Raw genomic sequence first — 106097 nt, forward strand, 5'->3', positions numbered from 1 at the left:
ACAGTATCAAAAGATTAAAAATAAATAATATCATAAGAAGAACAAAATAAAAATCCTGAAAAATAAAACAACAAAGGAAGTTGAAACCAACAATAGCTGTCCAGAAAGTGGAGAAGGTGCAAATTATGACACTGAGCTCTAGCAATGTTTCTTCAGGGGTTAGTCCTGAAAGAATCAAAACAAGAGACTTGAAGAGAGAGTGTTCCCTGTGCTCAAATCAGTGTTTCTCACAGTGTGAGCACAGCCCACCTGGTTTTCTTTTTTTGTGTATATGAGTGCTCTGTCTGCATGTAACCCTGCAGGCCAGAAGAGGGAATCAGATCACTTTATAGATGGCTGTGAGCCACCATGTTGTTGCTGGGAATTGAGCTCTGGATCTCCAGAAAGGTAGCCAGGACTCTTTACTGCTGAGACATCTCTCCAGCCACCAGACCAAGTCTATTTTTTTTAGCAAGTAGGTGAGGAAAAGAGGGGTGGATGATGGACCTTTGTGTGGGGGAGTGCATGGGCACATGGATACACATAGCTGTATTTATTTTAAATATTTATTTGTTTCTTTGATTTACTTTATGTGTACAGTGATGGTTGCCCCCCCCCCATCTGCATGTACTTAACCCTGAACCATTCTTTAAGAAATGGTTAAGGACTGACCTAGGCCGTCTGCACAGATGTTGCAGATGTGTAGTTTGGTCTTCTTGAGGGACTCTTAACAGCAGGAGCAGGGGGTGTTGCCTGCCTTTGGGACCCTTTTCCCCCTACTGAGTTGCCTGGTCCAGCCTTCGTACGAGGGTGATGTCCAGTCTTTTTTTTTTTTTTTGGTTCTTTTTTTCGGAGCTGGGGACCGAACCCAGGGCCTTGCGCTTCCTAGGTAAGCGCTCTACCACTGAGCTAAATCCCCAGCCCCGTGATGTCCAGTCTTAATGTAGCTTGATATGCATGGAAAACCTTCTCCTTTCTGAGGAGAAGTAGATGGAGGGAGAAGTAAGCAGAGGCACTGTGGTGGGGAGGGAGTGGGAGGAGAGGAGGGAGGGAAACTGTAGTCAGCATGTAAAAATAATAATTAAAAACCAAAAAGAAGGGCTGGGGATTTAGCTCAGTGGTAGAGCGCTTACCTAGGAAGCGCAAGGCCCTGGGTTCGGTCCCCAGCTCCGAAAAAAAGAACCAAAAAAAAAAAAAAAAAAACCAAAAAGAAAAGAAATGGTTAAAGATTAGACTAGTGGTTCAGCAGTTAAGAGTGAGCACTGCTCTTTGTAGAGGACCTGGGTTTGATTCCAGTGCCCACTGTGGGAGGCTCACAGACACAACTCCGGAAAGGGATCTGACTCCCTTTTCTCGTCTCCTGGGGCATCTGCACGTATGAGCACATATCCACCCCCAGACACATAATTAAAAATATTATAATGAAAGAGTTGTTTTAAGTGGCTAAGTTAGAAGTTTTTATTTATGTGTATTTTTACCACTGTGATTTTTTTCCCCTGCTAAGTGATGCCCGAGGTGGGATAAAAGTTCCCCCGCTGAGCTAAATCTCTCCCCCAACCTCCTCCCTGGCGCCATCGCTGTTCTTGAGACAGGGCCTCACTACCTGGCCAGGCTGAACTGAAACTCTCAATTCTCCTGTCGCAGTCCCTGGTACTGAATTACAGGCATGTGACTCCATGTCTGGGTATTACAATAACAAGTTGTTTTGCTTCGAGATAGACTATGTAGCCCTGGCTGTCTTGGAACTCACTATGTAGAGCTGCCTGGCCTCGAACTCAGAGATCCGCCTGTCTCTGCCTCCCAAGTGCTGGGATTGAAGTCGGGCGCCACCACTGCCCAGCTACAATAACATTTTAGGAGTGGGGTATCCGACTAGCTAAATATAATGAATGAGTGTCGCATGGGTGAGATTATCTGAAGAAGGGAGAGACCAGCCTTTCCATGAGCAAGCGCGGTCGTTGGTGCAGGTGCCTTAAATCTCCACAAGGGGGCGGTACTAGCGTGTTTGAAAAGACCTGATGTAACTAGGGGTTTCTGCATTGACCAGATGCAGTTCTTGGGGGTTCGTGTTAGATCTGGGCTGTCTTTTATAGGTAAACAATCCCTGGACTCCAGTATTAAAAATTCATTGGCTCTGCCAGCACTGAGGCAGAGGATTTCAGGAGTACTTTGGTGGGAGGTACCTTCTTGAGACCGGTATGAAGAATCAAGTTTAAGGCTGTAGGTGGCAGGAACCTAGACTGGCAATCTAACAGAAGAAACAAGAAGGCCATCTTCCGGGTTTTATGTGCCATCCAATTATGAGAGCCATTTTGTAACAACAACAGATGTCATTTATGAGTTATTTCCGGCATACCAAGCTATATTCTGAGTCAGGGGTGGATTTGTTTGTGGGTGGGGCTGGGGACAGAGTCCTAGGCCTTGCACAAGCTTGGTATGAACTCTCTGAGGAGCCAGTCCCCAGCCTCTAAGGTCTTCTTATAGTCACTTAGCTCGCCAGTTATTTTGTCACTCAAAGCCTCCCCTGCTTTTTTGCAGATGATGACATGGTCTTGCTTTGGAAAATAGTGGATTAGACCATTGTTTGGGAACAGTGAACAACCCGGGGTGACCAGTATCTCCTTCACCTCCAGTGATTGTCCTTATGTAATCCAGTCAGCAGCTGTGAGGGGACTCTGGGTCCTCCCACAGAACAGCTTTTGTGCTATTAGTAAAAATCTTCCCTGGTCTGCTCACAAACCTTTGTTTAGGAATTTCTGATGAGACTCACATGGTGGTACATTCCCAGCCTTCAGGAGACTGAGGCAGAAGAGTCGTGAGTTCCAGGCCGACCTGAACTATATCGTAAATTCCAGGCCAGCTTAGCTATTCAGTAGGGGGTTCCACCCAGCAAAATTTGAAGAGTCTCTAGCCTGTCATCCTCTGAGGAGATGAGCATATATAAAAACATCTTAGACAGGTTGGGGATTTAGCTCAGTGGTACAGCGCTTGCCTAGGAAGCGCAAGGCCCTGGGTTCGGTCCCCAGCTCCGAAAAAAAGAACCAAAAAAAAAAAAAAAAAAAATCTTAGACATGGTGTTGTGAGACAGGAGAATTGCTGTGAGCTCAAAGCCAGCCTGGGTGTGAGACTCTTGCCTGTTTGTTTTAATACGGTAGTGGGAGCTAGAAAGATGACTCCATAGTTTTGAGTCTTGGTTGTTTTTCCAGAGGACCCTCATTCCGTTCCTAGCAACCATGTTGGTTGACTCACAATTGCCTATAACTCCAGCTCCGGGTGGATCTGAGGTGTACCTCCATTTATGTGTACACAGACACACACACACACACACACACACACACACACACACACACACACACGTAACTAAAATAATGAAAAATAAATCTTTTAAAAAATACTCTAAGGGGAGGCATGTCCTTGGAAACGGTTTTACAGTGCAAACCTTGCAGACTTGGAAAATAAAAAAATTAAAAAGAATCCAGGGCTGGAGCGCTGGCTTGACAGTTAAAAGTACTGGCTGCTCTCGCAGAGCACTGAAATGAGGTTCCCAGCAACCATTTGGCCGCTCCCAATCCTCTGTAGCTCTAGTTCCAGAGGATCTAATGCCCTCTTCTGGCCACTGCGGGCACTGCATGCATGTAGTAGCCGTTTGTTCAGGCAAAACACACACATATAAAATAAAAAATAATCTCTAAAAAATAAATAAAAGACTTGGTGGCGTATGATAGCTCATTTTTCCATTGCTGACGAGTACCCATTGCCTGCGTCCCTCTGCACACATTTCAATGTCATCACCCAGTGCCGTTTGGTGGACGTTTGTGTGGTTTTCATCTGGGGTTGGAGGTCATTAAGGACTTTTTTTTTTTCGATCCCCATGTTCAAGTTCTGTAGATTACATGTTGAGGGTGGCCAGCAGTGGCGTAGGCTATGTGCAGTGTATGCAATGAGTGTGCACTGCTCCTCCCTGTAAGGTAAAATCATTGCCACAAGAGAGGTGAGTTGCTTAGCTGGAATTGCAAAGCCCGGCTGCCTTGAACCTGGAGTTCTGAGCTCTCGGGCCAAACTGCTTATTCAGCAATGCAGGCTGACGACTGAGGTCTGTTGGCTGTCAGGCTGAAGGTTATTGGGGGCTGTCACTGAGGGGGTACATGTCCTGTTATTCTGACCTCTGTCCCTAACCATTAATTATTAACCCTCCACCCCCACCCCAAGAGCTTGCTATCCTAAAGATTTGCCCAGTTAATCAGTCACTGCCCCCCCCAGCTGGGCAAGGGGCACTTGGTACAGCTGCTGTCTGCCTGGCCCCTTCCCCTGGTGTGGTGGTAATCAGGCACTTACAATGGTCTGGACGCGTCTGCCGCTGTACGGCCACTCCAAGCCCTCTACAGGTGGCTGGCAGCCCCTGCGCTTTGATGGTGGGGCCTTCCATCTCAAGAGAACCGCAGAACTGGCACGGGCTTTGCTGGTGCTTCGCCTATGCGCCTGGCCCCCTTTGGTCACTCATGGACTAGCGGTGAGCAGTAGGCACAAGGACTAGCCTGGGAGTCTCCCAGACCTGAGTCTGAGCATGCGCTCCCTGTCACCCAGTTTCAGGCCTGGTCTCAGCGACTCCTGGGATCTCGGCTCTCGGGCGCACTTCTCCGAGCATCCATCTATGGACAGTTTGTGGCCGGGGAGACAGCAGAGGAAGTGAGGGGCTGTGTCCAGCAGCTGCAGGCGATAGGACTCCAGCCCCTGTTGGCAGTGCCCACCGAGGAGGAACCAGACTCCGCTGCCAAGACCAGGTGAGTAGAGAGAGGAACGGTAGAAGGGAGGATGGGGTGGGCAGGAAGGGGGCTCCCAGGCTCTGGAAGCTGACCTCCACTGACCGGGCAGTGAAGCTTGGTATGAGGGGAACCTTAGCGCCATGCTGCACTGTGTGGACTTGTCACGAGCTGTCGCAGACGCCCATGGCCCAGCCAGGAACAGCCTCATGCAGCTGAAGGTGACCGCGCTAACCAGCCCTCGGCTTTGTGTAAGTGACAAGTGAGATGAGGGTGGCATGTGGGGGTGGCTTCTCACCAGGCCACCCTCACCATGCCAGCCACCACCCCATTTCAGAAGGAGCTATCGGCTTGGATCCAAAGACCAAGAGGCTCCTCGGAGCTGAGGCCTGAGAGGCTGGCAGAAGCCATGGAGTCAGGTCGGGTAAGGAATGCAGGTGCTTGTCACTGAGGACATGGTTGACCTGGAGAAAAACGGGTCTCTGGGAGTTCTACAGGAAGTGTTAGGGGTGAGGAACTCTCCAGAGGAGGGGCCGGAACAACAGCACTTTCTCCACAGAGGACAGGACATGAATAAGACCTATTGGTCAGTCGCTGAGCACAGCCATGCTTGCCTTTAATCCCAGCACTTGGGAAGCTGAGGCAGGAGGAGCAAGTCACTGGGGTCGGCCTGGGCTACATAATGAGACATGCCTCAAAAGCGCAGGCTGGAGAGATGGCTCAGCAGTTCAGAGCCCTCTTGCAGAGGTCTGGTCTCCAGTACCTTCCTGCTGGTTCACAGCAATCTACAACTCCAGTTCCAGAAAATACAGCCCCCTCCTGACCTCCATAGGCAGCACACATACATAGTGTCCATACAAGCATGCAGGATATGCATGTATGCATGTATGTATGTATGCATGCATATATGTATGTTCTTAAAATATATGTATGTGTGTATGTATGTATGTTCTTAAAATGTATGTATGTATGTATGTATGTATGTATGTATGTATGTATGGTGGTGGCTTTGTTTTTAAGAGAGGGTCTTATGTATCCCAGGCTGGTCTTGAACTCTCTGTAGAGACAAGAATGACTTTGAACTCTCGATCTTCCTGCCTCCACCCCACAAATTGCTAGAGATATAGGCCTGTACTATTCTTTCTGGTATAGCTGGTCTTTGCTATTTTGTGGGTTTTTCTGGTTTCAAGCCCTAACACTAGGGTTAGGGCATGAAGGATAGAAGTGGGAGCGAATCCTGAATCTAATTTCTTTCCTTCTGTTTCTTCTTTGAGCATGACCACTAACAAACCACAACCCAACCCACCCCTCGAGCGACCAACAACCACCAGCCTCAACCCCAGGCCCTGGCATATTTATACCCTCTGAGGAGTTCCCAGAATTCCAAACCTCACACAATCAGAAACTATCTGCATCTGGCAAAACCATGTTTCTGCAAGAGCACGAGGCAGATCATAGTCAGTTGCTGCAAAGCAGCCCTGTATCCCACACCTGGGATTAAAATGGAAACATATTCTTTTAATATATCTATTTTTTTCGAAGCAACCAAAACCCCAGATTTCTCACTACACTCTTTTTCTTTTTAAATAGGTTTTCTTTAATCAGTCAGCAGCTACACTGGTGTGTGCTTGCTGCAGGTGAACTCTTATGTAGCCAATGGGATACTCCTTTTCTTTGTGTGTGCATGTGTTTTGAAACAGGATCTTATTGTATAGTCCAGACTAGCTGGAACTTTTAATCCTCCTCCTTAGCTTCCCCAGTTTTAGGATTAGTAATGTTTGTCACCATGCCTGGCCATTCATTCATTTATCCATCCATCCATCCATCCATCCATCCATCCATCCATCCATCCATCCTTCCATTCATTAATTCATCCATTCCTTTGTATTATTCTAATATCCTCTCTCTTTCTCTCTCTCTCTCTCTCTCTCTCTCTCTCTCTCTCTCTCTCTCTGTGTGTGTGTGTGTGTGTGCGCGCACATGTCTCTGTATGTGCATGCACACGTGTATGCATGTTTGTGTGTGTACTTGTGCACATGTGGAGGTCAGAGGTTGGCAACAGGTGTGTCCTCTATCCCCATCTTATGGTTTGTTTTGTGTTTTGTTTGGAGACAATGTCCCTCTGCCCGGTCATAGATGCCCTGGAGTTGAATGAGTAGACCTGGTTGTCTTCAAACTCACTGAGATCTCTCTGCCTCTGCCTCCTGAGTGCTGGCATCCAAGGTGTGTATCACCACACCTGGCTAATAAATTCCCTGGTTTTATGTTTTGGGTTTTGTTTTTTTTTTTTTTTAAAGAAGATTTCTCTGAGTAGCCCTAGCTATTCTGGAACTCACTCTGTAGAGCAGGCTGGCCTGGAACTCACAGAAATCCACCTGCCTCTGCCTCCTGAGTGCTGGGATTAAAGTTGTGTACACCACCACATCTGGCTGTCCCATTTTATTTTTTAACAGGAGGTCTGCACTGAACCTGGAGCTCACTGCAGTGGCTACGTAGGCTGGCAGGGAGCACACAGAATCCACCTGTCACCATCCCTGAAACTCCAACAGGGTTAGACACACATGCTGTTTCACCTGCATTTTTATGAGGCGCTGGGAATCAGAACTCAGATCCCCACAATGGTGTAGTAAGAACTTTTTTTTTCTTTTTTTCGGAGCTGGGGACAGAACCCAGAGCCTTGTGCTTGCTAGGCAAGTGCTCTACCACTGAGCTAAATCCCCAACCCCTGTGTAGTAAGAACTTTATCTACAGAACCATCTCCTTAGCTCCCACTCCAGGGTCACTATGTAGCCCAGGCTGGTCTGAAAAACACAATCTAATCTTCCTGCTTTAGCTTTTCAATGCTGGCATTACAGGCATTTGCCAGCATACCAGGCCTCTTTCTATTGTCCCATGTGTTTGAAATTTTTCATAACAAAATGTTAAGAAGCAAGGCATAGCTGTACATATCTAGAAACCCAGCACCTGGGTTGTTGAAGCAGGAAGATCTCAAGTCTTAGACTAGCCTGGGCTACATAGTAACATATTGTCTTTAAAATAGAAAGAGCAACAAATGTAGCTCAGTGGTAGAGCCCCTGCCTAGAATCCCCCAGTGAGGGGCCTGGGGGCGTGGCTCAGCGGGAGAGCCCCTGCCTACTATTCACAAGGTCCTAGGTTTATACCCAGCTCTGAAGAGAAAGCATATAAAAAAGTAGAAAGTTCATCATGCAGTGATCATTCACACATACCTGCCACCTTTAACATTTAGCCACACAGCCATCTCTGAGTGGCACAGGACCCAGAGTGAAGCAACTAAAACCTGTGGGTGCTCAGATCTGCCATGCATGGCCTTTGCATATAACCTGTGCATGTTCATCCTCCCTGGGTGACTTACCACACCAAGGGAAGTATGAATCACATAAACAGTCGCTCTGCAGAACTGGTAAGGATGTGTCTGAGTGCCTTTTGCTGGTGCTGTGATAAAACGCTCTGACCAAAGCAACTTAAGGGAGAAAGGACTGATTTGAACTAAAGCAGCCGGTCACGTGGCACCTAAGCTCAAAAAGCAGAGAGCCACAGGCACTGGCCCCCAGCTCCTCTTCTCCACTTATACCATCCAAGAGCCCCACCAAGGAGCACGTCCCACCCGCTGTGGTGGGAAGACAACCTCTGCAAGCATGCCAGGACCCTGGTCTTAAAAATGTTTCCAGATTGTGTCAACTTATCAGTACTCGGGGAATAATGACAGTGCATGACCGTCTACGCTCAGTGCAGATGCAGAGGTTTTTGTTTTCATATATTATTTTACTTGTACATACACATGTGCACCACATGCATACAGTGCTCTCAGAGGTCACAAGAGCAGAAGATCCCCAGAAGTTAGAATTCTAAGTAGTAACCTGAACTCAGATCTTCTATTAAAGCAACACGCGTTCCCTCCAGGTCAGCAATAGTTTGGTGGGGTTTTTTTTGTTTGTTTGTTTTGTTTTTTTTTTTTGTTTGTTTTTTTTTTTCTGAATATTTTTGATCTGTTAGAAGCAGAATTGTGGGGTTGGGGATTTAGCCCTGGTTTCGGTCCCCAGCTCCGAAAAATAAAAGAAAAAAAATAGAAGCAGAATTGTAGATAGAAACAACCAACAGCACCTACTTTAAATCTGATCAGTCCCTGCTCTGTCCACCCATGAATCCACCTTATTTTTTTTAAGATTTATTTATTTATTATATATAAGTACACTGTCGCTGTCTTCAGACACACCAGAAGAGGGCATCAGATCCCATTACAGATGGTTGTGAGCCACCATGTGGTTGCTGGGATTTGAACTCAGGACCTCTGGGAGAGCAGTCAGTGCTGTTAACCACTGAGCCACCTCTCTAGCCCGAATCCATCTTATTGTGTGATGCATTTCGGTGGTAGACACCCGTTTCCTCCTCCACCAAGTGCTTCAGTGAGTCACAGGTTAAGGCGTCTTAATTATTTAAACTACCTTTGCCTCTGGAGTTAAAAATGCATGTTTAATGAAAACTACCAATCAAACCAGGTTGGCCGTAAACACCTAGAAACCCAGCACTTGGGGAGCAGAGGCACAAGGAGCAGAAGGTGAAGGTCATCCTTGGCTGCACGGTAAATTCCAGGTGACATGAGATCCTGTCCCAGAGACAGAGAGGGGCAAAGTTACCCCTTGATGAGCTTGAGCACCCACACACAGTAGGACCACACAAATCCCCTTCCATACATGCGGCCTTCCATTGCTGCAGAGGGTGACCTTTGGTTTAGTTTGGTCTTTCTCTTTTTCCTTTTCTTTATAAGGTTGGGTTTCATATAGCCCAGGCTGGCCTCTCACTCACTTTGTAGCCCAGGATAGCTTTTGGCTCCCAATCTTCCAGCCTCCACCCGAACGATAGGATTACAGGTGGGCACAGCCATCCTGGCTCATGTGGGGACCTTATGTCTTTTCTGAGACCGACTATGTAGCCCTGGCTTGCTTTCTTTACTTTTTTTCCCCTTTCTTCCTCCTTTTCTCTGTGAGTTCAAGGCCAGCCTGGTCTATAAAGCAAGTTCAGGACAGCAAGGGCTACACAGAGAAACTCTGTCTCAGAAAACCAACAACCAACCAACCAACCAAACAAACAAACAAAAAAACCTAGTACACTTTTATTTATTTCGATTTTTGTTTTGTGCGTGTGGGTGTGTACCCTGGTGTACATGCCTGACACAGTATGGACTGGAGGTCAGACAACTGTCAGGAGCCTGTTGCCTTCTTCCACCACATGGGCCCTGGGACTTGAACTCAGATCTTTAGGCTTAGCAGCAGGTGTCTTCGGCTGCTGGTCCAACTAGCCCTCTTTCTCTCTAGACAGACTAGCCCAGGCTAGCTCAGGCTCCCAAATTGTGAAATTGCAGGCATGTGACATCGTGTCCTGCAAGCCACTTTTCTGACTTCCCCTAAAGTCTTCATGCATGCTCCTTCCTGGTGGGAGGGAGGACTCGGCCCCAGGGGAGCCTATGGTCCTGAACAGTCTCCCATTCTCTGGTACCTCCTAGAACCTCCAGCTCTCCTGCCTCAGCACGGAACAGAATCAACACCTGCAGGCCTCCCTCAGCCGCTTGCACCGAGTGGCACAGGTAAACACATGAGTGGCCTGGCTCACAACACCCGATGGACCGGGCTGGCCCTGACATCTTTCTTTCCGCCCCTCAGCACGCCCGGGCGCAGGATGTGAGGCTGCTGGTGGACGCTGAATACACGTTCATCAACCCTGCCCTGTCCCTGCTGGTGGCTGCCCTGGCTATGCGCTGGAACAGCTCGGAGGAAGAGGGCCCGTGGGTGTGGAACACTTACCAGGCCTATCTGAAGGTGGGTGGCAGGCTGTGAGGGCTGTGAGGGCTGTGAGGGGGGACTTGACAACTCTATGGCCACGTCTGCCCGTGCGCCTTGCAGGACACTCACGAACGGCTGGAGCGGGATGCTAAGGCGGCACACGAGGCTGGCCTGGCATTTGGGGTGAAGTTGGTGAGAGGTGCCTATCTGGACAAGGAGAGATCCGTGACACAGCTCCACGGGAAGGAAGACTGTACCCAGCCTGACTATGAGGCCACTAGTCGGAGGTAGGGAGAGGCTCTGGAGGCTGTAAGAGGAAAAAGGAAGTATAACATGTCAAGACAAGAAGATGTTATCGGCTTACTAGGGGTCAGTGCAGCCGAGACACTGACCTTGTTCAGAGACCCTGCCTTCAACTGTAAGGCACAGAGAGATAGAGGAAGACACTGATCTCTGCCTTCTACATGTGTGTGCACAGGGAACACACACAGACACACAGGTACACACACAAACACATACACATACAGATGCACACACACTTACACAAACACACACACAGATATACAGACACATACACAAACACGTATAAGCACATACACAAAAACACATGTACACACAAACATGCATACACACACACAAACACACACACACAAACACAAACATACACACACATGCACATATCCCACATATGGTGGCTTTTCTTAGTGTAATCCCAGTGATTAAAAGACAGGCACAGGAGGACCTCTGGAGCTCACTGGCAGCACGCCTAATCTAATCAGCAAACCCAATACCCAGTGAAAAATGACCCTGTCTCAAAAAACCAAGGTGGGGTCTGGAGTGGTAGCCCAGCGGTTAAAGCACTGGCATATCATAGCAGCTGCCGGTCAGATCCCCAGAACCCATATCAAAAGCTGAGCAGGTGTGGTGGACACCTGTCATTGAGACTTGAGAGGCAGAGACAGGAGCCGGGGGCCACGTGATCCATTGAGAACAACGCCAAAGGTTTACGTTGGGCCACAACCCACACATGTGCATATGAACACAAATGGACACACACACACACACACACACACACACACACACACACACACACACACCAAATAAGAAAAATAGAATGTAACTCTTCTTTTAGGGGAAAGCAGATTACCTAAACTTGACAGGAATTCTACCAGGAAGCTAGCCCCTCACTGGGGGATTCTAGGCAGGTGCTCTACCACTGAGCCAAGCCCCCAGCCCCTCAGTGGGGGATTCTAGGCAGGGGCTCTACCACTGAGCCACACCTCCAGCCCCTCACTGGGGGATTCTAGGCAGGGGCTCTACCACTGAGCCATGCTCCCAGCCCCTCACTGGGGGATTCTAGGCAGGTGCTCTACCACTGAGCCAAGCCCCCAGCCCCTCACTGGGGGATTCTAGGCAGGGGCTCTACCACTGAGCCATGCTCCCAGCCCCTCACTGGGGGATTCTAGGCAGGTGCTCTACCACTGAGCCAAGCCCCCAGCCCCTCAGTGGGGGATTCTAGGCAGGGGCTCTACCACTGAGCCACGCCCCCAGCCCCTCAGAGATTCTAGGAGGGATTCTGCAACTAAACTATATCCCCAGTCCTCTTTCTACTTTTGTTTTAGAAACAGACCCTTGCTAAGTTCCCAGGGTGACCTTGAGCACACTGGAGCACAGTTTAGGTTTTGAAACTTGCACCACCAGGCTGTAACAATGTAACCTTTCACTTGCTTATCAGTGGCCATGGGGTTCTGTGCCAAACGTCTTGTGTCTCTATGTCACTTCCTCTCTCCAAGGTTTTAGGATGTTGTTGTTTCCCATCTAAACAGCAACCTCTTCCTTCCTCCTTCATTGTCCCCACTACCAGCAGGGGTAGCTTGTCTATTTTTTCTTTAGTTGCTTTCTGAGGTTATCAACATCCCTGTGGATCCTTCCCCAATTGTGAGCACTTGGCTTGTTAGTCACATTCTGTAGATGTCACCATTACTCTTCTGACTCCTCTGACAAAAATCTCTCACAAAAGCAAGTGAAGGAAGGAAGGAAGGGTTTGTTTAACTCCTGGTTTGAGGGGACAGAGTTCATAGCACCAGGGAGGCATGAATATATATATATATATATATATATATATATATATATATATATATATATATATATATATATATATATAGGGCCTGAGGTGACCGGTCATCATCATCAAAAACCAGAACCAGATGCTGGTGCTCTGCTCATCCCTACCCCCATCTAGGTTTTGTTTGTTTGTTTGTTTGTTTGTTTTATGTGTGTTTTTCGAGACATTGTTTCTCTATGTAGCCCTGGCTGTCCTGGGGCTAGCTCTGTAGATCAGACTGGCCTCGAACTCACAGAGATCCCTCCACCTCTGCCTCCTGAGTTCTGAGACTAAATGTATGAGCTACCATGCCAGGGTTTCACTCCTCAATTGTCTTCAACCTGGGACCACAGCTCACAATCAGTGTGTGTGGCGGGGGCTGGGAGTCCGTTCTTCCTCAACTTCCCCACTAGAAGTCCTTAAACTTCTGCCACAGTTGTCACCAGAGACAGGCCAACATTTTTCTCAGATACATAACCCCCCATCGTGTCATATTGAAAATGAAGACAAGCAGGGGCTGGAGAGACGGCTCAGCAGTTGAAATCACTGGCTGCTCCTCCAGAGGACCCAGGTTCAAGTCCCAGCACCCACACGGCAGCTCACAACCGTCTGTAACTCCAGTTCCAGGTGATCTCACACACCCACATACACAAAATGCAGACAAAACTCCGATGCACTTAAAAACAATAAATCATGTTTTTAAGGAAAGAAAAACGGGAAAGGGAATAACATTTGAAATGTAAATTAAAAATATCCAATAAAAAAAAAAGGAAAGAAAAAGTTAAGACAGCAAACACAGGGCGGGAGAGATGGCTCAGCAGGTAGGTACTTGCCGCCAACCAAGCCTGATTGTCTCAGATCCGTCCCTGGGACCGCCACTGTAGAAGGAGACAACCGATTCCTGCAAGTTGTCCTCTGATGTACACACATGCACACACACGTGTGCACACACAGGAAAAGAGTGTAATTTAAGAAAAAAATAAAATAAAATCCATCCTTGCTGACTCAGTGACTAACCCTGGGCAAATGTCATCTTGACCATGGACTTGGTAGCCATCGGGTCAGAGACCGGTCACTGCTGGCCTTTAGAAGCACACGCTTGTCACCCTTGTCCATGGGAGGCTGAGGCAGGAGGGTCATAAGTTCTAGGTCTGGGCTACAGAGTGAAACTGTGTGAGAAAACTGTTTCATCCCATCCCCCATCCTGACTACCCTGAGGGGACCTCAGGAGGTTACCAGAGAGGGAGACAGCTCTGAGGAGCCTGTGCCTAGAACAAAGGAGGGAGGCAGGCACTCCATCCCTTCGTCCTCACTCCTAGATGAGCTGAGCACAGCTTCTGCCTTCAGTTACAGCCGCTGTCTGGAGCTGATGCTGCGCCGCGTGTCCAACCACGGTCCCCGGTGCCACCTCATGGTGGCTTCCCACAATGAAGAATCCATTCGCCAGGCAACGAGGCGGTATGAGGTTGAGGGGTGGGAAACCAGAGTCTCTAAGAAGCCCATCCCTTTCCCGTGTCCACACAACAGTGAGGGGTGGGTGGCGGGGACAAGAATAGGTCCAGTTAGAAGGTGGGTAGGGAGGACCGTGCAGATATTTTATCCCACCCTGCTATGATGATACACACCTCTGAACACACCTGTTATCATAGTCCTCAGGAGGCTGAGGCAGGAGGATCAAGAAAACGATGCCTACATGGGTTACATAATAACAATCTTTTTTAAAAAATTGACACCTTCTAGGCCTGCATGTGGCCTATAGGCTCAGGTGTGACAGGGTCCCATATATACTGTAACCTAGGGAGTACTGAGGATTCCAGAAAGCAGCTGAGACTCAAGTGAGCTCCTGGGAGGGCTGGAGAGATGGCTCAGTGGTTAAGAGCACTGACTGCTCTTCCAGAGGTCCTGAGTTCAATTCCCAGCAACCACATGGTGGCTCACAATCATCTGTAATGGGATCTGATGCCCTCTTCTGGTGTGTCTGAAGACAGCTACAATGTACTCACATAAAATAAAAAAAAATTTAAAAGAGAGAGTTCATGGGAGCTGTGATTGCTTATTTGGTTTGATTTTTATTATGGGTGTGTGTATGTGTGCACCCATGAATGCAAGAAGCAGAAAGGGCATCAGATCCTCTGGACCCGAAGCTGTAGGCAGTTGTAGGAACTGAACTGGGGTTCTCTGCAAAAGAAGAGCTCTTTATTAAATGTCATTTAATATTTATTTTGAAGATATCATGTTTGGATATTTTCTTGCATCAGTGTGTCCACCATGCACATGCCTGGTGCTTACAAAGGCCAGAAGGGGACATCAGATCCCCTGGAGCTGGACTTAGGGACAGCTGTGAGCTGCAGTGTGGGTGCTGGGAGTCAAACCCATGTCCTCTGGAAGAGCGGTCAGTGTTTTTAACCACTGAGCCATCTCTCCAGCCCTGCAACGGTTATTTACCATTGAGGTTGGGGATAGAGTCATTTCTCAGAATCTGTGGAAATTCTGTTCTAGGACCCATCTCCATGGAAACCAAAATCTTCAGATGCTCACGTCCCTCGTATCAGATGATGTGATGTTTGAATATTTACTTTTGAGCCATGGGCATCTTCCTGTATGGTTAAGGTCGCCAGGCTTGTTAATAATGCCTAGAATAAGGAATACAAATGCCACCCAGACAGTTACACTGTAAGGCCAATCTACCAGGGAACAACACAGGCATTCCAAGTCAGATAGGCGTTTCTCCTATCTGATCCCTGGTTGAAATCTGTGAGCATGGAACTGTGGCTCCATTGGGCCAGCTGATCTTCCACAGTTGAATTCTTGGTGGGTAATGGCTGACTTGTTCTCCAGCTCTAGCCACTCTCTGGATTGACAATGTGACCCTTTCTGCAGCATGTGGGAGCTGGGCATTCCTCTGGATGGGCCTGTCTGCTTCGGACAACTTCTGGGCATGTGTGACCACGTCTCCCTGGCATTAGGTATGTGAATGGCCCTCCCTCCATTTCCATCCATCCCCACTATTCACCACCCCACCCCACCCCACCCCACCCCATTCATTCTCATCCAGGTCCCTCCTACCTTTTCCCCTGTCTCATGGAACCTGCAGTGGCCTCCTCCAGTTCCTTACAAACCAATCTTCTAGACTGTTCCAACATTTGATGCCCTTTCAGGCCTGTGCCCTGTGTCTCCTCTCCTGATTTGTGCTGGGTTTTTTTACGGTGCCATTTTACCTGTGTTATTTAAGGTCCTGACTGTGTCCCTAGGGCCTTATGCCAGATTCCTCTCCTTCTGAGGGGTGTCGAGGATGGCCAAACCTCTTTATTGTTGGGAGGATGGCTCAGTGGGTAAAGTGCCTACTGTGTGGCCCTGAAGACATCTCCTGAACCCATGCAAAAGCCAGACAGTGGTGCAAATGTCTGTCATCCTAGAACACCTATGGGAATGGGTGGCAGAGGCAGGAGACTCTCCAGAAGCTTGTAGCCCAACTAGCCTACTTTCATTCAGAGCAAAGAGGTCCTTCTCACATAAGGTAAAAAGGAGAAGACCAACCAAACCCCAAAGGTTTGATCTACACACACACACACACACACACACACACACACACACACACACACACACACACACCTACCCCACACACACAGACACACACCACACACACACACCTACCACAACACACACATACACCACCACATACACAACACACACACACACACACACACACACACACTCCACAACACAGAGGTGTGTTTTCAAAGACCACTTTGCTCTCAATCTCAATCTACACATGTAGTGTTTTTTGTTATTTGTTTGCTTTTTTAAAATCCTATGTATATGAGTACACTGTGTACACTGTTGTCAGACACATCAGAAGAGGGCATCAGATCCCATTACAGATGGTTGTGAGCCACCATGTGGTTGCTGGGAATTGAACTCAGAACCTCTGGAAGAGCAGTCAGTGCTCTTAACCTCTGAGCCATCTCTCCAGCCCCTTACTTTGTTTGTTTGTTTGTTTGTTTGTTTGTTTTTAAAGATTTATTTATTTATTTATTTATTATATATAAGTACACTGTAGCTGTCTTCAGATACACCAGATACATCTCTTTACAGATGGTTGTGAGCCACCATGTGGTTGCTGGGAATTGAACTCATGACCTCTGGAAGAGCAGTCGGGTGCTCTTAACCGCTGAGCCATCTCTCCAGCCCTGTTTGTTTGTTTTTGAGACAGGGATTTATAATGTATCCCTGCCTGGCCTTAACATCCACTCTGTCAACTGGGCTGACCTCAAACTCACAGAAACACTTCTGTGTTTTCTCTGGGGCCGGGGCGGGGGGCTGGGATTAAAGGCACGCCTCCCCACCCCCACAACACAACCAAGCAGTGATGAATTTTTCCGGCTTCTTCTGACCTAACACATTCTCTAGGGGTGTTGAGGGGTGCGAGGGTGACTTCCTACTCAGTCACTCAGAAGGTACTTTTTCTGAGTTCCAGCCTAATATAGGACAGGTCAGAGTCCTTAATCACCCCCAGCCCAGTCAGGTCACAGCCTCACCTAGTCTCAAAACATGCTAGGTTATCCAACAGCAATAGAATTTCTTCTTCAGGGAAGGGTAGCTTCCTGTGTCTCTATCTTTTTTTTTTTTACACCTGGGTGTGGTGGTGAAACCTGTAATTCTGGCACTTAAGTGGCTGAGGCGGAAGGATTTGGGTTGGAGTCTAGCCTGGACTACCTAATAAAAACCAATCTTATAACCACCAGTCAGAAAGGATGGAAGGAAAGGTGGGAGGGGGATGGGTAGAGGGAGAAGAAGAAAGTTATTTCTTTTAAATGTTTGCCGTAGTGTTTTAGTAATGAATTGTGTCTAACACACTTAGTCTGCCCTGTCTTGAGCAAGGGAAGTAGCGATTGCTGCTGATACCCAGGAACGTCTCCTTCTGAGCCCCACACTCTGCCAACACTCTCCCGAACAGGGCAAGCTGGATACATGGTATATAAGTCTATCCCCTATGGCTGCCTGGAAGAGGTGATACCCTACCTGATCCGAAGAGCCCAGGAGAACAGGAGTGTGCTGCAGGGCGCCCGGAGGGAGCAGGCACTACTCAGCCAAGAACTGTGGCGGAGGCTGCTGGGAAGGAAAGCCTAAGGTTTCTCCGTCAGCACCATCAGGGGCCGTGTGCTCAATAAAGGTCCTTAGCCCTGCCGCTGTCTGTTCTTCTTCGAAGTTGCCTCCTGGGGGAAGGGCTGATCCTGATGTCCGCCACCAGAGCTTGGGCAGGTAGGGCGTGCCCGAACCTCAAGAGACCTTTAGTCCTGCGTGGTGACACACTCCTGTCATCCCAGGACTTGGGAGGCTGGGGCAGGAGGGTCATGAGCCAGCCTGAGCTACAGAGTGAGAAGAAGGAAGAAGAGGAGAGAGAGAGAGAGAGAGAGAGAGAGAGAGAGAGAGCCCAGGATGGGAATGACTTGAGGTCATTAATCCTTCAGTGAACTTAGCCAGGGATCTAGTCAAGAATTCTTTCCATCTCAGAGGATTTGAAATAAACAGCTAAACAGCACAGGTGAACAGCAGACACTGATGACCTACGGCAAATGGCTGCTCAGGACGGGTGGACCATTCCTTCAGTCCACCGATGAGCAAGCCGAGGAGACGTTTCTGCCAGCAAAATGTCTGGTGCACAAATGCGAGGAGCTGACTTTAATCTCCAGCACCCACGTAAAACTCCAAGCGTGGGGGTACAGGGTGAGACACAGATACTGATCAGACAGCCTTGTTGATGAGCCCCAGGTCCCAGTGAGAGATGCTGCCTTAAACAGATGTGGCACTTGGAAGCACAGGCAAGATTACAGTGAGACTATCACAACCACCACCACCACCACCACCACCACCAACAACAACAACAACAACAACAACAACAAACCCAAGAGCTGAGGCCATGGATCACTGGTAGAACACTTGCCTAGAGTCTTCCAGTGAGAAGCTGGAGTATGGCTCAATGGTGGAGTACGTGCTTAACATGCACAACAATTCTACCTGCAGCACTGCAAATAATAATAAAAGTTACAAAGAGTCCCACGGCGGCGGCCCACGCCTTTAATCACAGCCCTTGGCGTGCAAAGGCAGGCGAATCTCTGAGTTCAAGACCAGCCTGGTCTACAGGGCAAGTTCCAGGACAGCCAGGGCTACACAGAGAAAACCTGTCTCAAAAAACCAAACCAGGGGCTAGAGATAGCTCAGCGGTGAAGAGCACTGACTGCTCTTCCAGAGGTCCTGAGTTCAATTCCCAGCAGCCACATGGTGGCTCATCTGTAATGGAAATCCGATGCCCTCTTCTATCCTGCTGATGTATATGCAGCAGAGGACTCATACAGTAAATACATTTTAAAAAATTAGAGAAAACCCCACAGAGAAATGGTTCAGGTTGAGGAGTGAGGAGCTAAGGATAAAAGGAAGTACAGAGGGGTTGGGGATTTAGCTCAGCGGTAGAGCGCTTGCCTAGCAAGCGCAAGGCCCTGGGTTCGGTCCCCAGCTCCGAAAAAAAAGAAAAGAAAAGAAAAAAAAAAAAAAAAAAGGAAGTACAGAGAGAGCTTGGTGGTGCAGCCTGAGGACTTGCTCTGTGCTCCAGAGGCAACAAGGAATCATGGGAGTTACAGGCAGAGGGAACGTGGCAACAGGTTCCTCTACCATGTAGAGGGTGGGCCAGAGAAAGGCAAGGGTACCTGCAGAGGCAAGTTAGGCAAAACTCCTTGGTGCATATCATAATTGGGCCAGACAGCCATCTAAAACTGAATGGAGCCAGCCTTGACAGTCAGGTGATGTCTAAAGGGAGGCGTCCTGAAAGGCTTCAGGGATGGGTCTCAGGGAAGAGCCTGGAAATAGTTATGGGTGAACATGGGAAGACAATAAAGGACATGGAACCGAGGTTAAGAGGGTCCAGGATGGTATGGCTGGGAGTTGGGAGAGATGGCTGAACGGTTAGGAACACGGGCTACCTCCCACCCCGCTAGTATCTTGATTCTCAGAACCCACATGGTAGTTCACACACCACTTTAACTCCAGTTCCACTCTTTCGGCTATCGTGGGCACTAGGAACCCGTGTGCTGCCCTTTGCATGCACACAAGCAAAATATCCATAAACATAAAATTAATATAAATAATGAATAAAAGCTAAGAGACTCTGGCTGCCTGAAGTCCTGGAGCACGCGAGGAAGGAGAGCCAACTGAAACCTCCTGGGCCAGTATCTCTGACCCTTCGCTACAAGATGGCAGACGGGAAGAAGCGCGGGGGGGCGGGGGGGGGCGGGGGCGGGGACTGCTTCTTAGGCTACTGCGCAAGTGCGAGGTAGCAGGAAGCCGCAGGCAAATCTGCACCTAGAATTCCAGTGCAGACAGCCGTGGCTATACCACAGTCACGTGACACTCACAATAGCGCCCAACGGTAGGTACCCAGCCATCTGGGCCAGAGTCCAGGCCTAGAACTATTTGGAGATTTCGGGACCTTCAGATTTTTACCACATCCACATCACCTCCATACTCCACGTCCAGCCCCCAGCCCCCTCCTCTTTCACTCAGACCCCATGTCTGTTCTGGAACCCTAAGATGTCCCCAGCCCGCAGACCCCACCAGCACCCTCCTGAGCCCCCTAGCCCTTTGATACTTCAGAGCCTTGCCCAGGCTCAGTTCTGCCTGCAGCCCTTGAGTTTCCCTTGAAATGCCTGCCCCTGCCCTAAACTCCCCCTTATCACTTCTGATCCCTTGGGCTCCCAGTCTCCAGATGTACAGCTCCCTGGCCCGGCCTACCAGACATCTCTTTTCCCATCAGACCCTCTCAAGTCGCCTTCTCAGCTAGCCCTATTGTCCTTTAACTCCACCCTCCCCTCAGGAGTGGACCCCATCCCAGAAGCTGACACTGCAGATGCATTCCCAGGCCTCCCGCTTCCCGGTGGAGCTTGGCTCTGTGAGGGATCCAGATGCCCAGGTAGGGCGTCTGCATCGCCTAGCAATGGCTGGAGGCCCGTGCTGGGGCCTAGCCAGGCTTCTGCGCAGAGGTGAGGTTCCACTGCTGGTATGGTGTGGGGAAAGAACCAACCGTGGAGGGACAGCTTCAATTAAGACAGTCCAGGGTCCTATGTTGTTGCTTCCCAAGATCTGATGTCAGAGATTGAATATCAGGGTGAAGCTGGCCTCTGGATCCTTGGGAAACAATGTAGTTGGTGGGGAGGGGTTGCGCTGGATGTAATAGAGTCTCACAGTGCGGAAAGCTGGGGGAAGGGACTAGGGGACGCTGGGATGACCTGGGCCAAGGCCCTAAGGTCCAAGCAAACTGGGCATGTGTGTGATTAGCCAGATGTAGGGAGAGAAGGCTGAAGAGGTATTGGATCCAGACAATAAAGAGCCTGAGGAGATGAGGGAGTGCTGCTGGAGTTTGTTGTGTGTTGGATAGGAAACCACTTGGTACCAGACATGGGAAATCCCCATTGAGGCGAGCAGTCTCAAGTTTCGCTGGTTTCTGTAAGTTGTGTATCTGGCCATTGTCTGAGTTTGCTTAGTGGCTCTGATTGTTTGCTGGGTTTTAGTATTTTTGTTAGTTGAAGAGAGAGAAAACATGGCGTGCGTGCCATTCTATTCTTCAGGAAGCGGTGGCTGGAGGAAAGAGAGTGTGGAGAAGCCTGTTCTGAGATAGCCTGTACTTAAGAGATAGCCTGTGCTAATGAGACCCTGTCTCAAAAAAACTAATTTTTGGGGTTGGGGATTTAGCTCAGCAGTAGAGCGCTTGCCTAGCGAGCGCAAGGCCCTGGGTTCGGTCCCCAGCTCCGAAAAAAAGAAAAAAAAAACTAATTTTTTTTCTTAAAGTATTAGACTAAACTCCTAAACCACTGTTGCCATCTGACACATTGTTTTTTTTTTTATATTTAAAGAATTAAGTCTCTTGAGTGGTGGTGGCTCGCGCTCACGCCTTTAATCTCAGCACTTGGGAGGAAAAGGCAAGCCAATCTCTGTGAGTTCAAGGCCAACCTGGTCTAAGAGTGAATTCCAGGAGATCCAGGATTACAGATTACTGTCTTGGAAACAAACAAATGAAGAATTAAATCTGTTTTTGTACTGAGTATCATGCTTACTATTGGGATTTATAAATATAATTATAACTAGTAATTCCCATCTATGTTTTCCGAAGTTTTTTTCTCCCTAATTATACACAGGTATTACATTTCATCAACTTCTCTTTTTCTATATCTACAAAGTTAAAATGTGATTTTTTTTTCTTGCCACTGGTGCTAGAGATAGAACCCAGTGCCTTATTCATGCCAGGCAAACACTTTGCCACCAAGCCACGCCCCCAGCCCCTCACTGGGGGATTCTAGGCAGGGGCTCTACCACTGAGCCACACCCCCAGCCCCTCACTGGGGGATTCTAGGCAGGGGCTCTACCACTGAGCCACACTCCCAGACCCTCACTGGGGGCTCTACCTCTGAGCTGTCCAAGACATATTAATGTTGTCCTTTAATCCATGAAAGTTTACTACATTGATAGGTTTTCTTAGGTTGAGTCATGACTGCTTCCTGGGGACATGTTGGGTTTACACCTCTGTGTTCATAAATGGAATTCATGTATAGTTTTACTATCTGGTTCTAGAAACTGCCATCCAGGCTGGCCTCATAAAACAAGCTTTACCCTCTCCATGTATTTTCATTTTGGAACAACTTGGTCTAGTCCTAGTGACAGTTTGTGTTTTAGGAAGATGACTTTGGGACACAGGTTGGGAGTGGAAAACCAGTTGTCACTTCAGATGATGGTAGAGAGCTGTGAGTAAAAGTGAGGCCGAGAATACGCTGCCCAGAGGTTCCAGAAGGGCAGCCTTTGGCCCCTGACCTGGACACCTCTGGTCTGGGGAGGATAAGTACTGTCATGGCAGACGGTCGTCTCCCCTTTGTTCTAGCTCTATGGAGCTTCCAGTGCACTGTGTTGAGGTGCTGGTTCCAGGGCACAAAAGTGGAACCTGAAATCAAGGCATTGGTGTGCTAGCTTCGAGGCCATGGGCCATGGCTAGGGCAGAACCAGAGGTGACAGTGGGATGGGTGAAGAAAGGGGCAGAACAAGCACCGAGCTGAAGGCAGACAGCGGAGGCTGGAATTGACTGGTGTGTTTGCCTAAGGCCTGGGGCTGTAATAGAGTAGTGTTTACAATGCTCAGTGTCTTGGGTTGGCTCCTGAGCGCGCTCTGTACCAGTCATGGTAGCACACACCTGTAGATCGCAGCACTCAAGACAGGAGAAGCACAAGTTCGTGGCCATCCTTGGGTACATACTGAGTTCCAGGCTAGTCTGGAATACATGAGATGTGTGCTGCCTGGTGGCTGGAAAGACTTCTAGGAATCTGGAGAGTGTACAGTCTTAAGCTTTCTGTCCCTCAGTGGTCCAGGTAGATGGAGAGAACTCTGCTGGGCAGACAGCGCTCTTCCTGTCCGCACTACTGGGCCATACTTCCGCTGTGCGCCTCCTACTGGCCTTTGGCGCCAACCCCAACCAGTGAGTGGATAGGTCCCTATACCCAACACTCCCAGGGTACAAATCCCCTTCTATCCCTGTAGTGCCCTCCCTGTCCTCGGTTACCCTCTTCTTGCTCGCTACTGACTGTGTCTCTAGTGCCTCCCAGAACTCACAAAGGTCAGCTCATCCCTTGTGTTCTCACGTGACCCACCCACATGACTCCTCCCATCCACTCAGACCCCATCCAGCTCCCTGCCCCCCGTTTTCATCCACCCCGCCCTTCCCTCCTCTTCTGTCCTAGCCGCTGCCTCGATGGCAGCACACCCACGCACGCAGGTGCCTCCTCGGGCCGAGGCTTGGTGCTGTGGCACCTGCTGCAGGCAGGAGGTGACCTGCGTCTGCGTGACCAGCAGGGTCGCACACCACGAGACTGGGCTGAGCAGGGTGATACCAAGCAGAGGTGGGAGGTGAGTTGTGTCCAGGGCAGAGTGGAACCATCAAGGCCAGCACGTGCTCCGAGGCTGACCCTGTGCCCCACCCAGGTGCTGGAGCTGATGCAGTGGTGCCGGACCCACATGTCAGCACTGGTGCAGAGTGGGGAGTTGGCGCCCAGTGTGTCCCTGAGTCAGTTGCAAGCTAGCTCTGGACACAGCCTGTGTGGCTCCCTGCCCTCACTAAGGCTGGTCCAGGCAGACAGGTAACAGTCCATACCCTTGAGCTTCTGGGGCCAGCACACCCTGTGACCTCACACTTACCCTCAGCCTGCCCTTTATTCCAGGGCACTGAGGCAAGGGCAGATCAGAAGCTCCCCCAAAACCCCAGCATTGGGGTTCGGCCAGGTAAGAGGGAGTGGATGTGAGAGCAGTGACCACCCCTGCATCCTCTTGGTGCTCAAAGCCCTGCTTTTCCCTCAGCTGAGCAGCCTGCAGCCACCAGCACTGATATCGGGCATCCCAGTAGTAGACCCCAAGGAGCTGGTACCAACCCAGGGTGAGCCTGACCGTACCTACGACAGCAGTTCTCATACCATCATGACCAAGTGAGAGCTTCCTCTACGCCCTCAGAGAGCCTCTGCCTCCTGCTTCCCTCACAAGGAAATCCTACCCATGACACCTACCTGCTGCCCATTCTCCAGCCTCCTGTGGAAGGGCCACCCAGTTACCGTACGGCAGCTGAAGAGCCCTGAATCCAGCCCTGATGTGCTATTGGCTGACCTTCAGCACTGCAGGTTACCCAGCTGACCTGATTCCAGCAGCCCATAACCACGGGGATGTGGTGCTAGCCACAGTTGTAGTTAGGCGTTGGCTCGGTACCAAAGCCTAGTACTCAGCACAGTGCCCTTCAGCTGCAATGACACCACCTCCCCAGATCTATGTGGGACGTGTTGTAAGCCTAGAGAGGAGGAAGGGGTGGGAAAGGTCTTAAGCTGTTATGGGTGGGGACAGGCTCGGCCACCACTAGGCTGTGATGGGCATCTCAGTGTGCCCTATATGGTGGTGGCTGGTGAGACAGTCTTCCCCTGGCCCATGATAGATGTCCTGTGGCCTGACACAGTCTTCACCCTGTGCAGGCTGGGACAGTTTGTGAAGGGCCTGCTCTGTTCCCTCCCAGCATCCTGCACCACCCTGGCCTGCTGCTGCTGATGGCACTGAGCCCCTCAGAGGACCTGTCTAGACTGAGTCTGCTCTTCGAGCCAGTGTGGCTGGGCTCCCTTTATATCCTGTTGCATTCTGCAAGACTGGATGAGAAATGTCCCCCATCCCTGCCAGGCCTGCTGCCTGGCCCTCTGCTGCTACAGGTGTTGGAGGCCCTGTTGTTCCTGCAGTCCCGCTGCTGGGCCCACGGTGGCCTGAGTTCCCATGCTGTGCAGCTAGTGCGGCCAGGCCTGGCTAAGGTGAGCCACCTAGAACACGGGCGTCCACTGCACCAGCCCAGGCTGCAGCCCAGGTGAGAGCCTGCCCCCATGTCTGCCCTACATTCCTCCCAGCATCCACTAGCTCACTAGACCTTTTGGCCTCCCCAGGCTGCAACAAGACTGCCCCCAGAGAGACCCAAATCCAGGGCTGCCCCCACCCCCTGAACTGTACCCATGGCTACCACTTGAGCTGATCCGTGGTGACGTGCCAGCCCCTACCTCAGACCTCTACAGCTTCTGCGTCCTGGCCCAGGAGGTCTTCACTGGTCAGTGAGCTACCCTGCACTTACACCCAACCCCAGAAACATCCCACTAGTGTGGGTCTCCTCATGGTGCCTCTCTACAGGAGAGCTGCCCTGGGCTGGAGGAGAGGGCCTTGAGGTGAAGGCTAAGCTGGAGGCAGGTCAGAGTCCAGGCCTGGACCCCTTGTTGCCAGCCCCATACCAGGCCTTGGTTCAAGCTGGACTGGGTCTAGAGCCTGCTGACCGCTGGGGCAGCTTGCAGAGCACTCGGTACCTGTTGCGAAAGGCCATGGCCAAGGTACAGGAAAGTCAGTGTGGCGTGGGTATTTATAGAACCCCAGGCAGGACCCATACATATCACTACATCTCATCTCCTTTCCACAGGACTCAGCACCCAACGTCAGCTCCCCACTAGAATGGACAACACTGTCTCCTGTAACCCTGGGTTCCCTGCCAGGTTAGAGAGCAAGGACAATGATGGGGGACTGTGGCAGTGTGCACCAAATTCCAACCATCTGGTCTGTGTCCCCAGAGCATCTGTACTGTGAAGGGGCTCCCAGGGCCAGGGCCAGGGCCAGATCCAGGCTTGTGCTCCCTTTCCCAGACCCTTCTCAGGTAGGAAGCAAGGGAATGAATGGTCTGGAGAACTAAGGGCAGTATGGGGTCCAGACAACCATGCCAGACATTGTTTTCTGCAGGCTCTGGGGACTCCTGAGACCACAGGTCACGGTAGGGGCCAACAGAATGCAGCCTGGGACTCCGGCAGTAGCTTGACTCTAGGCAGTAGCCGTAGCCCCAGCCCCAGCCCCAGCCCCAGCCCCAGCCCACACTGTTGCCCGGAGCCCATCTCAATAGTACGGATACCCCTACCCCACGCTAAACCAGCAGCCCCTGCCTCCAGAAGTCTCCCAGTTCCCTCCGCTCTGACCTGTTCCTTGAGCAGCCTCCCTGCAGGGAGGAAGTTCTGTCAGAGTCTAAGCTCTGCAGGGGCCACTGTAGCACACTTGGGGCTGCTATCCTGAACCCCAGCCCAGGGAGTCCACCCCTGTATGTGGCCAACAAAGAGGCTTCACCACCCTGAAAGCTGCTGCCAGGGAAGGCCATAGAGGCCCAAAGACCCTGGCTCTGACCTCCGGGGCAGCTGTGGGCAGCGCCAACCTTTCCTCCTGCAGAAACCTGCTAGTGAGGATCGTGAGCTGACAGAAGGCAGTCTCTTCTCCAGCCTACAGGAGTGAGATAACACAGGCTGTGGTGGGCAGCCCGGGTCCCTCCCTCATCCCTGAACTGAGCCCAGGTCTGCCTCTCCCCTACTGCTGCCCAGGATGGATCTGTTGGAGGAGATCATGGCAGAGATGCAGAATAAGTACAACCTCGAAGACAAGCCTGCCCTGAGTCCTACTCTCAGCCCAGACTCCTAGGGCGCCCTCTCAAGACTGACCCCAACCCTCAATGTTTGCCTCAAAGCCAAGAGCATGGAAAATCCCCAGTTTGTCTTCATTCACTGGCTCCAGCAACAAATTTCTGCCATTTTTATTCATTAATGTCATCAGGTGGCTTAATGGGTGGGGTGCATGGGAGAGGTGGGCAAGAACTGTCTCCCCACCCCATGTACAGGGCTGGAGGCTCCTGGAGGGAGGAGGACAGTGATTCAGCCTTGCCCCCCATTGTGCAAGGGCCCCAAGAGGGAGGTGGGGGATGGTCATGCCCTGCAATCCACGATCGGGACACAATGATTTTGGAGTTAGGGACCCACATCAGAGCAAGTTACAAAGTTAGAAACCTGGGGTAGGGTGGTGAGCTCAAGAAAATACAAAACAAGGGATTGACTTGGGCCAAGATCCAATGCAGGGAGGGTCCTTTCCTGGTCCTATCTCAGCAGTAACTTCTGGTCTGTCCTTCTGAATTTAAGGACCAGCTAGGTGTGGGGTAAGGAGGAGGGGGGCCAGCCCCCTCCCCTCTATGTCCTCCATTTCTGTACAAGGATCCTCGGACCTCCCCTCCCCTCCCGTAGGATGGTGGGGCTGCCCTATAAAGCAGGAAAGGTTCGGGCGAGCCCCAAGGTCCAGGCACCCGATGGGGGTTATGGGGACCCCATGGAGCCCGCTGTTTCTGAGGGAGGCGGGGAACAGGGGGCCCAGGGTCTGACCGACTTCGGGGGTGAGCAGGAGGCGAGGAGGAGGAAGAGGAGGCAGGTGAAGGACCCCTGGGCCCTAGGGCGAGGTTGACGTAGAGGGGCTCAGGTCGGGTGGGACGCCGGGCAAGGTGCTGGGAAACTGAGTGAGTAAGGGGGTCAGGTGGGAAGCAGGAGGGGGGCGGGGGGTAGTTGAGCAGGAAATCGGGGGACCTGTGGAGTGGTGGTGACTGGCCAAGCATACCATATGAGGCATTGAGCCTGTCGGGAGGCATGGAATGAAACGGACTCCAGGACCGGCTGGGGCCTGAGTAGGTCCCCTCCCCTACCCCAATTTCATAGTACAGATTCTCTCCCCTGTCCAGTGCTGGGGGCGCACCCAGAGAGTTCCTCCAGACTGGGGCTGGAGAGTTAGGTGGGAAGGATGGGGGACCCAGAGAGTACAAGCCTTGTTTGGGGACACCAAGGAAAGATGGCAGACACTCTCGGGGGGTTGAGAGGAAGCTGGGGTTAGAACCCTGTGAGGGGATAGAACATGGTGACTGGGCTGCCATCTCTGGAGTGTCCCTGTAAGCCCCACTTGCCCTGAGATGGGCACTGACCTGGGAAGGCCCTCTGGGACCCCTCCTTGAGGTCCCCAAGGGCCGCTGGCTTCTTACCAGGCTGCCATCACTCTGTTGCCTTGGGAGGTAAGGGGTGGGACCTGGAGCCCAGGCACCTGGGTGGGCTAAGGACGGAGGGTGAAGCCCACTCCCTGAAGTCCCCACGGGCTCCCCACCCACCTCCAGGGACAGTGAACGTCGGAAGGGGGAGAGGGGAGCAGGTGGGGTGCCCCCCTGCCCTTGTTGGCTCTGTTGTTCTGCTACCTGCTGAGCCCGCTCAGCCAAGGCCAGGGCCATAAGACGGGCTGGGTTCTTGGGGGGTGGGGGCGGAGCCCCTCCAGGGCGCAGCAGAGACAAGGCTGGGGGTAATAATGGTGAATCCATGCCACCAGGACCTACAATACAGAAAGGAATGGGAAGGGGGTCAGCTGAGTCCTGGACAGCTTGGGGACTGGGCCCACAGTGAGTGGGGTCTACTGAGCAAGACTCACTGTGCTGGCCTGGAGCTCCCCGGGTTGGTGCTAGCTTGCTGCTGATCTCCTGCTGGCACGTGTCACTTAGCTGGGCCTCAGCTCCATGCAGCAACAGGGGGATGAGATGGGGGCGCAATCCCGGGTTAGGGCTCAGAGCCGGTGTTGGGGTGGCCGAGGCAGGTGCTCCTCCAGCCCCCAGCAGTTCCAGGACAGCAGGTGGTACTGATACAGCCAGGGGCTCTGAGATGTCCAGGGCGGTGGGTGAAGCAGGCTTGGGTCCATGGGGTGACAGGGCCTGTGGGGTTGCCCGAGGTGGGAAGGCAGAGGCTGAGGCTGGAGGTGCTGGGCTGGCAGGAGGTGCAGGGTCCCCCGGGGTGGGACTGCTGCAGCGAAAGGTAAGGGGATCAAAGTCAAGTCCCCGAAGTCCTTCCAGACAGCGGGGTGGACTGAAATCCAGTTCATCACCATCATCTAGCCAGGCTGAGGTGCGGTGTGAGGGGGAGCCAGAGAGTGGCCCCAGGCCAGCTGCTGAGGACTCTGAGGAGGAGGAGGAGGAAGAGGAAGAGGAAGAAGAAGAAGAGGAGGACAAGCTCTCGCAGGAGCCAGCAGGTGCTGGACCCACGGGAAAAGCATCGCTGCTGGAGTGGGGTCGTCGTAGCCGGTGCAGCCTCTGGAGGCCTGTTGGAGAGGGTGTTACAGTTAGAGATCAGAACCTTACAGACCCATACATCAGCAAAGACAGGACGCAACTTGGCAGAAACAATGTGAAAGAAAGCCAAAAGCTCCCTGGAGGATGCCCAGCTGACTTAGAGCTGTTGCGACCATGAGAAGCAGGACAAAATTATGAACTGGTCCAGACCCAGAGCAAAGATGGGGTCCGGTGACAGCATAACCTGTGAAGTGTGAGAGCGATAGGGTATCGTGTACTGTGCAGGGCGTCTAGACGGATCGTTCCCCTGGAACCACTGGCTGTTCTGATCCTGTCAAGCTACATGCTGACCCTGCAGAACAGTGCACGTGTGCACACATGCACACACAGGGGGGGGGGGGAGCAGTGGGAGGCAGTACGTTGTACTGGCCAGCGCAGCACAGATGGTCTTCTGACTGGGTGGTGACAGAAAGTCATGCTGCACGTGCAGGATGCCTTCCCTTTCCCATGCTGCTCACAAATGCTTCAAAGTAACTGAAACTGAGCAACAGGGTTCTCACATGTACACCTCATGTGAGGAAGCCTCCAGAAGGAGGGAGATGGCTGTCAAGAGGATGCCTCTGGTCAGTGGCAGCAGTGGGGAAGGAAAGACTCTCAGGCATGGAGTGGGGCTCCTTTAATTACATCCAGGAAGTTTGGGGGGTGTTGTAATATTATTTAAATCTTTTTAAAAGGAATGACTAAACAAAAGACCCTACACAAGCCAATGAATACCATGTGCACTATCAACAGCAGTTTATATCTAATTTGTACCTAAAATTTATCTAGTTTACACCTAAGGCCTTGGTTTTAAAAGTTTAAATCCCACCAGGTGGTGATGGTACATTCATCTACTCCCAACACTCAGGATGCAGGGGCAGGCAGAATCTGCAAGTTCAAGGCCAGCCTGGTCTAGGAGGAGTTCCAGGACAGCCAGGGCTACTCAGAGAAACCTTGTTCCAAAAAACAAGGCCCTTGTTGGATCTAGTGGCTCACACATGTACTCTCAGTTCTCAAGAGTTGTGGGGCCAGCCTGGGCTATATAGCAAGTTTTGGGCCAGCCAGAGCAACATTAGCAAGACCTAATCTCAAAAGCAAGAACAAAACCAAAACAACAAAAAACCCAAGGCCCCCTCCACCAATCTGAAGTACAACATTTAAAGATGAGGCCGGGGCCTCAGCTCCTCCCAGCTCAGTGTAGGTCCATGTGGGCTCCACTGTGTGCTCACCAGCCCCGCTGGCCTGGGATGACAGAGACTCCTCACTTTTGGCAGATCTCAGAGTGACAGTGTCGGGTCTGCTGCCTGTGGGGAGGAGTAAGAGAAGTCACACACCTCTCCAACACTACAGCTACTCCCGCCACCCCACAGCTACATATCTGTCTCTGACCTGAAGGCTGTGGAGGGGCTCGGCTGCCACTCAGCCATGGCAGCGGCTTCTTCCGGGGTATGCTGGGGCCCCGCCCCAGAGCAAAGAATGTCTTCCAGCTGCTACCCCCAGGCTTCCTTTGTTTCTCCACTCTCTCTCTCTTCCTCCTGGAGTTGGGGTGAGAGAGTAGAGTTGGCAGTCTGAGGAACCAGGGCCTCCAGGTTAATCCCCCTCACAGCATCCCATGCATACCTTTCCACGGGTGAGGCTGGAGTCTTAGGAGTCGTGGGCTCCGTCGGTGTTCCAAGACGACCCTGAGTTCGTGCCTGGGCTTCTTCCAGTGTCAGCAGGCGAGTGGAGGGACTGCTCCCGGCAAGGGACTTGGGTCTGGGAAGGAGGCAGCGACCTGGAGAGGTCGAAAAGGGGACAGCTATAAGCTTTGGGCCATTTGAGACTATAGGCAAAGCCAAGCGCCACAGCCCAAGCCCCGGCCCCGCAGCGTGCCCACCCGGGCTGGCAAGGCAGGGGGCCGGTGTAGATCAGGCGGGAATTGGGGGGAGGGGCAGCAGGCAGGTAAGGAAGAGGGGTGAGGCAGAACGAGCTGATGAGAAGGCAGCTCCCAGCAGCCAGCAAGGGCAGTGGCTCTGGTCAGTTACCTCGGGCCAGAGGGCCCTCCGACGAGCAGAATCCTGACTGGGCTGGGGTCCGGGGCAGGGCAGGGAGTCTGGGCAGGGCCAGGGTGGGGTCAAGTCTGGGGACCTCCCACCTCCTCCCAGGTGGACCCAAGGCCCCACGCGCCCCCAGGAGCTATAAGGGGTGAAGGAAGAACAAGAACGGTGTCCTGGCCAAGAAGTGGGGATCCTGGGCGTAGGAGCTGAAATGAGAAGGAGGGGGGCGCGGGGAGGGATGGGCCAGGGTGGGGTCCTCAAGGAGCTGCGGGGGAGGTCTAGTCAGTGGAGTAGGGATAGGGCCAGGAGCCCACCTGCCCTCCCACTGCAGCCCTGATACTGAGGGGCAGTAGCCATGACGTCAGGGGATGGGCTGGACATACCTGCAGGGTCCAGGCCAGCAGAGGTGAAGGTATCGCTGAACAGGACCTCCACGTGGGTGAGCAGGAACTCCACCACCACGGACTGCACCCGGACCTCACGGAAGGCAGCTGCCCCACCCAGCCCCACTGACTCCAGCTCCATAGACCTGGAGTGGGGGAAAGTAAGACCATACATGTACTCTGGGCCTGGTTGGCAGTATCGGGTGCCAATGGAAAAGATCCCTAGAGATAGCAAACCTGTTCAAGTGGCTCTGGCTGTCCTTGAACCCTCTTTCCTTCAAAACCACATCCAATCTGTCAGCAACACTGAGTGCACTTGAACCTCCGAAAACCCACCCAGATTCTAACAACACCATCTCCTCCCCCAATGCTACTTGGTATAGTTTGGGAAAGGATCCCCACAAATACCCATATAATAAAACTTGGTTCCCAAGATGGGGATTTAGGAGATGGGAACTGGTGGGAGAGGTCTTTAAGTCACTGGAGGCATGCTCTCAGACAGTCATGGGGTCCTGGCTCCCCCTAACTCTTCCCGTGTCTTGGCCATGAGCTGTGCATTAATTCTCCCACATACTTCCACTGTGTTACCTTGTCACAAGGACAAAGCAATGGAGTCAGTCGATTGTGGACCGAAATCTGCACAACTGTTCTAAACAAATCCTTCCTCTTCATAAGCTAACCACCATTGGTATCTTATAGTTACAGAAAGCTGACTGGCAGTCTAGCCCAGTCTCCATTCATTCCGTGTGAAAGTCATAGTACCCCTTTCCTGCCCCCAGCAGTCTGTCCCTCAGAGAACTTGTGCAGCCCTGAGTCAGTGAGACTTCCCAGTTTAGAGAACCCACAGTGAATCCCTTGCTGACTTCTATCTGGTCTACAATCTGTGACTTTGTCTCTGCTCCCCACCCTTGCTTATTCATGACTAGAGCCAACAGATCTCCGAGGGGCCCTACCAATCACCAGGCCCATCTGCCACAGGTTTGTCCTCTGCTCTTTCTGCCTGCTCTGATTCTCCCCAGATGCTCACATGGGTCCCCCGTAGGTCTTTACTCATGCTCTTTTCTGAATGGAGTCTACCCATGGAGGGAAGCTTACCGTAGCAGGTTGGGTGCCCAGACAATGGCCAGATTGCGGGCGTGCATGCTGGTGTTAGCACTGTGTCTTGCCATGCGGGCCAGGTGCCTCAGCAGGTACTCCAGGGTCCTGGGGGCAGAAGCAGTGGCAGATAACTACTTACTTCCGTCCTCTGCATCCCGATATGCCCTTCTGACCCTACCCATTTACCTGTAGTGTGGTGGAGGCAGCTGCTGGATGACGTCATGTACTCGCACCAGGCGTTCTTCCTCCCCAGGCACTGACATAGCCTCCTGAGATGATGGACAGGCATGATGGTGCTGGGCCACATGCGGCTCCCCACCCCCATGCCCCACACCCCAACCCCCTCGCCACCCTGGCTGCCCTAGCCAGTTCCCTTACTCACACTGAACTTCCCATAGAGCTGATAGGTGAGCAAGGGGTTGGGCAGTTCCCGGAAGTAGAGCTTGCAGAGGGAGGACACACTGTGGATGTCTTGTAGGAAGGCAGGGCCAGACAGCTCAGGGATCCTCTCGCTATCAAACTCATGCCTGAGAATCGCCACGCCAAGAAGTTAATCTGGCTCATCAGGCCGTGTCCCCTACCCCTACCCACAAGTACCAAAGACGGATACAACAATCTTCCCTAGGCCCTGTGCAGGGATCCCGAGGGGAACCTTACTGAATCTTCAATGACCGTGCATGGTAAAGACCAGGGAGGCACTAGGGAAGGGGTATTGAGGCTCAGATGTAAGGTACCTCTGTCTGTAGCTACCCAAGGGGTCTCCAAAGTCTAACTATGGCCCCACCATAAGCCCCATGCTGTGCCATTCTCTGGACTCTAAGGAACTACTGAGAAATGAAGCACTCACTACTCGGTTAGGTGTCTGTTGCACACACAGAGCTCTTTCCCTCTGTGATTCCACTCAACTCACTGCCCCCTCCACTTTCCTGCTCTTGCCTTGTAGTCTCTGTTGGGATCTTGCCCCCAATTCCTTCCCACCTTTTATGTTCAGAACCCTCTGGTGAGTCCCTTAAATAAAGTCCAAATCCTAGGGCATCAAAGTGGCCCTGTACAAGGAGCTCACTGACAGAGCAGCTGCCCAGAAACTCCAGTGAAGAGCTGGGTGCGTGCAGCCGCAGTGCTTTCTTACCATGCACATAGCCACCCTCAGCACTGAGGTGCAGGAAGCCCTGCCTGTGCTGCCTGTGCGAGTCTCAGTACTGCTTCATGTGCTCCCCTTGTGCGGTTACTACCTCCACCATGGATGCCTTCCGTACATAGTCTCTGCTCTCTTACCTCTTTCCCACGAGGTCTCCTCCCTCCCTCACTACTCAAGAATATAAATTCCCAGCTGGGCACCATGGCGCACGCCTTTAATCCCAGCGCTTGGGAGACACCAGCAGGTGGATCTTTGAGTTTGAGGCCAGCCTTGTCTACAGAGGAAGTTCCAGGACAGCCAGGGCCACACAGAGAAACCCATCTCAAACAAAGCAAAGCAAAGCAGGAAGGAAGGAAGGGGGAAGGGAGAGAGAGAGAGAGAGAGAGAGAGAGAGAGAGAGAGAGAGAGAGAGAGAGAGAGAACAACAGGTGTGGTGGCACACGCTTTTAAATCCCAGCTCTCAGGAGGCCCAGGGAAGTGGATCACTGTGAGTTTGAGGCCAGCCTGATCTACAAAGAGAGTCCAGGACAGCTAGAGCTATTACACATAAAAAATAAATAAATAAATAAATAAATAAATAAATAAATAAATAACCCAAATACTGCATCCTGGTTTTCTTTCTCAGTAGTGGTGGATTGTTTTTGGTTTTGTGAGAAAGTCTCGTGCATAGCTTAGTCTGGCCTTGAACTCCCTATGGTTGACCCTGAATCCCTCATCTTCAACGTGCTAGAGTTACTAGTATGGCATCTACTCCTTGCTCTCTCTTAGTTTATATCATCCTTATTAGCACAAACCCATTGCACCTGTGGTGGCTTCAGCCATCTTGTTTGTCCCTCAGGTCCTACAAAACAATACGTATGTCATTCACTGTGGTGCCCCGAGTTCTAGAGTTAGTCCTGGCATGTGGTGGGCTCCATCACGCTGACTCTCTGGGGATGCTACTCCTACTCTCGCCACCCTCCAGCCTTAGCCTGGCTGTTACTTCCTCAAGGAAGAAGCCTCAGGTCACCAATGCCTCCCTAACTCCCAACAAATGTGACCCTGGCATGTAGCATAGGGCTGGGACAGAAGCTACTAATAAATGCAGACTGTGGGTGCTCACCGAAGCCTCTGAATGTTGGAGGATACCCCTGAGAGTCGGTAGATTCCATCCACCACACCATGGGCCTCAATAAACTCAGAGCAGCAGCGCAGCACTTGGGGCACTGGGAGAGAGAGGTAGGGTCAGGGCCAGAGCTGCATCTGAGGCAGGAAGATGGGTGAGAGATCCCAGGCCTCACCATCTTGGCCTGAGTTGCTGAGGTGCTCTCCAAGATCACAACCAAATACCCTCTGGCGCAGGATTCCCCGTTGGCGCAGCCGCTGGCGGGAGGGACGAGAGCGCATGAAGGTACGGAGGAGTCCTGCCAGCTTCCCACGTGGCCGGGGCACAGCTGTGAGGGCAAGAGCAGACCATTCCCAGTCAGGAGCGCCATTGGCTTGCTGGGGCCAGAGGTAGAGCTCTGATCTCTCATTTCTATTACCTGAGGTCAGAGAAGAAATCCCCTGGGGAGCTGGGATGCCACACAGGGGACCCTCAGCATCTGTGGGTGAACAATGGGAGAAAGGACAAGTGGTAGGCCGAGGGTGAGGGGCCTGCCCACTCTCCATGGTACTTACCTGCCTTTAGGCCAGGCCCTGGCCTCTCTGTGAAGAGTTCCACACACTCACTGGGGAAGAACCCAACCTGAAGAAGAACCAAAGTGAGTAGCTGGGTCCCCTCGTGGGCAGAGAGCCCTAGTGCACGTGTCCACCTCAGTCCCAGCTCACCTGGAAGCCCCGTTTGCCCCGCCACCAACTCCGATCCTCCGTAGGTGGCATGTCGATCACTGAGACGATGTCTCCCACCTGGGAATGGGTGGGAGCAGAAAGGTTCAGAAGAAGCAGGAGAAGCATGGAACACAGGTAGAGTTCATTCTGGCTGAGCCTCACCTCAAAGGACAGCTCATCTGGCGCCTGGGCAGTGTACCGCTTGACCACGTGGGCAGCAGCCACGGCAGGGATATTGAGGGAGGCTTCTTCACTGAGGAGCAGGCGCCGGCCGTGGTTGTCCAGCTGAGGTGGAGGGAAAATGTGGCAAGTAGAAGTCAAAAGGGGTTAGTAAATTCAGACCAGTTTCCTCCATGTCCGCTAAGGCCACCATCTGTCCCTAAGAGCGTCTGTCACTCAGAGCTATTGTCCAAAGCTGGAAAGGTGACTCAGTAGTTAAGAGCGCTTGCCAGAAGACCCAAGTTCAGGTTTCAACATCTCCATGGCAGCTCACAACTATCTGAAACTGTAGTTCCAGGGGATCTGGGGCTTTTCTCCCACCTCTGCAGGCATGCATGTGGTGAACACACAAACAGGCAAAACACTCATACACATGAAATAAGAAACTTTAAAGCCAACAAAATAACAGCCAGAGGAAAGAAGTTGCCTGTCCTTCCCTACCCCTGACTTGTCCCAAGATTCTCCTGACCCCCAAACCCCCAAAGACTGTCATCCTTCATAGCAGACACTACACATTTTATCTAAAATTCATGTAGTTTAAGCCACTGTCAGCCAGGTGTACTATGAATTACAAGCAACACATTTCTAACTGGTATACCTTTAAATCTCTACAGTCACACAGCTACACACACACACACACACACACACACACACACACACACACACACACACACACACACACTCGCTTGCAGGCATGCACCCACACAGACACTAAAATACCAATGCCTCCCCGCTTCCCTGGCTTCCTACTTTTCTGTGCCCACACACTCCTAGGCTGCTTCTTGTGCCTCAGACACCTCTCACTGGATCCTAGCACCAGGTTCCCCATATCAGACCCACCTCCATCCAAGTGAGTACAGGCCCGCAGTTGAGGTTGCTGTCCACGAGCCCTGACAGGGTCTCCAGGTACTGCAGCAGCAGTGGTACCAGCATCTGGGAACAAATTGCCAAGAAAGGCTCTTGTGAATTGATGACGGCAGAACTCCCTCGCAGCCCCCACACCCTCCCACAACGCTCAAGCTCATCTCTCAGCGGGGGCTGAGATTCAGCCTGGATACCTGGGCGTGGCTTAGCTCTGAAGCTCTGAAATGTCACATTCTGAGCTGAGCTCTGCAGAGAAACTGATGTAGCTGTGCTGACCTGTGAACCCCCTTGAACCTGCCCATGATCCCCAAACTAAAGGGACTCTCTAACAGCCTGTTACATTTCTACGGCTTCTCCATTCTGATTGGTTGGAACACAGATCATACGACGGCCACCTTCCAAGTGCTGAGATTACTGGCTCACATCAGCATGGCCAACTCAAGAGATCTTTATTATCTAATCCCCTTGCCTTTCTGGCCGTACACATAGCTGATGACATGCCCTTGATTGCTCAGGAAGGGATGGAGGCAAGGAGGTTACCTGGGCAGCCCTGGCACCCTCTGGAGGTGGAGGGAGCTCTGGGAGGCAAGAAAACCTCCGGTCAAATATGCACCGGTGGAGATGGGCATCCAGAGACCGGAAATCATCATAGCTCCGGAGAACTGGCCAGGAGCGGCCCTGTTGGGGCAGGCAGGACAGAGAGTATAGACTCCATTACACAGAGCTGAGGACTACAGTGGCTAGCTAGTTCTTCAGGCTGGATGAGAGGCAGGGGCAGCCTCACCTGACAGGTCACCTGTACCCCAAAGACCAGCTCATTTTCTCCAGAGAGGCTGGGGCCTTCACGCTCTGGAGACAGTAGGAGCTGCAGAGGGAAACACAAGCAAAAGGAGGGCTTTAGTTTTGTTCCAGACCTAACCTTTCTTGGCTGAGACTATCTAGGGGTAAATCCATGTTCCCCTCTTGGATCTCCAAAAGGACAAGGGATGGCAATGTCTCTGTCTGGGTACAGAGTTCTGTCACAAAGCAAAGCCTATTAGAACCCTGGTGTGGAGGAATAAATAGAAAACGAGACAGCATCCTCCCTGTCAGCTGGAGCCCCTGCCTTCTGCAAGTGTTGTCTCAAGCATGCAGGTGGCCAGGACTCAGGGATGAGCTTCAGGGCTATAGTGGCTGCTAGCAGTTCACCCCCTGCCTGAGCAGAAGTTCCCATACCTGAATGTGGCCAAAATCAACATTCTCATAGTGGAAATGGGCACAGTCAGCCAGCCGGGGAAAAGGGCCTCGAGGAGCTGAGAGCCTGGAAGACAGGCAAAATACCATCCATGGCTCTCTCCTGGAGCTTCCCTCCTCCCTCAGCAAACCCTGTGGCATCTTCTCACCTCTTCCCAGGCTTCCCCTTGGTACCTGGCCCCCCAGTCGGGGGTACAGGCTGCACTGAGCTCTCCCCTGGGCCATCCAGGCTGTCAGTGCTTCGGGCCTGTAGAGCAGAGAGAAGAATCAGAGGCCCCCTGAGATGGGGGCAGGGACAACAGGAGCATTGTCATGTGCAAGCTTGGGTCTTGAGCCTGGAGGCTCTACACACTGTCCTGCAGCATGGGGGAAGAGGGTAGGTCAAACAGGAGGTGAGTGCTGGGCTGGAGAGCAGCCCACTTCTTCCTGTGTGGTCTGGGATGAAAGCCTGGAGGTTCAGGGACCAAGGGTGAGCAGGCAACAGGATCGAGAGCGTGCTGGTCCTGTCCTGCCTGTGCGTGTTAAAGACCCTTCTGTAGCCACAGTAGGCAAGTGCACGGTCACTTGCCACTGTCTGGACCTTCCCCGTCCACATCTCAGTCCTCTGTTCCCAGTCTTTCCCCTCCTGGCAGGATGCTGTTCACAAATGTGACTGCTTTTCCTGCTTCAGTGGCTCTCACAAATTCTAGATGAGGTTAGGATCATCAGGTCTGAGAACCAAGCTTCCTTGAGCTGGGTTCCATTTGTCACTCCCTCCGGTCCCGTCTCTCCCCTGCTGCTCACCAATTCTCAGAGCTCTGAACTTTTTGGAACACAAATGCCACCTTCTCATTTCCCTTCTATGCCTTTGCAAAGGTGATTCCTTGACTAGAACGTGGTTTCCTTCACTAGGTTCTCTCCTCCTTCTTTCTCATATTGTATTCTTCCAAAAAGCCCTCTCTGTCCATCTAGGCTGCTACAGACATTTGTCTCCATGCTGTGGGCTCCCTCCATCCCAGACTGCACAACTATACCTGAGCTCATCCACCTTGCTGTGAGATGCCTCGGCAAGGAACTCATCTCTCCCATTGGAAGCAGGGCCCCGGGCTGAGCCCCCCAGCACGCCCAACAGAGATCAGCACAGTTAGTACGACATGTAAGATTCTTCTCTGGGTCCCTGACACACAGTGCCAATCCAGTCCCACAGCATAGACTGGGCAACTCTGATGAATAAAATAACCAGCTGCCAGAGGGGGACTCAGGGATTTGCTAGACTGGGCTTTCCCCTCCTCCGTGTCCCTGCAACCCCGAGTTCATCCCTGGGTCTCACCCTCAGAGTCTGTCCCCTGCCAGCCCATGAAGCTCCCCAAGGCAGGATGGGATCTGACTGTTTCTGTGCCTGGAGCATGGGGCCTGCACAGAGGAGGTCTCAGTGAATGTCTGTGGAGTGAGGGAATGAATGGATGAATGAGCGGGAGCACTATGGAGGAGGGGAGATGAAGACAAGGAGATGGAGAAGCCCCAAGGCTCAAGTGGAACGGAGGCGGGAGGCGCGATGTTGGTCTCGAGGGTAGAGTAAGGATCGGGAAGCGGCGGGAAAGACTTCGATAAAGGTTCAGATTGATGTCGGTGGGAGGATCGAGAGCGCGTGGCGTGGGGTAAAAATGAAGAAGAAAAGGGTCAGGCAAGGGGATGGAGTGAGATGGGGGTGGAGCTCAGTAATGAGAAAGGGGCTGTTGGGAGCAGGAGGTGGTGGTCGGGAGGGTGACTGGGGATGAGGATGCTGAGCAGGGCGCTGGGATGGGGGCTGGTTTCCAGGGAGCCTCGGCAGACGCCTGCAGGGGGGAGGCCCTCATGGGGCGCGGGTCCTTCCCTGAACCAGCCCCCTTTTCTCAAGTCCGGGTCCTCCGCCACTGTCACCCCTTTTTCAGGGCCCAGAAGGGGGAGGGGGTAATACGCGCTGAGGGGGCGGGGTCGAGGCCCAGGCTGCGACCCAGGACCGCACCGAGGTGGAGACCGTAGGGGACCGCGAGGAAGGGTGAGGGGCGGCGCGCAGGCCGCGGGCTCGGGCGGGGCCGGGGGCGGGGCGCGCAGGGCGGGGCCGCGAGGACAGACTGGCACGCGGACAGACAGACTGATGGCCCCGAGGGCCCCTCACCACCATGGTCGCGGTAGCCTCCTCAGACCCCGACGGCTTTCGAGCCCTCGTTCGTAGTCCTCGCTGCCGCCGCCGCCGCCGCCATGGTGACACAAAGGGGAGGGCGTGAGGCGCGCGCGGGCGGCCGCAGGCTCCGCCCCTAACGGCTGCCGGGGGGCTCTGGCGCGCGCCCCATGAGGGGCGGGCCAGTGGGCACGCGGAGGCCCTTCCCATTGGCTCCAATTTTGGCCTGAGCGTTACGCTCCGCCCACAAGGCGGCTGCTTACTGGCTTTGAGTGCTGCTCTACTTCACGCCCCTGTCCCTCAAATCCCACCCCCCGAAGTTTGACAGCGCCACGCCCATGGTCGCTTGGCATTGGCTGTCAGCGCCCTCCTGAGATACAACCCTGTATTCTTTATGCTCCGCTGCCGCCACTTCTCTCCCTAAGCAGTCTGCCCTTTCCTCACGAGGTCGCTCCTCGGACGTGCTTCACTGGGTTCGCCTACGACCATCCCTCAAGCAGCCTTTTCGAAATGCGGGTCCTCCAGTCTCTAGGCTGGCAGTCCTGATCCTGACCCCGCCCACAAGCTTTTTGATCTAACATCCCCCCCACCCCCGCTTGTGTCCCCACCCTAGGCTCTGTGCGACTTGGCCTCTTCCATCCACTGAACATTTTTCCTTGTTTCTCTATATTCGCTTATTATAGGCTCACCTTTGACCTCTTTTTCTGGGAGTGCTTCCGTATGGAAAGCTATGACATTCGTGCCTCTCAAAAAGCCAGGTACAGTCTTTCTTTCTTTCTTTTTTTCTTTCTTTCTTTCTTTTTTTAAAAGACAGCGAAATGCCTAGAAAGCATTGCAGCCACACCCTTTCCGGAAGGATGCTTTCACCGATCTGGACCTGAACAGGGCAGTCGTTTCGGGAGCACGCTCCTGGTCCAGGCATTTAAAGACTATGATCATTTAATTCGGGGATATACCAATAATCAAAAGAAAAAATACAGCCTTACCAATATGGAAGCTCAAAGCTAGTAAGAACGGGGTATAGTGATTTCGGTTTGTAATTTCAGCACTGAGAAGGGTGGGTGCAGGAGAATCATGAATTCGAGGCCAGTTTGAGCTGCATAGGGAAAATCTGTCTCAAACACAACAAATTAGGGGCTGGAGAGATGGCTCAGCAGTTAGAACTGACTGCTCTTCTAGAGTTCTCGGATTTCTGCCCGCTGTTCCCAGCACCCGCATGGCTGTCCCCCAGCTCCAGTTCCGAAACGTCCAGAAGACGTGGGCACCAGGCACACACTTGGAACCCTGACATGTGTGCAGGCAAAAATACCTGTATGCATTAAATAAAAAAATGTAAATCTGGGCTGGGGATTTAGCTCAGTGGTAGAGCGCTTACCTAGGAAGCGCAAGGCCCTGGGTTCGGTCCCCAGCTCCGAAAAAAAAAAAAAAAGAAAAAGAAAAAAAATGTAAATCCTCCAAATCAAAAGGCTGATGGGAGAGGAAAATGAACAAAATAAAAATATCCAGCGTCCCAGAGAAAAGCTATTTGGGATGGTGAAATGTGGAAAGAAAATGCTGGGATGGGGGGTGCACAGGAAATAAATTTACGTTTTTGTTGTCGTTTGGTTTTTTTTTTTTAGTACTGGTGTTTTGCCTGCATGTATGTCTGTGTGAGAGTGTCAGATCCCCTGGAACTAGAGTCACAATCAGTTGTGAGTTGTCATGTGGATGCTGGGAATTGAACCTGGGTCCTTTGGAAGAGCAGCCAGTGCTCTTAACCACTGAGCCGTCTCTCCAGCTCTCAGCTCCTTTTTGTTTTGTTTATTGAGATGGTTTCTCTGTGTAGCCCTAGCTATTCTGGAACTAGCTCTGTAGACCAGGGTGACCTCAAACTCAGACATCCTCCTGTCTCTGCCCTCCAAAGGCATGTGCCACCACTGCCCGGCTCAATTACTTATATTTATTTTTCCAGTGCTAGGGCATGGAATCCAGGAGCTCTCACAGGACAAGGCATGTGCTCAGCACTGAGCTACCCCACAGCCTGTTCCTTGCTTTGACCTACTGAACTTGCTAGCCCCACTATTACAGGGATTCCTCATCCGAGTCCCTCCCTCTGCCTTGCATATTCCCCGTTAGCCCCTGCGGCATATTCTGTGACACTCCACTTGTCTCCTGTCCAAACGTTTGCAAAATTGACAGCTACAGCCAACAGGGAGAAATAAAAAGGGCACCATGTAATCTCCAAGGCTGGGGTAGATGGCAGCACAGGCTCCTTCCTGCTCCCTAGAGCTGAGAAGCCTCATCTGGAAAAAAGGGACTCTCCTGAGGCTTCGAAGTCTTTCGAACCACTGGGCTGACAGCATTCACCATAGCATCTGACACTGAGTTCAGTTTTTTGGTTTTCTCAGCGCTGATGCTGGATTGTAAGTGAAGAATTTCCAGAGGATTCTACATAGCTCTCAATCTTAGCATCTTCCCAGCCATCACAGAATAGAGGCAAGCTGTCTCCAGCTGTGCTGACTCACAGAGTCCACCAAGTGTGATGACTGTTCGATGCTACTAAGCTTTGGGGATGGCTTGTTACCCAGCCACAATCATTAAACTGGCCTCCCATCAAGTAGATAATCTCAGCTTAAGGGTAGCTTCTTTGGGCAGCCTTCTAGCCCTGCCTCTGAACTTGATGAAGATGTCATTAGGGACATCTTTTATTTCCTTGTGTCTAAACAGCTACTTCCTTCCTGATCCGGTCAAATGTGTGGTTTGTTCGAAAGACTGAAAACCCATACTTGTTTCTGACAGAGAGAGTTGCCTGTCAGAAATCCATCCCGTTTCTCTTCATAAATACATATATCAAAACACTGATCTCAGATAAAAAAAAATCTCAGAAACGCTGTCTTGAAAAACCAAACCAAAAAAAACCTCAACCTAACCTTGATCATAGAGTTGCCATCACTTTTTTTATGAAAAGTTGTAAGATAGGGAAAGTTGACACCCACATGCCCATCGGCTAGCTCTTACCATTAAGACATTATTACACTCGTTTTATCCCTCACATCTAGTAATTGCTTTATTCACCCATCCAACTAATCTTTGGGTTTATTCCCAAACCGGCTAGGCTGGGTGGGGGTGTGGCGGCCCACACCTGTAATCCCAACACTTGGGGTTGTGAAGACAGACAGGAGACGCAGTCCAAAGCCAGGCCCAGGTTATTAATGAGTTGGAACCTAGACTTTACAAGATCCTGTTTCAAAAGACAAACCATTGCACCCAGACTATCCTGGAATTTCCCTCATTTCCTTTTGTAAAAATCAGTATTTGTACCTAAATATTTCGATATGCATTTTATTTAATTTTTTTTTTCTGAGACTGAGTATCACTATGTATCCTTGGTTGGCCTGGGTTTCGCTATGTAGATCAGGTTTTTATTTTTGAACTCACAGAGATCACCTGCCTCTGCTGGGATTAAAGGTGTGTGTGACTATGCCTGGCTAACATGTATTTCCTTAGCTAGAGGGAAACCACTGCAGGGGTTTTGATGAGAATGGCCTCCACAGGCTGGGATGTTTGAATATTTGGGTCTCTGGTTAGCGTAACTGTTATGAATGAGTAGATGTGGCCTTGTTGAAGGTGGTGTGTCACTGGGGTTAGCTCTGAGGTTTCAAAAGACTCGCATTCCCAGTATCTCTGTTTCTGCCTCGTGGTTGAGTCTCAAGATGTGAGCTCTCAGTGCTGCTCCAGGGCCACACCAGCCTGCCTGCTGCCATGTGCCCGGCTCTGATGGACTCTCTCTGAAGCTCTAAAGCCCCAAATAAACACTTTCTTTTTACATTGCTTTGGTCACACTGTCTTATAACAGTAACAAAAAAGGAACTAAAAAAACCACATAGAATGAAATTTACAAATCTCACTGAGCTTGGCAGGTGCAGGCTTGTGTGCACCATCCCCAGCATAATGGCTCTTTTCTTTCTTTTTTAAAGATTTATTTATTTATTATATATAAGTACACTGTAGTTGTCTTCAGACACACCAGAAGAGGGCATCAGATCCCATTACAGATGGTTGTGAGCCACCATGTGGTTGCTGGGAATTGAACTCAGGACCTCTGGAAGAGCAGTCAGTGCTCTTAACCACTGAGCCATCTCTCCAGCCCCATGACTCTTTTTTTCAACACAGGGACTCACTATGAGGGTGACCCCAGAGTGAGATCCTCTGGCCTCAGACTCCTGAGATTACAGGTGTGTGTTTCCGTGTCCAGCAATCAGGTTTCATAGCAGACTCTGAAAAGCATCTGAGTCACAGAAAGTAAGAAAAAGAACGGGAGGACAGAACCCATGTTTCTGACAGAGGCCTCAGGCTTTCAGGTGCATTTGTTGAAAAGCTCAGTTTCAAAGAGAAGAGACAGGCTGTCCCCCTGGGTGGCAAGTGCATCAAAGAGGGAGCAGATGTGTTTATAGTAATGGCGAACCTTCAACTGTACAGGTAGGAGGAAGCCTAGACTGAGGCGAGGGCAGCGGAAAGGAGTTGGATTCTGGGGAACTATAAAGCAAACCGAGTCAGCGCCTGACTATGTGTGGGGAAGGGGAGGAGTCAGGCTAACTGTCGAAGGACTTTGGTCCTGAGTAGGGAGAGCACAGTCTTGAAGAATGTGAAGGAGAACGAACTTGGGGAAACACCAGGAATCTGGGCACCTGTGGGAACCGAGGCATCGTGAGCCCGTGGAGGGAGACGGCCATCAGAGAGGGAGGATGCCAGCTCAGATGAGAGATGTATTGTCCAACACTGATGTTTCTTAGTGCCACATAACAGGGCCTTTGTCTCCATCTGAGATGTCCAACTCCACTTCTGAGTTGCATAAGTCAGGTGCCCACATTACCTAGAGCCATGTGCTCCCGGGGAGAGAGAGGGGGAGGGATATCAGAGAGAGGGGGTGGGAAGGAGGGCTAGAGAGAAGAAACTTTGTTTCAGTAGTTAGGGAAGAGCTACATTTCCTTATTAGCACAATCAGCCTTTCTACAACAACCCATTTCTTAGAGATTAACAGTAAACTGGAAAAATATTAATTGGGGACAACTTTAGTGTGTGTGCCTGTGTATGTGTGTGTGTGTGTGTGTGTGCGTGCGCGAGCGCATGTGTGCGTCCGTGTGTGTGTGTGCCTGTGTGTGCGTGCCTGTGTTATGTGCACCACACCCCACAGCTCTTGTGTGGAAGTCAGAGAATTTCAGAGATTGGTCTTTGATTTCCACCTTGATTGAGACCCTGTCTCCATGGACCAGCTGGCCTGTCAGTTACCTTTATGTGGGTTCTGGGGATCTAAACTCGGGTCTTCACACTTGCAAGTGCTTTACCCACTGAGCCACCTCCCCAGCCCAGGAAAAACAATGTTTATGATTCAAGGTCGTCTGGCCTCAAGGGAGGCTCCTTCCCTCCTTAACCGCATTCTTGGGGAACTGGAAGGTGACCTGGCTGGAGGAGATGAAAATCCTGGGTCTTCAGTGTGGTCCAAGAGGAGGGATAATTGGGCATCCACATTCCTGGAGAAAAGCCAGAGGTAGAGGTTGAAGCATGTGCCCATGATAAGAACCTGCGACTGTGGGTGGGTCAGAAAAGGGGCTTGGAGAATAGGGGTGTCATAGGACTCAGGGGCCCAGTATTGTAGCTGTTGGTGTTGGGAGAGTTGTCACCTTTTCTGCTGCCTTAGTTCTGCCCTCTGAGCCCTTAGCACTCGCAACACAGAGTCTTCCGGAAACTCGCTGCCGTCAGAGTCTGGGGAGTAAAAGGCTGAGCTCCAGAAGATGGACACAGGGTTTGAGACCACCATCAAGATACCCGAGGGCCCAGGGATCCCCCTCACCTTCCGCAGCCTGCAGAAGTCTAGCGGCCTGGGATAGCAAGTCCTCGGAAGGGGCGTGGCTTGAGGCAGGCGGGGCCGTAGTCAAGGCGTCACCAGCTCCCTTCTTGGGTGTAGACTTCTTGAATTCAAGTGATTGGACCTCTGACAGTGTGGATGCCTTTGGGGCTGTAGCCGGCTGTGGATCCCCAGCTTCAGCTGAGAGGGTGACTTTACTTTTGCGGGACTCTGTCTTGGACCCACGCCGGGACTCAGGTGGAGGGGGCGGAACTTTGGCTTGAGAGGAGGTGGCCTTGACTTTCCGGGAATCTGCTTCAGATGGAGGCATATCCTCCAGGCTGTCGGAGAACAGCCGAGCTGTCACTACCTGGCTCAGAGCCCCCCTAAGCTGAGAACAGGGACTCTCGAAAGCTGCAGTGTCTGGTCCAGTAGTCTCCTGACGAGACGAAGCGCTCACACAGCGAGGCTTGGGGCTCAGCTTCTTGGGATGGACAGAGCTACTCAACTCAGGGGTGGTTGGTCCCTGGGGGTTGTCAGGTAGTGGGACGGTGGAAGCTGGGGCAGAAGTGCAGGGAGGTGGGGCAGAGGCTGGGGGCCCTGGGATGGAGACCTGGGGAGCAGAGATGGGGGCTGTGGCAGCTGAAGTGGAGGTAGGTGGTACTGGTAAGGAGGCCAAGGGAGCAAGGGTGGAGGTTAGCAGTGTGGTAGGAACCATCCCAAGAGGTATCCAGGGATTGGCCTGTGGGGCCCAGAGAACCCCGTGTGTGCCGGGGGCCCAGATGTGTGGAGAGGGCCCTGAAAGAGGTGGCCTCTCCATATAGAATGCCTGTGGGGGAGGAGGCTGGGCCACACTGCCCCATGGTGGAGCACAGTTAGGTTGGGTCCCCTTGGAACCAAGATTCACTGCAGAGACAGGAGTCTGCAAGCAGAAAGGAAGAGGTGAATGGTTCTCCTTCATCTGGGAGCGTCCCTTATTACTGTCAGGCTCACTCTTCCAACTCACCTGAGTAGTGAGGGCTGGTGTCCGAGGCAACACCCAGGTTCCATCACCTGCACCTTGTAGAGACTGCTCAAGCTTCCTCCGTTGCCTCCATTGGTATAAAATGTCTTCCTCAGGCTTAAGGGTTGCCTGGGCAGAGGCTGGGCGGGGTGCAGGGATGGCCTGGGATGGCACTGGGGCTGCTGTAGAAGGAGTAGAGAGAAAATGGCTGAGGAGAGAGCACAAGGTGAAGCCTGCAGGCTACCTTTGCTGTGCCACTGTGTTGTGCCGGAGAAAGCCAGGTTGGGCTTCTTGCTCTCTTATAGTTTTAATTTGAGGTCTGGGTTCAAGTCAGCAATCCTCCTGACTCAGCCTGGGTTTATAGGCAAGTTCACTACACCCAGTTTGAAATTCTACTTGTATTTTTTCCTTATTTGTTTTTTCTTCCTCTGTGATTCTTTTGAATTTGGTCACTTGCCTCCCCTCTGCTAGCCCAGCTCAGGTCCAGGTGCTGAGAGCAGCCACAGGACCCTGTTAACATTCAGAAAACAATGTACCCTCCATGCTCTGCTCGCAAGTCTCCCCGGCCTCCATGGCCAACCTCTCCCACCTGTACCACACTGCTCTACCTCTGGCTCTTGCCTTGTCTCACTATGTAACCCTGGCTGGCCTGGAACTCGCTGTGTACCCGCTCTCCTCCAACTCACAGATCTGCTGTCTCTGCTTCCAAATGCTCAGATCAAAGAGGTGTGTTCTCACCTTAATCCCAGCACTTGGCAGGCAGAGGCAGATGGATCTGAGTTTGAATCCAGCCTGGTCTTCAGAGCAAGTTCCAGGACAACCAGTTCTACGCAGAGAAACCTTGTCTCAATAGCACCCCCCAGTCCCTGCCAGAAAAGGCATGCTGCCTGAGACCTGCTTCCCTCTGGCTCGGAGATAGTCTCACACAGCCTGCCTGTGCTGGCCTCAAACTCAGGATGTAACGGAGACTGACCCTGAGCTACTGATCCTTCTGCTGGGGCTGCAGCGAGCCCTAGCTTCCTCTCTCAAGCTGTCGGCCCTCAGCAGTTCTCTCACTGTAGCTGAGCTGCATTGATATATGGACTACAGGCATGTCTGGATGCACCATAGACATGTCTACATTCACTATAGATGTGTTTATATGTACTACAGGCATGTCTATATGTACTACAGGCGTGTTTGTATGCACTATAGGTGTGTCTATGCACTATAGGCATAGGCATGTCTATATGCACTATAGGCATGTTTATATGTACTATAGGTGTGTCCATATGCATATAGACATGTTTGTATGCATTATAGATACAGGTTTGGGACAACGCACAAGGCTGGAACACATTGAGACTTAGCTAAGTCATATGAAATTGCCAAATACTCAACTATTTGTGACCTATATAAAAGTTCTAGGGGCTGGGGATTTAGCTCAGTGGTAGAGCGCTTGCCTAGGAAGCGCAAGGCCCTGGGTTCGGTCCCCAGCTCCAAAAAAAAGAACCAAAAAAAAAAAAAAAGTTCTATATGCAGGCTGGAGCGATGGCTCACAACCATCTGTAATGGGGTCTGATGCCTTCTTCTTGTGTCTGACGATAGCTACAGTCTACTCACATACACGAAATAAAATAAATTTTTTTAAAAAAAGTTCCATATGGTTCACTGTGATATAAACAAGGCAACAAACAAAACAAACAAAGCCACTGTGTAGTGATGTGCTCCTGCAATCTCAGAGTTGGGAGGCTGAGGCAGGAGTGCTGAGAAATCCCGGCCAGCGTGAACGACACGTGTTCCAAGCCAGCTTGGGAAGCACAGCAAGATCCTGCATCAACAAAACACGACTAAAACCATAAAGTATAAACATTTCCGCTAATCTGTACTAAGCCATCTGATTTCAGAACGTATGTGCACAATGGTGGGGGTATGGTCGCGGGGACACCCTGACAGCTTCTGTTGACAGACATGTGCCACACTCATGAGCTCTTTTCATCCTCACAGTACCTGTGCGTGAGGGGTGCAGTTATTATTCCTGGTTCCCAGTCAGAGAAACAAGGCCGGGAGAGGCCAGAGTCACTAGGCCATTAACTACATGAGATGAGATTTGAACCTGGTTACCATCAGTCCTTACCTCCCAGCACGGGTTCTTTGGGACTAGAACTCTTGTTGGAGTCCGGATTGAAGGTCACAGAGCAGGGAGAGAGGCCGTCAGAGCTGATGGGGAAGGAGGAGCTGCTGGCTTCGTTGGGACTGGGGGAGGAGGAGGAGGAGGAGAGGGAGGCCTTGCTGTGGGGAGAAGGCAGCAGTGAGGAGAGCAGCGACTGACCAACCGTTTACAACCGGTAAGGGAGAATGGGGAGGGCATCACCTGCGTTCCAGCAGCTTGGCCGCTCGGCTTTGAAGGCTCAGGGTCTCCAGCTCCAGCATAGCCGAGTTCCAAGAGTTCAGACTCTGCACAGAGGGAGGGGCCAGAAGCTAGTGTCTACACGAAAGGCCGCTGAGAAAGAGGATCCCTGCAGAAGGCCTGGGGGCCAACCTCCCACCTGCTGCTTGAAGCTTTCAATCTACTTCTCTACCTCAGGGGAGAGAGGCTCGATAACCTGCTTTGGCTTCAGGATCTAACTCTGTAACCCAGGCTGGCCTTGAACTCTCCGTCCTACTACTGCAACCACCCCAGTATAGAACCTACGCAAAAGAGGAAGAAGAGAATCAGCTCCTGAAAGTTGACCTCTGACCTACACACACAAAGACAGACAGACAGATGGATGGACAGACATATACACAGACATGCACTACATTTCAAATTTAAAAAGGAAAGATCAAACCTAGCCTCCTGACCAGACCCTCCCTGCCTAATCAAAACAGTCTATCAAACAGTCCAGAGACTGACTTATGAGATGCGGGGGCTGGAGAGACGGCTCCGCCATTAAGGTAACTGGCTGCTCTCCCAAAGGATCTAGATTCAACTCCCAGCATCCCCGTGGAAGCTCACAACTGTCTGTAACCCCAGTTCCGGGAGCGTGACACCCTCCTCTGGTCTCCATGACATTAGGCCCACAAGTGGTACACAGACACAAATGCGGGCAAAACACCCATACACATAAAAATTGTAATTAAAAAAGAGAAAGAGGGGGGACTGGAGGGGAGAAGGAAGGTGGTCAGTCAGTCCTTCCATCCTGCCTTCCACTGTTCTATCTGAGTACCACAGGCATCTCGAGCCCCTGGGGGCCATCTTAGTTACTGTAAGGAAAAAGTCTACAAAGGCTTAGGACAGGAAAGGGATCCAGAACCAAGAGTTGAGTTCCCCCTAGCACTGTCCAAGCATATGGATCTGGCTCATGTTTTGAATGCTTGGTCCACAGTTTATGGCACCATTTTGAAGGCTATGGACTCTTTAGGAAGCAGAGCCTGGCAGGCCACGAGGCACAAGCTTTTTTAGGTATACACACACATGGTCCCAACCTGCACTCTACTTCCTGGTCTGCTAAAACATGAGCACCCCCACCTTACACTCCTGCACTGACAGCCCCTGAAACTGGGCTTAGAATAAACCTTTTTTTCCCCTTCTTTCTGCCAAGTGTCTTGGTCACAGCAACACGGATGTAATGATGCACATGCGTGTGTGCATCTACTTTTTTTTTAAGAGTTCGAAGGTACGGGGCTGGTAAGATGGCTCAGCGGTTAACACTGGCAGCTCTTCCAGAGGTCCTGAGTTCAATTCCCAGCCCACATGGTGGCTCACAACCATCTGTAATGAAACCCAATGCCCTCTCTGGCACGCAGGTGTACATGCAGCTAGAGTAGTTATACATTAAATAAATAAGTCTTTTTAAAAAAAAGGTTTGGGGTTGGGGATTTCGCTCAGTGGTAGAGCGCTTGCCTAGGAAGCGCAAGGCCCTGGGTTCGGTCCCCAGCTCCGAAAAAAAAAGGAACCAAAAAAAATAAATAAATAAATAAAAATAAATAAAAAAAAGTTCAAAGTTGTATTTAAACTAGCAAATCCTTTTGTTAAATTTTTATTCTATTATTAATTTTTTTTTTAAAAAATAGGATATCATACGGCCTGGGGCAGCCAGAGACCTTAAACTTCTGTTCCTCCTGTCTTTACCTCCTGGGTGCTGAGGTTACAGCTGGGTGCCACCATGCCTACTTTAGGTGGTGCCCAGAGGTTAAATCAGGGCGTTCTACCTGCTAGGCAAGCACCTTCCCAAATGAGCCATATCTCCAGGCCTACAAACGCTTGTCTGTTTATGATGCTTAAGTTGGCCACTGTCTCTGCCTCCCTCCTAGGCACACGAGAGGGGGAGAAGATAACATTGTCACCTGCTTTACTCTCTGAAGAGGCACAGAAGCCAGAGACGTACTGGACATCCCGGTGGGACATGGACCTGTCACGGCAGATCTTCCTGTAGGTTCACCAGCTCCTGCTGGGAAACGTCCGTTAAATGACTGGGACCAGGACAAGTGGCAGCTGGGCTCTGAGCGGCACACATTTCAGGTATACCTGCTGCAAGGTGACTGCTGAGGTCTGAAGACGCAGGCTGTAGCCACCAAAAGTCAGCTGGGGTTGGGCCCACGGGCTGGCGGTCCTCTCGGCTCGTGGGCTGAGCTTTGCGGAACCGGTTTATGTACCTGTGAGCATCCATGAATGAGACGGCAGAGGGAGTCCGGGAGCCACATAGTAATGACAGTAACCATTACAGCAGAAGTGGGCACGTGGGCCTCTCTTCTGTTTATCCGTACCACGGAAAGTATGCTCAGCGGCCCAGACAAAGTTAACTTCTCTTGCCGGTGGGCAGTCGTGGCACAGCCTTTAATCCCAGCCCCTGTGGGGGACTGGGGTGGGTGGGGTGGGGAGGCAGGCAGATAGATCTCTGAGGTAGAAGCCAGCTGGTCTACGGTTAGTTCCAGAACAGCCAGGGGACACAGAGAAACCTATCTGAAAAAACTAAATAAGACAAACATAAAAATAACTGCCTTCTTCACATATACCGAAAGCAAGCGGCCTTAAAGTCCGCTTCTCTCTTATACAGTGTGTACTTTTAATTTTTATTCTGCATGTGTGCACACACGCACACACACACACACACACACACACACACACAGGCACAGGTGCACACCTGAGCAGGCACACTACAGCACACACGTGGAGGAGATTCCTCAGGATTGGATCCACCTCAGGTTGTCAGGTTTTGTTACCCCAATTTTAATTTTTGTTTTAGTATTTTAAAATTTGGTGGGGGGGAGTTGCCTCATGTAGCCCAGGCTAACTCCAGCTATGCAGCCAAGGACTGTCCTGAAGTCCTCATCCTCCTACTTCCACTTTCTAAGAGCTATGGTATATGCCACCATGCCAGTCTTGTATCTTTCTTATTTGTCATATGACTTGTGAATACACAATTAGATTTCTTTTTTCTTTTTTTTCAGGACAGCTTTCTCTGTGTAGCCCCACCTGTACTGGAACCCACTCTGTAGATCAGGCTGACTTTGAACTCAGAGATCCGCCTGCCTCTTCATGAGCCACCACTGCAGGGCCACAATTAGATTTTTTAAAAAACTATCTATTAGGGTTGTATGTGTGTTTTTGCACACTTGCTGTGTACAGGGCTAGCACACGCATCACACCGAGTGTGTGCAGACAGAAGGTAACTTCGGAGTCAGTTCTCCTTTTCCATGTTCATGTGGGGGTCTTGGGATCAAAAGGAGGTTGCCAGGCCTTTGTGGCAAATGCTTTGATCCGCGGAGCCATCTTGTTGGACCCTGCTTCCTTGCTTGTTTGTTTGTTTTGCACAAGGCATCATTTAGCTTAGACTGGTCTTGGATTCACTATGTAGCTGACAATGCCCTTGAACTTCTGATCCTTCTGCCTCCACCTTCTCAGTGCTGAAACTACAGGCAGGCATCGCTGTGCCTGCTCTTCTATGGCTCTGGGGATCAAGCCAAGGGCACTGTGCATGCCAGACAGACAGACTCTAAGAGCTGAGCTCATTGCCAGCCAGATGATTATTGACCAACAGAGAATAAGGAAGAATGACTCTGAAGAGTAGTGCCACTGAGAACCATTTTTGGCCCACGAGGGAAAAGACAGAGAGACAGGGGCTGGAGAGATGGTTCAATGGTTAAGAGCGCTGACTGCTCTTCCAGAGGTCCTGAGTTCAAATCCCAGCAACCACATGGTGGCTTACAACCATCTGTAATGGGATCTGTTGCCCTCTTCTGGTGTGTCTGAAACAGCTACAGTGTACTTATATACACTGTAGCTTAATAATAAGTCTTATTATTATAAAGACTTAAATAAATAAGTCTTTTTTTAAAAAAAGAGTTAAATTGCTTTAAAAAAAAAACAATAAGAGAGACAGAACCTATGGTCTCAACACTTTACACTAGGGCTGCCATGGCAGCCCTGGCTGCTTCTGTAACATTGAGACAGAACTAAATGTTATTTTGGTTAGGTCATAATTATCTCAGGTCCCTTTGTTACAGAAAGTTTCACTCCTCTCTCTTTCAGATCCAAGTATTTACTCTAGGATGAGTGGGTTTTGTTTTTGTTTGTTTGTTTGACTGGTTGGTTGGCTTTTTGAGACAGGATTTCTCTGTGTGGTCCTGGCTGTCCTGGAACTCACTCTGTAAATCAGGCTAGCCTTTAACTCAGACATCCTCCTGCCTCTGCCTCCTAAGTGCTGGGATTAAAGACATGCACTGCCACCACCTGGCAACAGACGCGCTTATGGATCACTGTATGGAGGAACTGAGAATTCAAAACGGCTTGTGTGTGATTAATATTCCCAATTGAAGGAAACTGAGACCAAAGCAATATAGGGAGTAAGTTAATAGGCAGGATTTGAACTTAGGCTCTACGGCCCTCATTAACATACATGAAATGTCTGGTCCTAAAAAGGTACTACATAAACAGCTTTGTCTCTGATAGTTATTATGGGATGCCTTCTCCCTCTTTTTCTCCCCAGGAACTCTGGTACTCACTTGGCCACCACTGAGTCCTCGTTGTCAATTAAGGTGAGGGGTGGAGAGGTACTCTGTCCCTCAGTGGTACTGGGTGGGGAAGCGGTCCCTGAACTGGATGGCCAGGACTCCTCAGACAGCTCAGCAGAATTGGCTGCTGTGGCCTTGGGAGCTTGTGGCTTTTGAGACCTGGATGGCCCCAGGATTTGAATTGGGAGAAAACACAAGAAGAAAAGATCAGGTCAGAAGGGTGACCCCATGGGGAATGAACACACATAGAGACAGTCAAAAAGAGGAAACATCCCACACTGTTACCATTGAGAGGTCTGGTTAACTACCTAAGTGGGGCTGTGATTAGGGGTCCAGGTGCTAGAGAGCTGGAAATGGGTAGGCCACCAGCAGTGGGGTAAGGGGTTTCTCTTAATCTCTTACTGCATGCCTTCCTCCCCTCTAGTGGTCACTGACTGCTATTAGTCTGAGGCACAGAATCTAAAAAGTGTCCTTACCTTGTGGCTCCAGTTCTGGCTTCTTGATGGTCTAAAGGGTTGTCCACCTTGGGGAACATTTCCAAGGGCTGTCTTGGGAGGTGAAAACTGACTATGAAAGAAGCGGAGGGCAGAAGCTGACAATTCCCATGGCATACTGGAAGAAATGGACTACAATCCCCATGAATCATCACAAGTCACATAATTCCCATGAGCTCTAAGTCCCATGATACAGACATAGAAGAACCTGGTAGTTCTCAACTCTGGATCTAGCCTAGGAGAAGCTTTTATTACTCATTTATTTTTGAGACATGGTCTCACTCTGTAGTTATGGTTAGCCTTGCACTTGAAGTGATTCTCTTGCCTCAACTTCTTGAGTGCTAGGCCTTTTAAAATTACAGACTCATACCAGACGTGTAATGTTCTCCTGTAACCCCAGCACTCAAGAGACTCTGGCAGGAGGACCCAAAGTTCCAAAGCAAAGGCTGGCTCAGGGAGTAAGGTGTGCCTGCTGCACAAACATGGGGCCCTGAGTTCAAATGCACAGAACCCATGGAAAGCCAGATGTGGTAACGCAAGTCTCAAATCCGAGCACTTCTATACTGGGGTGGGAGGTAGATACAGGAGTCCCCTAACACTTTTCAGGTTGGTAAACCTCAGAGGTGAACATCAAAAAGAAGACCCCACTTCAACAAGGTGAGAGATGAGGACAGACCTGAACCTGTCTGACTTCCACACACCGCACCCCATGCACACACAGAAACAAGTGCACTCACACACAGAGGCTACACAGAGAGCTCTGAACAACATGTTACCTGCTGCCTGTCTGTGGATCCCGTTTCCTTAACTGGGCTGCCTTGCCTGGCCTCAGTGGGAGAGGACTGGCCTAGTCCTGCAGTGACTTGATGTGCCAGAGTGGGTTGGTATACCCAAGCACACCCGTAGGCTCTTCCCGGTTCCCACTCCAGGCTAACAGAATCAGAATGTCAGGAAACAGACTTCTCCACACTATTGAGTCTTCTTTGCACTATTCAAGCAATTAAAAAAAATTTACTTATTTTGATTCTGTGTGCATAGGTAGTATTACACCTACGTGTATTTGTGCACACTGTGTGTGTGTGTGTGTGCAATGCCCACGAAGGCCAGAGAGTCCCCTGGAGTGAAGGTGGGTAGCCATGTGATGCTGAGAATCCAACCTGGGGCCTCTGGAAGACCAGCTACTGCCCCAACCACTGACCTCTTCTCCAGCCCTATTCAGGAAAAATATGGTCTGTTGTATTGTTTTGTATGTTTTTAAACTGACACTAATTATACAAGTTTATGAGGCACAGTATGATATTTCAATGTGTGTATATAATGTGTTGCAATCAAATCACGGTAACTAGTTTCTACCTCTTTAAATAGTTTCCATGAAGCCCATTTCATGAAATTCTAATTAAGACCACGAGGGAAAAAAAAAAAAAAACAACAAGTAATTTAGCCAAGAGTGTTGGACGCGTTTAATCCCAGAACTCAGGAGGCAGAGGCAGGAGTTCAAGGCCAGCCTGGTTTACACAGGGAGTTCCAAGACAGGGCTAAATGCGGGGAGACCCTGACACCCTGTCTCGAAGAATAACAACAAAACAATTTAAACACGCGCGCGCGCACACACACACACACACACACACACGAAAAAAGAGCGAAAACAACAAAAGAGAAATAGGCAAAAAGAAAACATTAACAAAGAGCCACGACTAAACCGTACACAGTACGTTTCCGGTTAAACCTGTTATAAGGGGAGGGAGAGGTGGTGGCACGACTCCCCTATGAGGAAAGGGGTAGTAGACTACAATCCCCATGATTCACTGGGCTCCTCCTAAGTGAGAAAGTTCAAAGACAACAAAGATGTCTGGGACAATTTGGAAACTTACGAACTAAATTTTCAAATTTCTTTTAGACTCCGTTAGGCCCACCCAGAAAGAACAAAAGACGTCAGTCAGAGATGCCGGAGCGACCAAACTGCTTAGTATCTTGGGAGTTGTAGTTCTCGTAAGGTTGGGCCGGAGACTCCAGGCTCTTGTAAACCCGTGTTGCCTTCCCCAAGGCCTCCTGTGGTCACTGAAAGACGGACCAACCTCACCTGCAGTCAGTCTGTCGGATTTATTTCAGCCTTAGCGCCAGCTGAGCTACTTCACCGAAGAGCCCCGCGCCTACCCTCCTCGCTTAGCAACGCTGTCAGCCCCGCCCCTTTCTGGGCGTGCAAGCAGAGCAGGAGCGCGGCCTCCAAGGCGACCAATTATCGATGGACTAGAAAATAAAAGTAACTGGAAAGCCGCCGAGGGGCGTTCTCTCTTGACGAACTGGGAGAGCGCGTGTTTGATTGGAGACAGGGAGCGTGCAGCAGTAATTGGCAAGACTTCGAACCAATAGTAAGGATCAAAGGCCGGGCTGACGCTTGGAAGAGAGCTAAGAGTCCTGGCTTTTACTCAGTCCTTATTTCTAACCGCCAGAATAGCTGCAGGAGCTAAGGCCTGACTCAAGCCTAACTACTATTGCAGGACTAACCCGGGACGTCTGTCTTCACTTTGCCATTCCGTCCTGATGGTCTCCTTAACCACTTTCCTCTTGCTACCGAGCAGCTGGTCGTACTCCTTGCCAGGCCCGGGCTCCTGGCCCAGGTAGTGGGATCAAAACGAGCTATTTCGGGCCCCGGCGCTCAGCCCCCGGGGGCCAACCTGGAGTGTTCTTGTTCATGCCCCCTGGCCGCTGAGCACCCGAGGCTGAGTCAGAGGCACAGAATTAGGCCCGACCTACTCTGGGGTAGGGTCTGTTCTGTGTCCTCCTGACAGCCTGGCATGGGTGCAGCATTCTCCAGGAGTCTGTTACTAACCTGATGCGTCATCCTCAGGGCCGGGCGGAGATGGATTAAGAGGGCTGAGAACTCTTTGGTGGACTTCTCGGACCCAGGGTCCCAACTGCTACAGTGATTAGCCACACCTATAAGGGTCTGCCTCCTAGACTTTAGCTTCCCCTTCTAGAAATGGAAAAAGGCTTAATGACATTTCCCTGGTGTCCTTTTCCAGGCATCCAGCAGGCGTTTAATAACCGGCCAAGTAATTATTGAAGTTTCTAAATAAGGAATACTAATGGCTGAGTCTGGCCTCAATCCCAGTGTCCCTGAGAGGCCCGCCGCAAGGGCGGCACAGGGCACAGTATAAATTGGAGACAGCTTGTGCTTGGGCACTGCGTAGCCCAGGGTAGCAGCGGAGAAGCAGGATGGAGATCCGGGTGCCTGTGCAGCCTTCTTGGCTGCGCCGTGCTTCAGCTCCTTTACCGGGTTTTTCCACTCCGGGACGCCTCTTTGACCAGCGTTTCGGCGAAGGGCTGCTTGAGGCAGAGCTGGCTTCACTGTGCCCTGCTGCGATCGCGCCCTACTATCTGCGCGCCCCCAGTGTGGCGTTACCCACAGCCCAGGTGCCAGGCCTAGGAAGAGGGTCGATCCAACTACTAATAAGACTAGAGGGTGGTTCACCCTGGGGCGGGGGTGCGGGAATGTCTGTTGATTTTGAACTTAGGGGAGAATGTCGCCCCTCAGTGGGCCATTGGGAGTCCCTTGAGTGTGGTATTCTGAGGCCCAGTTACTGATCTTCTGAGAGGTGAGGGATGGGGCGAGAGGCAAGTGAGCTGGGAATCTGGGGGAAAGGACAATGGAATGTTCTTAACGGGGTTGGGGATTTAGCTCAGTGGTAGAGCGCTTGCCTAGGAAGCACAAGGCCCTGGGTTCGGTCCCCAGCTCCGGAAGAAAAAAAAAAAAAAGGAATGTTCCTAGGGTTGGGTATGGTGGAGAGTCTCCTTGAGGGCTCTTGTGATCTGATGAAGGAGGGGGGTGGATAGGGCACAGGAGGTCCCACGACCTAAATAAGAACTCTGGCGATGGGCAAGTGGCACCTGTTTGCTAGCATGGTGGGGTCTTGTAGCAGAGACATGATGGTGGTGGAATCAAGGACATGGGGTAGGGGTTATAGGGCAGGTATCTGACGTGGTCACCACAAGAGGTGGACCCAGTCTAAAGGGTAGGGAGGAGGCCAGTTATTGTGAGGTTGAGGTTCTGGTGACAATCTATCCAAGTCCTCGGCAGCAGCACATGTTGTAGAGGGTGCTGGGTGCCAGAAGCCAAGCCACTACCGATCAACACCTCATGCCCACGCCCCATGTTGCAGGTGCCCACGGACCCTGGGTATTTTTCTGTGCTGCTGGATGTGAAGCACTTCTCGCCAGAGGAAATCTCTGTCAAGGTGGTTGGTGACCATGTGGAGGTCCATGCTCGGCATGAGGAGCGCCCAGTAGGTCTGCTGGCCAGATTGGGGAGCAGGGGTAAGCAGGAGGGTAGGATTCTCAAGCCCATCTCTTCCCCACCCCACTCCCAGGATGAACATGGATTCATTGCTCGAGAGTTCCACCGCCGATACCGCCTGCCTCCTGGCGTGGACCCTGCTGCAGTGACCTCTGCACTGTCTCCTGAGGGTGTTCTGTCTATCCAGGCCACACCAGCGTCGGCCCAGGCCTCACTTCCGTCACCACCTGCTGCCAAGTAGGGGTCCCAGCATTACAGGACCGAACCGGGAAGCCTCTTTAGGCTCCCTTTTAAAATGCCGATCTGACTCCACTGCCCAGCCAGATGTCCCAATCGCTGTCAAGACAGCCTTTCCCAACCACAACTAGATGTCCTCCCCTGAGACCTTCCCAACCCAAACCCTACCTGAGCCTTAGTGACCTAGACACCCTTCCTAAGCCCTCTCCCAGCTTTCAGGCCCCACCCATGACATCTCTCTAGAGGCAACACAAACACTACTGTCAGGAGCCAAGGCTCCCATCAGACTGACCCCACTTTGGGCTTCTCTCACACTCAGGCTGCATTTGTGAGCTGTAGAACACCCCACCGTGACAGCAGAGTACAATGTAGTCAGCGCTCCCCTCCTTCCAATCCTGTCACCTAATTCCCCACAGTGATGTAGACTGCATAGGCTTTCCACACCAGAACGCTCAAGCCTGGTCCACCAGACTCCAGTCTCTGTAACCTAACACTCCTCTGCCCCAGCCCACTGTCTGACTTAAAACTCCAGGCACCGAAATTCTTGAATACTATTCTGACCTCCAATTCTTGGGACTCCTATTCCTGACAAACCAGGAACCCCAAACTCAAATTGTATGGACACTCCACCTTCTCCAGATGTGCTAGACCAATGAACAAGAACCTGTGAGCTCTCTGTCCTGGCTCCCCATCTGCAGTCAGATGTCTTAGGGAGCCCGCTCCACATCTGCCATCCTCTAAGGTTGCACCTTCACTCTGAACATTTCCTGTCTCCCCAGGCCTTCCTGCCATTAGTTCCCAATAAATGCACTTGAGATTTGTCAACTGCCTTATGTCTGGGCCAGGAAAGATGGGCTGGCCAGTGTGGGTTGGGGCAGGTTTATTGGGGTGGGTCCTGGGGAGATCACTGCCGATCATACATCTCCCGGAGGATCTTCATACTTTCTGAGTAACGAAGCTGGTTCCGATGAGACGCCTCCTTCCACCTAGGGAGGCAGGGGGAGGATTAGCAGTTGCTGTGGAGGACACTGGGCGAGAAGCAAGTGAGGCGGAACACACTCACCTCTGGCGTATGCGTTTCCAGCGTTGCATGTTGCGATAGATAAGTGTGGAAGGAGAAGGTTCAGGCTCGGAGGGCTGCATGGACAGAGAGGCCCAGCTAGGTTAATGGTGCCCTAGCCCTCCCAACGTGCCCCGAAGCTCCAGACCAGCCTTGGATACCTACTTCATCATCAGTGGTACCCTGGGTCTCAGGCTGCAGTGGGGATGGAATTCGGGATCTACAGGCATCTCCAAGTGCTGCAGGGGCCGTGGGTGGAGGCAGCTTGTACACATCACGATTTTTGCTGTTGATGACCTCTGAGCCCTGGGGAGACAAAGCCCCAGACAAGGCCCAAGAGTGAGAGCAGAGGGTGGAAAGTCCATGTCATCCCCTACCTTTCCAGTGAGACAGACATGCGGGGTCTACCCGGACTCCTGGACTTGGAGAAGTCACAGTAGAGGGACACATCTTTACCAGCTAGAGGACAGTCTTGCTATTCTAGGAGCCCTGTCTTCTTGTCAACCTGAGAACCCTTGTCTACCCTTGCCAAGCCCAGGGAATCCATCTACACCTGTCAGCCCAAGGGCAGGGGTGGTCAAGATGCCTTTTCTAAGGAATTGTCCAGGGGGTGTCATGTCTACTCTGGATAGCTCCAACAGTCAAGGTCGTATGTCTGTCGCAGGGACCCATGCCTACCCTTTCAGGCCAGGTGATTTCCAAATCCCTATTACCCTCCACCCAGCCCATAAGGTCCACATTTGCTCACCAACGCCCCATCTGGCAGCCACATGTTTGCACATAAGATCCCTGTCCAGCCCTTTATGTTTTTAGAACCCCGGGTCCCTAGGAAGCCATATCTATCTGGCCTAGGGACCTGCCTGTAATCTTACCTGAGAATGCATCCTACCTGATTCTCTATTCCTTGAGGAGCCCAGAGATTAAACCTATCTACCAAGAATGGGGTTGTTGTTGACCTAGCCACCCACTGCTCTCTCTGGCCTCCTGACACTCCTCCTACCTCTCCATCCTCTGGCAGAGGGGGCAGTGGTGAGCCAGGTGAGCGCTCGCGCTCTCGCACTGTAGGGCTGTTACGCATCCAGGCGCGGCAGATGGGGTACAACGGTGTGTTCTCACTGAACTGGGCCAAGTCCACACTCCGGTCAAACAGCTTGATCACATACGTATCTGGGGCGGTGAGGCAGGTGACAGATGAGCACCCTAGTGTGGTCCCTGGCTCTATGCCCACCCTCAGTCCCCGCCTACTCACTGGATCTCTGAGGACCCCCCTCAGCAAGCCCATCGTCCATCTCCCTTCTCTTCTTCCTCCGCTGGTGAGGGAAGCGGGCCGATGGCCTGTATGGTTAAGGTGAGTGTCAGGCCCCAAGCTGGGGACTGGGAACCTTTTGGTGGTCTGGGGTCCCAGCCACCTTACCTTTTGCCCGTGGCAGCAATGGAACAATCCCTGCGAGGAGAGACATGGTGTCAGCAGGCCGAGCCTTTAAAACATCTGTTCAACACTGCCCCCCAAGGCAGAAGTGATATAGTTCAGTAACAGAATGTTTGCCCACACCCTGGGGTTCTATCTCTAGCACTAGAAACAAAAATGGGCACCCTGGGGATTACTGGTACCCCTTGGGCCTTGTATCCCACCAATACCCCACCCTCTCAAAGTGTCAGTCACTTATTCAACAGGTATGTCTACGTAAGATGGTTGGGACTTAGCAGAGGGAAAAACCTAAACTCTCAGGTCTAAATCCCATCAGAATCCCTTACTTGTTGTGTGTATCCGAGAGGGTTTTCCCAGCCTCTTCATCCAGGCGTTCCCTGGGAGCAAGAAAGCACTACTGGCTTAGGGTATCAAGGACCCAACCTGTGATGATACTGAGTCGTTTTCTCATGGGACACACCATGGAACAGTTTTCCCCCTAAGGCAGCCTCCAGGCTCCCATCCAGATCCCCCCACAACCCCCAATCAGTCAGTCCAAACAGTTCCCACCCTTGTGGTTCCCCAGACTGGACCAGATCCCAACCTGTCCATGTGACTCTTCTCCAGCAGACACTGAAGAACGGCATCCAGCTGGTTCCGGGCTTTGGCCATCTCCATCTCTGAGGGCAGAAGTTAGGAATCAGCTCTGTGTGCACCTCCCACATCCACTGTGGGAGGCGATCCTATGTTCTGTCTGGTCCAGGTACTTGGAAAGCCACTTTAGTGCCACTCAGTGGAGAGACCAACTAAAGACAGAACCAGGGCGACAGAGCCTTAGGCAGGGGTCATGGGTGTGGCTGCTCACTGCTCCATTTTCTCTCCAACACCTACTCAAGAGTCTAGGATCTGGACACCTTCCACGGGACAGCCCTTAGGGTCTTTCCACCGAGGCCTCCCTCTCTAAACCCACTCTTCTTCCTGGATTCTCACCATGAGGAGTGACTCACCCGTCCACAGGCTCCTGGACTCACCATGGGTACTCCTCTCCCACCCCAGTCTCAGCTCTCTTGGCTTGCAGGAGTCTGTCAATATATTCCCTCCCCACCTTGCCTTTTGCTCCTAACCAGCGCCTAGCCTCAGTTGCCTTTTCTGATCCACCTCCTTTTATAAAGCAGACAACAGAACCTTCCTAAAAGAGGGCCAAGCCTAGCTTAGTGACATAGGTCTGCTATCCCAGCACACTGGAGGCTGAGGTAGGAAGATCAAGAGTTCAAGGTCAGCCTCAGCAACCAAAGATCCTCTCTCAAACAATAAGCAGAACAAAGAAAAAATACAAAACAGACAATGTGGCTTTGATCTTTGCCAGCACAGAACCCTCAAGGATTCTACAACCCTATTACACACACACACACACACACACACACACACACACACACACACACACACATCCCCACTTCTTCACTATGTAGCCCTGGGTTGGCATGTTATTTGCTAAGTAGGTCAAACTGGCCTTGACTTCAGAGATCAGTCTGTCTGCTCTCCATGCCCTGGGATTAAAGGCATCTGCCAACACAAACAGCACTCTCTCCACTAGCAATTATTCCACTCAAGTTTAGTTGTTGGACTATAAGTTTGTTTTCTTTTTTGCATTTTGGGGTGCAACTTTACCAACCCACTCTTTGTTCAAAAACCTCTCTAGATTACCCATTTCCCTCAAAGAAAAAGTTGAAAGTCCCTTCCTGGACCCCACAGATCGATGTGTCTTCCCCTCCCACCTCTCTGCCTCCGTTTCCTCACTGCCCCAGCCGCCCTAACTTCCCTGCTGCCCGCTTTGTCCCCACACATTGCCACTCCTCCCACCTTGTATATTTTCCATTCATCACTCTACACGCTAAGGTTATTGGAATGCAATGACTATTGTGTACTTGAGGGACACACCACAATTGCTGATTCATGCCCTCTGTCAGAAATGGGGAAACTGAGGTAGAAAAAGAAAAGAACCCTTTTTAGAGAATCCTGTCAGATGGGCTGCAGAGAGATGTCGCACAGTCCACTTTTTCACGATCCCCAGTCCTCACCTGATTTCTCCACTTTCACCTTTACCGGGAACATGATTTGGGTCCAGGTCTAATGCGTTAGATCAGAAAAACTTGGAGGAGGCGGGGTTCAAAAGCGAGGCGGAAGGCGAGCAGGAAAAGGTCAAAGGTAAGTCTGGGTACCACTGGTCCTCGGGCCTGAGCAGTGTCCTGCCGCGACTGCCTTGGCCAGCACTTCCCTTTTTTCCCTTCTGAAGGCGGGCCCCTTTGGCAACTGCTTTTTCCCACTAGTTGATGAAAACGTCAATTTCATTTGCTGGCCAATTGACAGCCTGTACTATTGGCTCCCAGCCTTAAGTTCCACCTTCCCAAGGCCCTGTATCCGGAAACAAACCAACGACAAGCCAGGCACCTGAGGGGCGGGGGAGAGAAGGAGGAGGACTGTGATTCAAACTTCCGAGGCTCAAGAAGTAGGCAACGCGCCTGCGCCGCGCAGGGCACTATGGGAAACAAAAGGCTTCTTGGGATTTGTAGTGTTGTATTTTTTTTTCTTTTATCTTTTTTTCGGAGCTGGGGACCGAACCCAGGGCCTTGCGCTTGCTAGGCAAGCGCTCTACCACTGAGCTAAATCCCCAACCCTGTAGTGTTGTATTTTAAGTAGCGCCAGTAAACCTATTTACAGCTTTGAGCTATCATAGTCACTGAGATCCCTCACGGGAAGACCAATCTAGAGATGCACTGGCTCCTTTCTTACAGAGAGCTCGCTAGGTGTCTTTTTAAGCAAAATCTCATTCATTTAAGTATTAAAAGTGCTGGGTACTCATTCAGATAGTGAGGACACTGTAACGAGAAAACTGGGCAAAAATTCTTGCCGATAATGTATCTTATTGTGTAGACAAGATAGTCAATAAACAAGCCAAAAATCCGGTTAAATGTAGTAGGCACACAAAAATATGCAAAAATACTCATCAAGGTAGGGACTGAGACTTTATCTATCATTATTTATTTATTGCCTCACTCTGGCTCAGTCTATGCTGAAACTCATTATGTATGTGACCAAAGCTGTCTTTGAACTCCCAGAAGGCCTCCTGCCTCAGCCTGATTAACAACACCAATACCACAACCTGCTGGGTGTATGCTTTTTTTAAAAACTTACGGGGCTGGGGATTTAGCTCAGTGGTAGAGCGCTTGCCTAGGAAGCACAAGGCCCTGGGTTCGGTCCCCAGCTCCGAAAAAAAAAAAGACCAAAAAAAAAAAAAAAAAAAAAAAAAAACCTTACTGGGGGATAGGGACATATCTGTAGAGGTCACAGGACCACTTACAGTATTTGAGGATCAAATGCAAGTCAGGATCAGCAGCAAGTGACCTTACCACTGAGTTATCTTACCAGACCTCTGCTGAAATTATACTGAGACAGGGTGTCACTACATAGCCCTGGCTGCCTGGCATTCACAGAAATCCACCATGCCTCTCTGCTTGCCAAGTGCTGTGGTTACAGACATGAGCCACCAAAATCATGACACTTTGCATAGGAAGATCAAGATGCCAGAAAAATGGCTCACTCTCTGGTTCACTTGTTAAGCTCCGTAGTTACGGGGACTCACATGGTGTCCTATTTTGGTCTCCATGGGCACCACATAAAAGTACACACACACACAAGCAGAACTAAATCAAGAATAAAAAATAGGAAAGTCAAGGAAGCTTTCCTAAAGAAGCTCCTGGATATTTCTCTTGTTGAAGACGCCTCCTTCGAATTCTTCCTTGGCAGAGAATACTAAGGCCTAGAACAAGGAAGTGATTACCTTGCTTGGTTGGTCCTGCTGGGAATCGAACCTAGCATCCTCCTCATGTTAACAAAGTGCACAGGCAGTAAACTACAGCCCCAGCTAAGAAAGCTGTATTTTTAAATTCACAACTACCAGTACAGGATAGCAGCCCTCCAAAGTGGGAGCACCATTTCCTTCTCCTTCATCCATAAGACGGTTCTGAAGCAGGAAAGTTCTTATCTCAGAAGGGTATGAGCAGTAGTTAATGAAATAGAAATTCATACGGTGCGTGAAAGCACAACATACAACGTGTAATACATTCAGTGCTTTTATGTGCTGGCAATCACTTTATGCGTCTGCCTCCAAAAGATCCCAAGAACTCAGTATTTAAAGTTAGGGTCCTTTATTGGAGCAGATGGGAAATGGGAAACAGATGTCTTCAGGGTCTGAGAGAAAACTTAGAACAGAAAAGCCCATCCTGGGAGAAAGAACAGCTCGTGAAGTTGTCAGGGAGTGCCCAGGGGAATGGTGAAGGAGAGGTAGTCCCCAAGAGCACCCCAGCGGGGCCGGTAGATCTGGAAGATGGTGATCCAGGTGGTGAGAACAATCACCCAGAAGAGGAAGCCCACAGCTGAGCGCCAAACATCTAGGAAGAAGAACCAGGGTGGGAGAGTTGGTCTCCAGCTGCTCTAGAGAGCCGGACCCCCCAAGATGGCCCTCTCTGACACAGATCTCCTAGAGTTCTGGAGCCTCCTTTATCCCTTCCAACCACCCGCTGTCCTTTTTTTTTTTTTTTTTTTTTTTTTTTTTTTTTTGCTGGTGCCCTAGAACTCACAGCCTTTGATTTGGCTCTGCTCTGTGTAGGCTGGAGCGAAGAAGGCCTCTTTGAAGAACCAGAAAATGTTGACCAACCAAAGAAAAGGCAGAAATGCAAATCCACCTAGGAAAAAGATACCCATATTTAGTTAAATCACAATAAGGATCTTTCCTAATCTCCATCTTAGAAGGCCCATTTGGTTGGAAGGTCCTCTCCCAAATTCAAATGGAGATCCCTGCTGTTAAGGACTGTGGGGTTCTGGCATCTACAAATTATGTCCTCCCAGGCCTTCATTCTTTCTTCACTGTTCATTGAGACTCTGACGGAGACCTCAGCTTCCTCCTTCCTGAACCCTCCCTTCTCCAGGACTAGAGTCTGCGTTCCCAGTCGCGTTACCACGAATCCAGGCCCATAGGTGTCTTGTTTTGGACGCTCTAGTCCGATCTCCTCTATTACCCCAGAAACCTTAGGGGACAGGCCTTACCAAGATAGTACTTCCGGCACAGGTTCAACTTCTCCTCATTGGACACCCGCTCTAAGTTCATAGTTGCGCTGGAGCCTGGTGGCACTAATTTGGCTTGCAGAGCAAGACCCAAATGACAGGCACAAGATCACGAACAATCACGCCCCTATTACGACAAATTAGGGGAGCGTTGGCTACGGGAAGGGTACCTCCGAACAGGCTTGTGGGACGAGGAAGTTCCTTATCTAGCTAGGCTATACCAGACGACTCCCAACTCACCAGTGGGGTTTACCCCTTCTGCCTGGGATTCCTTTGCCCGAGGTGCCGCAGATTTCTCTAGAGTTTGTTGTCTTTTTTTTTTCCCCGCCCCTCACCCGACTACCTTGTACGCATGCGCTCCCAGGAAACACTCGCTTGACTGTCGGCGAAGGCAAGTTGGCCTTCAACACGCGTGCGCAATCGCGTCACAGGCTGTGACGAACTACATTTCCCAACGCTCCTGAGCAACGGAAGTGACGTAAGGAGCAGGCGCGTTGGAGTGTTCGGGTAAAAAATGGCTGAATATTTAGCTTCGATATTCGGGACTGAGAAGGACAAGTGAGAATGGTGAAGGGAGTGGCCTCTCAGGGAGCCGGGGCACTTGGGTCCCTACGGGCTGGACGGACAGTGTTCGTGGGATGCCCGGCCTTCCCGGCCCTCGGTTTACCTCTGTCTTTGCACCTCTTCCAGGGTTAACTGCTCTTTTTACTTTAAGATTGGGGCCTGCCGGCACGGGGACCGGTGCTCCCGACTTCACAACAAACCGACTTTCAGCCAGGTGAGACCCAGATTCACGCCTCCCCGCGCTTCATCTGCTGTCCATCATCTCAGGGTCCCGCCTCTTCCGGATTACTAAAGCCAATCCTACCCCTGTTTGCTTTCTGACCTGGCCCTGGGTAGACCCTTCTTCCCAGGGACTGGACCCCGCCTCCCATGAACACCGACCACGCCCCTTGGCTGTCTAGGTAGTTTTGGCGTCTCTGACTCCACTGGCTCACATCTCTCCCCAACTTCAGAGTTGGGTACACTCTGCATGCAGTCCCGCTTTCTGAGCTCAGGTCTCTTTTAAATTTTGTTCAGACCATAGTCCTGCTCAACTTGTACCGGAACCCACAGAACACAGCCCAAACTGCAGATGGATCACACTGTGAGTAAGAAACTAGATAGTTCAGAGGCTGGGCGGACAGCCCCCAGCAGTTTACGCCCTCATTTCACCCTCCGGTCCCTCCTCCAGGTCACGTGAGCGATGTGGAGGTGCAAGAACACTATGATAACTTCTTTGAGGTGAGGGTTGCCAGGGTAACCTAACCGGGTTTCCTGTGGGCCAGACCTTAGCTGAGCTTTTCCCCATCTTCTGCAGGAGGTATTCACAGAACTGCAGGAGAAGTATGGAGAAATTGAAGAGATGAATGTGTGTGATAACCTCGGGGACCACCTCGTGGGCAATGTCTATGTTAAGGTGCCTGTTGTCCCCTGCTTAGAGCACAGAAGTGGAAACATTTCAGTGCCTATGGCCACCACTGAAACCTCACAACCTGAGGACTATCGATAAGTCAAGCCCAACCTCAGAGCTGACTAGTCCCCCGAAGATCTTGAATTCCACAGCCCATGGTCACTCACTTTCCCCTCAGTTCCGGCGGGAGGAGGATGCAGAGCGGGCTGTGGCGGAACTCAATAACCGCTGGTTCAACGGGCAGGCTGTGCATGCTGAGCTGTCTCCGGTCACTGACTTCCGAGAGTCATGCTGCCGACAGTATGAGATGGGGTAAGATAGTATAAATGTCAAGCGCAAGGCCCTGGGTTCGGTCCCTAGCTCCGAAAAAAAAAAAAAGAAAAGAAAAGAAAAAAGAAAAGATAGTATAAATGTAGTCTGGGCATCAGAGTCCCAGATGCTTGAGTGTTTGGTAGGGCATTTTCAGTCATGGGGGCCTCCTCTGTCTTTAGGGAATGTACCCGAGGTGGCTTCTGCAACTTTATGCACCTGCGACCCATATCCAGGAACTTGCGCCGGCAGCTCTATGGGCGAGGACCCAGGCATAGGTACTTCAGACCCAGGGTGCCATGTTCTCCTTTACCCTAGATGAATCTGCTTCTAACTTGTGGACCTACCATCCCAAAGCTCTTGTGCTCTAAATAGAGTTTTGAGCTCTGCCTGTGGAGAAGTACCTTAGTCTTAGTGCCCAAAACAGTGTGAACCCCACACCCAGTACCAGCCTGGGCACCTGTCCCTGAGCACTAGTCCTGAAATGACACCAACAGCCATCTTATCCCTAAGAGCCAGGCCTGGAAAAATCTTGACCACTCCTGACTATTCCTACCCATCTCTGACCACTCCTCTTTCCGATTCCTAGGTCACCTCCAAGGTCCCATACAGGTCACCGACCCCGAGAAAGGAACCGACGCCGTTCCCCAGACCACCGGCATGGTCGCTTCTGAGACTGGTGCCCTTGCTCTTCACCCAAGGGCATAGATGTTCCTGTCTAGCATCCCTTCTCAAAGCGCTCTACACGTTCCAGTCCCATCACCCCCAGGCTTCAGAGCTTCATAACACAATGTTCGATACAGGAACCTCCTCCTCCTCCTTTTGTCCCTCCTCCAATAAAGCTTAAGAAGTTTGTCAACCAAATCTGTGGTTTCCTTCCACCCCCACACCTAAGAAAAGGTGTATGCCAACCACAGTCTCAGCAGAGGAACTTGGAACCAGCTTGGGGTCTGGGTCTGCACTGGTAAGTCAGGACTGCTTTCATATGCATAATCTCAGATTGTCCGTTCTAGGCGCCTTTTAGGGGTACGTGCCTGTCTGTGGCAAGCTGGAGAATTCCTACTAGAGATGGGGAGAGGAAGAGAGGTGGTCAGGTACTAGTGAGAGTTTACAGTAGCTTAGGCCCACCATACCACCCTGAAATAAAGGCACTAATAATACCTACCACAAAACTTTGAATTAAATTTACTATCTGCTAGGTCCTGTGGTGTTTGGCTTGTTTTGTTTTTGAAGCAGGGTTTCACTAGCTCTGGGTGGCCTGGAACTTGCTATGTAGATCATGCTGGCCTCAAATTCACAAGAGTTCCTCCTGCCTTTACTTGCAGTGCTGCAATTAAAAGTGTGCACACTACACCTGACTATTGTGATTTTTTTATCTCCACCCCCCGCCAACACACACACTCCCTTTGCCCAGTGAGATTAAGTTCTGTCACCCCATCTTAGAGATGAAAATGAGAAAGCAGGCAGGTATGTAAGATCACAGATAATCTGGTGACCCACATCAAGTTCTTTATACACCTTGTGTGTGGGCTTGGAGTTGGGTGTGAGGTATGCCAGCTCCCAGAGTGGTTCTGGAAGCCTGTGCCCCCCCACATCCACCACTTTCTTCTGCCTTGGACTTCCTGGAATGTGCTGCAGAAACAGTGTGGGTGGAAGTGGTCACAGCCCTCAAGTCGCAGGCTCTGCTGAGATGGGGCCCAGCTGGCTTCTCTGGACAGTGGTGGTAACAGTGCTGCTTCTGACTCGGGCTGCTCCACTGGAAGCCTCCCGGTTCTGTGGCCACCTTGAGTTCTGGAACTCTAACAAGAGGTGCTGCAGCAGCTGCCTGCAACGCTTTGGGCCTCCTGCATGTCCTGGTGAGCAGTGACTGGGTGTGCACTGGACTACAGTGTAGCAAGAAGGGGCGCTAGGCGGTGACAAGGCTGTTGCTGGCCTTGCAAGGGGCTTCCTTGGAGTGGGCATGCTGGGTCTTAGGCAGGTAAGACTGTGGGGGTGGGCACAGGTAAGCTTGTGCAGAAAAGATCAGTTAGAATGGGGACACCAAGAGCAAACTTTACCTCTGAGTGGAGGACATGGGGAGAATGGATTTAGGTAGGTTTTATTTATAGTGTGGGCAAGGCTTGGTCCTCATGAGGATTTGAAATGGAATGATCTAGTAGGGTTAGAGGGAGAGCTTGTATGCCATTGTCTCCCAGCAGATTACGAGTTTGCGGAGAACTGCGGGCTCAATGACTTCGGCGATACTGTAGCACATCCTTTCAAAGAGTGTTCCCCTGGGTATTGCAACCCCAATGGCACAGAGCTGTGTAGCCAGTGTAACAGCGGAGCCACAGCACCCACTCACATGGAGAGCCCCAGAAGAACCCACAAGCATTGTAGAAAGGTGATAGACTCCTTGGTATGGGTCAGGGTTTGCCTGTGGGTTCCATGCGTAAAGCTCGGGACAGAGGGGGAGCCTTACTAAAGAGAATGGTGGGCACAGCAGAATCCCCAAGTGGAGTGCCTTAAGGGGGTGGATGAGGCAGGGAGCAGGAGCGCTATCTCCATTTAAGGACCTAAGGGATGGGAGGCTTGGGCTGATGGGCCCGCTTGTTTCACTCTCAAACCTCTGTTCCCAGAAGCCCATCCCTCCCAAGGAGGTCTGTCCTCTTAAACCTGAAGAAGCAGGCGTCTCTAGCTCACCAGGGAGGTGGAGCCTCAGGCAGACCACCCAGAATGAGGTCTCCAGCAGACGGGCTTTTGTCCCACCGTCAGTGCTGCCCCTGGCAGTGTTGCCATTGTTCCTGGTGCTGCTTCTGATACTGGCAGTGGTCTTGCTCTCTTTGTTCAAGAGGAAAGTCCGTTCCCATCCTTGTTCCAGTTTGGCTGGACCCCAGTACCCCAGTACCTCTGTACACTGGCCCTGCCCAGGTTCTCTGGAGGGATTGGGAAGTGGAAACAGAGGGAAGACATCTCTGCTGCAGCTCTCAAGCTGGGGTTAGTATGAGACAGAGCTGCCCAGGAGGGAGGGTGGCCTCAAAGGTTGTCCTGCCTTTCACTCCTCCCTGGTCTTCCAGAGTTTCAGAGTCTGGCCTCTCAGCCCCTCTCTCGCCTGCTGGATGAGTTGGAAGTTCTGGAGGAGCTGATTATGCTACTGGACCCTGAGCCTGGGCCTAGCGGGAGCATGGCTTATGGTACCACACGACACTTAGCTGCAAGATATGGGCTGCCTGCCACCTGGTCTACCTTCGTCTACTCACTGAGGCCCAACCGTTCACCCCTCAGGGCGCTGATTGAGATGGTGGTGGCAAGGGAGCCATCTGCTACTCTGGGCCAACTTGGCATGTACCTGGCCCAGCTCGGTCGCACAGATGCACTGCAGGTGCTGTCCAAACTTGGCTGAGTCAGTATGCTGGAGCTTACTACACTATCAATAAAGTTTCTCTCGAAGCGAATACCTGCATGTCCTCATTAAAGGAGTCTTTTTGATGTCCAATCTTGATTGGGTCCCAAGTTAACAGACATCCTTTCCTGTAAAGGGCCCACTCCAGGATAAAGAGGACCGCATTCCCCGGCCACTCCTGGAATCACTTGCCTGTCTGTGCTCAGCTGTGCCAGAAGGTAGAAACTAGCACACTTGGTCTAGTGCCTTCACAGACCCTCACCTTGAGGCTGGATCTCATCATGTAGCCTAGGCTGGCCTTGAACCCCATATGAAACTGAAGATGACTTTGAACTCCTGGAATCTAGGACCTGGATCTTCCTGCCTTTACTTACCAAGTGTACATCACCTTGTTAGTTTGTGTGCTGTGATCTCATACATGATGTGCAAATATTATCAACATTCCTAGCCCCTCTGCACCCAATCTGGTCTCATCGGTGCTTCCTTGATTACTACGGTTACAGCCAAGTGGGAGCTTCCACCTGCCTCCAGCACCATACAAATCAACAACCAGAGTTGACAAGATGGCTCACTGGGTAAAATCACTTAACACACACTTTCGGACCTCAATTTCTGGAACTGACTCCTGAAATTGTCCCTGACCTCTATGAGCAGGAGATAGCACATGCATACTAGTAAGCATGCGCAAACACAGCCACAATAAAATCATGAAGACCACATTTCCAAACGTTGACAGACTTTATTGTGGGGGGGATTCCCACCTGGGACCCCGCCCTCTTAAATAAAAAAGTGCATAGAAAAGAAGGGATTTAGAAACCTTTGTACAATATCTACATCCTGGGTCCCCAGGGAAGGAGGAAGGAGGCAATGGCTGGGTGGGCAGGAGGGGTGAAGGCAGGGCTCCTGCCCCATTACATGCCCACATCCACCATGAACAGGAAGGTAGGAGTGAGATACTGAGACTAGGGAGCCACAGGCCAGGGTGAGATGGCAGCGGGCACGTGAGGAATCCGGGGCAGCCATGGCCTCAGTTAAGGAAGCGACGGCAGCGCTTGGCGCCACAGTTGCAGGGCAGCTTGTTGCTGGCATCCTCGATGGGAAACTTGTAGTCATAGGTGAGCTCCTCACCTCGAAGGATGCGACGCAAGGCAAAGATGACAATGTGTTTCTGGCCTTCCACATGGATGACACGAGAGAAGCAGTTGGGCTCACATGAGTGGTTGATGAAGCGGGCGGCATTGCCATGCATGGTGGCATCCACCACATCAAAGTCATCCATGCGGAACATGTAGCACCCAATACCCTGCAGCATGGAGTGGAGAAGTCAGCTTTCTGCCAGGTCAGTCATCCACTCACCTCACCCTTACCGCACTTACCTTCCCATCGTAGAACTTCTCTCGCTTGTCAGTCAGCACTGAGCGAATGACAATGCCAGAGTACTCGATGACCATCTCACCAGCATCGATGTTGCGTTTACAGAACAGACCTCGTCCATGGATAGCTGATCTGCAGAGCAGAACAGACCACTCAGGGAATTGAAGGGGAATGGGGTCAGACACCAGGCAGCTCCTCATCATGGCACCTATCTGTCCACCCAAGGGGCACACCCCAAACCCCACTAACCTGTAGACACCCACAGCCTCTTTGGATGTCTTTTTGAGATGACGAAAACGCATGGCCATAGGAAGCTCTAGGCTGGTGGCACGTCTGGTAGGGGACAAAATACCACATAAGTTGGTAGCCAGGAACAGTCAGTCGCCCCCTTTAGGACCCTCTCAGACCCCAGCACCCCGACTTATTCTGCACACCTGGTGGACCGAAGCTGCACCTCATCCTCTTCTTCATCACAGGTGGCTCCCTCAGGGAGCACCCGGTGCTGGGAGGCCAGGAAGTTGAACATGTCAAAGGTACACTTCCTGTAAGTGTGAAGAAAAGTAGGAAGGTCATGGGCATTCTTTCAGAGACGCTGCCTAGCTATTCTTTCATCTGAGCCAGCATCACCAAGGACTACAGGGCTGAAGGTAGCAAAACAGGAGATGGATGGGGGCTACACTTCTGGCGTGAAGTCTACGGATTTACTCTTGCGGTAGCCTAGTGTCTCTGTTTCAATCTTTCTAGACTTAATTTCCACCCCTGAGCTCCTCAACCACTGACCGGAGATAGACCTCAGCGCGAGCAGCCCCATGGGGATTCAGAGGTGGCTCCTCCTGGCCCTCTCCCTGCTGGTGGTAGCGGAACTTATAGTGCTGGCAGTGCTGGGCCCCAGGCAGCTGCTCTGCCAGGAAGATGACAGCATCATGGTGGATACCCAGGAGCCGCGCTCCACTCATTCCTGAGAACAGGAAGGGAGGGACATAGCAGTCACACGAAGGGCCTACCTTGCCCCTGCTCCCAGGATTCCTGGGGATACCTCTTACCACTAAAGGAGAGATGCCTGAGGCGGGCATGCCCTCGAGCTTCTTGCACTTTCTCAATTAGAGTTCTCCATGCCACTGCAATGAGGATCCAGAAGTCAGGATGGGGTATGAACACTCTCCCACTCTGCTACTGTTCTTGCTACCCACCCCCAACTCACCCTCCAAGCTCTCAGCCTCCACACTGAAGCCATCATCACTGCTGATCTCAAAGCGCAGGTGTGGACCAGCTCGTTTCGGAACCTGGTTTTCTTTGTCCTCTGGGGATGGAGGTTCTTCCTCAGAGCTTGAGGCCTCACCTGCTTCCATGGGGAGGTAAAAGTAGGAGAGGATCACCTTCCTGGACTCAAAAGTCATTGCTGCCAGGCAAGCGGTACATGCATTTAATCGAAGCATTCCAGAGGCAAGGATAGGGAGAGCTCTGAATTTGAGGCCAGTCTGGTCTACTTAGTGAGTTCCAGGACAGCCAGGGCTACATAGAGGCCTTGTCTCAAAACAAAAGAAAAAGGAAAGAAAAAAAAAAAAAGACCTAAGTGCCCCTGATTCCCAGCTGACATCAATTCCTCCCACCCATTGGCACAAATACATACAGGAGACAGATGGTCCTCTTCCTGCTTCAATTACCCAGTGAGTCCTATGCCGTTGATTTGAATGTTCTAAGGGGCCTGGAAAAACTTTTCCACCATAGAGCAGCTGCACGGAAGCATGAAGGCCTGGGCCCTGCCGGCTCAGTGAAAGCTAGCCCACCCCATATATACACCCTATAATTATTCTGTCCCTGAAACAGACTCTACAGATATTGGAGAATTACTTATACACAGTTAAATAAATAATTGGAGAGAGTACTAAAATTGAAGCCAGAACCTTGAATGCACTAGGAAAACATTCTATCACCAATTTATATCCCAGCTGATAATACATTAAATTCTTTTTTTTTATAAAAGATTTATTTATTTTACATATGAGTACACTATAGCTGTCTTCAGACACACCAGAAGAAGGCATCAGATCTCATTACACATGGTTGTGAGCCACCATGTGGTTGCTGGGATTTGAACTCAGGACCTCTGGAAGAGCAGCCAGTGCTCTTAGCCACTGAGCCATCTCTTGAGTCCACATTAAATTCTTATAAAAGTTAAATTTATAGGCTTGGACACATTCAAATACTTATATTTATTACAAACCAGTGGTTTTCAATCTGTGGGTTGTAATCCCTTTGAGGGTGGCATATTACATATTTACATGATTCAGAACATTAGCAATTTAGTTATGAAGAGGCAACAAAATAACTTTATGGCTGGAGATCACCACAACGTAAGAAACTGTATTAGAAGGTCACACAGCATCAGGAAGGTTATAAACTATTTTAGGGACTTCTTAAGACTGTCCGTATTTATTTAGTTTTGCTAAGACAGGTTCTCACTACATTGTCCAGGTTGGCCTTGAACTTCTGGACTCATGAGACCTCTGCGACTCAAGATTATCTGGGATCATACAGATGTAAACCCCCTGAGCTGCAGAAAGGCTATGTCTGGGCCCCCACAAACAGGAATGTGCCTGTCATCATCACCATCACACCCCAATGCCAGCCAGACCACAGCCTCTAAGCTAAGCAGCCTTAGTCCATCTGGCTCTAATTTGGTGCTTAGAGCCTACCTCTATGTACTGAGTGAACCCAAACACCTGAGTAGAACTAGGTCACTACAAACCCAGTTTGCCTGCTAGATTACTCAGCTGCTTCACAGAGTAACCCCAGAGGCCAACGGAGAACCTCACTTCTAGTCTCACAGTCTAGCAGACAAAAATCACTCCAGCGCCCACCTGTGGCTCAACCTCTAGGCACATCTACCAGAGCTTCCTCCCATTCCAGGAGTCACCTGTTCAGAGCCGATCACTCTTCTCCCATGCCCTTTTTCTCAACCACCACCCTTCCCCCTCTCCTCAGCTTTGAAGTTGCAGCCCTCATAGCCTCAAGCTCTCTGACCTGCTGCCCCACCTCCTCCTGATCCTGAGCTCAACTTCTTGGCTAGCTGCCTGGGTGCTGCTCTGGCTTTTCACAAACCACTATCTTCAACATCCTACCCGCTCCATGCCACCTGCTCATGCACTCCAATCCAGTACTCACAGCCCTGGTCTGGTGGCTCACTGTGGCAGGTGAACTACTGACAGCTCCACTTCTGGCCTCTGGTGAACACCAGCCTTTTCTAATCTTCCTACTGTTCCTGCCCCTCACTTGGGCTCTAGGGTTCCACCCTCCCTGGGTGACCTGACCTTCTGGCTTTATTAGGCACCAATACTCTGATTCCAACCATTAGATGCACCCCCCACCCCACCCCCTCCAGCTGCACAAAGCCCAGACATTTGAGCTTGTTCATGGGGCTGTTGTTTTTCCTCGGTGTTTTGTTCCCTTCAGTTATGAGGTAGGGTCTCCCTATTCAGCCCAGACTACCCCTGAATCTGAATCAAATCTGGCTCAGCCTACAGCTACAAACATCTCTATATCTGATTTTTTTTTTTCCCTTTTTTTGGTGTTTCTGAGACAGGGTTTCTCTATGTAGCCCTGGTTCTCCTGGAACTCTAGGCTGGCCTCAAACCTAGAGATGCACTTGCCTCTGCTCCCCAGGGCTGGACTTAAAAGGTGTGTGCTACCACCTCCCAGATGCTCACTTCTAACACCAATTCTGCTGTCACAAGGCCAGGAGCTCCCAAACAGTACACAACTCTAGCCTTAGCCTGGGGCTTCTACCCACTGAGTGTGTTGGGTTTTTTGTTTTTGTTTTCTGGTGTTAGAGAATGAAAACCCAACTAGCCCCTGCTGTGTACTGTGTTTTGAAAGTGAACCAATCCAGGTTCTGTCAGTCACCACTGGGTCAAGCACAAGGAGGCAGTGAGAGGAAAAGTTGGTTTCTACCTGAATAGTGGTGGTGCCACTGGGATTCAAACAGTAGGTCTGAGGGACCATCGAGAGTCCGGGAAGGAGCTTCTGGGAGTGGCAGCAAAGGACACCGGTCCTGGGGGCGCCTGTCAAGAAAGATCTGTCAGGAGGCAAAAGTTATTGGGAGGGGGTGTCCAGAGCCTCCAGGGCGGGGACCTGGTCACTCACCCAGGGCTTTCCTCCTCAGGGTGTTCCCCAGGATTGTTCAGGTCCAGAACTCCACGTACTGTGGGCGTTTTCATCCGAACTCGACTGAGCCTGAAAAGCAGCACAGAAAGCCCAGGAGTCTTCCTTCTCCTGTCTCCTCCCGGTCAGTCTGCCAAGCCCAACCTTAGCCCCACACTTACCCACTGCCACTGACCCCTGGCACATGATGAGTATCCTCCAAGGAGTCTCCATCTTCATCCAGCCGGGGAGCTTTGTTTGGGGGAGGAACTGGAGGGGATCGGCCAGAGAAGGTGGACACCCTCTTGACACGGATCGCCTGGCGTGGTGGGCTGGGGGGCCCACTGCTGAACACCAGTGTTAGTGGGGGTGGAGGTGGGGGTGGGGCAGGCCGGACCACTCCTACCCCTACCACTGGTAACACACTGAGCAGGGGTCCTGGAGGCAGAGTCCAGGAGGTTGGGGCTGTTGGGGGAATGATGGGGGGCAGAGATGGCTGCTTTACTGGGGGTACGACAGGCTCACCCTCTCCTGCCATCTTCACAAATACCTGCCCCAGCTTGTTGACAAGGATGATCTTGGATGTGGCAGGTTTAGGGGGTTCTGGAGCAGGACCCAGACTCAGTACCCGGACCCCTGGCGCTCCAGGGAGCCAGGCAAATGTCCGGGTGGGGTCAGCTGGGTTAGTGGACAGGCTTTGTGGGGGCTGGCTACCATTAGCCAAGGGAGGTGCTGAGGGGAGAGAGTCCTCTCTGGGGCCAGCAGCCCCCTCCCCAGGACCCCCTAGGTTCTTCAACACAAAATCCACAATTTCTGAAGGCAGGTCTTCAGGAGGTCGGGCTCTATCGCCTGCTGCTCCAAGGACCCCTCCTCGGCCCACTGCTGGTCCTGAAGGAGGAGTCCCCTGTCCCCGGGGTTGCTGGACAGCCTCGGCCTCACTGTCTGTGCCGTCATCCACTCCGTCCAGCTGCTCAATCCGGGGTGCTCCAGCAAGGGAACTGGAGGCCAGGGTAGGGCCAGACACCACTGTCACAGGGAAGTGGACATAGCGAGTGGTAGGGCTGGCCTCCTCCTCTGAGCTGTCCCCTGGGCCTCCCTGGCTGCTCCCCATGGCCCCTGCAGCCACAATCTCTTCCTGGAAGGGCTCAGTCCCCAGCAGGCTGGCTGCAAAGTCCAAGTCAGCAGCACTTAGTCCTGACACCACCTCCATGTCTTCAAAGTCTGGGCCCAGGTCTTCAGAGGGTGGTAGGGGAGATGGGGCCAGGTCAGGGGGAGCCAGCTCCCCTGAGGTAGGTGTAAGGACTGAGGTAGACAGGGGCACCCTGAGCTGAGGGGAAGTTCTGAGAGGAGAGGAGGTCCTCCGGGATGGTGGTGGCCTGGTTGCCAGGGGGCTAGGACGCCGAGATCGCCTCGGGGGAGCTGGAAAGTCTGAGTCTCCCACAGTAGGGATATGGTGGGTCAGAGAAGATGGACTTCCTGTGAGACGAAAAAAGTCCAGTATCAGTCAGCAACTCCAAGTTTCCTAGCTAGCTCTACCCATTTATTTATATATGGGGGAGGGGGGGTGGCGGCAGAGTTTCCCTGTAGCCCTGGTTGTTCTGGAACTGCCTCTGCAACCAGGCTGGCCTTGAACCGATAACAGATTCGTCTGCCTCTGCCTCTCAAGTGCTGGGATTAAAGAACACCACCACCACTGCCCATCTGCTCTACCCATTGTGCTTACCCGGGGAGGGCAGAGGACCAAATGAGACACCCCCTAAGGGCCTCCGAGATGGTGAGTAGTTGGGCACTTTGATTCGAGCCCCTGAGAAGGAGCGGGGGGTGGGAGGAGGGCCATTGCTTGAATCTGTCCGAAGTGGGGGATCCAGATTCTGAATGGGTGAGAGGTGTACAGGATCTCCAGGAACCAGGGAATCTGTATCTGGCAGGTCATCATGATTGGGGGGCTCTGAAAAGGCATGAATAAGAGAGGCTGGGGGCTCTGTACCAAAACCCCCAACCCATGCCCCAGCAACTACATCAAGTGACTCACAACCACTGCAGCTCTAGGGGATCTGACCCCCTGGCCTCTGTAGGGGGCCACTATCCCTTGTAGGTAATGCAGCAGAATCTATGTATTCAGCCAGACCAACCAAACATTACAAGAGCACACAGATCTCAGGAAGCCAGCTGTCAACATTCCTGTTCCCTATGGCTAGTAGCCTGGTGCTCTCCTCTCCTTCCAGTGAAATGCTAAGCACAGCCCCTGCCGTCTGCTTCAAAGCCTCTAAGTCAAGTACTTATTGCTTCTATCATTAAGAGAGAGAGAGAGAGAGAGAGAGAGAGAGAGAGAGAAGACTAAGTGCATCCTCAAGTTTCTCGACACACAGAGGAAGGCTTGGAAGTGGGGGAAGAGCTTTGTGAGGACCCCAATTGGAGAAGGGGGTGAGGCAGTACCCAAGTGCTACCTGAGGAAGGGGCTGGGCTATGCACAATGGTCTGGTTCTCCTCAGCTGTTTCCAGGTGAACGGGCTCCTCCCTTGGCCCCCAAGGGCGATACTCTAGAATTCGGCACCGATACCAGCAGCGCCTCCGAGCATCCACTGTGCTCCAGTACAGGCGGGAGCACCTGGAGCAGACGTATGGGACAAGAGGGTTAGGGGTACCTAGAAACAACATCCAGCCCTGGAGTCCTCCTCCCCTCATCAGCCCTGGAGTGCTCACTGGTAGCCAATGGGGAAGAGCCGACCCTCACAGTCTGAGAGATCAGACAGGGTGCCCAGGGAGTTGATTCTGATGGAGCCTATGGCACAAAGGAGAGGTCAAGTAAGGTAGGGCCAGGTGAGGTCAGAAGCAGTACCTAAGAGAGTAAAAGGCTTACCAATGAGTACATTGATGACATCTGGTTCAAGTCCAGTCAAGAACTTTCGCTTGAAGTTGATGCCCTCAAAGTCCACATAGACTCGCCGAAGAACATCAAAACCATCAGGGGTCACGATCTCCTGGGAGGCAGGAAGCAAATGGGGGTTTCTGGATTGGCAGAGGGTTGGGAAGCATGACGGCATAGCTCTATAGGACTCAGCAGTTGAGGAAAGCCTGAGACAACAGGGAGTTTGGGCTGTGGGTCCCCAGCATCCTGGCCCACCTTGCCATCTAGGAGGTCTGTGTGTTTCTGACAGAAAACCTTCTTGTCATCCTGGAAGATGCAGTAGCTGGCCCGGGCACACATGAAGTGGAAGTTGCTGAGACACGAGGACAGGCAGCAGCCAACTGTGGCTCCAGGCTTGAGGCAGAGCTCACAGCGCTGTGGGAGGAAGGGACTGCTGAGGTGAGAACTAGGTAGCTCTGCATCACTGGTAACACTGCCCAGGCCCTGGCTGGCCTAGCACCCTGCACAGCTAGGTAGGAAGGAATCCTTCCCTGCCTGTGCCCAGGGCCAGGAACACAGCCAAACTACCTCAGACACATAAAGCAAGATCTGGAGAAAGCGGTCAGCATTTACTGATCAGTGCCTGCCACCTTCTTCACACTTAAGTCACCACGACAGCTCCTGCCAAGAGGAGGCTCTTCTCCAGGACCCCACCAAAGAGCACACAGTGAAAAGGATTCTTTCTCTTCTGAGATAGGGTTTTTATACACCCAGCCCTGGCTGTCCTGGAACTCACTCTGTAGACCAGGCTGGCCTCAAACTCACAAGACACAAGAGATCATTCCGCCTCTGCCTCCCAGTGCACTGGGACTAAAGGTGTGTTATCACGCCTGGCTGAGGATGGATTCTGAAGCTAACTTGACTGGGTCAAGGAAACTGCCTAGAGAGAGAAAAATGACGCCGTATGGAAGGGGTCTACAAATGTACCGTACACAAGGTGTGTAAATTCTATCTCTTGGGACACAGGCCTACATCTAACTAGAGAAAGTGCCACCAGTCATCAGTGCTAGTCTTGAGACAACCAAATGGGCACCAAGGGAGCCAGACTTGGGGCACACATCTACAACCCCAGCACTTGGGAAGCAGAAGCAGGAAGACTACATTTTAAACTAGATTGGACTACATAGGAGTACCTGGCCAGCCAGGGCTCATGAGTCATTGTCTCCAAAAAAAAAAAAAAAAAAAAAAAAGGGGAGGGTTGGGGATTTAGCTCAGTGGTAGAGCACTTGCCTAGCAAACGCAAGGCCCTGGGTTTGGTCCCCAGCTCCGAAAAAAAGAAAAGAAAAAAGGGGAGAGGGGTGCTGCTGAGATTCTAACATTGCTCAGTGGTGGAACATTTTGCCTAGCATATGTGAGGCCCTGACTTCAATTCCCAGCACCACAATAAGAGTAACAGGGACGAGCAGTGGAATGGAAGGACATGTCCAGAGATCACCATTTAATAAAGGATTAGGTTAGTTCCACTCTGAAGGAAGCGCTAACCTGTGACCCTGAGGGATGCCACCTTTCTGGGCCCATGCCCTTACCATCTGCCTTCCACGTGCAACAGCAGCATGGACGTTCTTGAGGGAGCCGTCATTCTCCTCAAAAACTTCAGCTGACCAAATGGCACAGTTGACATGTGTCCACTCATTCTGCCCAATGTACAGGAGCCGCCCTGCCTCCTGCAGGCAGAAGAGGAGTGGCATGATGGGGAAGTCCCCAGGGCCAGGCCCCCAACCTAGAGCTCTGCGTAGGAGCCCTTACCTTAGAGTCAGCATCCCCATATTTGAGACAGAGTGCGCACTGACGAGGGTCATCCAGGTGTGAGAAAGCAGCTGGGTCCTTACTCTGGAAAGCTGCAGAGGATATGGGAAAGTAAATCTAAGAGAGTCAGAATCTAGAGCATGGCACACCAATCAGGGCTCGGCCCTTGCTTCCCACAACCTGCTGAAGGATCCCCTGGAGGTTGCCCAGATTCTGGGGTCTCAGATTCCTGTTGTCTCCACTGAGCATAGACATGGTCCAAGGATGGAGGCAACACGGCATTGGGGAGGACCCCGCTGTGAAGACAGGGTCAGCATCTGATGAGCTCCACAAAGGCAATTCAACTAGAGCCTACTCATGATACAGGCAGTCTCTCCAACTCTCCCTCCCTCCCTCCCTCATCCCTCCTTCCCTCCCTCCCTTTCTCCCTCTCTCTCTCTCTCTGAGAAGCCAAGCTTCTCTGTGCCAGTTACATGTGCTGTTCTCCATGCTCCTGGAGTATTCCACATCAGTCCAGATGTCACCCCTTCCAGGACACTTTCTCCTTTTATATATCGAGACTCCTACAATCTTTGTCACCACTCTGACTACCTGGGCCATCAGTGCCTGCCTAACCACCCCAACATGAGCTCCCCAGATGCCTTCAAAAAGAAGAAACAAAGATAGAACTGACTTCGCTTGTGCACCTTTGCTAGTCTAGAAGCACTAAGAAGACTCACCCTGGCTCCGCCACCCTCTCCTTCAGCCTTGACATGAACCTTACCCCTTATGCCAGCCTCATCCCTGGAATCCCAAGTGCCCTCACTCCTTGGTCCCCCTCCAGCTACTCAGCCATGCTCACTTCGGCAGCCGGGTACTCCGTCGCCAGTACTTAGGGTCATGGGCATCAAACCAGCAGAACGCAGACTCTAGCAGCTGGGAAATGGGTTGACAGGATGAGAAGAGCTGCCTTCCCTCAAGAATAGATGGGGCAGGGTCCGAAGGACACATTCTTTAACCCCCTCTGCCCACACCCACCAACTCACCCCAAGCATCACCCCAGCACGCACCTTCAGTAGGAGTCCTTTCATCTGGTGTCCAGCCCGGCGCTCTGGGGTCTCTCCTTCTTCTGAATGCCTCATCAAGATGGCCACTACATCTTCCATGAAGCTGTGCTGTAGGTGAGTTTCTTAGTGTCTGAGCCCTTACCCCAAACTTCAACCTCAAACTGCTCATGGAAGCCACCTGCTCCTTCCCATGTCGCACTCACCACAGACTTATAGTGACCTTCCTCAAAGCGCCGTCCCACAGCTTGCAAATCGCAGGGTCCTGGGTGGAGCTGCTTCCCATCCTGCCCACACTGCAAATGGGGGAAGTCAGAAGGGCTAGGGCTGAGCCCAACTCCACCCACCCTGCCTCTGGGTCCCTCCAGACCTGGGTGCACAGCAGCAATGGGCCTGCCACCTTTGAGCTCAACAGTCCCTGGAGCACCTGACGCAGGCCTCCCTGTAGGGCCCCACTCAGGGCCTCTCGCCAGCGGGGCTGTGTTGCCCCAGCACATGGCCCACACGTGTACAACACGGAGTCTGGCAGTCCAGAAAGGATCTCATAGTCTTCATCTAGAACAGCCAATGACAAAGGAAACAATGGATTGGAAAGATATAACGGTTCCCAGGAGCCCCCCAAGGTACAAGGACAGTTAGTGCACACGTCACCCTACAGGCCTGTGGTCGGGACAGGCCCCCGTAATGCGCTGGACCTGTACGCTTAGGAAAGTCACCTGAGAGCCCCTCGCACTTGGCATGCACCCAGTGGTCACACTGTGCACACTGCATCATCTTGCTCTCGTAGTCGTTGTCTTCATAGCAGCGTGTACAGATTGGGCAGTAGTTCCCTGGGGAGAAGTTAGAGGCCACAGTCAGAGCAGCCAGGGCTGCTCAGAGCCTGAGTCTCGGGCAGAGCTGCACACATCATCTGACCGCTATAGACAGTGGTCTCCCTTGCACCCTTCGTGGACAAATCTGTATTCTCTGTAGCCCTTCCATCTTCCAAAAGACAAGACGCTGTACGGGTGAGCAAACACAGACAGTACGTCTTGACCCTGCCCAGTGGGAACTCGGGTTCTTCCAGGAGGGATCTAAGCCCTGTACCTGTACTACTCCCAAGTGGCTCTGCTCTGCTCATTATCTGTATACTGCAGGACTCTGGTTCAACAGCACTGAAGCAGCTCAAAGGCAGAAAGCTACTACCAGTCTCTTCTTTTTGGTGCTGGAGGCCATGAGTTGAGTCCCTTGTCCAGAGCCTGGCCCATTCCACCACAGTCCCCCACGCCCTGTTCTCTTGCCAGGTCCCACCTTTCTCATAGAGCTCGGTGCACCTGGGGCAGAGGCTGTAATCTCCAGACCACTCGACGTCCCAGTTCTTGCCTGGAGTTGCCCCACAGCTCTTACAGCGCACACAGGCTGAACAGATCTGGGGAAGCAGAGTTAGAACAAAGCCAGACATCAGGCTGAAGCAGGCTGACAGGTGAACGGGAGGATGAGTAGAAGGAAACAGATGTAGAGGGGAAGGACAAGAAATGATGGTAAGGGGGAGGAGGAAGAAAGGGGCAGGAGTGTGCAGCTGGGAATACTGGGCCCACGAGCTCTGTAGAAACCACTTGTACATCTACAGTTTGCTTATGTACACTGTACAAAGGGAAAGCTGCCAGTCAGTCTCGGGGCAATGGGCAGCCCTCACATCTTTATGAGGGCTTTGGTCAGGTTGAGTCTGAGGGTGAGGAACAAGTAGAATGCTTGAACAAGGGACGTGGGCTCATTTCTCACCCAGTGGCGCCGTCTACGTGTGGCCCGGGTTGGGTAGCTAGGTCCCAGGCAGGCTGGGTGGTAAGCATGGCGACAGCGCTCACATTCCAGAAGGTGCTGGAAGGCAGTGGAGGAGAAAGAAGTGTACAATACACTCCATCACAACATCCCCCACCCCCAGGCCTCTACCTGCCCAGGGCTGCCGTGCCTACCTTGGACCCTCGGCCTTTGCGCCCACAGACATGGCAGAACTTGCAGCGCCTGCAGCACCAGGTGTCACGATGCTGGGGCAAGGGCCGTTCAGCCTCCTCCAGGCAGAAGGGGTGGAAAGGGTCACAGCAGACTTGGCAGAAGACAAGCTAGAAGGAGTAAGGAAATGAAACACACTATGAGGCTGGACAGCCAGGCGATGGTCCCTGGCTGAGAGGTCAAGGTCAGGAAAGGCAAACGGAGAAGACTTGGAGGCCAGGGCTTTGTTTTTGCTTTAAAAAAAAAAAAAAAGGCAAAGCACCAACCTCATGGAGGCCTTTGCTAGCACACAGCAGACACACCATCGGTGGCCCCCCTGGCACGGAAGTAAGCACACTGAGACCACCCATAAGCCACACGTTCTCTAGGTCGCAATCCTCCTAGGGTAAGAGAGAACACAGGATTGGAAAGCAGCCAGGAACACAAGTCAGATCCATGTTGAAAGCTCTGGTTCCTCTCAACACAACCAAGAAGTTTCTTCCACTACAAGCTCTAAGAGTGATCCTCAACCCTGTACCTTAAAATCCACTCGGACCCGGTGCACACCATCAGGAGACTTCTGCTTTCCAGTCCAGCCATTGGGAAAAGAGGCAAAGGGGCCAGGGGCTAAAGCATCCTAAGGAGGACATGGGGTTGTCACAAGATGCCAACCCCACCCCTCTGCAGACGCCTCTCCTCACTAGCCTCCCCCAACCTGCCAGACCCTGCCTTTTGCCCAGATCCCACTTGGCTTTCCAGAAAGGCAAGGCCTGCCTCATCCCTCAGGACCTGTCCTCTGGTGAGGACACACCACGACACTCAGGTGTGCCCATCACCCTGACTTGCCAGGTAGCTCCTGGAGAGCAGGAGCCATGCCTCACACAGGGCTTGGGGTTCTCGGAGCGGGCCGTGCTGACCTTGTCCAGGCGCCTTCGGGCCTTGAGCTGCAACACAGGCTGCAGGGTGGGTTTGCGGGGCCGGCTCTGCTCCTCAGGTTCTAGCATTGGCAGCTCTAGGCAGGACACAGGACAGCTGACCCTTCCTATGCCAAGTCCTCTACCCATCTGCACCTACATGTTTGTTCCCAAGACTTCCTCCAACCAAGGCTCAGAAGGAAAACCTTCAATGAGTCCTGAACACACTGACTGTGTATCCCCCAAGAATGACCTCCTCTTCTGTTCCCAACTAACCCTCCTGGACAGACTGGGGAGTCCTATCCCTTCTAAGCTTAAGACACAGCGGGCCCTGGATTCCACCCCAAGAATGGCCAAAAGGAAGAATCATAAAAGGAACTAAGAACATACCATGTTCTCTGGGGGTGCGACGTCTTGGAGCAGGGGGACCCCCGGGCTCTGAGTCATCTGAGTCCTCGAAGACATCATAGGAGGGCCTCTGTTTGACGCAGCGTCGGGCTGACTTGCGCTGCAGTAGGAGGGAGTCCTGCTCCTCGGGCCCGGGAGTGGCCCCCACCTCCTCCCGGGGCCCCCCAGCTCCCGCCCCCCGGCGTGGGCCTGGAGGACCAGGGGAGGCCTCAGGAGATTCATCGGAATCCCAGGGCAACAGCGTCTTCACTATCGTCCGGCCTGTGGGAACAGGGGACTTGGTAGGATTTGAACTCAGCCAGGGACATGGGCACCAGGACAAAGGAAAACCAGAAAGTGCAGCACAAAAGAAAGAATGCAGGACAGGTTTAAGCGTTGATTAAAAAAAAAAAAAAAGGACACGTGTCAAATGCAATGGCATGAGTAGAAAGCAAACATGGCCACCCCACTATCTACATAAGGTTTGCGAAGCAACAGTCTTCAAACCTTATTACCTTTTTTTGCCAGCCGCTCCATCTTCCGAGCCTCTATCTTGTCACACTTCCGGTATCTGGGGAGGGGAGCAGCACGTCACCAGGGTAGGGGACTGGTGGTCTGGGGGAAGAGAGGAAGCTCTCCACAAGGATGCCAATCCCACTGCTCTGGCTGGGCAGAAGAGGGGCTGGGACAAGAGGCTCAGGTGACTGACAACCCCAGGCGGGACCAGAGGCTACACTCCAGCTACTTACACACAGCACTGCTTCTTAGTGTTGGGACCCCCAAATTTAGGTTTATCCAAGCAGTTGACACAAGAGCCACAGTCCTGAACACGCAAGCAACCCCGACAGTGCCCACAACGAGCCATTCTCATCTTCTTGCCATGGTGGGATGGCAGTGATCGCCGTGGTGTGTGGGCCAAGGCCCCTGCAGACCCTGTAGGCTCCGAGTCTCCCCCAGGCCCTGCAGATTCCACCTTTTCCCGCTGGGATCGGGAAGGGACACTCTCAGTCTCTGATGCTGATGACGTATCTATTGCAGCAGATGGAGGGGAGATAGAGCCACAAAGCCACTAGGTATCCTACCTCACTTCCTTACTTTCCCTCTGCTTTTCCACACTGACTGACTCTAGTGTTCTGGACCTGACCAGGTCTGTCCAAGACCCAGCAGCACTACAACCCATCTTCCCCTAAACCCCATCCAATCCCTCTGCTCAGCTCCCTGGTGCTCTTGCTCATGCACAAACCTTACTTGTCCTTAAGCCTCCCACTACATAAATCCCCTACCCTCGGTGGCGAGGTCCTGCCGATCCCGGAGAGGGAGGGCACTGAGGCGGGGTACGTCTTCAGGCACCATGGCCCGAGCCTGACCCAAGGCCACAGCAGCATGACGGCAGACATGTTTGATTCGGGGGCCTTGTACAGGTGACTCAGGGCCCTGGGAGGAAAAACCAGGAAGAGGTGTGGGAAATGGCTCCACATGGTCCTGTAGCCAGCCTTCTTCAGAAGACCCTCCTCTCACTGCATACCGAGGCTCCATCTCTCTTAGCTTCCATGGATTCATCTTCAGACCTGACACAGCCTCTGTCTGGGGTCTGTTTGACAGTCCCCACAGCCTCCTCGGTTTGTACTGCAGGGCTTGGCTGGTAGAGGAAATTAACAGGGTCAGGGGCTACAAAGTGAGGACCAATGGGAGCAGGGGAATAGGAGAGGGAAGGGATGGGGTAAGGGCAGTAACAGAAGGAGGTAAAAGGGAGACTGGCCCTGCGTGTTCCTGCTAAACACTATCTAGGGAGGCAGCTGTACAGACTGACTGAGTACAGGGACCTGCTCAGAGCACCACACTCACCGGCATTGAAGCTGCCACTTTCTGCTGCTGCTGTTGATCAATCTTGAATAACTGCACCTTAGCTCTCTTAAGAAGGCTAAACATTTTTTCCTCCACCCCAGATAGTGGCAGGGGACCCAGACTTGCAACACGGGTCTTTTCCAGTGGTGGCGTGTGTTGTGGTGATGGAGGTGGCTGCATTTGTGGTTGCTGTGGTGGTAGTGCCTGGGGTAGGAGCTGGGTCTGCAAGGCCTGCGGGGGCTGCTGGAGCTGAAGCTGCTGCCCTTCGCTTAGAGCCGGAGCTCCATGGGGGGGCATCTCGACTTTAACAGGAGTGGTGACCACAGGGACAAACCGAGGCAAGCTGAGGTGGTTGGTCCGCCCCACTGCCCTAGGCTCAGGCTCAGCTGGAGAGTCATCAGCAGGAGGCAGCTCTGGCTCAGGGGCTTCAAGAGCCCCAAGAGGAGGAGGGGTAAGCACCGATTCATAGATCTTCAGGTGGGCTTCACTCGGGGTGAACTGAGGGGCCCGAAGGAGCAGGGGCCTCCGGGAGGGAGTGGCAGGGGCAGGTGGTGGAGACGGGGCAGGTGGAGGAGCAGGTGGAGGCGGCGGCAGCTCCCGAGTTAGTGAGGTCCAGCGAAACGTGGGTTCCCTTAGGATAGACCGTCTCTTCTCAGGGAGCGGGACTGGGGTAGATGGGGGAGTTGGGACACGAGGTGGAGAGGAGACTGGTACTGGTTCCTGGGGAGCAAGTGGGGAGGTTGCAACAGGAGGTCGAACAATAGAAGCCTCCACCTTTGGAGGTTTGGGAGGGTCTTCGTCCATAAATCGCCGGGGCGTCTTGATAACACGGGAGGAGCGAGCACTCACCACAGGCATAATAAACTGCCGTATATTCTTTAAGAAGGTGGTACTTTTGGGAACCACAGTAGGACTGTCTTCCACAGGGCTTCCTGTGGTGGAGCTGGGGTTTGCAGTGGGAGAAAGGGTGCCCTCTGGTCCTGATCGAGCAGCTTCCCGCTCTGCCCGCTGGCTAGGAGTCAGGGGAGGCCTGCCCCTCTTCCTAGAGCACGTAGCTGGGACAAGAGGAGGAGACTCTTCCTGCTTCTCTGGGGCTGGATATGGGGGAGGGGAGGGTGGGGGAGGAGGAGAAACTGGGGGTGGTAGAGGGGATGCTGGAGGTGGAGATGTTGAAGGGGGTGGTAGAGGAGGAGGTGGTGAAGGGACCGGAGGAGTCAAGGGTGGTGATGGGAGCTTTGCCTCTTCCTTCTCCTTGGCTAGCATCACTTCTTCCTCAGCCACAGCTCTCTCAGTGTCCTCCTCTTCCTGTTGCTTGCTGTTATCCTCACTGTCATCTTCTTTTTCTCCCTTCTCTTCTCCCTCCTCCTCCAGTTTCTGCTCCTGCTTCTTTCTGCATGGTCCCCTTTCCTGTTCATCTCCGTCTCTTCTTTGGGGGGCATCCTGCCAGCTTTCCCCACGCTGACCACGACCCTGACCTGATTCTAGTCCCTGGGACAACTGTCCCATCTTCACTTTCTTGGCCTTGGAAACAAACTTGATCATAAGGGGAAGTCCACCTCGGCCTCTGCCCCTGCCTCCACGGCCGCCTCTCCCAGGCTGCCCTCCACGTTTGGGGGTTCCAGGTCCTGGGCCAGGTCCCTCCTTGCACTTCCAACTGCCAGCTTTGTGTTGTACTGGAACCACAGGAGGTGGAGGCTCGGATTTAGGGATTGTCACAGCCGCTTCTGCCACCACCACTGCTTGCTGCTTTTTCCGGCAGGGGCCGGCTGGCCGTCCTGGGGGCCTTCCCCGAGACCGACGGGGAGTAGAGGGTTCACGTGCCCGTGCCCGGCTCCGGGGGGGTTGGGGTGCTCGGGCCCGCCGGAGAAGTTCAGTCAGTGCCTGCACCATCCGTTCTGTGCCCTCCTCACCCTTTTTCCGAGTAGGGGCCTTTGGAGGGGCAGGAGCCACATCTGCTAGTCGAGGAGGAAGGGGGGTCGTCTTATGCTTGCGGCCCCGACCCCGTGGGGCTCGACCTAAAAGGAGAACAGTCGTGGGGAGATGGGTCAAGCTGGCCCTGTAGTCTTAAGGAAAGCATCCAGAAGGGCAGGATACTAAGTCTTCCTTGTCTGTTTTCCCCACAGCCCAGGCTGCCTTGGACTGAACACAGGACACATTCAATAACTGCTGGAGACCAGCGAACACAAAGGGCAAGAACCTTCCCATTACACTAGAGAGGTAGAGTTTCCCCATCACTCACCTCGCTGGGACCGAAGCGCAGAGCGCAGGGAACTGGGGGCCACATCTTCATCTGAATGAAAACCCTGAAACTCCTAATTTAGGGGACCAAGGGTGAAGGGGAGAAACAGCAGTCAGTGCCAGAGACCTGGTTCTACCTGGGTCTCAGGTGTTGCGGATATGATAGTTAGCTTCCACCTTAACATAATCCTCCTTATTTACCAAAGAACTTAAAAGACTGAGGCAAGGTCAGAAGGAACGAAGTACAAGGCATTCTTGAACCAGACCATACCAGCACAGCCATCAGTAATTCACTAGCCCAGAAGAAAACACTAGAGGGTCTCCTCAAGTTAAGCAATAGGCATTCAATGAGGGCTAAAACAAAGTAGGTCCTCCATTTACACCCTTGCAGGACATTCCTAAATGGGGAGTGTTTGGGGGAGATGAGAGGTGGAGCAGATGGTTTATCATATTAGAATCCACTCTGAGCCTTCAGAGGACAGCTAGCTCTCCTAAGCAATATAATCCACATCCTCCTGCCTTTTCTAAAAGGCTGAGGGGAAAAAAACAAGATTGCACTCACTCCAGACTCAACACTCAGCATTCATTCTATCCCTCTTCAATCCGTGCCTAAGAAGCCTCCACCACTCTATCTTAGAACCAAAGAGCAACTGGGGGACAGGGAGATGTCGCGGATTTTAAGGGCTAAGGAGGTAGCCTACAAGTAAGAGCCCAGGAGGCTCTAGCCTTGGTCAATTAAGGCCACGCTGCTGCTGTCAACCACCACTGGTTCGGCATGCAATCCCTATGGCCTCTTCACCCACTCCTGTCCTGCTCTGCCATTGCTACCGCGAAAGATCAGCTCAGGACACCAATAGGGCTTGCCTGGTGCCCAGGCGTCTAGCTGCAGTCAGGGTTTCTCTGACCACTTTCAAAGGCCCTAGCCACCCGAAAGCTCCACGCAGCCTGCTTCCTGCAATGCTTATTTCCAGGAGCCCCAAGAATCCCACTTGTCCACAACACCCTTCGGAGCTATCCGGAGCCCTGCAAGCCCCTGGCCTCCGCCCCACCCGGCGCTGGAGACACCTCCGACCGCCTCACCTCCTCCTCCGATTCCCCGTCACTGCTCTCTTCCTCCGGCATGCAGCCTCGGTTCGGGCCCCAGCCCCGGCCCCGGCCGCGGCCCCGGCCTCGCTGAACGCGCGCACCAGCCCACAGGCGGCGGAGCCGGCGCAGGCCCCGGCGGAGACCCAGCAAACGGAGCAGGGCCGTGTCCTCCCCGGGCTCGGCTCCTCCCGGCCCCGCCGCGCCGCCGCCGCGCCGCAGGGCTACCCGCACTCTTTCGGCTCCGCTGCCTCGGCCGCCGCGGCCCCCGCCCCCGCCGGAACCCCGCGGCCGGCCCGGGAAGCGGCCCCGTGCGGAGCCAGGCCCGGGGCAACTGCCGCCGCCCGCCGCCGCCGCCATCTTGGCACCGTGAGAGGGGCCGGGGAGGCGGGGGGAGGGGCGGCCCGTGCGCAGGGCCGGGGGGGAGGGGAGAAGAGGAGGGGCAAAGCGGGGCGGCTGAGGCTCACGACAACAACCAGCGCCGCTGTGGGGCGGGCAGGAGCCGGGGGCTGGGCTGGCCACGCGCGGGGCACCACGGGAGCAGGAGTCCTGGGCCAGTCGGCCGTCACCCTCAAGGCGCACCTGAAGAGCGGACCCCGCGTCGCGGTCTGAGCGGGAGGCGCAAGGTCTTCTGGGAAATGTAGTCCAGTCGCCTTGCTCCTTCCGCCGACAGCTGAGGCGCGAGAACTGGGAATACCGGGTTGACGACAGAGACCAGGAGAGCCAGTTCCTGGTCTACAGGAGGTGTGGTTCCCGGCTCAGACTCCTCCCATTGTTCTAGTCGGAACTACCTGTATGGACTACCATTCCCAGAGTACCGTTGCCTTCGGACCCTGGGAACCCGACGGACACACAGCAAACGAAGTTAGCTACTGCGCTAGGCGTGGGCTGAGGGAAGGGCGGTGGCGCTGGGTTAGTCTCACTTCCAGGCGCAACCCGGTAGCCGCATTATCCGGCGCGGAGGGGAGATGCTGGAGAGGTTGGTCTCCAGTCCCTTCCTCGGAGGACAGCAGACTCAGGTCGAAATCGGGACCTGAGTCTGCGCTCCTCTCCAGCCCTAGACTACGCGCGCGGTGGATTGCTGAGGAAGGAATCAGAGTCTTGGGGGCGCCTCAAAGCCACCTTTCCCCTCCCGCAGGGTCTGGAGCGCCTTTGCGGCGTGCTGCCCTCGCGAATTACAACCGTAGCCCCCGGAAATGAAAAGCATGACCCTCGATTTAATGAATAGTGAATGGCCAGCAGGGGCCGCTACAGGGCAAGGGTGGGAACCCCCTAAGCGCAGACGGAAAGTCTGGACTCATCCTGACTGGAGAGCACGAAAACTTTATTATAGCGATAACATTGACAGTCTCCAGTTAATCTTCACCAGGTTACTTGTCCTCAACTCGGACTCTCCAGCTGGCCGAGGCTTCTGCAACTCGTTCATCCGGAGAGGGTTCGTAGCTCCTGTCCCGCAGCTCTTCTGCGGTTAAATTTGCCAGGTCGCCCTAGCGACAGGGCCGGCTGAGCCCTCCTGCCTTTCATTATTTGGTTGGACTCTTGTCAAGCTAGAGAAGCTACCAACACCCGGTCAGGTGGCAGCAGAGGATGTAGGACTACCAGGAGAGATGGAGGCCCGTGTCGGCCTCGAGGAAGAGTAGAGGAAGGTGGAGCGTATGGTCCATCCCGGCGGCAGCCGGCTGGGCGAGTGGCCACGCATGTGCGCCTGCATAGAGGCCAGGCTAGGACAGCCAGCCCTGCACAGAGGGCAGCGATAGGGAGCAGCCCCATGTGTCCTCAGGTGCTTGGTCATGGCAGAGAAATCCCGGGAGCGCTGAGGACAGAGGCTACAGGAGAAGGGCTTCTCTCCTACAGGTGGAAGAGAAAGCCAGAGAAGGAAGAAATGGGCGAGGGTTGCCCAAGCAAGGGGTGCGTCGAGCAATATAGGGCAAGGGAGGAGCTGGCAGACCAGCGATGGAAACAAAAAAGACAAATTCACACTGGGCAGGATGCCCATACCTGTGTGGACTCGGTAATGTGTCTCCATCTGATGCTTGAGTGAAAACCTCTTTCCACAGACAGAGCAAGAATAGGGCCGAGAGCGAGCAGGAGAGGGTAAAGGAGGGTGCTGGTGAGATGGGCAGTTCAACCTGCGTTCTTGACTCACACAGGTTGCCAGAGTGCCTGTGTGGACAGAGGAATGGCACAACCCACAATCCATGTGTCTGAATCAATACAAGGAATTAAGAGCTTTGGTGAGGGAGGCTGCAGTTCTCACTCTACTTACCTGTGTACCCTTGCCCAGACTCTTCTGCCTCCCAAGGGCTGAGTTTTTCAGTGCCCTGAGGAAAAGATCCTGGAAACAGAGAAGTTGGGGCCCTGCTAAGGCTGTACTCCTGGAGCCCAGCCGCTGGGCAGAAGCCCTGTGTGGGATAGTGAGGGGCTTACCTGGAGTGGGGCTAGAGGAAGCCAGCTGATTCTCACTCCAGAGACCTTTGCAGTGGTTCAAGGTCAGTGGGATCCTGAGTGGAGAAGAATTACAGCCGTGGCAAAGCCTAAGAACCTAACCAACTGTAGCCTCTCTTGTGACGAGAGAATATTCTGTTGTCTCCAACTCAGGAAATGTATAATGAACCTAAGATCTGTGGTGCCCTTCCACCCATCACTGCTGCCTTCCGGAGCCACTCCCTCCCTGCCTAGATGTCCTCCTAGATGCCCTTCACTCACCTCTGATCTTGAGGCCAGACCTGCCAGGCCGCAGTGATGGGGGTACTATGGGAGAAAGGAGCGCCATATCTGGACGGCCACAACAAGATGCTCCATAGGGCAGGTTGGCCCTCCCCCAACCAAGGGGCTTCAGCCCACCAGGGCCTGGGAATGAGGCTAGTTAGGAGGGAACCTGGTGGGGAAAGGGGACTAGAGCACCCACGAAGACTCTCCTCAGAGCCCCTGTGACTCGCTCTACCTCGCATGACCTCTGCTTGCTTCGTTTCTGCTCCCCTGTAGCCCATGGAGGCTGGACTGAGTGCCTCCTCTGAGCCCCTCATCCTAGCTCTTCCTCCTGCCATCTCAGGGCTCTCTCCGGGTGCTTTGTGCTCCTCTGGCGTCTCCTGTTCTCTCTCACTACTAGACTCCTCCTCTGGCGTCTGTCTCTCTGCAGGAGCCCCCAGGCCTCTCTCAGAACTCCTCATGAACTCTGACTGCTGGTGCCCCTTCCATCCTGGATCCAGCCCAGCTTCGTGGTTCTTGGCCGCTTGAGCTCTCTTGCACGCCTCTTCCAAGGCCTGTACCCCCAAGGCTCGGGCTGCCTCTTCCAGGTTCCCCAGCTCCCCAGGCTGTAGCTCTACACTCTCGCCATACACAAAGGTCAGAAGCTGAGCAAAGGTGGAAGGGCTGATGCCTTCAACCAGAGCCCACCGGCCCCTGCAACCCAGCCTTGGGCTTGCACCTGCCAGCACTAGGCTGTGAGCCAGGAACTCCTGGCCCCCTACAGTGATCAAGGTATCGCACAGTGCTGGCCTGAGCCTAGCAGCCAGCTGTACCAACCTATCAGAGCCATAGGGGCTGATTAGTCTTGTGGGGGTCTGGGGCATTGTTCCTGGCTAAACTACCAGTTTCACAGGCTCTGAGAGGAAAGCCACAATGGGAGATCCATGGCAGAAAGGGAAGGGAGAAACCGCATACTCTCAGGCCTGTGGAGGGGAAGGGAGAGACAGTGAGTGTCTGAGCTCAGATTGGTGCCGTCTGTCCTGAATGAATCCAATCAACTAAGCCAAAGGCCAGCTGTGGGGATGCCACACTAGCGAATGCACACTGGGCCAGGGGTCAGCTTTGGAGCCTGAAGAGCAGCAGCCAGGCAGTTAGCAGAGGACTCAAGTAGTGATTTAGGGCTGGTATAGTTAGCAAACTCCCTCCCGGCTTAAGGAAGGTTTTGGCTTCCTCAGGCTCTTTTACAGGGAGAGCCTCTGAGCAGCCTGGCCTTTTCCTCTCTGTGCATAAAACCTGGCATTTATGAATGGAGTAAGATGTGACCTCATGAGAGAGCTCAGAAAGCCTTTGGGTCCTCCCCCAACATGAGCCCAGAAAACCAGAGAAGGCATCAAGACAGGTCACATGGCATGAGAGCAGACTCTAGGGTGTCATGCAATTGTCTCTGCAAGACCGAAGCTTCTAGAACACATCCTCAGAGAAGGAAGGAGTCAGAGAAGAGCAGAGTTTGCCATCCAGTGAGTTAAGGAGAGGACTTTAGAGAAGAGTTTTAGAGAAAGAAGGCTTTGAGGCCCGAGGAAGTGAAAGAAAGGAAAGGGAGACTGGAGAAGGGGAAGCTATTTCCTCTCAGCTATTTCCTCTCACAATGAGCATAAAGAGGGTTTGAGTTCTGGTTTTCATAAGTCAAAAAAACAAAGACCCAGAACCTGACCAACAAATCAATACTTTAATCACACATCAAAACCATCATGACAGAGGCCACCCAGAATACTGGAGCCCGAGACAGAAAGAGATAGCCTGAGAACCTTAGCATCTAGCAGGCCTAGCCCTGTGCAGACCCTTCATGAGTAAGCATCATGGTGGGGAAGGGGGAGAGAGGAAGTACTTGGACACCGTGGGGTGAGGGATGCAGGTTGGCAGGGAGTGGACAGAAAGAAGGTTAGAATGGAGGAAAACCTCATATGGGGAGAGACAGTAACTCACCTCTGTAGCTGCCTCGGAGCACCGCATGCTCTCTACTGCTCTTGGGGCTCCTGCCCACCTACCCCCAGCTAGCCCCACCCCTGTCCTCAGTCATCCCAAGTATCAGTCTGCCACAGTCCCTCAGAGGGGTGTGGCTTTACTCTGTCTCTGCTGAAGACCTATGAGAGAGACTACAGATCTACTTTTAACAACCCAGGATGCCTTGCCTCCTCAGCCTAATTCACCTGTGAGTTCCTTAGAGTCAAAGATGTGGACCTGTGGTGACAGGGACTTTGGGATAGTCAGAGTCTGAGCCTCATCTCTGCCATTTCCTTGTTGAGTCACCTTGGGCAAATCGTCCGTCCCTCAGTCACCTCATGCATCGAGTATCATGGGCTCCTTCAGAGGTGGGGGTGAAGATGAAGCACCACGCATGAGGAAGTGGTGTGTGAGTACAACACAGCATTTAGCTACTATTAGTTCTGCGTCTTAGAGGTGGCTATGGCCTGGAGTAGCTGGAGACCATTTCTGATACCTCAGAAGTATAAGGACAGAAACACAGAATTTGAAGCAGAAGGGAGATGAAAGGCCAGGCCTCTCCCCTTTCCCCTGGCTTAGTACACCAAGCCTCACTTACTCTATGAGACTGACCCTTGTCCCCTGGACCACAGCAAAGACTAGTTGTGGGTGACTCAGATCCTCCCAGCAGACTGTGAGGGGGCAACCCCAGGAAGCCTGTGGTGGTCTTCGAAGAGAAAAATCTCCTTTTCCTGGGCTGATGACAAATGACATTTCTCTGAAATCAAAACCAAGGGTTTCTTTCATTTTCTGCTCAAGGGGTCAAGGTCCCTGGAGATTTCCACCTCTTCTGACACCTTTAGCGTGTGTGTGTGTGTGTGTGTGTGTGTGTGTGTGTGTGTGTGTGTGTGTGTGTTTCTGTTTCTCTCTATCTCTCTCTGTCTCTCTCTCTCTCATGCCTTCTTCCTTTGTAGCTCAAACTGGTCTTGACATCTCTATCATCCTGTCTCAGCCAGTGCCACCACACCCAACTTTGGTACTCTTTAATCTGAGGAAGGGATAAAAAAGCCTTTCAGAGTCGTTTGTTTCTTCCTTTCCTTTTTTTTTTTTTAACCATTCTATCAGTCTGATGCATTTGTGGCAGATGTCTAATGTGTCATACAGACAGAGTAAATAATGAGAGGAGAAACAAGCCAGACCTTGGCTAGGCTGCTATGGGACCAGAATCAGCTCAGAGTTTTCTCCCTAGCTCTGGCCTCTCCTAGAGCCAGTAACTGACAGTCAGATCTGCTTTTCTTTCTTGGCTCCAGGATTCCAAGGTGCTCAGCCCAGCCTCCTATTACTCTCCCTCTAGACCTAGGATGCCTTCTCTCCTATGCTAACTTGGGTGCAGGCAGGTGTCACCCTCCTAGATCAGATAGGGTGTGTCTGTGGGTGAGGCTGGTGAAGGGTTAGTAGGGTGGAGACAGGGGAAGAGGAGTCAGAGCGAAAGGGAAAATGCAAATGGCACCCTGGGTTCATCTGCCCCTCTGAACGTCAAATATTTTCCACTTCTGGGCTTCCTAGTTCCTAACATCACACACTCAGGATCATACTAGATACTGCTATGTAAAAGACACACTAAACACTACTACTCCATGTCTAATAGACATGCAAACAAATACAAACCTTCCTCCAGCACAAAAAACAAGAAGTGGGGCAAAGCCACAGTTGTAGAAGGGAAGGCACAGGGGGCTGACAGCAGCTGCATCACCCAATGGAGGAAGCCCCTCCCTTCTGCTGCCAGTGACTCAGCTGCCCCCTTAGTATGCTTTACCCACGGACCACCAAGAACTGGGGCCACCCAAAGGTAGTCTGTGAGGACTGACAGGAGGTTTTCAGGGCACTAAGTGAGAAAAGAGCCAGGGGGTTCCCCACTGAGTAAACAAAAGGCCCCAAAGACTAGGAAACCCCATCTTGCCGCCCACTTGGTGTCTTCCCATAGTAAGGCTATCCCTTAGAAAGAGGGCCCTTCGAGGTATTTTTCAGGGCCCTTTGCACCTGAGCCCTTATGCTGGCGATTTCCCTGGCCTCTTCCTATAGCCATGGAAGAGCAATCGCAGACACTTGGCATTAAGCAATGACAAGAGAAACAGATCCAACTTGCAAGAACAGGGACTCTTATTGTCAGATCCCAGGCCCTGTAGTTGCCTTTATCTCTCCGACATTTAGCCACATCCCCCTGCTGCTCTCCCACTGCCTCTCTGGGATGGAGTTAAGAAGCCCTGCTGCGCTATGGCCTTGCAGACCCTCTCCCTTTGCAACCGCAAGATTAGGTCATGGTTCCATCTAATACCTGGCTCCATGTGCTGCCAGGAGTCCTAGACCACGCTAGACTAAACCACATGGTATAGAACTTCCTGGTACCTTATTTAAAAGCCTAGACAAGTGTGAAAATGCTCTAGGATCAGAAGCCTTTTCCTCAGGACCCCAATTATGTGGTACATGGAGCCTCTCTCCTAAGGAGGGACCTCTCTAGGATTTGAAGGAAGGCTTTCCCTTCATTAAACACCCTTCATTCTGCCGATACTATGACGCTACATCTCCTGTGACGCTCTCCCACTGCAAGACCCAATCACACCCTCAGGGTAGCAAGTTCAGTATCCTAATAAACTCCTTATGAAGGGTGATTTCAAGTTCAATCCTTTCCCAAACAAACTAACCTGCTGCATCTGGCCTCAGTTTATAATGTGTCTCCCTCTCTGAGAAAAGTGGCACTAGCACTCAGGAGGCTAAGGCAGGAGGATTGTGAGTTTGAAGACAACCTGAACAACATAATGAGACCCTGTCTGAAACAACAAAAATGCCCCCCTTTCCTGCTTCCCAGGCTTGCAGACGGCATCATCTCCCAGCGTGGAGTCTAGAACTCAGGGATTAGGGATTAGGACACACCCTGTGTCCAGACAGAAGCTAAAGTGCATAGATTTGTACATAGGAGTGGAAGAGAAATGTGTGGGAAAGGGAGGGGCGATCACCTTACTGTTTTGTTAGTTTGTCATTGTTCTTTGAGATAAGGTCTATAGCCCAGGCTGACCTCAAACTCATGCAACCCCTCCTGCCGAAGCATTCCAAATGCTGGGGGTTCTAGGAATGAGCCATCATCCCCAGCTTTCTCTGATCTCTTTAATTCCTGTATTACCGAGTTAAACTTGAGGTCTGACATTTTATTCCTGCCAGTAGGATTGAGCACTGAAACAATAAAGGGACAATGTGCTTAGTGCTCAGTGCACACGGCCCCGGTGTAAAATCAAAGCTTAGACTGAAATGCAGAACACAGCTTAATGTAACGGGGACTGAGCTCACACTATCACAGCATGCCAAGAGTGGCTGCTTTATGAAAAACGCTCTCTCATCTCCCCTCACCCTTTTTGGTTTTGAGGTAGGATCTCACTGTCTATCAGACTGCCCAGGCTGGTCTCCTGTCAATCCTCCCATCCCAAGAGTTCTGACTGCACGTGTGAACCACTACCCCTCTCCCTTTTCCCAAGTGTTTTAAATACTGAGTCCACTCTCCAAGCCAAGCTGAACAAAATTCAATTTAGAAAAAAAAGTTAGAACAAAACAGCTTCCCAAGAGCACATTTTTCCCCAAATGAAGGCCCACTGGCCACAGTATTTACATGTGTTAAGACCAATTCTCCAAATCTGAGAGGAACTTCTGAGCTGTGCACTGGAGTCAAGTACATCCCACGCATACCAGAGCAGACAGATGCATCTGGTGAATTCCTTTCTTCCCTTAACCCAGCGCATGGGAATAAATAATAAAAGAAAAAAAAAATACCAGCACTCGGTTTAACTCAAGAACAACATATACTCAGTACCTGAGGGAGCTGAACCGGGAGCGCTCACTTTTTGTGGAGTAGCTGACAAAGGAACTGGGCTAGCTGTCAGAAAGCTTAGGTACCGACATCTTCACACTCCCTTCTGAGGTCTTATTATGGGGCTGAACTCTCCCCAAATCCTTAGCCACTTTATGGGGGCTGCTTCAAGACGAGTATTAAATATCACTATTTACCTAAACCCAAGCATAGGGCCCCACCTTGGCCTCCTTGGACCTATGTTCCTCCTTGTGGGCTGAAGAGTCCCAGAGCATCAAGGAAGTACCCACTTGGGTGCTGAGAGAACCCCACTACATACACACACTCATTCACACACATACACACACTCATACATACATAGACACACACAGACTATATTCTGGGAATCCAGAGTCCAGAGTTTACTGGACCAAATGATGCTGAGCCCACACATTAAGTCCAGATAGACCTCAACTGTCCACCCATGAGAGTGGACTATCTGTAAACAGATACACACACTTGAGGTCCTGTATTCACTGGGGATGGATGTGCAGGTCAGTGTATGAGACCTACAGCAAGCACGGGTTAAATGGATAATTTGTGGTCTCGCCCAGAATCCGTACATAAAATGGAGTAAGATCTGCTCTATTCCAATGGTTTTTAGCCCCTCAGGACCTCACCATCCAGACATAGGAGCCCTTTTACATTGAACATTTCAGACACCCATATCATTTCACCTATGAATAAATAAAATGAATCCCACAGAATGCACACACACACCACACTCACACACACACACACACACACACACACACACACACACACACACACTCATACACTCACACACATTTCCTAGTGATTTTCAAGAGCAAACAGACCATGGAAGCCCAATCATGGGACTGTCTTTCATATCTACATTCTGGATGTACCCTGAAGTATTCTGAAGACCTTAACACTACTAAACAGTCAAGTGAAATTAGGTATCCACACACTGCCCCACAAGTTAAAACAACAACAACAAAAGACCCAGTGACCCTGGAATGGAATGCAGGCTCTAATTCCATCACCAGAAGCTGAGGCAGGAAGATCACCAGACCAGGAACAGACTAGAAGTACTCAGCAAGTCCCTGTCGCAACCAAAATTAACAATTTAAAAGATCACAGTGAAGACGTTTCCCCAAAGCACAGAGGATCTCACACAGCTCTCTCCATAGGACAGCACAACTGTGTGCCTGCTCTATACTTAGGAGCATGGGAAGGTTTGGGCACCCCCACATTTTGAAAAGCCAATGATCCAATCAGGAAGTATCAATTCCTATTGGGCTATATAGGTTTGGCTGGGATTTCGAGGCTTTCTCCCAGAACTTCCAGAGAACCACTGGTCACATTGTCCACTCTGGATCCAGTGCTGTAGCACTTCAATGTCAAGTCGGGAAACCAACCATCTATGTGGCCTGGAAAAACGGACATTGATAGTGCGTTTTCAACCTCATGAACATTCACTCCAGTCCAAGCTGGGTCCAAAGACCCCAGAAAACTCGTCAACACGTGCACACCAGTGAACCACAAGCCTCTCCCTCCAGTTGCCTGAGCCAGGCAGTGCTGGTAGCTTTTCCACCTCAGCATAAGCTGCCCTCCGAGACCATAACAAAATCAGAGAGCATACAGTCTCTCCTGTCCAACCTGGGCCCCAAAACGACCAAGAAACACACGACTTAAAGTCATTAACACTCTCTTCTGATCCTCGACGATGTCCCTCGAGGACACCCCTTCCTCTGCCCTAGCATTCTCTGGTCTAGGCCCAATATCAAAGAAAAAAAGGAAGAAAAGCCGTAGCACTCACCAGTTTGGTCTCCTTCCACATCAACCTCAACCACTTTGAGGACAGCTCAGGCAAGAGTGGCCGTTAGAAAGTGGGGATCAACGCAAACCCAGGAGCTCGAGGCTAGCGCGTGCATAGCCTCTAATCCTGAGGCGGACGCTGATTGGCTGCAGCGCTGGCCCTGCGCTTTTCTTATTGGTGCCTGTTTGGTGCTGACCAGCCAGGGAAGCAACTGGCTTCTCCTTGCAGCTGATTGGCTGTGGAACTCGCACCTTGAGTCTGATTGGCCTGAAGATGTGTAAGCCGCAAGGCGTGAAGGTGAGATGCCATGTTGCCATGTAGCCAGCCAACAGGGTTCATTGGCTATGAATTTTGCCCATTTCTGCCCTCTCTACTCACATTTCTATCATGGTTAAAGACTTCGAAGACTCCTTCAACACGAACTTAAAGAAACTACCGTCTTTCCTTGCTATTTGAGCATCTCCAATCTGAAAATTCAAGCTTTCTTCTTAACCCCCTACAATTCCTAATTGCGGAAATTAACAATCTATTGAGAAGAAGTAACTGAACACAAGGAGTTTATGTCTTGATGAATGCAAAGTCCAAATAAATATAGCTGGACATAAAGAACGGAAAAGGTTTTATTTTCTGCAGCAGACGAGGAGAATAATTCTAAGGGAATGTTCTCCATCAAAAGAAGGATAAGGAATTTATTAGGGAGGCTACTCATTTGGAAAGGGTATGTTACTGCTCATGCCCAGTTTGTAGCATAAATTTTTGCCTGAAAATAAAGGGTCCAAAACAAGATAGAGGAGGGGGAGGGGAAGGGGGAGAGGGAGAGGGAGGAGGAGGGAGAGGAAGAGGAAGGAGGGAGAGGGGAGAGGGGAGAGGGGAGAGGGGAGAGGGAGAGGGGAGAGGGAGAGGGAGAGGGAGAGGGAGAGGGAGAGGGAGAGGAGAAGGAGGAGGAGGAGGAGGAGGAGGAGGAGGAGGAGGAGGAGAAGGAGAAGGAGAAGGAGAAGGAGAAGGAGAAGAAGAAGAAGAAGAAGAAGAAGAAGAAGAAGAAGAAGAAGAAGAAGAAGAAGAAGAAGAAGAAGAAGAAGAAGAAGAAGAAGAAGAAAAGAAGAAGAAGAAGAAGAAGAAGAAGAAGAAGAAGAAGAAGAAGAAGAAGAAGAAGAAGAAGAAGAAGAAGAAGAAGAAGAAGAAGAAGAAGAAGAAGAAGAAGAAGAAGAAGAAGAAGAAGAAGAAGAAGAAGACGACAAAGACACTCTGGAGACAGAGTGCCAGACCATCAGACCATCAGACCATCCAGGGCTACGTGAGACACTCTCTCCCTCTCTTCCTTCCTCTCTCCCTCTCCCCCTCCCTCCCTCAACCCTATCTCTCTCCCTCAGGGCAAGAAGGTGCCCTTAGAAGACAGGTGTTAGATCCACTGGAGCTGGCGTTACAAGCAGTTATGAAATGCCTGACATGAGTGCTGGAACCAAATTGGGTCTGAAAGAAAGTACACTACACTCTTAACCACCAAGCCACCTATCTAACAAGCCTAGGCAATTTTGAAGGTGCGATAGCACTCAACGGCACGTTAGGCCCTTGAAGGTATCTGCTTTGTCTAGACACAAAGTGGGAGGAGTAAGAAGAGAATGTAGGGGTCACCACACTATATCGGAGGGGCCGCAAAAGTCAGCGACAGGTATTGGAAAGCCCCCGTTCCTGAGGCTCTTTTCGTAAACCATCACGGACTGCATGCTTGACTAGCCCGCCTCACCCTCACCAGAAAGTATCCCAGCAGGAAGGACACCAGCCCCAGCCATGGGTGTAGGTAGCGGTGCCTTGACCCGTCATGATTGGCCTGTTTGGATAAACACTTCTATTCTATTGAATAAAGCACTTCTAATTCTCCAGGACTTGACAGCCTGCTGAGCCAGCAGCCACTGAGTAACACAGCAGCGCCCAGGATCAAGTAGTTCCTGGATCTCGGCCAGGGAGACACCTTGCACAAACCAGTTCTGGTCCCAGCCAGCGGTGGCACCGCTCATTGGCTGGCCCTGAGCCACAACCAATGAGACACGAGGGCGCTCTCAAAGAGGCAGGCCTTGATCTGCCGCTGCCGCTTTTGATTGGCCCCAACTCTGCTCTCGCTGTTGATTGATCAGCGGGCCGGAGGCGGGGAGCCCGCAGTTTTTCTCGGCTAGGCATACTTCTATCTCTAGGCCTACGGAGAAACTGCAGGGAGGAGAGGGGGATGAGCAGGATGAGTATCCTACATACATATGTACGTGTGTGCGTACATACATACATACATACATACATACATACATACATACATACAAACAAACAATACTAATGCTAATAATAAAGCAGCCCACAACCCTGGCTCAGTACCCACAAATGTAAAAGCCCTCCAAGGGTTGAAAGGAAGCATTGCAACATTAGCTGCAGTTGATTCAGCCCTTTCCACGGATCGCGTTGTGCACATCGACCTGAGCAGAGGATCAACCCTATATCAGTTAACCTCTGAAGGTTAGAGAGGTGAAACCCACTGTCTCACAAGCTCAGTCGCTGTTCCGTGAGATCCCAGCCTTCGAGCTACATCCGGTTGAATGGAGGATGATAGGAGTTAGACTGTAATCCCAGAACTTGGACATCTTTAGTTGCAGGCCAGTCTGTGCTGCGTATCCAGATGCTGTCCGAGAGAAAGAGAGACAAACTAATAAAACACTACATTATGTTTGAACACAGTCGATCTTGTAGATGTGGAATGAGGTCTCATTTCCCTCACCTACAAATGAAGGTTTGTGGTTTTGTTTTTTCCTGCTCTAACATTTATTATTATGACTTGTCTCTTGCTTTTAAAAATCAACTTTAATTAAGACTTTCGTACAAGGACATTTTCATCATACCCTTAACTCCTTTTGGATCCATGCCCACTGTTTGATTTCATAAGGGACTGATGTGCCTATTTTACATATCAAAGCAGACCTGGCCATGTTTTCCCAGCATCTCTATCTGGCATACCCTGCCCCAACCGTAAACTTTCCAGCCTGGGGGCTGGGCTACCCTTCCCCCAGAGGCTCTTCCCTATATAATCCAGACATTTTGGGCCTTGTCTTGGTTTCCTTCTCTCTGTGCCTGCAGCCTTTGCCTCCTCCCCTTCCTGTGTCCCTCTTCCCCATCCTTGGGGCTAATGAATGCACCCAAGAACAGTTTTTCAGTAAACCTGCCTTTAATATAATCTGGCTCGAATTGGCTCATTTCACTGGTGGAGAAATAATTTATCACCTACCACCCCCTCCCTCCCACTGCTACCCAGCATCCTAGGGGAATATCAGGGGTCCTTGCTCTCCCAACCTCTTCCTTTAGACAAGGTGCTTCACAGCTCCTGGAGCTAGGTTCCCAGCTGGCCAGCCCCAGCAATCCTCCTGTCTCACCCTCCTATGCCCACCCCGTAGTAGTTGGGTCGTAGGCACAATCTATCACAACTAGCTTTTTTTTATGAGGGCTCAGGGGATTTGAACTCAGGTCCTCCTGATTGTACAATACACACTCTTACCCTCTGAGGATCTCCCTAGTCCCAGGGGTTAGAATTTTGAGTGTTTGGATTTAGCCTTTATCTAGTCCTGAAGAATTGCATAATCAAATCCTATCTCGGAAAGAGAGAGAGATTTATTTCTCCCAGGAGGCTTAAGGATGAGCAGAGGAAGGGTATAACCTTTGGTCCCCATCTGGTGGCACTATTGAGGTGTAAATGGGATCATAAAAGCACTCACTTTAATGGATTAATCCACGGATGAATTCATGGATGAATTAGCTATGAGGTAATGAATCCTGGTTATAGGAAGTGGATCACTAGGAGTCTGCCTCTGAAGGGCGTTACTTATCTTGTGGGTTCTCTCCCTCTAGCTGATCATATTCAGGTAGTCAGACTTCCATGGTGTCATGTTTTGAATAAGACATGTTCCCCGGGGTTGGGGATTTAGCTCAGTGGTAGAGCACTTGCCTAGCAAGTGCAAGGCCCTGGGTTCAGTCCCCAGCTCCAAAAAAAAGAAAAGGAAAAAAAAAAAAAGACATTTTCCCCATAGCTCTGGCATTTGAATACTTATCCTCATTTGGTGGGGTTGTTCGGAGAAGTTATGGGGCGGGGGGGGGGGGTACAGCTTTGCTGAAGGAAAGACAACACGGGCAGAGAATTTAAAGTCTCCCTTCGAATTTCCAGCTGGAGGTGATGTCCCAGCTTCTGGCTCTGGCCAACATGAATACCGTACCTCCCTCCGTGAGAGATTCTTATCCCTTGAAAGCAAAAGCCCAAACAAACATTTTCTTCTACACACTGCCTCGGCCATAATGCTTGGCCACAGCAACAGGAAAGCCATTTACACAGACAGCAAGCTCCTCTATCCACTGAGCCATCTTACCGCTCCACATGTCTCCTGTTTTTGTATTGCTGAGGGGTACAGCCTAGGGTTTTGTGCATGCTAGGCAACTG

General features: G+C 51.8%; 11 protein-coding genes, 1 long non-coding RNA gene and 1 other non-coding gene across 83 annotated transcripts; 7 read left to right on the forward strand and 6 right to left on the reverse strand.

The window, feature by feature from the left end:
* The first annotated feature begins 4218 nt into the window (after positions 1 to 4218).
* Prodh2 (proline dehydrogenase 2) lies at positions 4219 to 17828 on the forward strand. 8 transcript variants are annotated; one of them, NM_001038588.1, is made up of 10 exons: positions 4306 to 4489; positions 4564 to 4760; positions 4852 to 4990; positions 5077 to 5163; positions 10261 to 10341; positions 10418 to 10573; positions 10658 to 10824; positions 13989 to 14099; positions 15522 to 15607; positions 17599 to 17826. In NM_001038588.1, the coding sequence occupies exons 1-10, from the start codon at positions 4316 to 4318 to the stop codon at positions 17769 to 17771; spliced, it is 1371 nt and encodes a 456-aa protein (NP_001033677.1). In that variant the 5' UTR covers positions 4306 to 4315; the 3' UTR covers positions 17772 to 17826. The 8 variants fall into 8 exon arrangements, 5 of the variants coding, with proteins under 5 accessions (XP_063122496.1, XP_063122494.1, XP_063122505.1 ...); XR_005487885.2 differs by lacking the exon at positions 10658 to 10824 and having other exon boundaries at positions 4220 to 4489; positions 17599 to 17652; XM_063266424.1 differs by lacking the exon at positions 17599 to 17826 and having other exon boundaries at positions 4220 to 4489; positions 15480 to 15608.
* Positions 17829 to 19980: 2152 nt separating this feature from the next.
* RGD1560986 (similar to Gene model 1082) lies at positions 19981 to 26806 on the forward strand. 20 transcript variants are annotated; one of them, XM_063277888.1, is made up of 16 exons: positions 19981 to 20064; positions 20509 to 20674; positions 23037 to 23151; positions 23414 to 23579; positions 23655 to 23809; positions 23891 to 23951; positions 24027 to 24151; positions 24248 to 24340; positions 24724 to 25059; positions 25136 to 25293; positions 25374 to 25567; positions 25654 to 25726; positions 25802 to 25884; positions 25968 to 26123; positions 26442 to 26500; positions 26591 to 26806. In XM_063277888.1, the coding sequence occupies exons 2-16, from the start codon at positions 20542 to 20544 to the stop codon at positions 26685 to 26687; spliced, it is 2004 nt and encodes a 667-aa protein (XP_063133958.1). In that variant the 5' UTR covers positions 19981 to 20064; positions 20509 to 20541; the 3' UTR covers positions 26688 to 26806. The 20 variants fall into 20 exon arrangements, 18 of the variants coding, with proteins under 18 accessions (XP_063133958.1, XP_063133953.1, XP_063133944.1 ...); XM_063277883.1 differs by having other exon boundaries at positions 25968 to 26806; XM_039093914.2 differs by lacking the exon at positions 19981 to 20064 and having other exon boundaries at positions 20078 to 20674; positions 23414 to 23809.
* On the reverse strand, positions 26785 to 40293 carry Arhgap33 (Rho GTPase activating protein 33). Of its 10 annotated transcripts, none has more exons than XM_039093902.2 (22): positions 40081 to 40219; positions 39253 to 39362; positions 38093 to 38190; positions 37926 to 38010; positions 37495 to 37575; positions 37251 to 37388; positions 36687 to 36779; positions 35790 to 35912; positions 35628 to 35705; positions 35478 to 35544; positions 35342 to 35401; positions 35099 to 35251; positions 34921 to 35023; positions 33063 to 33207; positions 32867 to 32949; positions 32678 to 32785; positions 31583 to 31728; positions 30784 to 30937; positions 30553 to 30698; positions 30393 to 30467; positions 28494 to 29153; positions 26785 to 28397 (listed from the first exon to the last, which is right to left on the reverse strand). In XM_039093902.2, exons 2-22 carry the CDS (start codon positions 39328 to 39330, stop codon positions 27142 to 27144), a joined length of 3930 nt encoding a protein of 1309 aa, XP_038949830.1. In that variant the 5' UTR covers positions 39331 to 39362; positions 40081 to 40219; the 3' UTR covers positions 26785 to 27141. The 10 variants fall into 10 exon arrangements, 8 of the variants coding, with proteins under 8 accessions (XP_038949830.1, XP_038949838.1, XP_063133927.1 ...); XM_039093910.2 differs by having other exon boundaries at positions 39253 to 39335; positions 40081 to 40216; XM_063277857.1 differs by lacking the exon at positions 40081 to 40219 and adding an exon at positions 38957 to 39145 and having other exon boundaries at positions 39253 to 40053.
* Positions 40294 to 40626: 333 nt separating this feature from the next.
* LOC120097050 (uncharacterized) lies at positions 40627 to 41682 on the forward strand. Its single transcript, XR_005494149.2, has 2 exons — positions 40627 to 40841; positions 41263 to 41682. It is a non-coding gene; the product is annotated as an uncharacterized LOC120097050 (long non-coding RNA).
* Positions 41683 to 44020: 2338 nt separating this feature from the next.
* Proser3 (proline and serine rich 3) lies at positions 44021 to 57345 on the reverse strand. 18 transcript variants are annotated; one of them, XM_063266457.1, is made up of 12 exons: positions 56460 to 56615; positions 55156 to 55367; positions 54362 to 54448; positions 53877 to 54044; positions 51400 to 51527; positions 51219 to 51319; positions 49264 to 49346; positions 49027 to 49181; positions 46914 to 47092; positions 45914 to 46829; positions 45744 to 45825; positions 44021 to 45593 (listed from the first exon to the last, which is right to left on the reverse strand). In XM_063266457.1, exons 3-12 carry the CDS (start codon positions 54418 to 54420, stop codon positions 45452 to 45454), a joined length of 2013 nt encoding a protein of 670 aa, XP_063122527.1. In that variant the 5' UTR covers positions 54421 to 54448; positions 55156 to 55367; positions 56460 to 56615; the 3' UTR covers positions 44021 to 45451. The 18 variants fall into 18 exon arrangements, with proteins under 18 accessions (XP_063122527.1, XP_063122525.1, XP_038937828.1 ...); XM_063266455.1 differs by having other exon boundaries at positions 54362 to 54452; XM_039081900.2 differs by having other exon boundaries at positions 51219 to 51322; positions 54362 to 54452.
* Positions 57346 to 57590: 245 nt separating this feature from the next.
* Positions 57591 to 59735, forward strand: Hspb6 (heat shock protein family B (small) member 6). Of its 3 annotated transcripts, none has more exons than NM_138887.1 (3): positions 57591 to 57793; positions 58540 to 58662; positions 58747 to 59730. In NM_138887.1, the coding sequence occupies exons 1-3, from the start codon at positions 57596 to 57598 to the stop codon at positions 58912 to 58914; spliced, it is 489 nt and encodes a 162-aa protein (NP_620242.1). In that variant the 5' UTR covers positions 57591 to 57595; the 3' UTR covers positions 58915 to 59730. The 3 variants fall into 3 exon arrangements, with proteins under 3 accessions (NP_620242.1, XP_038948798.1, XP_063135425.1); XM_039092870.2 differs by having other exon boundaries at positions 57596 to 57793; positions 58540 to 58666; positions 58747 to 59735; XM_063279355.1 differs by having other exon boundaries at positions 57596 to 57793; positions 58540 to 59735.
* Positions 59731 to 63663, reverse strand: Lin37 (lin-37 DREAM MuvB core complex component). Its single transcript, NM_001106245.1, has 9 exons — positions 63457 to 63663; positions 61983 to 62058; positions 61726 to 61776; positions 61385 to 61414; positions 61220 to 61305; positions 60971 to 61137; positions 60136 to 60276; positions 59974 to 60047; positions 59731 to 59896 (listed from the first exon to the last, which is right to left on the reverse strand). Exons 1-9 carry the CDS (start codon positions 63488 to 63490, stop codon positions 59815 to 59817), a joined length of 741 nt encoding a protein of 246 aa, NP_001099715.1. The 5' UTR covers positions 63491 to 63663; the 3' UTR covers positions 59731 to 59814.
* Positions 63664 to 65566: 1903 nt separating this feature from the next.
* On the reverse strand, positions 65567 to 66764 carry Psenen (presenilin enhancer gamma secretase subunit). Its single transcript, NM_001008764.2, has 4 exons — positions 66740 to 66764; positions 66482 to 66626; positions 66016 to 66120; positions 65567 to 65826 (listed from the first exon to the last, which is right to left on the reverse strand). The coding sequence occupies exons 2-4, from the start codon at positions 66540 to 66542 to the stop codon at positions 65687 to 65689; spliced, it is 306 nt and encodes a 101-aa protein (NP_001008764.1). The 5' UTR covers positions 66543 to 66626; positions 66740 to 66764; the 3' UTR covers positions 65567 to 65686.
* Positions 66765 to 66902: 138 nt separating this feature from the next.
* On the forward strand, positions 66903 to 69125 carry U2af1l4 (U2 small nuclear RNA auxiliary factor 1-like 4). 5 transcript variants are annotated; one of them, NM_001008775.2, is made up of 8 exons: positions 66980 to 67057; positions 67190 to 67277; positions 67580 to 67646; positions 67734 to 67783; positions 67860 to 67958; positions 68131 to 68264; positions 68444 to 68539; positions 68851 to 69125. In NM_001008775.2, exons 1-8 carry the CDS (start codon positions 67014 to 67016, stop codon positions 68933 to 68935), a joined length of 663 nt encoding a protein of 220 aa, NP_001008775.1. In that variant the 5' UTR covers positions 66980 to 67013; the 3' UTR covers positions 68936 to 69125. The 5 variants fall into 5 exon arrangements, with proteins under 5 accessions (XP_038937868.1, XP_038937858.1, XP_038937862.1 ...); XM_006228777.4 differs by having other exon boundaries at positions 66983 to 67066; positions 67215 to 67277; XM_039081930.2 differs by lacking the exon at positions 68444 to 68539 and having other exon boundaries at positions 66905 to 67057.
* On the forward strand, positions 69085 to 71695 carry Igflr1 (IGF-like family receptor 1). Of its 6 annotated transcripts, none has more exons than XM_039087351.1 (5): positions 69091 to 69225; positions 69900 to 70117; positions 70457 to 70644; positions 70880 to 71237; positions 71318 to 71695. In XM_039087351.1, the coding sequence occupies exons 2-5, from the start codon at positions 69952 to 69954 to the stop codon at positions 71641 to 71643; spliced, it is 1038 nt and encodes a 345-aa protein (XP_038943279.1). In that variant the 5' UTR covers positions 69091 to 69225; positions 69900 to 69951; the 3' UTR covers positions 71644 to 71695. The 6 variants fall into 6 exon arrangements, with proteins under 6 accessions (XP_038943282.1, XP_038943279.1, XP_063127000.1 ...); XM_063270930.1 differs by having other exon boundaries at positions 70460 to 70644; XM_039087354.2 differs by lacking the exon at positions 69900 to 70117 and having other exon boundaries at positions 69085 to 69225; positions 70460 to 70644.
* Positions 71696 to 72362: 667 nt separating this feature from the next.
* On the reverse strand, positions 72363 to 92458 carry Kmt2b (lysine methyltransferase 2B). 3 transcript variants are annotated; one of them, XM_008759254.4, is made up of 37 exons: positions 91287 to 92458; positions 90208 to 90280; positions 87969 to 89983; positions 87649 to 87762; positions 87407 to 87557; positions 86873 to 87152; positions 86639 to 86694; positions 86127 to 86405; positions 85740 to 85834; positions 85361 to 85459; positions 85110 to 85223; positions 84807 to 84953; positions 84616 to 84711; positions 84145 to 84262; positions 83571 to 83684; positions 83225 to 83409; positions 83061 to 83150; positions 82861 to 82965; positions 82653 to 82726; positions 81992 to 82107; positions 81812 to 81903; positions 81592 to 81729; positions 80282 to 80440; positions 80018 to 80138; positions 79861 to 79939; positions 79605 to 79765; positions 78881 to 79105; positions 77340 to 78633; positions 77161 to 77250; positions 76969 to 77078; positions 74219 to 74356; positions 74061 to 74135; positions 73798 to 73975; positions 73452 to 73559; positions 73267 to 73350; positions 73020 to 73149; positions 72363 to 72946 (listed from the first exon to the last, which is right to left on the reverse strand). In XM_008759254.4, the coding sequence occupies exons 1-37, from the start codon at positions 91647 to 91649 to the stop codon at positions 72671 to 72673; spliced, it is 8142 nt and encodes a 2713-aa protein (XP_008757476.1). In that variant the 5' UTR covers positions 91650 to 92458; the 3' UTR covers positions 72363 to 72670. The 3 variants fall into 3 exon arrangements, with proteins under 3 accessions (XP_008757476.1, NP_001414070.1, XP_038949806.1); NM_001427141.1 differs by having other exon boundaries at positions 74219 to 74359; positions 91287 to 91660; XM_039093878.2 differs by lacking the exons at positions 87407 to 87557; positions 87649 to 87762; positions 87969 to 89983; positions 90208 to 90280; positions 91287 to 92458 and having other exon boundaries at positions 74219 to 74359; positions 86639 to 86738; positions 86873 to 87010.
* Mir3569 (microRNA 3569) lies at positions 92278 to 92353 on the forward strand. The gene has a single exon (NR_037357.1). It is a non-coding gene; the product is annotated as a microRNA 3569 (primary transcript).
* Positions 92459 to 92592: 134 nt separating the features above from the next.
* Positions 92593 to 101772, reverse strand: Zbtb32 (zinc finger and BTB domain containing 32). Of its 6 annotated transcripts, XM_063274403.1 has the most exons (7): positions 101636 to 101700; positions 94815 to 94960; positions 93996 to 94167; positions 93717 to 93790; positions 93556 to 93624; positions 93288 to 93452; positions 92593 to 93137 (listed from the first exon to the last, which is right to left on the reverse strand). In XM_063274403.1, exons 2-7 carry the CDS (start codon positions 94825 to 94827, stop codon positions 92860 to 92862), a joined length of 771 nt encoding a protein of 256 aa, XP_063130473.1. In that variant the 5' UTR covers positions 94828 to 94960; positions 101636 to 101700; the 3' UTR covers positions 92593 to 92859. The 6 variants fall into 6 exon arrangements, with proteins under 6 accessions (XP_063130473.1, XP_017445223.1, XP_017445225.1 ...); XM_017589734.3 differs by having other exon boundaries at positions 93996 to 94960; positions 101636 to 101772; XM_017589736.3 differs by lacking the exons at positions 93996 to 94167; positions 94815 to 94960 and adding an exon at positions 96577 to 96735 and having other exon boundaries at positions 101636 to 101751.
* Positions 101773 to 106097: the final 4325 nt, after the last annotated feature.

This window comes from Rattus norvegicus, chromosome 1 (genome assembly GCF_036323735.1).
Source record: "Rattus norvegicus strain BN/NHsdMcwi chromosome 1, GRCr8, whole genome shotgun sequence".
Taxonomy (NCBI): Eukaryota; Metazoa; Chordata; class Mammalia; order Rodentia; family Muridae; genus Rattus; species Rattus norvegicus.

Excerpts from the sequence above, each read along its gene's own strand:
- RGD1560986 (XM_063277874.1), top strand. The coding sequence starts at position 20,542 with ATGCATTCCCAGGCCTCCCGCTTCCCGGTGGAGCTTGGCTCTGTGAGG. Across the intron at positions 24,152-24,247 it reads TCTCATACCATCATGACCAA|CCTCCTGTGGAAGGGCCACC; the intron begins GTGAGAGCTTCC and ends CCCATTCTCCAG. Across the intron at positions 25,727-25,801 it reads AACCCTGGGTTCCCTGCCAG|AGCATCTGTACTGTGAAGGG; the intron begins GTTAGAGAGCAA and ends CTGTGTCCCCAG.
- U2af1l4 (NM_001008775.2), top strand. The coding sequence starts at position 67,014 with ATGGCTGAATATTTAGCTTCGATATTCGGGACTGAGAAGGACAA. Across the intron at positions 67,278-67,579 it reads ACAAACCGACTTTCAGCCAG|ACCATAGTCCTGCTCAACTT; the intron begins GTGAGACCCAGA and ends AATTTTGTTCAG. Across the intron at positions 68,265-68,443 it reads TGCCGACAGTATGAGATGGG|GGAATGTACCCGAGGTGGCT; the intron begins GTAAGATAGTAT and ends CTCTGTCTTTAG.
- Psenen (NM_001008764.2), bottom strand. The coding sequence starts at position 66,542 with ATGAACTTAGAGCGGGTGTCCAATGAGGAGAAGTTGAACCTGTGCCGG. Across the intron at positions 66,121-66,481 it reads GTGCCGGAAGTACTATCTTG|GTGGATTTGCATTTCTGCCT; the intron begins GTAAGGCCTGTC and ends TCTTTTTCCTAG. Across the intron at positions 65,827-66,015 it reads GCAGAGCCAAATCAAAGGCT|ATGTTTGGCGCTCAGCTGTG; the intron begins GTGAGTTCTAGG and ends TCTTCTTCCTAG.
- Kmt2b (NM_001427141.1), bottom strand. The coding sequence starts at position 91,649 with ATGGCGGCGGCGGCGGGCGGCGGCAGTTGCCCCGGGCCTGGCTCCGCA. Across the intron at positions 89,984-90,207 it reads TGCGCTTCGGTCCCAGCGAG|GTCGAGCCCCACGGGGTCGG; the intron begins GTGAGTGATGGG and ends TTCTCCTTTTAG. Across the intron at positions 73,351-73,451 it reads GTGCAGCTTCGGTCCACCAG|ACGTGCCACCAGCCTAGAGC; the intron begins GTGTGCAGAATA and ends GTCCCCTACCAG.
- Arhgap33 (XM_039093902.2), bottom strand. The coding sequence starts at position 39,330 with ATGCTCCAGGCACAGAAACAGTCAGATCCCATCCTGCCTTGGGGAGCT. Across the intron at positions 30,938-31,582 it reads TGCTGGCCTGGACCCTGCAG|GTCGCTGCCTCCTTCCCAGA; the intron begins GTATGTCCAGCC and ends CGACCTCTCCAG. Across the intron at positions 28,398-28,493 it reads GGGAGCTCCAGGCCAGCACA|GTCCTGGTGGCATGGATTCA; the intron begins GTGAGTCTTGCT and ends TCTGTATTGTAG.
- Hspb6 (XM_063279355.1), top strand. The coding sequence starts at position 57,596 with ATGGAGATCCGGGTGCCTGTGCAGCCTTCTTGGCTGCGCCGTGCTTCA. Across the intron at positions 57,794-58,539 it reads TGGCGTTACCCACAGCCCAG|GTGCCCACGGACCCTGGGTA; the intron begins GTGCCAGGCCTA and ends CCCATGTTGCAG.
- Proser3 (XM_006228774.5), bottom strand. The coding sequence starts at position 54,420 with ATGTTCCCCAAGGTGGACAACCCTTTAGACCATCAAGAAGCCAGAACT. Across the intron at positions 47,093-49,026 it reads CAAAGAACCCGTGCTGGGAG|CAGCCCCAGTGCCATCCCAG; the intron begins GTAAGGACTGAT and ends CTCCTTCTACAG. Across the intron at positions 45,826-45,913 it reads ACTTCTGCAGGCTGCGGAAG|ACTCTGACGGCAGCGAGTTT; the intron begins GTGAGGGGGATC and ends TTTACTCCCCAG.
- Prodh2 (NM_001038588.1), top strand. The coding sequence starts at position 4,316 with ATGGTCTGGACGCGTCTGCCGCTGTACGGCCACTCCAAGCCCTCTACA. Across the intron at positions 5,164-10,260 it reads AAGCCATGGAGTCAGGTCGG|AACCTCCAGCTCTCCTGCCT; the intron begins GTAAGGAATGCA and ends GGTACCTCCTAG. Across the intron at positions 10,825-13,988 it reads TATGAGGCCACTAGTCGGAG|TTACAGCCGCTGTCTGGAGC; the intron begins GTAGGGAGAGGC and ends TTCTGCCTTCAG.
- Igflr1 (XM_039087345.2), top strand. The coding sequence starts at position 69,889 with ATGTGCTGCAGAAACAGTGTGGGTGGAAGTGGTCACAGCCCTCAAGTC. Across the intron at positions 70,118-70,456 it reads TGGGCCTCCTGCATGTCCTG|CAGATTACGAGTTTGCGGAG; the intron begins GTGAGCAGTGAC and ends ATTGTCTCCCAG. Across the intron at positions 70,645-70,879 it reads CCCACAAGCATTGTAGAAAG|AAGCCCATCCCTCCCAAGGA; the intron begins GTGATAGACTCC and ends CTCTGTTCCCAG.
- Lin37 (NM_001106245.1), bottom strand. The coding sequence starts at position 63,490 with ATGTTCCCGGTAAAGGTGAAAGTGGAGAAATCAG. Across the intron at positions 62,059-63,456 it reads GGTGAAAGTGGAGAAATCAG|AGATGGAGATGGCCAAAGCC; the intron begins GTGAGGACTGGG and ends TTCTGCCCTCAG. Across the intron at positions 61,306-61,384 it reads ATTGCTGCCACGGGCAAAAG|GCCATCGGCCCGCTTCCCTC; the intron begins GTAAGGTGGCTG and ends TTAACCATACAG.
- Zbtb32 (XM_017589734.3), bottom strand. The coding sequence starts at position 94,861 with ATGCCCCAGACCCCCACAAGACTAATCAGCCCCTATGGCTCTGATAGG. Across the intron at positions 93,791-93,995 it reads GTCTGGCCTCAAGATCAGAG|GATCCCACTGACCTTGAACC; the intron begins GTGAGTGAAGGG and ends TTCTCCACTCAG. Across the intron at positions 93,453-93,555 it reads GTCTGGGCAAGGGTACACAG|GCACTCTGGCAACCTGTGTG; the intron begins GTAAGTAGAGTG and ends CTGTCCACACAG.